Genomic DNA, 144,179 nt, shown 5'->3' with positions numbered 1-144,179 from the left:
CACCTGTGGCATCAGGGCAAAGGGGGGAACTAGAGTCCGAAAGCGGCGTCGGGCTCAGTTTGCTGCGAGATCCGGCTCTTAGATCTGGACAGCAGCCGCCATCTTAGGTGCCGGTCCCAAAAAGTTGGAACTCTTTTCACCCAAGGGTTCTGGAAAATCAAGTCTGTTCTTGCTATTTTCATATGCCTGCTATCAATGAAGCATAATCCTTGCCTCTGGTCCTGACATAGAATTGAGATGAAACCGCAAATAATATCCACCAGCAAAACTTAACTAAAATGCACTCTGCAGCAAGGTTAACAAATAATATTTACTTGGCTCTGCACTGCCTCAAGGGTTTGTGCTTGTGCTTGTATATCTGGCTTCCCCAACGATTAGCTTGTGAGCAGATCTTCAGCTACCAGTAACCAGCTCTCCTGTGTGCAGCACTAAAGTCAGTCTGAGACTTACTCTTTAAGGAGGTTGCTGTGGAGAGAAGTTTTCATTGAGCAGAGGCAAGATAGCACCTTCAGAAGAGTTTTCCATGCCACCTTAGATAACTTCAAACTAAACTAAGTGGGACTGGAATGAATGTCTACCTTAGAACTTAGGGTATTAAAAAAAAAATAGTGGTCCTGCTTGGAGTATATTAGATTTGGCCCTCTGCCTATCAAATCCTAAATGCACAACAGTATGCTCCTTCTGCAGTTCTAAGAGATGGAATATAGCTTATAACATACGTCTAAGCAGACTGCAAATATTACCACTAAGATGCATCACAGAAGCTTGGGAGAAAAATAGTAAAATCATGCATATTTGTAAATTATGTTCAAATGTATTTCAAGATTTTGACCACGTCGGTTTCGTATGCCCTGTACTGTTTAATTCCCGTATAAGATTTTTAAAGCTATTCATAATGCTATTTTATCTGTAGACAAAGCACGTGCACTTTATATAATTGAGATAATGCGATGACTCGTTTTAAAATATTTAATTTCTTTTTTAGAAGTTTCTTAAAGTTTCATTGATCTCTGATCGATTCATTGTCTCTTCTGTTGCTCATGAGAAGCATCAATTAGCTGCATGATATATCCCTATATTCGTGATTCTTTTCTGCAATCTATGGAATCATGCAAGGAGATTGGATATATAATTAACTGGAGATAAAAACTGTTGAAGCAGAACTTCTCTCCCACAAACATTGGTCATCTTTTTTTTTAGAATTCTAACAAAATGTCGTTGTACCAAAGATGGGACAAAAACAATAAAGGTTTTGTCTGTCTGCTTACTAACTTAGAAGTGTTTGTTTGGTTGAATTAATAGATGTATAACGAAATTGAAAAATGTGTATTTTTAGGACTCATAAGCTGATGTTTGGAGAAAAAAATTTTGAATTTACCATTCAATAATTCCAATCATTACCTTATCTAACAATATACATTGTTATTGCATCTCCAAGATAGCCTGCAGGGCGAAGGTGAGCTTTACAAATACATGTTTATTTATGTTAATTTTAAAGCTGATGTTTGAGTGATAAATCATGTGCAGTTGCGGAGACCTTGGTGCATTTTAGCTATGGTTGTTTTGCGTTACCATGCAAAGACATTCCAAATAAAAAAAAAGCCTTTTGTTTACTTTACTGCAGGCAACCCTGCCTGAAGCACTGAGGTGATCACTGCTGATAATCTTGCATGTGCGGCCACTAATGTAATCTGGTATGATGTTATCACTATTACAACACTGATAATATGGGTAGCTTGCGATTATTTTCACTTAACAAAAATATCTCTGATCACAGAAGAGGTTGAAGACCCTTGCTATACATTATTTCTTAATGAACTACCAGTATCAACAGGGGTGGATTTCTGGCATTCCTGGAAATGGCAGGGACGTCCAAATAGTATGTATTTCTTTTTTTAGAAGTTGCAAACATAGTATATAGCAATTTGGAGAACATCTTTGGCATTGTACATGGATCAATTAAGGTACAACAATTTTCTGAGTGTTACAGACCACCTACCCCAAGTCCGCAAGTACAGCATGCCTCAAATACACAGTCAACATTATACCTACAGCTATCCGGATGTAAAGGACCATTCCATGTTTATATGAATGTGCACATTTTCATGTCGTCTGCAGATCAGAGTTTTCAAGTAGAAACAGAGAGCGGCGCCCAAAATTCTTTTGGTTGTGAGGCTATGGGTAACTCTTCTGCATATATGCTCATTTGCACTACACCAAGTCACAGATCCACCTCCGAAGTGTTGGGGCTGACCTAGCCCCCCAATGCATTGCCACAGCGCGCTTCGCAAATAAAGTTGAGATTGCAACTAATCGCCTATTGCAAGGTTTAAACTGTTTCAGCAAGCCCAGCAGGCACACTTCTGGAGTACATGTGATTTGTTCTGTGGTTATGTCTGAAAATACCTTTCAAATCTTGTTCCAAAATACATTAATGTTGGGGCAAGCCCACGCCAGATGTAATAAGTCTGCTTCTTCCTGTCCACATCGTAGACAGCTTGCCTCTTCTCGTAACCTGAATTTCTTGAGTTGGCTAGGGGTAGAAAACAGCTGGTGCATATACTTGAAGTGTATGATACGGAGATTGCAATTTGCAGTCAATAGACCAGTCAGTTCACAACCAGATTCCCAACCTTCTAGTGTCATCTGTGATGCAAGAACATCATTCCGTTTCATTAGCGAAGGGGGGTCTACTAGCTCATTCTCTTTCTGGGAAACATTATGTAAACTAATAATCAACCCCCTACTTTCGGCCCACGACAGCACATCTTGCAGTGCTTTTAGAGCTTTTGGTTCTACAGGAAACCCTGGATAAATGGATCGTATCACTTGGCGTACCCTAACAAAGGTGAACCCTAACATGATGGTGTACTCTTTGTCAGCCTGAAAGTCTGCTATGGTCTTAAACACCCCATTGCTGTACATGTCTCCTACCCTTGTGACCTTCGCTTTCCGCAATACTTTTAGTGTTCCCTTATCCTGCGCCGCTGATATGCCTGGGTGAGCCGCTATCGGTAGCTCGGGATTGTAAATATACTCCCGCCTGGCTCGCTTGGCGAGATTTTTCCACGCCCACGCAGTGCATTTCACAGTATTTATTTCTTTATTAGCAGCACTTTCCCCATCCTGCAGGGTAATTGCGGTCATCGGTATCGGATGTGCAGTGTCAGCCTCAACAGCAGTCTGTGGGAGAAACTTTTGGGGGGGAAACCAGTAGTGCGCATATTGTGCTTGCTCACATAGATAATAGAGGCGTAGGTCAGGCGCTTCAAATCCACCTCTTTCGAACAGTTGTGTTGGCACATTCCAGTTGGAGTGTGTTTTTTCCTGCCCACACCAGGGGCAGCAAACAAGATTGAAGGGATTGGAAGAGAGCCATATTGACCTCCAGTAAAACCACCCTCAGCGATGTATCGGCACAATCACGGCCCAGCAGGGGCACAGCGCGAGGCCCAGCGCTCCCTCCGTCAAGCAGCAATCGGACAGGTATTCCAGACCAGATGTCTATTTTCCAATGTTGGACACTCACCGCCGGGGCAGCGCGCCACAGTCGCAGACACCGAATGCTGCGCCACCTCAAAACGCCACCCGTGGCCTGCAGCTGCCAGTGTTCACTCCCGACCACATGCAGGAAGAATCATCGCTCACGCCCAGGGCAGACGCTCAGTCCCCAGGGCTCTGCTGGAAGTTCAGACGGGCATCACAGCACGGCAGCCGCCGATCTATAAACGCTAGTCAGAGAGCGGCATCTTAACCGCGTGCGGGCGGAATTCCGCTCGTACGCGGAGATTTTCAAAAGCGCATGTTACGTGACGAGCTGGGCTCGTCATCAGCGTAGCAGGAGGCTACCTCATGACGAGCCCAGCTCGTCATCAGCGTGGAAGGGGTTAAGGATTCCAGCCGTCCCAGGTCAAGCCCCGCAGAGCCAATGTTTAAGGGCTGCAAGGTAGCCGCCTGCTGCCATGATACACACAGGCCTGGTCAAACGAGGCTGTCAAAACGCGGAGATCTGCACACAGCTACTCTCCCTATTCACCCCAGCTGTGCGACGGTCAAGGGTGCAGGGGGAAGGATGGCGCGATGAGAGCAGGATAATGGTCGGATATAGTGTTCAGCCGGCGGAGCTGCACTAAGGCACAGCCATCTTGTCGTGCACCCTCTAGCTCCCCCTCCAAATAGTATTTACCAGCGGCATAACAGTGCTTCTAAGTTTCGAGATTCTGGCTGGATGCAATATAGTATTAATGGCAGCTTTACAGTGTCTCCTAGGCACACATAGCTTCTGGGGAGACTACATAGAAGTAATTTTAGGTCACTAAATGCTTCAAAGGATCCTGGTAGGCACCACGAATTATATATTGGAGGCTTAACTGTGCTTTTATGAGTTCAGCATACATCCTTTCCAGGTGGACCCTTTCTAGCACTTACTGATTGACTTAGTAGTGCTTTCTAGAGCAACAGGCTCGTATTGCCCCTGGATAGTCTGTATATACAATTTCCAACAGGATTACATTGCATCCTAGGTGAACACCACCCACTACATCTGGTGGCTCAACAGGGCCTTCCGGGACTATGCCTTGCACCAAGATGCGAGACTCCCTCTGGTGCTCAAACAGAGGATTGTCTTTTCAGATCCACACCTCAGGCTGCAAGGGAAGTGCTTTGATAGACAAGGGTTTTCTGGTTGGATGGGGTATGCACCTAAGCTAATTAGAAACCACCACTCTAATCAGGATAAGGGGATTACACATCTAAAATAACCCCTGCTCACCCCCTTGGTAGCTTGGCACAAGCAGTCAGGCTTATCTCAGAGGCAATGTGTAAAGCATTAGCACAAAGAGTAATACAGTGAAAACACTACAAAAGGACACCACACCAGTTTTAGAAATATATCCAATATTTATCTGTGCAAAACAAGATGAGAACAGTAAAAAAAATCCAACATAGTTATCAAAATATAAATAATGCAAAAATAGGCTTTATATACAGTTTCTTGAAGTCAATAGCTCCATCTGGGGCTATCATGGTGTTCTGAACAGACATCTAACAGTTCCGGCCTGTTGCATCTCGGGCCAGCTACGGTGTCAGGGGGACCCCTAAAACAGTACCTATGGAGATGCAGGGCGTCTGACTTTGCAGTGAACTCCGGAGGAGTGGCGTTGGTGCAGGAGTCGTTGGATCCTTAAAGTCACACGTGTTGCAGTTCAAACTTGATGAGTTTGAAGTCAGGAGCGCCGATGTCAGCAGTCATCGAGGCTGTGGTGTGTAGTGGAGAGTTGCAGTGCCCACAGGTTGCGGCTCAGTGACGGTCGTCCAGCGGCGTCAGTGAGACCAGGGCTGCGGTGTGAAGCAGGGCAGTGCTTATTGCTGAAGTGCTGTCGTCTGTAGACCCTAGGCTGCAGTGTGAGATGGAGCAATGTGGTGTGCACGGCCCATGGGTTGCGGTGCCGGCATCAGTTGACGAGTTAGAGACAATTGCACTGGCACCGGTGGGCCAAGGCTGTGGCGTGAGATGGGCGGTGCATCATGTAACTTACAAGGGGTGCCCCAAAATACGGTGCAGGCAGCACCATTGAGGTCTGCTTGGAGTGGCGTTGTCGGTGAGGGTTCTCCACTTAAACAGAAAACAGTGGTTCCTATGGGCAATCAACAATTAATAGATGATATACAACAGCACAATCGCAGTATTCGGAGGCAAAGAGATGTCCGAGAGAGAAAAATCATATAACACAAGTTTTATAAGATATCTAAATTGTTTATATAATATATTCACATTATTTTTTAATACAGTGCATGGTGCCCCAAGTGAAGGTGAAACGTGTGTATATATATATGTGTATATATATATATATATTCACTGAAAAAACCATAGGTTATAGACCATATATAGTTAGGAATTAGCATTTAAAAAACCTTATTTTACTCACACAAAACCATTGAAATTCCATATATAGTTAGTTGCACTAACTATATATCGTGCACCCGCAATCCACTGCTGATCATGTCACATATTACATCATTCATGACATGGTCAGTGACATCACTGATGACATCACTGATGACATCTCAAATGACATTACTGATGACAACATCCAGTGACTGTATTTTTCTGTAAAGTTAAAATATGTCTTGAGTGGATGTATAAGTGTCTGGATGAAGGATTTAGTAGGTGCATGACTGACTGTATGAGTGAGTGATTAAATGTGTCTCACTGAATGCATGGGTTAGTGACTAAACTGTCTTAATTTGTGCATCATTATGTCTGTTGTTCTGTAAACTGCTGCATGTGTTGATCATTAGCTATACGAGAGGCTATATGTGTTATTAATTGGTTGCCCAAGTATTTCTATGGGAGATTGAGTTTGTGTGGGGGTGGCTGGAAGGTGTGAGACTCTATGCATAGATGTGTGAGCAGTTTATTCACTAGGTGTATGAGTTCAAGAGTGCATGTGGAAACAGCTACATGGGCAGTTGACTGTGTGCATGAGTGTATTGATGAGTGAATGGATATCTCAATGCTACATGTCATAGTAAGTACATATGTAAAACACAGTACATGTGAGAGTTGGCATATATAAATAACTGTGCATGAGAGCCACTGAATGAGTGAGTGGTTGTATCGATCATTGTGAACTTGTATCAGGGATTGTATAAGAGAGTAAATATGTGTTAGTATATGTTTCAATAAGTAAGGTGTGTTTAACTGTATAGTTGAAGAAATGGAGGTGAGATTGTTTCTTTGCATGACTGACTGGGTGTGTGAGTAACTCCATGGATGAGTGGCAGTGTGTGAGTGTCTGTATACACTGAGTGTATCTAAGGTTATATTAGAGTCTGAAGAGGTTTATCGTATTAGCACAAGAATGATGTCAAATGAGATGTCATCAGTGATGTCATCAGTGATGTCATTTGAGATGTCATCAGTGATGTCATCAGTGATGTCACTGACCATGTCATGAATGATGTAATATGTGACATGATCAGCAGTGGATTGCGGGTGCACGATATATAGTTAGTGCAACTAACTATATATGGAATTTCAATGGTTTTGTGTGAGTAAAATAAGGTTTTTTAAATGCTAATTCCTAACTATATATGGTCTATAACCTATGGTTTTTTCAGTGAATTTTCAAGGTTTTGTAAATGCTAATTCCTAACTATATATGGTCTATAACCTATGGTTTTTTCAGTGAATTTTCAAGGTTTTGTAAATGCTAATTCCTAACTATATATGGTCCATAACCTATGGTTTTTTCTGTGAATTTCATTGGTTTTTTAACAGCTAATATCTGTAGCTGTAAAATGTATTCTTCTTTAAATCCAAAAATATATTTTATATGTTTATGAATAATTTTTTTTTAAAATATTTTTTTTTCTTCGTTCCCGCTTCGCAAATCGGGAAGCTTCCCGTTAGCTGACCTTGATGCCGCGAAATAGACCGCGAGCCGGTAAACGTTTCTTTACCGCAAGTGCCGCGTTACAAAACAACATCGTGACGCCTCCCGTCCGCATGACGTTTCACGTTGTCGCGTGATACGTCATATGACGTACTACGTTAGCGAACTGGTACGCGAAGCGAGTCGCAAAGCGCAGGTTTCTGGAAGCAAACCGGGAGGCCCTGCAAAGCGCTTAACGTAAACACAGCAAGTCATGTGACTTGGTAATAACACTTTTCATTGGTTCATTTCACTTTTGGTTTCCTAATGATGTAAGACTAGGTCATATAATCTAAAATGAACACTTTTGATTGGTTGAGAACTCTTGTTTTTCCCAAATGATGAAAATCCCTCCTTCTTTCCTCACTCTGACTTTCATCATTGTGAGAGAAAGACCCTTTGTGATCACTGAGCAATGGCTTCTTTAGTAGCTTCAGCTGGTGCTTCCCCACCACCTCCACCACATCCAAGGAAGAGTGGACCACCTGCTCAAGTTATAATTCAACAAGAAGAAGAAGAAGAGGAACAGGAGGACGAGCACGAAGAGAGGCAGTTTTTGCCTGAGCAGCCCAGGACGTCTCACCGGAAAGAAAACTTCATTTGGCAATTTTTTAAAATTCCCAAAGGTCAGAAAAAAGTAAATGCAAGATACGTAACTTGCCTTATATGTCAAGATAGACTGTCCAGAGGGACCGACAAAAAATACAGTTTCGGAAACTACACAATGCATCGCCATATGACTAGGTGGCATCCTAACAACTACAGTGCTGCACAGTTTCGGAACGACCTAGATAATCTCCCTATTATGGCCAGAAGATCTGTTGTACCGGAAGTAACGGGACCAGAGGGCAGGGAGATGGTGCCAAATATACAAATGAGATTTGGTGAAGTAAAACACACCTGCGTATTTTGCGATGGATTCATTTCCTACGGAGAAAGAAGCATCACTCTGATCAACAGAGCTATTGACTATCATATGCAAGTTTGTCCGAAACGCCCAAAATAATAAATACTTCTTTTTTTTGTTTTGTTGCTCCTGTTGAGCCCTTTACAATGAATCGTTTTCATTGCCCCCTCCAAGAAAAACCCCAAAAAATATAAAACTGTTCCGAAAAATTCAAAAACAGTAAAAAAATGTTCAGAAAAATAAAAAAAAAAGTTCTTTTCAGAACTACCTCCCCGTTATTAAAAAATTGGTACAATATTTGGAACTGTGCCAACCTCTATTTCTCTTAGTTCGCTTCCTAGTTCGCTCGCCGGTACGCGAACTGGAAGCGAACCAAAAACAGTAAGTATAAGGGAGGGAAACACACACTTATGTTAAAATAAAGACAGCTATAGGGGAGTAAACTAGAGATACTATTACCCGTAATCCACTGCTGATGATGTCACATATTACATCATTCATGACATGCTCAGTGACATCATCAGCAGAGGATTGCGGGTTTTTTGACAACATGCCTTATCCACGGTTTAATAACGCTGCCTTTTGCTTTATATAAGTTTTCAAATTGTATGAAATATATACCAATAGGTCGTTATGAACCTTTAGGTAGTGCTTTTCTTCATGAGGTCTGGTCGCTTCCATACACATACAGATGTTTCAAAGATGATCAAGAAGTTTATCTGAATGGAGAGGAATGCACTGAGACGCCAGATCATTCACTAATGTGTAGGCACATACAGTTACACGGTTCATGCAACAAACACCGACCAAATATGGCTTGCGTGTTGCAAGGCACGCCAGTTCCTGCTATCATCCCCACGTTCAAGTTGTTGGAAAATGGTAGTTATTTGATGCTCAATAATGAAGATTGTTCTGAGTTAATTAAAAGTATTCCTTTTATCGTAACAGTAAGTGAACGGGTTATTTGCTGCAGAAATGTTCTATTTCCTCCCACACATGAACATAGGGAGTTTTCAATCTGGCCACAAATACCAACCTTGGGACACGTTTCAACGGCATGGCAAGAATAAGAGCTCTTTTGTCTCAGAGAGAGGTGGCCTTGAGTTCGGCCCGTGAAACTTTCGTACTTCACATAGCGAACACCCGTACAGAGGTGCACACCCTTTTCAATTAAGATTTGCCTTTCAATTTCAGCAACATGTTTCCGACTATCTTTAACGCATCCTCCACAAAGTCCCTGACACACTTTGTGCTTTTTTACATTTTTAAATATGGATGTCCCTCCTATGCAACCTCCGACCCTGCAGCTGCTGACACTGTTCCGCAATCGCATGCTAGAATATTATGGCACAATGCCGTTGGCGATATTAAGCACGGCATATGGATTATCTTTTCGGTTCTCCTACTTCACCTGTATCCAGCCTGTATTTCACTGCCTGACCTGTGATTTCGATTGGGCCATTGATTTGTGTCTCTGCGGACCGGTTTCTCCTGACGTCGACTTTAATCAGCTGATGACTCCTATCATTACTCACGAGTTGGTTTGTCCTGGCGAAAGGATTATGGCTGTGGCATTGATGCATGGACTACTTGGTCCCTGGAATTTACTGGCGGCAGCACAGTCTTTCTTGGAACAGAGCTTTCTTGAAAACCCACCGAGCTGTCCTCTGATGGTGATAGAGGATCCGGTGCTGGGAGAGCACGTATGTTCTTTTCCGCTTTTAAATTGGATGGCTGAACTGTTTTCGGATGAAGACGGTGACTTCCTATTGGAGGCTGTTGCAGCTTATTTTGCATACACAGTTATGTCATAGACCTTTTTCATGTTTGATATGCTGAGCACTAGCATTTCATTGACAATTCATTAACTTATTTGTCAAGTTTTTATTATTTACCTTGCCTATTGGCTTAAGACTCGATAAAGTACTTGGCTGTTTTATTTTTCTTTAGCATTAAATTTTCCTAGTTTTTAATGCTTTACCTTGCGGACCGTCCACATATAAACTTGCAATCTGCTCTCATGAGATGGCACTTCTATTATCTTATTCAGTTCGTTTCCGGATCATGAGGAGGTGTCATCTAGGTCCTGGATATCTTTACACCGTGTTAAGTTAGCATGGGCTCATTACCGGTTTAAACGCCATTTTTCCTTTTTTGCAACTTCTGCACACGACACTTAGTTGTTGCTTTAGCTTTCCACCTAGTAGTTCATCGTGGTTTACATGAGAATAATATGTTATTGGTCTACTATCTGCTTTACTTGTTAAACTATATCTGTACAGCGAGTGCTAAAGTTTCAAGAACAACACGATACAGAATTGTTATGAGGTCTGATCTCCACGACTTCATACTCATAACATAAGTGCAACTTCTGCCAATTCTGGGCATGAGGCGGGTTTTATATTGCTTTGCCGAACACACATACACAACAGTTGATGCGGTTCACATGAAGAGAGAGCTGGTGTATGCTGATGTGATTCCTTCAAATCTAAGACACTACAGTATGGGCATGCCCTAAACCAACACAAAGAGACCTTCTTAGCAAATAATATAATATGTGTATTAGGGAGGGTGAGATATAAGCAGCCGCGGGCCGTGGAGGGAGTTACGATGGGGCAGGGAGGCGGGGAGGGGGAGAAGCAGGGTGGAGCCCTCTCTACCTTGCCCCTCCCCCTCCCCGCCTCCCTGCCCCACCGTAACTCCCTCCACGGCCCGCGGCTGCTTATAAGTGTTGCTAACTCTTATTCATTTACAGCATGTTAACATACTGTCACCATTCGCTTTTTATGTACTAGTAACTATGCTGGTAATTTTGCTACTGATAATATGTGTACTTTTATTATCTAAGGTACTACGCCTGAGAAGACGGCATTAGTAAATAAACATTTCAAATACACATCTGTTCTTCTTAACTCCATGTTCTGGTTTCTAAGAAATCTATAACGACCGACTGTTCATGAGTTCCACGTATCCTGAGGTACTATAAATTCATATTCTGGATTGTCTAAACATTGAGAGTTTGTTATATCCAATGTGACACTGTACCTAGCTTGCTAAATAGTTTTTGATTACTAACGTGAGTTTTGGGACACCCTAATTCGCCGAGGTTCCAATCCTCTGTCCACAGTTCTGTGTGAGAACAGAAACCCTGCGACAGGGGCACCCCCGACCCTTGCTGGAGCTTCATCACACTTGCGATACAACTCCAGCAATGCATTCGCCGAGGTTCCAATCCTCTGTCCACAGTTCTGTGTGAGAACAGAAACCCTGCGACAGGGGCACCCCCGACCCTTGCTGGAGCTTCATCACACTTGCGATACAACTCCAGCAATGCGCCACCTTTACGGCACAGATACATCACGCATCTGTGCTGTTTTTGCCCCATGATGCGCCGCATTGTAAATGCAGCACACCATAGGTGACGGAACAGCGGCACAGAATGACTAACACATCCCTGGTGATGCGCCAGTCATCATAAATGTATCCCTATGCTTCTTATCTTGTTAGAGATGAACCGCCATATGTATCATCAAAGTTATTTGCATTTCCTAAATAGCGAACTTTAAGGAATAAATAGCGATTCTTTACCATTCCTAGTTTGCGATGAGCTATTTGCTAATTAGCCGAATGTAGCCCAATGAAGCCCAATGTAGCCCAATGTAGCCCAAAGATGGCCGCCAGACACACAAAAAAACAAATGTAGCCCAAATATCAGCCAGATGTAGCCCAACTATAGCCCAGTGACAGAATGACCAATCAGCTTCGCAAACCTCCGTTACAGATATATATCTTTTTTTGAACGTTAATTTCTCAAAATCCACTGGAGCACATATATTGAGACCTAGCAAAGGCACATCGGGCTACCAGTCCCTAATATTTTGCCAAGTTTCGTGCAAATCCATTCAGCCGTTCAATTATTATTATTATTATTATTTTTTTTTGCCCCGCGGGGCCCTTTTAAAACCTCCACATCAAACCTAGGGGGTCAGCGAGGATCTACTATGCCCCCTTATAGTTATTTCCCCCTTTGTTTTGACCTCCTCTTGTCTCTCGATCCTACCGAGAGACAAGATGGCGGCCGCTACGGACTGTTTGGAATGTTGACAGACGCCGGAGAACCAATCAGCTTCGCTTCACAAAGCTCCGTTGCGCGAAAAGTCCGCGAACCAGTGCGCTGCCCGGTCCGCTGTTACAGATATATATCTTTTTTTAAACGTTAATTTCTCAAAATCCACTGGAGCACATATATTGAGACCTACAAAAGGCACATCGGGCTACCAGTCCCTACAATTTTGCCAAGTTTCGTGCAAATCCATTCAGCCGTTCGGGCTAAAAGTGAGGCCAACCGCCCTATGGAAAACTCAATGTTAAAAACACGTTTTGGGACCCCCCTTTTTTCTCGGCCCCCACTGGACGAACCCCCCCCCAAATTTTCAAGGGCTGCTCAGAAACAAAATGTGCCATTTTCCTGAAAATTTCAGCCAATTCCGTCCACAAACGCCAAAGTTATTAGACATAGAATTTTCAAAAAACCCATAGAGAAAAAATCCTAACTATATATACCTACTGGCGACCGCCAGTAGGTAATATATATATATATATATATATATATATATATATATATATATATATATATATATATATATATATATAAAGGTTGTGACTGTTTGCGACATATAAGCAAGGTTTCGGCAATTTGTACAAAAACGACCATTCAATTGATGCATAGTAGGCACTAGCAGCCTCCTAGTACAATAATAGGGGCTGGAAAATGGTTTGCTTCAAGTTGTCGACGACATTTTGACCCAGTTATCAATGTGGGGTCTCATCAGGGCCTAGCAATGAAGGGACACCTGGGAATGACTGTCAGATCGTGTGGTGAGCACCTTGTGGGATTGAAATGGAAAGAAGGGTACTCACATAGAGCCCAGCCGGGAACCTATTGAGGGTAGGGGTACAGGCAGGTAGCAATGCTCAATGGTGTGCAGTGCAGGCAGGTTACACGATGTCAAGGGCTTGACATTGTGTAACCGGAGACAGACGGGAGCGGTTCCCCAATATCACAGCATGATTTCTTTCTGCAGCTAAGCCAGACAGCACCCCTTATTGGATTATCCCTTGAACTTCTATAATTGATACTGAAATTTAACACAGATTGTCGTTTATTGAATTTCCTTGAAACAGTTCAGCCTTTCTGACCACCAGTTCCACATTGGACACCGGTTTTGGATACGTATTCTTGGCCTGCACACCATTGAGCATTGCTGACTGCCAAGGCACACTGCCCTCTTGCTGAAGGGGTCCGAGCATGTGATCAGGCAAAATGCTGTCACTCACAGTGCATTTAGTGGATGAAGTAAGCTCACCCACTGCCCCATGCTTTGTGCTGTGGCAAGCAGAAACAAAATATCAGCGACACTTGAACAGATAATCGTTATGGTGGGCTGACAAAGCCCCTGTATGTATTATTGAGAATTATTTAGAAAACATTAGATTAACAAACCAGCTAAGGGTCTGTTTAGGCCAGACCTAAATTTAGTATGACTTCTACAGGCACTTGCCAAAATATTCTAAGAGGATTGTTTGATGCAACTTGAAATCCATGTTTATGTTGCCAATAATTTAAACTGTGATAACATGAGGAGGGGGCAAAGGCAAGTGTTTTACATCTTTTAATGGATATCTATCAACCAAGGAGTTGACCGAACTCTTCAAAATATTTTTTAGCGCGTTATAGCACACTGACGTAGGTATCACTGTATTTAAGGATAGACTTGCCAGTGTTACTGGTGCATAACTAGGACAAGAAAATGGGAGGAGCAATCAGAGAACATACCAAACAGAAGACATTGCTACAATAAAGATGTGCCTTAGGAAAGAATGAAGACATCTCTCAAAATACAGATGTAAACATTCTACCATTTCTAACGAAACATATTTCTGGTAAAAAAAAAAAAAGCAGGATTGGCTTTTTTTATTACTGTACTATCACCTTGCAACCTCTTGTTTTTCCAGCAACCAGGGACAGAGATGCAGAATGATTGCAGAGAAGAGATTTTGCTGTCACCCTGCAATAGTCAAAAGCAGTAAGCTTAGAAAAGCAGACAGAGTGGTCAAACCTTTCCGAGCTCAGAGGAGAAACTAAACGGTAGGATGAATCCAACTATTGAGCGCATTGGCCACGGTTCCTATCTCTGATCTTCAGGAATGGACTCAAACGAGATCTCCTCTTTCGGAGAAAACTTGTATGCGGAACTACACTAATAGTATCTTAACCAATGGTGCTGCGAGGTTAAAGTAAATATCAGCTTCACATAACATTCTAGGGGATAAAACTCTTCTTAACCCCACGCGTGCGGCGCATTTTCCCCGCTGTGCGCTGACTTTTGTAAAAACCCGCGGTTCATGACGAGCTCAGCTCGTCATGAGCGTACGAGAGGCGTAACTCATGACGAGCTGAGCTCGTCATGAGCGTCGAAGGGGTTAAAATATACACTGTTTTCTAAAGTGAGAAGGGAGGCTTTGCAGGAGGCAGGAAGGTAATGTCTAAAGGTGTGTTAAATGTGTTACTTTTTATTTTTCATAATTCTTTCAATCCTAGGTTGTCTGGGAAGTGCACTAGCCCTTCCAATTTACTTACTAGGAAACTTTAGGACCCCCAAATCGTCAACTTGAAATGCCATTTCAAACTATTTCTGCCTTCAACAGTCTAGTTGTCAAAAGATAGGGCTGGCGGGGCGTGGCTTTGATGGGTGGTCCAGTCTGAGGAGTACAGGACCCAAGCCTTGTTTTCACTGGGCTCCCAAGATGGCAGACGCCACAACGTTGCTTCTGGCAACACCTGTTCCCCGCTGTTGACAGGTGAGGCAACCGAACCACAGACTCTTGGTGCATGCTGCTGCTACTCTTGAACGTGTGATCACTCGCCAAATTCTACTCGCCTGAATCTATTGGGTGACCTGATATATAATTTCTCGCGCCTCTTGACCCTAAAATGACCACCGCCCACAAGGCTTAACATTTTCAAAATAAAAGCCTAATCTGAATTTGCTCAGCACGCGGAATGGAGGAAGAGGGCCCTAACACCGAAGGGCCTCCCACTTCGCCCTACCCATAGTGAACAGGAGCCGAAACACAGGTCCTACGTACACCATGAACACTAGACAGTCCCCCATCCGCCACAGTAGTCCACACCACAGCATCCCACTGGTGAGTCTATGCAGCTTACTCCATTGGTCTGCCTTTCGACAAGCCCCAAAGCCAGACGACTGTGTTCCTCCTCCCAAGTCGAGGATCAGCTCTCTGTGCTGCATCCGCATAAGCCCTGCATACATCGAAAAGTAGTACACGCTGGCGTTTAAACCACCTCAGCCTGCTTCAGGGAAAACCATGACTGAAAAAGAGAGCAAACCAGGGAATAAATGTACTAAAGCACAACCTCCGCTACCTGACTCTCCAATTAAGAATAAGGGAGCAACACAATGAACATGATAGTCAAAAAACTGGAGACGGTCCACGATCTGGTGAAATCAACCAAACTCAACATGGATGTCATGCAACAAGATCTGTGCTCCATCAAATCCGAACTCGGCTCCATCAACAACCGAATATCACAGGCGGACAGCCATATCAGTACATTGTAGGACAAATCCAATGTTTCAATGAGACATTCAAAACCTACAAATCGCTACTGATGCGCTGAAGAAAGATGTGGACGAATTGAAGGATCGTAACCGCAGGGGAAACCTGCGCATCTTTGGACTGCCAGAAGGTTCAGAGGACGCATCTAGCTCGTACTTGGGCTTCCTAGACAAATGGCTTACACAAATGACAGGCCTCTCTTCCAAAAAAAGACTTTGAACTCGAAAGACGACACCAGGTTCCTTCAGGCCAGCTGGCAGAAATGTCACCAGACCGATTGTATGTCATCCTTTGAGATTCCAACATGAAGAGAGGATTCTAAACTACATGCGCAAAAATAATCACATCCTCTGGCAAGACAATAAAATCTATGTATCCCAGGACTAATCCAGACCTACACTGGAAACAAGGAAGGGCTTCCTAGCTCTCAGATCCAGACTCAAGACTTTAAAACTACAGTTCTCATTCATTGGTCCGGCGAAATTCAAAGTCACTGAAAATGGGATAAATCACATCTTTACCAACCCAAAGGATCTTTGTCTGTTCCTAGATGACAAAGGATCTACCATGATGAACACAGGACCTGCTCCTGCTCCTGCTCCCTTTGCCAAGCCAGGATTCATCCCACACCTGAGCGCTATGATACATATCCTTTCTTAACTTCTCGTTAGGCATAAAAATGGTTCCTAATGTACCTCTTACAGGCTATGGATTCTGTATTACTGTACTACTGTATTTCGGTCTCAATGTATTTGTATAACTCACAATAAGCTGGCACAAACTACTTAGTCTATCCCCATCAAAGGTAGAATCACAACTGATGCCTGAGTCCCATAGCCACATATCTCAACATATCAGATCATATACTACCACAGCCCAGTAGGCTTGCACCCCTATACTGCTCGTAGACCTCCAAAGCTTGGTGTAATGATTGCTGTGTAACAGAAATAATACAGGAGATACAATGTGAGTTTTAGGGCCTATTACCCTCCTTTATAACATACTTTTGCAGCTCACTAGGCATTTTCTTCTCTTCTGTTCGCAGGATCTCATGTTCTAGTTGTTCGATCGCTGCTTGTTGTTGCCAGCGACGGCGGTTATGTTATGTTATGGCGGATTTATAGAGCGCACAGCTACTAAAAGAGTGTCCCGGTGCTGAGACAGAGAAAAGATGCAGAAACACAGTCAGTGAGAGAGAGAGAGACGAGGGTCCTAAACGTGGGATAGTCAGTCTGCTTGTTGGAACAGCCATGTTTTCAGTTTCTTTCTGAAAACAAGAACATTTGCTGTTTATCGAAGCGGTAGAGGGAGCCTATTCCAGGACCTGGTCACCAGGACCTGAAAAGAGCGACCCCCACAGCGGGCTTTAGCACATTTCGGAGTTACTACCAGATGTTGAGACGCAGACCTAAGAGGTCTGCCGGGGGTGTAGAAAGAGATTCTTTTACGTGTGTAGAGTGCCCCCATACCATGCAGGGCTTTGAAAGCCAGAACCTGAGCTTTAAAGAGTATTCTACAGCGGACTGGCAGCCAGTGCATTGCCTTCAGATGATGAGAGATCCGCTCTCTGGGCCCAATGTGGAGGACTGCCCTTGCAGCCGAGTTCTGCACAACTTGCAATCTGTTGAGCAGACACTCCGGGAGGCCCAAATAAAGGCTGTTGGCATAGTCAAGCCTAGCAGTAATAAGAGCCTGAATAACTGTCTTCCTATTAGAAATAGGTAACAGGAACAGAAACCTGCGAAGCATCTTCAGGAGGCCAAAACAGGTGCCTACAACTGATTGTACTTATGACTTCATGGATAATGTCTCATCCAGTTTTACTCCTAAGTTCTTTACCATCTTGACTGGAGTTTGAGGAGGGGACACCATTGCTTCCAGGCATCCAGGGGCGGGGTGCCGAAGAAGAGGATTTCAGACTTCTCTGAGTTGCATTTGAGATGGTTCAATTGGTACCAAGCGAAAATGACTCGGGCATTTATTAATTTTTTCCCCATTGAACGCCTCTTTCTTTTTGCAAGTAAACAGCAGCTGGGTGTCATCGGCGTAAGATATAATTACAGCCTCACCAGCTTCCAAGAGTGTGGCCAGAGGGGCCATATATAGATTAAAGAGAACAGGGCTCAAGATGGATCCCTGAGGCACTCCCACCTCAAGAGGAGGTAGGCCCGCTGAGAAAGGGGGTGACCACACCTCCTGATGCCTTGCCTCCAAAAAGGAGGACATCCACTTTAACACCGTGCCCCCATACCCGCACTCCTGCAATCTCCGAAGGAGGCGGTCATGGGGCACAGTGTCGGGAGCTGCCGAAAGATCAAGTAGGACCAGTACCGCCATGCCACCTTTATCGAGTGTCTCCTTAACAGAATACGAAATCTCCAGCAGTGCCTTCTCCGTACTAAGGTTCTGACGGAAGCCAGATTAGCAAGAATGGAAGAGATTCTTAGTTTCCCAAAAATTTTAAATAACTGAGTGGACATGTTTCTCAATAGATTTGGCAAAAAAGGTCAGCAGAGAAATGGGTCTGTAATTGGTAAGCATGGTAGGATCAGCTGTTGGTTTTTTTAATAGGGGGATGATTTTAGCACACTTCCAGGCGGCCGGGACCCTGCCGCACATGAGTGACGTGTTCATTATCCTATTTACTGTAGGATTCAGAAACTCAGCCATCTCTGCCAGGAATTTCGCCTGACACGGATCGCTCGGCGACCCTGATTTCAGGTCGTTCATGATGGTCAGGGAAGCCTCGAGAGACGGGGGGGGGGGGGGGAGGAAGAGGAGAGGAAAGAAGGGAAGACTTATCTTTGTCATACTGAGGGGCAATGTGTAAGGAGGCTGTAGGATCGGTTGCCTCAGGGGCGTCAAAAGAGGATTGAATGGTTATTATCTTGGAGTAAAAAAAAGTTAGCTAGTTTATTAGTCCAATCCAGGGAAGGGGGGGGGGGAGCCCTCGTCATGGCCTTCGGGGCGTAAAAACCTTTAACTATTTTAAAGATTTCTTTGGCCTGGTTTCCTGCGGACTCAATCTTGGATGCAAAAAAAGCTCTTTTTGGTTGACTGAATTTCTTTGTGATAGAGTTTGATGGCCTCTGTATAGTTCTTTTTATCCTTTGTATCAAAGTCTCTCCTCCAAACCCGCTCTAGATGCTTGCAGTCCTTACGGCATTGGCGCAAGGCGTCGTTAAACCAAGGGGCTGAGCATCTAGTGCTTTTGGAGAGGCTCAGTGTCTGCGGCGCAAGGGCCGTAGTTGCTTGCGCAATCCAATTTCCAAGGGCCTCAACACCCTCATCAACATCACCCGATAAAGGTAACGGGTGAAGCTCCAGTTTGTGTTTAAAGGCAGTATGGGGGGATCTTATTTAAAGATATGGAGGTGCAGGCTGGTCGCTTAACCAGAGCAGAAGGCGCCATAGTAATTTTTAATAATTTGAAGCCCACCAAGTAGTGATCGGACCAGGGGAGTGGAAGGGGCGTTTCTGTCAAAATAGTACAATTTGCAAATATTTGGTTGAGAGTGTGACCTCTAATGTGGGTAGGGCCATAGACCTGCGGGGTAAGATTAAGCGCGTCCAGGGCTTCACACAGTATGATAGACTCCGAAATTTCCTGTTTATCCATGTGTAGATTAAAATCGCCCAGGACCAAAAAGTGTTGAAACCTAGAGGCCACCGGTGCAATAGCCTCACATAGGGACTTCAAAAAGGCCCCTGTAGGCCCAGGGGGTCTATACACTAACACTCCTGCTAGACATTGATGAGGAGACAGAGTAGCCTGGAAGCCGAGGCATTCTGCGTCGACAATTCCTTCTAGAGGGATACAGGAGGTCGCTATAGTAGTTTTGCTGATAATAGCTATGCTATGCTATGAACACTTATAATGCGCACAGATGCTCCAGCAAAGGAGCGTCCTGGCGCAGGACAAGGTAGAACACAACACCGCTAAATGCAAAGACAGAGAAGAGAAACAGCTGCGGGGACAAAATTTAAAATAGGAAAGTTTTAATGGCCTTACGGAACAGCAGGAGGTCCTCCAGCAAACGGATCTCTACCGGAAGGGAGTTCCAAATAGCCGCAGCTCTCACTCGAAAAGATCGGCCCCCAGCTCGACAAAGCTTGAACCGGGGGACCACAGCGAGAGCCTGGCCCAAGGATCTGAGAGAGCGTGTCGGAACATACAAAGACAAGAAGTTGGTAAGGATTTGGGGAGCAGAACCTTTCAAGATTTTAAAGGCCAGACATAAGACCTTGAAATGAATTCTCATCTTGACCGGCAACCAGTGCAAGGAACGTAAGGTGTTAGAAACGGAACAAAACCTGGGCAGGCCAACTATCGCTCTGGCTGCAGCGTTTTGACCGCGCTGTAGGCGAGAGATTTCTGCCTGGTTGGCCCCCACCAGGAGAGAGCTGGCATAGTCAAGCCGGGACATCACCGTCGCATGAATCACCAGCTGCCTGGTCGAGGCATCAAAGAATTTAAGGACAGGTCTTAAGCCCCGAAGGACACCAAAGCAACAGGCCGCAGTTCTCTTTGTATGGCCGACAAAGCTGAGGGTAGGGTCCAGCCAGACTCCCAGGTTTCTTAATTCCGTAACCAGAGTCGGAGGCGGCCCCAGTTCCGAAGGCCACCACCTGTCCCCCCAGAGTTCCGCTCTCTTACCAACAATCATGATTTCAGTCTTTTTTGCGTTAAGCTGGAGACAGTTGGCAGTCATCCAGCTTGCCACCGCCCTCAGTCCACTCTGGAACCTAGGGGCATCCCGTTCAGCATCCCCGCTGATAGTGACCGCTGAGTGTCGTCAGCATATGAGACCATAGGCATGCCCCACTGCTTGACGACATCAGCCAACGGTCTCACGTATAGATTGAATAACGTGGGACTCAGCGAGGATCCCTGCGGAACCCCCATGCCCAGAGGATGGAATTTGGACTGGTGAGGTGGGATAGCCACGCAAAAAGAGCGATTGTCGAGGAAGGAACGGAACCACTGCAGAGCAAGCCCAGCAATGCCAATCTCCTCCAAGCGGTGCAGCAGAATGCGGTGAGAGACGGTGTCAAAGGCGGCGCTAAGATCTAATAGTACAAGCGCCGCCGTCTGACCCCACATCCCCCCTCCTCTAGTTCCTGCACGATCTTTCCTAAGGATCGAGTAACCCTGGGGGAGTGCTGTGCTGTGGGTTATCACCCACTGTCATCTCCCTCTCTTACAATGTTTGGGGTGGGAGGGTGAGGATGTTTGGGTTTCGGGTTTCCTTCCTCTCCCGTTTTTTTCCTTTTCCATTTTTTTTCTCCTTTCGTTGTACGTATACTGGTAAGTACGTGCACACTAGCACTCCGTTGATGCTACATCTGGGTATATGTTAGAAATAAAGGGGTCCCAGACTGGGAGAAGAATTAGAATCATCAAAAAAACAACTTTAAACTAATCATAATACATGAAATGAATCTTAGTAGTATGGTTGTTTATTCACAACATACCAGAAACCTACAATTGGTTATAACAATGTTAAGTCTAAGACAATCATTAGATTATTGTACCATAGTTGTGCCCACGTGCGCAAAGGGGGAAGGGGTGGTGGGGAAGTGATGGTGTTGTGCAGGAAAAGTTGTAACTAGTGCAAGAAGAACATTCATAAATCGAGAAATTGAATTGCATTTCATTCTATATGTAATCACAATTTGTTCAAAATGGCACCCCCTCCAGGAGCCACAAAAAGCTGCTTAGACAAGTCAGGAAAAACAAATTGGGAGAAACAGTCTTCTGGTTGGCTGAATTAATCCTGCTTGGGACAGAAGCTGGTATCGTGGTAGGTAAAGTCTACGTTTCGACCCTTGTGGTGGTAGGGATAGTTCCCCTTACGGAGCGGGTCTTCATCAGGACGGGGGATTGGGTGGGCAAGAAACCTTGCCGTAATTGAAGCAGGCTTCGGCACTGAAAAATGGACGCCTCACATGTTTAACGGGCATTACTTCGATCGAATCTCGGTGTGTGAATCAGGGTTTGTCACAGAAAATTGAACGCCTCACATATTAGGCGGGTGTTTCTTGGATCAAATCTTACTGCGTGCAACAGGGTTACTCTCAGTCTGACCATCACTTCCGCACCACCCCTTCCCCCTTTGCGCGCGTGGGCACAACTATGGTACAATAATCTAATGATTGTCTTAGACTTAACATTGTTATAACCAATTGAAGGTTTCTGGTATGTTGTGAATAAACAACTATACTACTAAGATTCATTTCATGTATTATGATTAGTTTAAAGTTGTTTTTTTTGATGATTCTAATTCTTCTCCCAGTCTGGGACCCCTTTATTTCTAACGCTCAACTACCCAGGTCCTTTCGACTAAGTTTGGGTAAAACCCTTTCCTATATACATCTGGGTATATGTCATATTTTTTTTTTGCAGCCTCTGGAATGGATCAAATACTTCACTTTGTTTCCCCCACATCCATTGGCTGTACGCTACATGTTACCAGACTAAACTCATATCTCGCACCACTTTTCCTCTGCCTACTCTCAAACTCAAGCCGTAGATTATCCTCATATCCACATATTCACATTGCCATGTCCAGCCCCCCCCCCCCCTTCACTATGAATAACTCCCCACTGGGTAGAAACTTAAAAATTGTATCTCTAATCGTTTAAGGTCTTAATCACCTGATCAAAAAGGAAAAAAATCAAAAACTAACTAAGTTGAAACCGGACATAATCCTGTTACAAGAAACAACAAGCATTGGCATAGCCAATAGGTCTCGCCTTTGGGACCTTATAAGTATTTAGTTATGCAGCAGGTCCCAATGGCGAGACCTATTGGCTATGCCAGTGCTTGTTTAGACGTTTGATAATTATATATGGTACACAGGTCTTGATACATGTTATCCTGGTACTTGTTTATGCACCAAATGTATTTTAGGGAGGAACAGCAGTGCTCATATTCATGCTTTTCTAAGACTTTTCAGCATAATTTTTCTCTGCTAAACTATATTTGCTAAATTGTCATGTATTTCTACCACTCGTGCTCAATAGACAAAGTGGAATTTTTCCATTCACTGCAGCATTTCAGGGATGCTTGAAATCTGCACGCAAGTTGTCCTTGTGCAGGTTCAGTGTCGGAAGAATTATAAGATACAACAAAGTTACTTCTGTATGCTTTTCGAGCATTGTTTTCTGTCTTGTGCAGAAAAAATGAGAATTTAATACCTAAAACAGCACAAAAGACCATTTCAGTTGAGATAAGCGGCAAACTGCACAGTTACACACTTTTGAAACTGAGGCTTTGATTTAGGACCTCTTCGATTGCAGTCAGGCTTTATAAAACTCACCAAATATTAATTTCAAATAGTGTGACATTTCATCTGTAAAGTGGTATCCCAGCTATATATAATACAGCCAAGGAGTTGACTAATATGTGAAGTACGTGTGATAAACAATGTTTAGTACGTATCTAGTCTTCACCCTCGTTACATTTATTATTGCGGAGCTGAAATTATTATTTGGATGTTAATAGTTAAACATGATTTATATGATAATAACACATACCAAATTCTATTATATAGTAAAAGGATCACACCTGCTGATGTACGAAATTCATTGACAGATGTGCCTGATTCCTAAGGCCTCTTCACCCAGAACCAGCACAACGAAATGGAAGGGGTGACAGACACCTTACAGTTTTCCTTTTCTCTGAAATGGTCAGTTTCTTTTTTTAGACTTTAAAAAATCTACTACAGGAGTAACACCACACCTCTGATCAATGTTCGTCTTGATGACCACGTATCATGCACCTCTTAAAAAGCAATACCATCCTACCTGCCCAAGAAGAACACAGACCGATCACTTATTTGCTCCAATGGTGATATTACTACTGAATACGAGCAAGCTCTGAGGTAGTCTATCGCTCCTAAAAACAAGCATTGGTGGCGCAAGCGACTCACGCTCACAATTAAAAATAAAAAACAAGCCCGCGCTGAAAGAAAAAGAAAAAAAAAGCATGCAAGTGGTGCAGTATAGGGGGGGGGGGGAGAAATAGGAGTGCAAGCCCGGGTGTTGTGTGCATGCGCGCTGAAAGAAAAAAAAGCACGCAAGTGAAAGAAAAAAACAAGCATTGTCAGACGTGCGAGGGCCAAAAGCAGACATGGTGCTAATGACCCGTGAAAGATAGATGGCGGCTGCGCATGTGCACGCTCACGTGAATGCAAGCGCTAGGCCAGCCAGTAGCACTTTCAAAACTCACCTACTAAATGTCTCGCCGAGAAGCACGTGCACTGACTGAGCAAGACCTAAAAATGACCCAGGGAGGGCTCGAGAGCTTTGGAAAGAGCTGGATCGCGGGCATCATTGGCTAGTCCAATGAAAGTTAGAAAGGCGGGGTTGCCACTTTAATTTCTAAGAATTCAGGTCTAGCCACCGAATCACACTTGATTGATAATAATGGAAGGTGGGCCCTATTAAAATTTACAAAAAAACGCAGGGTACTTCCATGTTCTCAATGTATACGGTCCAAATACGGACAACCCTGAGTTCTGGGATTTATTAACCCTTCCCCTTAGTAAAATTCCTAGCGACGACCTCAGAACCCTGTGTGGCGACTTTAACCTTCCCATGGATGTAACCGTTGACAGGCAGTCCAGGTCCTCTCTCCAACCATCTAGGGCACACAAACTATGAGCTAGATTTGGTCTATACTACTCTTGGAGGCTTCAACACCCAGACACCAGAGATTACACCTGCTTCTTCAATCCCCATAAACCCTATTCCAGAATAGATTATCTAATGATATCCGAGCCCCATATCCACCTAATTAATCAAACAGACATACTGACAAGATTCGTTTCAGATCACTCTGTTATATCTCTCTCTCTCTCACTGGTACTAATGCACATACCCAGAGTAATATCTGGAGATTCAACGACGAGTCAATCGGGGATGCTGCCTCAAAGGAGGTGATTGGAAAAAACATTCTAAACTACCTGGAAGATAACATAATCCCAGATGCCTACCCCTCCAATCACTGGAGTGTGCTGAAGGCTATGGTAAGGGGTACCCTTATTAATATCCGAACCTAATATCCGAACCAAAATTAATAAGGATCATAACAAAGATCTTCTAAACCTAGAACAAAAACATTAAATCACTGGAGGCAGCCCACATTTCTGACTTGAACCCCCAACCCCTCTTAAACCTCACCAACAAGAAGCATGAATACAACAGAATCCTGAGTGAAAGAACGGGAATATGGGTCAACAAATACAAAAGCTTAAAACTTTGTGACGCAAACAGAGCAGGGAAAACACAAGCAGAACCACAATCAAATTGATTCCTTCATTGACAAAGCTAAAACCATCCACACCATACCTCAGAAAATACTGGAAATACTCAGATTTTGACCAATTTTTATACACAGATGATTCTGGGATCTTGGCATTCTCTTGTGCCGATTATCTCCGAGACATTCCCCTCCCATCCATCTTGGATCAAGAAAAAGCTGACCTAAGTTCCCCATTTACTCCTAAAGAAATCAATGGCAATTCGCTCTCTGAAACCCCATAAAGCCCCTGGTCCAGATGGATACACAGCTAGCTTTTTCAAAACTTTCGGTCAATTAGTTAAGCCAACCCTTCTGACCCTTTTCCAACATTTTGTTGACTCCGGTACTACTAGTGCAGCCACTATTGTTATCTCCTAAGAGGGGAAAGACATGATGCAGTTTACAAATTACAGACCAATCGCTCTATTTAACTTAGATTCAAAGATCTACGCCAAGATACTCTGCTACCTCAACTGATTGAACGTTCACTAGTGGGCTTCATGAAACACAGGCTATCCAATGATAACACCCATTTCCTCTGGCACGTTATTGAAAAGGCTAATTTAGCCTCTAGAGAAACAGTGTAGTTACCCTCAATGCTAAAAAAACATTTGATAGTGTTTTATTCACTTTTCTACGTGAATCTCTTCGAAAATTAAATTTAGGAGAAACGGTCACCAAAATGATCATGGCTCTTTATATTGGTCCGTCAACTAAAATTAGATCCGGAGGTCTACTTTCTTCTGCTTTTAATCTAGAAAGGAGGTAGAAGGCAAGGTTGTCCCCTCCCCTTCATTATTCATCCTAAGCCTAGAACCTTTACTGCCACAAAATCAGAATTAACCCCACATCCATGGGGTCTATAGTGAAAGTTGCGGCTTCCAATGATGACATCTTAATTATGTCAGAAAAGGCTGCTGAATTTATCCCTTCCCTACTTTAAACCATTAAAGAATATTCCCAAGTCTCGAATGATAAATATAACAAAGACCAGTCTGAAATCCTTGCACTGAATAATCTCTGCTCCAGCGCCCTGTTTGCCAACACAGGTCTTACCTGGCAGCAGAAGTTCATTAAATACCTAGGATTAGAGTTCAACTCAGATATCTTAGAATCCCTACACCATAATGAGGGCCAAGCGCTAAGAAAGGTAGAAACTCAGCTTGAGGGCTGGAACCCTAAATTTCTCACATGGGGATGCGTCAAGACAATCAAAATAATGATCACCCCATAATCAACTACCTAGCAAACATGCTACCACTAACTTTATCAGATGAATTCCTACAAAAGACTGATAAACTAATAAATACATTTATTTGGCTAAATAAACGACCCAGAATTTCTATAACAAAATTGCGGCTACCGGTTCTCCTCGGAGGCATTAACTTAGCAGACTTTAAAAACTATCAAACCGCCTTTCTTGCCAGACAGGGTTCCCTTTGGTTCACTCAACCTCCGGAATATACTCCAGCATGACTATTAATCGAAAGGGAACTTCTGGGAGAATTTCACCAGATTTCTCTCTTAACCAGCAACCCCAACCCCCCGCCCTCGGGTAAATTCATTTTTCGATTTCAAAACTTTTTATTGGTTGTTACAACACATATCATACAGATGTAGGACAGTAAAACATATGTAAAAAACAAAATCCATAATAAATGATATTAGCCATGGTAAAGACGGTTTGTTTGCATAGAAGGGGTAAAAAAAACAATAGGTGAAGTAAGGGTAAAACAACAGGAAAAAAGGGTGAGAGTGATGGATAATCATTGCAGACCAATATAATGAATAGGCTTCATACAGTAGTTACTGTGATTGACAGTGAGCACATGTTACAGCCGCAAACAATGCGTAGTAAATATGCAGTGCCATACAAGTACAGTGGCCAGAACATAGGGATGTGCATAGGAGTTGCTGAATTTGAGGGTGAGACAGCAAGGGGTAATACGATGGGTGAAGGGTTCAAGGAGGCTTGTGTGCACTGAAATAGTTGTCGAGAGTGGCCCACATTTGTCTGTGGGGAGGGCGCCAGGGAGTGTTTTTAAGGGAGATATTATCAGCACCTCTCAAATTGGTAATCCAGTTCAACCAACATTTAAAAGAGGCTTTCCTAGTGTCTTTCCAATTTCTTAGAATGGATGTCACGACGGCCGTGAGTAATAAATCTAGGACGGCCTTGTCGTTGTCTGTGAGGGCAGGGTCTCTGAGGAAACCAAATGTCAAGGTGGAGAGCTCTCTGGTGAGAGATGTGAAAGAGTTTGGAAAGGAAGGCGAATATTTGATCCCAGAAGGACACGACACACTCGCAATGTAGTAAGAGGAGTTCTAGTTCTCCGTGTTTGTCTTTGCAGTTCTAGCATGTAGCGTTGTCCCCAATATTATGTGAGAAGAGGCGCGCCGGGGTCCAAAAGGCTTTGTGGAGAAGCCAAAACTTTGTCTGTGAGAGTGCAGGGCTTATTTTGTCTCGTGGTTGATTCCCAGGTCTTGGACCAGTCCAAGTCTGAAATAGGCACAGAGGAGCGAGAAAACCAAAATTGAATAATGTGTTTGTTAAGGGACGAGTGTTGTGGGCGAAGAGACTTGTAGAGCCTGGAAACCTGATGACCCAGTTGGTTCAGATTAGCTAGGTATTTCGGAAGGGATGGGGGTTTAGAGGATAACTTAGCCTTAGATACTGCTGCTTTGATACTCCATTTGGTCAAGATTATATTTATTTTGTAACTCCTTAAAAGTGAGGGGATACTGTTCACCAAGGAGCTGGTAGGGGAAGATGCTTTTTTGATCCATGTTTCGTTATAGTGGTTTCCCTTCTTATAGCAGCGTACTGTTATACCATAGCGATTCCAATTGTGAATGTCTTATTCGATGGTCTAGGGACTTATCAATTTTAAGTAGTGCTGTTCTTGTGTTTTGAAAAATGGGGTTCGAGCAGGTGGCCATATCAAGGTTAGCCGTTAGAGCTTTCTCTATGGCTAGCCACACCGGAAAGTAATCAAGAGGGGGCAACAACCAGTATGAGCCTTGCTTAGCTAGGAAGGCCGTCTGATATGATTTAAAATCTGCTAAATTGATCCCACCCAGGGATCTATCGAGACGGAGCTTGTTCAGACTAATTCTAGCCCTCTTGCCTTTCCACAGGAATTTGTTCAGTAGGGCGTCTAATTTGTGATGAAAATCCTGGGAGAGGATGAGAGGGAGCATAGTAATAAGATAATTTACTAGGGGGGAGATCATAATTTTTATGGTCTCGATCTTTCCCCACCAGGTAATAAAACGGAGGGACCATCCGTCGAGCTGTGCTTGAATTTTTTCTAATGTGAGTGACTCGTTGCGTAGCAGTGTTTCTAGAAGGGCGATTGTAAATTCGATGCCAAGGTACTTAATGAAACCGGTCTGCCATGATAGGCCCGAGTTACCTAGCATGTCCTTGGTGCCATGAATGTTTAGGGGTTTGACCTCCGATTTATCCCTATTTAATTTATAGCCAGAGTGTGTCGAATATTCCTCTATCATGGACGTGCCATGATTGATGTTTCAGGGTTTTCTGTGACCACCAGAATATCGTCAGTGTAAGCCGCCAGTTTCACCTGTGAGTCCCAGAAGAGCACTCCTGTAATGGCTTTGTTTCCTTTAATATCAGTTATGAGTGGTTCGAGAGCCAGGAGAAATAATGCTGGTGAGAGGGTGATCCCTGTCTTGTACCCTGTTCTAGCCTAAACGAGTCTGACAGTGCGCCATTTATGGAGATTCTGGCGGATGGGGCGGAGTATAGGGCCATGACCATATCAATATAAGAATCACCCAGATTGAAGGCTGTCATGCAGTGTCTTAAAAAGGACCAAGACACCCTATCGAATGCCTTTTCCGCGTCTAGGGTTATGGCAACAGTAGGGGTGGGAGTAATTTTGGCTTTTTCTAGAATATGGCAGAGAAGTCTCGTATTGTCGTTGGACATACGGTGTTTCAGAAAGCCAACCTGAGAGTTGCTGATCAGTTTGGAGAGGATGTTATTGAGCCTGTTGGCCAACATTTTCGCGTATATTTTACAGTCCAGAGTTATAAGCGCAATGGGGCGGTAGTTTTTTGTGAGGAAGGGGTCTTTACCGTCTTTCGGGATAACAATGATGGTGGCATCACCCATTGTGTCAGAGACGCTCCCAGTGGAGGCGAATGAGTTAAATAGTTTTAGTAGAATGGGGTTAAGTGCAGGGTCAAATGCTTTGTAGAAGCTTGCCGAGAAGCCGTCAGGGCCTGGGGCTTTGCCACACTTGAGGGATTTAATGGAGGTAGAAATTTCTTTGGCTGTAAAGGGCGAGCCTAGGGAAGAGCATTCCTCCACAGAGAGTTTAGGGAGGTTTAGAATGTCCAAATATTTAGTACAGGCTTCCGGGTCACATGTTAGCTTGTTTTTGTATAGGTCTTCATAGAAGGCCTGAAAGGAGGCCAGTATTTTTTCGTGTTTGGTGTGAATATTGTTAGCAGAATCCCTAATCGCAGGAATGGCGAATTGTTTTTGCTTATGCTTGAGATATGAAGCGAGCAGTTACCCCGCCTTATTACCCTCGCACAACTTTAGTGCTTTAAATTTATTTATCCAGACACCGGCGCGCCTGCTCACAATCTTGTTGTATTCATATTTCTTATTAGTAAGTTGGTCTAGGAGATGGCTACTGTTTAAATTAGCTGAATGGGCGGTTTCTAGGGCCTTAATATCGCTTTCGAGTGTTACAAGTTCTGCGTTAAGTTTTTTGTTAGTGCGCTCCCTGATACCTATGATGACTCTTCTAATTGTGGCCTTGTGAGCGTCCCATACCACGGCCGTGTTTGTATCTGGGGAGTCGTGTAGTGTGATGTATTCCCTGATCGCTTCCTTAATCTGTCATTTATTCTCCGGGTCCGATAAAATTTCATTGTTAAAACGCCAGCGCTTGGGGGGGGGGGAAGTATGGAACGGGAGCCAGCAAGTTTAGGGCTAATGCAGGAATTGTCAGAAACCAGTTTGGGTGCAATGTCTGTTTCGTCTATAAGGCGAGTGAAGGGAGTGGAAATTAGACTATAGTCGATTCTGGAAAATGAGTTGTGCGGCGCAGAGTAAAAAGTGTAGTCCCTCCCATCGGGGTTTTGGAGGCGCCAGGAATCTTTGAGGTGAAATTTGGCGCACAAGCGTTTAAGTGCCTCATGGGAACGGGATGGTTGATAGGTGCATTTGGACTGTCTGTCAATAAGGGGATCTATTGGAAGGTTGAAGTCGCCCCCGACTTTTAAGAGTTCATCCTGTGGTATGAACCCCATAGAGGTTGCGACAGAATCCCAGAAATCTGGGTCATCTGAGTTAGGACTGTATATGTTCACGACATGTATGGGACCTTCCCCTCTCAGCAAACGTGTAATAACCAATCTGCCCTCTGGATCACGAGTAGGAGAGGTGACTGATATTTGATTTTTTTGAGATTAGAGTGATCACCCCTCTCTTCTTGTGGATGGCCGGGGTACATAGAGTGTGTGAAGCCCAGTTGAGGTTTAAAAAGCTCAGATCTTCCTCCGATAGTTTGTTTTCTTGGTAAGATGACATCACCTTTGGATTTCAGGAGGTAGTCAAAGACCTTCTTTCATTTCACTGGATGGTTGAGGCCCTTGACGTTAAGGGAAACAATGTTGAGATTGTCAACTAAAGACCTATTCTGGGTCATCTAAACGTATTAGTTTGCCAGAAGGGAGGGCGACCGATAGTTACCTATGAACCTGACTAAGCATGTGTAGGTGAAGGGCCTCCCTGAGAGTTTTACCCCTTGTAAGGAGACCACTCTTGCTATGTGAGGTCTGAGATAGAGCCTATACAACAAATGTGGCGCACGAGGAGCCAGATGGTGAATGGATATGTCTGCAAAGAGTAAGGAGCCGCAGCAAAATTAAAGGGGGACAAAAAGTAAATAAAAGGGAAACAACCATTGAGTTAAGAACCCACAAACCCACAACACTCCCCACACCCCACCTTCCCACAACCCTACTCCCCCTTCCAAAACATTGTACGTAGGAGCTGCGACGGCAGTACCGTCTAGGGCAGCACAGAGGAGATGCATTGCAAAGCAAAAGTACAGGAGTAAGCTGTAAAAATGCAACAAATAATTACAGTGACTTTGAATTAGTCAGAGTCTGAATAGGTCTTGTGACCCTACTTGAGGCAGTGATAAAGGCCTAAGCGATAAATTGGCATCATTTAAGAAACAGTACGATGGTTCAAACTGCATTGAAGGAGGAACATAAGTGAGGTGGTACAAGCTCGATATAGCTGCCAAACGATGAACTTAAGTGGAATTTGGACCATGAGTTAGCATATGATGAGTCTTACTAGGACACAGAAGATAAAACACATACCAGGAGGTAATAAAAAGGTTAGGCAAGGAAACCAGGAGAGGGCCTATGGTTGGCCCCTGCAAAGGCAAATAATACCGTAAACAGGTATAAGCAAAACTGACACCATTAGCAATTAACAGAGCATACAACGGATCAGGCGATAGAGTAGAACAGGGTCGCATTTGCCAGTTACACGAAGAAACCAAGGATATGACCAAGTGGTAATAAAAAATACTTTTAAGAGGGTCAAAGGGAATATATTTACCGACCTTACATCTCACTTCCCTCCTGTAGTCATATCAAAATACAAAACAGAGATGCCCGGTCCACTGTGTGTGCTTCTGTACTAGTAACTAGGAACCAACAGGAATTATACAAAAGAAAAATGAGTTACATCTGGCTGAGAAATTCCCATCAGCCCACCCTTCTGGCGGAATTTCATCATGTGGAAGTTGGTAATCAATCCAAACACCGCCCAAACCATCAAGTGGCGGTACGGATGTGGATATCAGAAGAAACTTTAGCCAGAATGTTGCTCAAGAGGTGATGCTAATGAAGTGCAGTGCTCTAGTGAAAGTGATAATTAAAATTAACTACTTAGACAAAAAATGTGTTTAATGAGGATTGTCCAAGTGTCAAAGTTAAAACCATGCCTGGTAGTCTGAATCTATAACTACACTATGGCGCTGTGCAGGACGGTCAACATGTTTCAGCCAAATGGAAACTCTATCCGGCTTTCTTCAGGACCATAGTGATGTTAAGCAACATAAACATAAAGAATATCTGGTGTGATGATAATGTGCAAATAAAAGTTGAATAATATACTTTACAATACTTGTATCTACCAGGAACTTGGAGCCCCAATGTATACTGGAAGAAGTAAATTGTCTTTCTCCCAGCTTTTTGCGGGAGACGACCTCACCTCACCCGGCAACCGCTCGGGAATATGAGGCCCCGCTCTGTCCGTCGGTACCTCTCTCTGGCATCCGAGAGAGAGGAACCTCCGAGGAACCTTCCTAGTTACTAGTACAGAAGCACACACAGTGGACGGTTCATCTCTGTTTTCTATTTTGATATGATCAAGTGGTGTCATGAACAAGTATTAACAGTACCCAACACTGGCAGCAGTACTAGTTGGAGATACACCATCCGGTCAGGCCATAGAGGAGTCCTGGATTTCAGTTTTTCTCTTGTTAGATGAGCCGCTGGAGAGGTCCATACTTTGTGAGGGAGAGATTTCTAGATGACTTGCGAGCTCTTGAGGGGAAGAGTAGATGCGAGGTCTGCCATTCTCGATGATTTTGAATTTCGAGGGACCTGCAAAGGAGAATTGAATACCTTTTGCCTTCAGCTTGTCTCTCAGGAGAAGGAAGCCTTTCCTCGTTTCCACAGTTTCCTTGGAGTAGTCTTGGGTGAAAATTATACGTTGGCCTTCCCATTTGACCTGGTGATTCTTCCTGGCAAATTGAAGAATTGCTTCCACATGTTGATATTGTAGGGGCTTGCAGATCGAGGGGCGAGGACCCTTACTCCCTTGGCTAATGAATGTAGGGATTCTATGAGCTCTATCGAGTTCTAGACCATGTTGGAAGGTGATCCCCGTGATCACTGGAATCCACGCTTCGAGAAAGGCAACACATGAGCCCGTATCCTTCTCCGAGTTCTCTGGAACGCCAAAGATGCGTATATTCCCTCTCCTGTTGCGGTCCTCCAATTCGGAATTTTGTTTTAGAAGGATACTAGTAGTTGTTTAGAGATGTTTTATGGTCTTGGCGGATTGGGATGTTCGATCTTCCACGTCACTTATACGCTGTTCCGCTTCGCTGATGCTCTTGTTCATAGAACTCATATCTGCACGAATCGCCGTTAGTTCAAGCTGCATGGCGTCTGTGTTACTTTTGGTCGACTTAGCTAGACCATGGACCTCTGCAATCTTTTTCAATATCATGTCCATGGTGCTCGTTAGGTCTGATCTGACCTTGACTCTGACGGAGAGGGCTCTGGACGCACTTCCTTGTGGTATGTTCTGCTCTCTCTATGCGCCATGGTGGAGTAGGATGAGAAGTCGCGCAGAGAGATTGAACTTATTTCAATTGAACAACGTAAGTAGCTGGGATGAAGCCAGTGACTAAATGGTTAGTGCCCAGTGCTGATAGAGTAGTCCTAGGGTAGTCTTGGCAGGATTGTCTTGAAGGTTGGAAGGCACTGTGGCCGCTGGTTCACAGTTAAGATATGTTTATTGAATTTCCTTGCCGATTAGACGCAGATGTAACTGCCTTCAAATTCTTCCGTTGTGAAAGCTGATCAGTGACCCGGATAGTGAGCACCGGGGCGGCGCGCTCAGCTTGCTTCCAGTTTGCGCACCTTTACTAGAAGCCGGAATCAATGTTTAAGTGCCCCACTCCTGTGCAACAGAGGCTTGATTTGAGCTGGGAAAAGAATTGGGAGTAGGCACGCTTACATTTACACGCTGACGAAGGGGTTCATCAATGAGGATGTTGCCGGCGCTAGGGATCCACAACAGGCAGGTCTCGTTATACACTGCTATTTGCTGCCATTTTGAATGTGCACAGAGGAGCACCCACTAAGAACGAGCCTTGGGCACACTGGAAGTCGACTTACAGTCAGGCTGGAGCCAGGAGTGCTGGGCAGACCAACCAGGCCGACATTTGAGGCTCACAGCGCTTTGATAGCAGAAAGGGTGTTCCTGGAAGCTCAGCAGGAGGAGCAGATACGAGCCGCAGTAGGTATCAGGCCGCCATTTTGGGGTTGATTAGTCGCGGGGGATTAACAGGTTTTGCCGATCATCCTGGAATTAGGCATGGCATGAGAGGTATAGGGAGGACACCTTAAGCAGGAAAAGGTCAGTGTGGGCGTCCGCAGGTTGCATCCCAGGCGGAGGGATGAGCGGAGCGGGATGGTATCGCGCTGTGTGCTAGGATTGTCCGCAAGAGTCCGCCATTTGGAGTCAGGCAGCGCCGGACGGAGGCATAGATTCAAGCGTTCTTATGGATGGGCACCCACCTTCAGAGGCGTCCGAGTACACCGCTCCCCAATTTGCGAGGACCACTGTGCATACGACGAGCAGCGGTAAGCAGCGCCGATTCAGGGAGGGTTCGGTTCACCCCTCGTGAACCGAGGTGTGTGAATAACAGCTCGATTACAGCTATCACCAGTCTCTTAGACAGGTTTCATGGTGTCATTATGGGCAGCTTGGCGAGATAGAGCGATGCCCGATGATTTTTGTACTGATAAGGCGCTTGAACTCCCGATAGCAGACTTAGACTCTCCCCTGTCTGCCGAGCGACGCGTTCAGGCAGCCATCACCCTTGCCGTCCAAGGCGCGCCCCCGGTAAATTCATTTTTAACAATACCAAAAGGGCCTTACTGAAAATTGCTAGATTACCGGAAATCCAGATCTCCAACCCGAATACGATCTCTCTATGGAATTACGCTAACATTTAATTCCATGGCTCTCCAGCCTGCTGGCCACACTGAGCCTCTAAGCGTATTCACTTCTTAAAAGATCTAGGAGCACCACAATCTCCACTATCTTTTAGGGAATTACAACCCCACTTTAACCTACACAACCTTAATCTTTACGATTTCTAGAAGCTTAAAATTGGTCTATCTAAACAAACTCCCAGCTATGGCCTCTTCCCTTGCCAAAGCCATCCTAACCTTTGATAAATCCGGAAGTCACCAAGAGTCCCACAAGGAGTCAATCAATACAACGGGCAGCTCACAGTCCCTATTTATCTGCAGCACTGTGCAGCGTAATTGACATGCCTTATATTACAAATCAGAGACCATACACAGAAGGTGGCATTACCAAGCTCTCCTGTTACGGTAGAGTGACTATGTGGAAAACTTGCATTGAAGTAAAAAAGTAAGTGAGCAAGGAGTGCAAGGCAGCAGGGTGTAGGCAACAAGCCTAGCGTGTGTAAAGTGCTCCAACTCAAAGAAAAGAGTAGTTCTGAAAACATTTCCTAAAATGGGAGCTGGAGGATGGATAATAGTAAATGGTCCATACTCTCAATAAGGGCTAAACACAGGAAGAGGCATGACAAAATAGGAAGAAAGAATATGAAAGCGGCAATGGAGTCGGCAAATGGAAGCCAATGGGAGGGCTAAAGCCCAGAAAGTATATACAACATGTCTATTCGAGACAGCGCTTGCACTGACTACAGCATAGACCTAACAAGCATTTACAATGCAACGGTTTCGCCTTTGTAAAAGTTAGAGCTATTGGCATTGTAAATGACAATTTTTTTATTTATGTGTTGGTTTTGAAAACAGATAAATAAATGGCATTGCCATTTACAATGCCAATAGCTTAATCTCTCGCAAACAGTAAAAACGATTAATAATGACTAACCTCCTTCTTATCAAAGGACCAAAAACCCTGCCTTAAGTTGCAGTTATTAAAGAGCTTGCTGACAATTAGGAGCTCCCTGAGTGATGGTGTGTGTTTTGTAGGTGTGTGTGTGTGTGTGTGTGTGTGTGCATGTGTGTGTGTGCACGTGTGTATTGCTGACATGCAATGCTCACATTCAATTAGGAGCTCCCTGAGTGATAGTGTGTGTGTTTGTAGGTGTGTGTGCGCGTGTGCACGTGAGTATGCACATGTGCATGTGTATGTGTGTGCATGATCATTGTGTGAATGAACGTTCACGAGTGTGCATGTGAGTGAGTGTGCATATGCATGGATCCTGACATGCAATGCTCACATTCAATTAGGAGCTCTCTGAGTGATGGTGTGTGTGTCTGTAGGTGTGTGTGCACGTGAGTATGCACATGTGCACGGATCCACAAGGCATGAAAATGTATGTGCCACTCTAGTTCGTTGGTCTGCAAGGATTTTTTCATCATGCCCTCTGAGGCAATCATGGACCAGAAACAATGTTTACTGCATGTGTGAGTGAAAGCAAGTGAATGTCAGAATGCATATGTTTGTATCTGTGGCAATGTGTTGAAAGTGGTGCGTGCATGTGTGAGGGTAAGTGTGTGAAAGAGAGAGATAGTGTGCAAAAGGCCTTGAAGGGCTGGTGTCAATATGCAACAAATGTCAGCAACTCATTCTCCTGCTCATCTATGCAATCATAAACCAAAATGTACGTGTGTGTTCGTGCATATGCACTCGTGTAAGTGTGAGTCTGTGCGAATTTGTGGAAGAATGCACAAGTGTATTAGAGTTTGAATGTGTGAATAATGCGTGCACCACTCTAGCTAGGTGGTCTGGCATATTCGGCCTCCCATTAACATACTCACTGAAGCAAACATAAACTAAACCAAATCTTGTGTGTGAGCTGTAGGGTCGGTTTCCCTTGCGAAAATAAGAGGTGTGAAGCAAATGACCACATGGGAGTCAACCCCGAGCTCTCAAAGTGTTATTGCCTGCAGGGGAATGAAATCAAATTGAGATGCCTATAAAATATAACAGCTTGATGTAACACAAGATAAGTAACCTAAAAATCACTTGACAAATATGACATTTGTGTTCAAACAAATTTAAAACAGAATAGCAACACAAAACACAAATATACAATTTAGACTGTAACGTAAGATAAACACACAAACATATAATGCTATAACGTAACATACTATAACATAACATACTATAACATAATTATTGCAGAGAACGCGGTGCTTGGCAGGACATATGTGAATTACGTCACATAATTCAAAGAAACCCTCTGTCACAAACAGGCTGTGATGGTGAATGACATATGTTTTTAATAATTAACCCACGGAGTGCTGAATTGCACATGTCACAACTGGCTCTACAGTCGTCTGCACATGTTTTGTATGTTAAAGGTCACTTCTGTGGTACTAGAGGCTGGAGTAACTGACACTAGCCCCTTCCCATTTAACAATGTCCGGTCTTTGAGAAACGAGAGGGCTTTCACTCACAGCTGGTAGGGGAGGGGCCCTGGGGTCGCCGGGGGTTTGGTGTAGGGCAGGGGGAGCCGGACAGTGGGTCCACGGCACCTGAGAGCGGTGGAGAGAAGGGAGAGAAAGAATAAAGAGCCGGGGGAGGGGAGGCAGGGATGCAAGAGGGGGTTGGGGTAGGGAGTGTCCGCCACCCACATAGCAGTATAGGAGCCAGCCAGCTCACTTTGAGAGGCCGCCCCTCCCTGTCCCAGAGTTTGGTGCAGGAAAGTGAGGGGTGAGACTGGACCAGGGGCGAGGAAGGCTCAGACTGACGAGGGGCAGTGAGGGGATGAGCACGGAGAGGGGCAGTGAGGGGATGAGCACGGAGAGGGGCAGTGAGAGGGCTGAGATCAGAGCAGGGCAGGAGGGGCTGAGATTTGACCAGGGGGCGACGAAGGCTCAGACAGACGAGGGGCAGTGAAGAATTGAGTGTGGAGCTGAGCTGTGAGGGGCTGAGTATGGAGCCGGACAGTGGGAGGGCAGCGAGGGCTCTGAGGCTGGACGAGGGGAGCGCACAACTGGAAAGCACACTCCAACTCCGACAATCAATTATGCACCAGACCAGAATGATAAGCAATGGGCGAAATACATTCCAAGGGAAGCTTTCAAAATGCCCACAAGAAGTCTTTTCGAAGGCTGCCATCTTATGTGGCAATCCCTTTACAGCTAGGGAATGGAATCTGAACAGACGTAAAGTGCTAAAACGAAGAGAAAGATAGTAGCTTCTCGTGAGCACGCTAGAAGCAGGGTCTGCTCTAAACTGTTGAATTACATTGCTAGGGGGGCAGGTATGACCAAGCTGAAACTTTGTGAAAATTTACTGCTCAGGTCATTGTTTGATGTGATTGCTTGTAACACGCCTTTAGGGAGATTCAAAGCTCACAGTGGTCATTTTTCAAATCCATCAAAGAAGTACAGTACCCTGAACTTTAGCTGTGAGATTTCTTCCAGGGAGAGGTCCTTCGTTAGAGTGACAAAATCTGAGCTGAGTTGTCGGACATGTTAATTGTTTCACCGACTGATTGTTGCAAGTTACACTGTATTTCCATTTTTCCCGATAAAAGAGTGTGTTCAAAATCGTGATAGCCACCTTTTGCATGAAAGGGGTTTACTGGACAGTGGTGCCACAAGACAGACATTTGTGAGTATACACCTCATTCGACACAAAGCAGGCAACAAACGTCAATCAAGCCTCTGCAATTTTAAAGGAGGTAGAAGACGACTTCGTGTTATGTCGCTTATCTGTATAGCGCTATACGGTACCATAAGGTTGCCTCAGAGCGCTGGTCAAGGAAGAAAAGTGCGGAAACCTGAAGGAACAATAAATAGGTAATGAGATGTGCGGATTCAGCGCTCGTCCCGCAAACACTAACGGCAGCATAATGGACAGAAGGCTAATGCGTGTTGAGCAGCTGATCTTAAGTGCCTGGCAGGGAGCAGGAAGAAGAGAGAGGTCTCGGTCTGCTGGAGAGGAGATAGGAAGGAATGCGAGGGGTAACAGTGAGGGAATAAGGATAAAAAGTGATAAAAAGCGTGACGAAGTCCTAAATAAACACACAAGCAGCAGTGACGCTAGGCTGCAGACAGATGACCAGGTTGCTAGCCTATGATAACAAGGACAGGCACGGACCGCGCAGGGAGGGAGGGAGGGAAGGAAAGGCACGGACAGCGGGAGGGGGGCGGGAAAGGACAGCGGGAGGGGGGGCGGGAACACAAACAGCGGGAGGGGGGCAGGAACGGGAACACGGACAGCAGGAGGCGGGAACGGCCACAATCAAAAGCACTCACCTGGACCTGGACTTCCTCCGGCGGCAGTCGGCCGCGAAATGACCAAAAGAAACATGGACGACCAAAAAAATAAACCCCGCCCACCGCCGCACTGACGTCCTAAAAGGGGCTGGATGAGAAAAAATCTCAGGAACGCCCACGAGTCGCCTCGCAGAATGACGGACGACTCTGTTTTCCAATGGCCAGCCTCCATTTATGGAGCTAGCCAATGGGAAACAGAGGCGGGACAAACAGCCATACTGTAACTCAAAAGAGTTCGCCCTGCGCGAAAGTCTGCTGCACAGCTTTCGGCGAGGCGAAACCTAAAAATGAATGTGTCCTTGTGTAATGTAACTGGTGTTCATATAAAGTGATCCAATGCCTTTAGGTTGAGTTTGCGCAATTGAAAAAACTAAGCACCCTGCAGGCTTACTACAGAGCACAATGCACAACACATTTACAAGCTCACGGCAAAGCAAACGTAATCGCACACTGCAGAACACACCTTTGAGCACACTGTAGAACACTACTGAGGAAAAGATTATAGGATATGAAAATGAGTGCATTTTTCAAATCTACCCGACTTGGCACAGCGTTGTTTGAGACGTTTTTCCACATGGTGGCATTGTGCTTTCTTTTGCTCTCCATGCCCTTGGAAAAGTACTGAATGGTTACTAGAATAATTACATCTTGTTAATCATTTGAGTTCCTCTTAGATGGAAAGCCACATTTTTTTCCATCTAACTAGCAATCAGTCAAGCTCTGTGATTCTCTCTCACGTTACTTACCTTGAAAATGTAGTGTAGTTATCCATTTTCCGGAAGGAAGATGGCCGCTGGGTCAAGAGCTCCGAATTCGAGCTCCGGGCACGAAAAAATTACTATTACTATTCTAGCAGTGCCCCCCCCCCAAGCTGGCCCACCCCTACGATGCCCACCGCCCAGCTCCTGGCCCCGCAACGAATACCTTGACTCAAGTGCCACCTGACTCGCGCTACGGAGAACAGGGTCTGCTCGCCGGATCTCCCCCTCTGGGGATCAACACTCGCCTGTTTTCAGGCGACCCCAGGACACCACCGAATCGGAGCCTCACCATACCGGAGCCGCCCTGACCTCTCCCCGCTCCTCGATACCACCGGGATATCCTCCACGCAGTTAAAGGAAATCCGCATAGACTGATTCTCTTCCCCCAAGCTGCCTGCGTCGCACAGCTCGGCTCCGCCTCGCCTGGACCGAAAATGGCGGATCGTGAGGACTCCGCCTGATCGGAGCCTCACTGCAGCCGCCTGAAACGCCACTTCTCGACCAGAACCACACCGGAGCTACCCTGGGTCAACCTGCGCTGCTGTCCGCCACACACGACGAACTTCCTTCAAGCTGCTGGAATCTCGCAGCTCGATTCCTCCATGCCTGATCTCAAAATGGCGGATCGTGAGGACTCCATCTGATCGGAGCCTCACTAGAGCCGCCTGGACCGTCCCATACTCATCTAAAGCCCTACTTGAGCACCCGATAGTGTCCTCCACTGTGATCCGCCGCTCACACAGCACTTCCCTTAAGACTCCGGCGTCTCCCAGCTCGGCTCCCCCTGCCTGGCCTCAACATGGCGGATCGTTAGGACTCCTCCTGATCAGAGCCTCACTGGAGCCGCCTGGTTCAACCTCTACTTGACCGGAGCCTACCTGAGCCTCACCAGAGCCACCCTGGAACCACCTATGCTGTTGTCCTCCACACACACTGCACTTCCCCATAGCTGCCCAAGTCCTGCAGCTCAACACCTCCACGCCTGGCCTCAAAATGGCGGATTGCATGGACTCTTCCTGATCGGAGCCTCACTGGAGCCACCTGGATCATCTTCTACTCGAACGAAGCCTCACTGGAGCACCCTAGATCTACCTCCGCTGGTGTCCGCCTCACAGGCACAGGTGAGCTGTGCCGGCGCTAATCCCTGGCGACCTGACTCTTACCTTCTCCGGGCACCCAGCAGCCCCTTCCTAAGAACCACACCTCCACCAGGACTGTCCAGCCCACGGATCCCAGCTATACTGATCCACAGGACTCCGCAGCACAGATACAGGTGAGCTGCGCCGGCGCTCAGCCCTGGCGACTGGAACTCTACTCTCTCCCTCCTCCCCTAGCAGTCCCCCGGTCTCATCCTGTCACCCCCCCACACGTGCACCCCGCCGGTCACTATACCGTCACGATGGCTCGTGACTCGCCTTCCCTTCCCACCCAAGCCCTAACTCCCCACCTAATGGTGAAACCCCACAGCCGGAACTCTTTCACCATCTTCTTCCCCCCTCACCTCTCTACAAAAATGAGACGCCCCTTCAAACAGAAACTTATCCGCCAACACAAAGAAACCCTAATCACAGACATCTACCACTCGGCCTCCAATGGCCTGACTAAGATGGACCTGATATTCCACACTGAGAGACCGGAAGACTGGATCTCCTTGATCAGAAGGCAACTGTATATCACCAAAACCACATCCACTTCCCACAGTTGCAAACTAACCTCTATACTCCCTATGAGCTCGGTTGGAAGAGGGTACACTTCCGTGACCATCTACACGAACGGCACGGTCCTCATTCAGGCTAACAATAAGAACCTTGAAGCCTTCGACTCCCTATTTCCCACATTAAGATCAGCCCTCCCATCCCTACCGCACCCCGCCCCTATCCGCACCTCGCCCACATCCACTACCTACAGAGAAGCCTTTGTCCCTCCCTTCTGCGATACCGACACGGCCATTCACGCTCCTCCTCTCCCCGCCACATTCCAATGCACGCTCACAGCCAACCGACCACAACAGAAAACTCTAACCACATCCTCAATTCCCCATGCCAGCCATCCTACTTCCCACACCTACCATATCCCTCAGCTCTGTACGGATAACGATACCCCGCCTCCGTATGGGATCCCTCCCCAGCAAACCCACAGATACGATACGCCGCCAGGGACCACCCTCCCCACGAGCCTCATCCCAGCTTTCAGACACTCAAAACCTCTCACTGTCCCGTCCCCTCCTCTATCTCCGACCTCTCCCTCGTTCACGAAAAAGGATAACCAGACTTGTTCCACCATTAAAAGACCTCAACTCCTCAACCTGAACAACAACACCCTACATGCCCCCAACTCCTCCCTCAATTCCGTGCCACAGCGTCTCGCAGCTCTTGAAAGCCAGATAGACGCAATCTCCCGGGGCCTAACGGAAATCCTCTCCAACCTAGGTATAGCCCGTAAACACCTGAAACTCCCATCCAGGTCTCCCCACGCCGTCAGCACCAACCACTCCCCTCGGCTCGCAGAATCCACTAGTACCCATCTACACGGTCCCCCCGACTGGGTACCGGAACCATATGCACTTAAGGAGCCAAAAACCAGAGCCCCTTCCCTAAGACCAAGATCCATACTCTTATCAGATACAAAACTCCCGACCTCAAGGCCCTCCAGAACAGAAGCACCAATGTCAGATTGTGAAGCAGCCCTTCTAGCTGCTGCATACCACATTCCAGCCTCAGACTCTCCTAAATCCAAAATTCAAGTGATCACAGGACACCGGAAAGACCTTCCCTGCACCAAACCACTGAGACATCCTGTCCTGACCGCCATACCGAGGGCGACTAAAGATAGAACTACCAGAAATCAGACACCTTTCTCTAACTGCCTACTAATCAACTGCAGATCGGCCTCACTACACGCAACGGAACTAGCCGAGGCTATCCTCACTCATGATATTGACATTGCGTTCCTCACGGAGACCTGGTTGAATAAGTTATCTTCTCCCTGTCTAGACATGCTCGTACCACCTGGCTTCTCCCTCATCACCAAAGACAGGATAGAGCAGCGAGGAGGAGGGGTAGCTATCATCCACAAGGATAGTTTGGCCATCTCGGAAACCACCTCGTTCGAATACAATTCCTTTGAATGTCTATCCGCCATCCTCAAGACCAAAGACAATGACCCTCTACCATGTCACCTGCTCTACCACCCCCCAGGCAGAAACAACGCTTTTGGAGAACAACTATCCGACCTGATAACACAAGGTGCACTCGGCGACTCCAATAGCCTAATTCTTGGGGACCTGAATCTACGATGGAACGAGACACACAACCCTCTAATCCAATCGCTATCTAGCCTCCTCGAGGATAACAACTTTAAACAACACTGCATTGAGGAAACTCATTACAAAGGAGCCACATTGGATGCCATCATTTCGCAAAAGAACTCTATCACGATCAACCACATACTTCCCGTCGACTGGTCAGACCACCACATGATCCGGTTTCATATTAATCACCCCACTATCTCCTACCAACCTCCACACGACCCCCCAAAATGGATAAGAAACATCTCCCATGTACCCCTGGATACCCTGGCAGCGCAGTTAAGCTCACTCCTCCCGGACAAGAAAGCCCACCTCTCCACCAAAGATCTCACTGATCGGTACAATTCCAAGCTAGGGGCCATTCTCGACAAGCTAGCTCCACTAAAGCTCAAAAGAAGCAGAACCACTGGTTCTAGAACTTGGTTCAACGATGACCTTAACACACAAAGGAGAATCCTAAGAGCCAAAGAAAGAAAATGGAGAAATAACCCGACTGCCATCCTTCGTGACCAACTGAAATCAGCCCGTAGGAAGTACAACAACCACATCAAAAATAAGAAATCCAACTTCTTCCGCGAGGCACTGGACAAGGCCAAAAACAGACCGAAGGAACTCTACAGCATCATCAGACAACAAACCTCCAAACCAGTGTCCTCTTCTGTACGGGCGTCCAAAGAACTCTGTGATAACTTTGCTCATTTCTTCAACGATAAGATAGCAAGAATCGAACTATCACTAGACATCAATGAATCACTCCCTAAGAAGAGCAGCTCGGCTGTACCCCTGCCCTCTCTCCTGGCTCTTCTCCCACCCCCTGGCTCAACTTTCGTCCCGTTCTAGAAACAGAGATAATCTCGCTGATCGCGTCCTCCAAACCATCAGCCCACATCTCTGATCCCATTCCTCCCCTACTAATAAAAAAATTAAAACACGCTTTTGCACCTATTTGGGGCAAAATCATAAACAGCTCCTTAAAAAATGGAGTGGTACCTGATTGCCTAAAAATGGGACAAGTCACCGCCCTGCTGAAAAATCCCAGTCTAGACGCAACAGATCTGAACAATTTCAGACCTATATCCAACCTCCCCTTGCTCTCAAAAACACTTGAACGGTGCGTTAATCAACTGACACAGCACCTGGACAACATCAACCTTCTAGACCCCCACCAGTCTGGCTTTAGAAAGGGCTGAAGCACAGAAACCGCGATGCTGAACATCATAGATGACATCCATGGTTCTCTAGACTCAGACAAATGCTGCCTCCTCATTCTCCTGGACCTCTCGGCAGCATTTGACACAGTGGACCACAAACTCCTCATCAAGGCTCTCCAAGAAAGAGCTGGCCTCGGCGAGGTAGTTCTCAAGTGGTTCTCCTCCTTTATACACAACCGCACCCAATTAATAAAAATCAAGAACTTCACCTCCGAAACCCAGCAAGTTAACAAGGGCGTCCCCCAAGGATCGGTGCTCTCTCCACAGCTTTCTAACATCTATATGGAACCGCTCGCCAAACTACTCAATAAAACCAACATCCACTTCCACCTCTACGCGGATGACACGCAGATCTACCTGGAAACCTCCTCACTGACATCCAAAGACTAAATGATGTCCTGAAAGATGTTCAAGAATGGCTAACAAACAACCATCTGAAACTAAATTCAGACAAGACCGAGACACTCCTCATCTCGAACAAGGATGACAACCCTCAAATCACTGAATGGCTAAAGGCAATCGATGCACTCAAAGGGAATCTTACTCTAGCAGACTCTGTTAAATCTCTCGGCGTCACCCTGGACCCAAAACTAAACATGATGAAACACATTAAGAGCTCTGCCAAAAGCGCATTCTTTAACCTCAAACTTCTGAACAAAATCAAGCCCTACATTCATAACAAGGATCTCAAACTGGCCACTCAATACCTGGTACTGTCAAGACTGGACTACGAGAACGCAATTCTAACAGGTATTCCTAAATCACACCTGGCACCGATCAAAAGAACATTACATGCGGCAGCCAGAATGATCACCGGCATCAAAAAATCTGATCACATCTCCACGGCACTCAAAGAACTCAAATGGCTACCAGTAGTAATGCGAAGTAGCTTCAGGACGGCCTGCCTAACCCACAAATCCCTCCATACTGGAAAACCCGAATACCTGGCAAAAAAACTCAAAAAAGCTGGTCAAGCCAGGAATCTGAGAAGCTCTAACTCCCTCCTGCTCATCATACCTAAAACCAAAAAGAAAAATACAGCGGACTGCTCTTTCACGGGAAACGCCCCTAAAATTTGGAACTCCATCCCCACGCACATCAGAACCATACCGTCCTTTGTGGAATTTAAAACACAACTCAAGTCCCTGTTCCTCATCCGTTCTCTTGGCTGTGGATAAGATGTAACAGACTGCAACACCAAAACTTTGAGCCGCATGGAACCTTGATACCAAAGAAGTTCTGCAGTACATTTATGCAGCTCCTACTTTTTCTCGTGGATTGTCAATACCTTTCCTATGTTATGCCTTTGGGGATTACATGCGATTCTGTAAAGTGTATTGAACCCTTGATACCAAAGAAGCTCTGCAGTACACATATGCAGCGCTCACTGTGACACTCGTGGATTGTCGAAAACCCGTCATATGTCATGCTTTTGTTGATTATATGCTATTCTCTACTGTAAAGCGCTCTGGTCTTGACAGCGCTATAGAAAACTTCATACATAAAAATAAAAAATAAAATTTTCTTTTGTATGTATAACTGGAAGGAAATTTCCAATGGACTAGGGGAGGGGAGTGAAGTCTGCACGCAGATTTGTTTGAAATATATTATGAAGATGAAAGGAGAATTGTTTCAGTTCCCTTCATGGAACCGTTTTTTTTTTTAGGTCGAACCTAGTGCAGCGCGCATGAGCTGCTCTAGGAGAGGGCCTCTTGGAATCACTCCAGACTTCCAAGAGACTTCTCCGTGTGGGTCGGACTCCTCCCACATATTCCATTGACCTATGCGTGTGGCTTTCAAAAATGAAAGCACGCAAATGGCCAACGGCAGGTGCATGTCCCACCTCTCTTCCAAAAGTTAACTCCCACGGCCCAAAGCTCTCGGGAGCGCGCAGCGGCGCGCTGCATTCCTCATCATGGATCAGGCTACTGCGGCCGCACTCGTTATTCCAGCTGTCTTTGTTGTGCAGGTCCCTGCCCCCTCAACCGTGTTTTTTGTGCCTTTAAAGCGTGGTCGCTTACACAGCCGCATTTGTTTCTATTGTTTCATTAATGCACAACAATATGAAAACATATGAAAAATGCATGAATATTTATGCCGAGACCTAAAAAGCTGGCGCTGCAGAGCCAGTTACTGCCTCACTGGGTTCTAGAGATGCTTTTTCAGACCTGAAAATTTGTCCTCAAGTGATTGTTCAAATCAGCACCAACTCTATGCTGACCTGTAATTTCCACATTGGTTGTGCTCTAGCCGGCATAGGTGGTTTACATTTAATATTAAAATATCATTAATTATGTCCAAACTGTGGCTAGAGAAAAATGCATTGTAAAAAGGACTGCAGCGGTGCAGCCTCAAGGACCGTCATTTTATATAGGGAATCAGCCACGCACATCTGTCATTCATGAGCGGCAGGATTAAATAACTTTGTTATTAAGTTTTATTTCAGGAGCGTAACCACTGCAGACAGCTTACTAAACACAGTAAAGCCCGCCACATGAGAGAGGAGTACATTTTGAATAGTATTTTTATAATGGTGTGAGGCAGAACACGGACACTGATGAACAAGACTAAACCGATAGTGATGAGAGCAAACGCATTACGTAGTGTGAGTGGAAAAAATAAAAGATTCTCTCAGTCGGCGCGTTTACTTTTGAGAATGTGATGGTGGCCAGAGGCACGGGTCCCTTGGTATGCAGAGCATCAGTTCTTTAAATATAATGAAAACAACAGTAGCGCGAGAGACGCTACAACAGCTCTGCCTTACGCAACCATGGCGAGAATGGATCACATGAGCTGATCGATGAGTGGGGGGAGGGTGGAGGATGGGCACCCGAGCATCGGGTTTTATTTTTTAGCAAATATGAGCTTTTAGCGCCAATGCAGCACAAGCCAATGTCGACTGTGTTTAAAATAATATAATTGTATTAGAAATATTAATAATAATAAACGTTTTGGGGGTGTGCCATGCCGCGCATGTCTTGACTTGCAATATGATTGCAGTGTTGACCGTAAGAACATGATTTACATGCCTCTTTAGAGAATCGCTTGGAGCAAATGTAAACAGGGTGCCCGATTTCATTTTTTTTTTTATTAACGTACTCTGGCGCCGCTCTCCCTACCATGGCTCCCGGTTTCATGGTATTTTTTTAATTAACTGAAGTCTGTGAGAGAGCCCGGATGCTCGTTATTACTGTTCCAACTCTCGCAGCCTTACACTTGCCGTGACCACTTTGAAAATCTCCTGGTTTCCTTGTGCTATATCCCACTTTCATTCTTCAATGCCAAGTGGCTGCATGACTAACCACTTATACTGCCCCAAAGGCGAGACCTATTTGCTATGCCAATGCTTGTCCTTGTTGGTTTGCACCTGCTTAAGCGTGATTAAGCGGATTTGTTTGACCTCTGGCTACCTGTACTCCTTTGGATTCAAGTGGATAAGAGTGGAATTATCCAGAGCGCAGAGGTGCGCTTTCCACACTTCCTGCAGGGCATGTAGGACAGGCTTACAAACTCAATGCAGAGCATGTTGATGAGCCTGCTGAACAAAGTCAAAGTTTGGGACCTTTACAGTGGTAAATAGGAGCTACCTTTGATATTGTATTACATTGTTTGAGTGCTTAATAAAACTTCTGCAGAGGTGGGCGGAGTGTGCCGAATGTGACACACTGCCCACAGAATCCCTTTGCCTCTTGCCCTGTAAGCACACACTGCCCCGGTAGAGACCCTGCCCTAACCACAGGGTGAAGAGCTGGGTGCCCTGTGAGGTCCTCTGCACCACATTAAAAGCAGGGAACCGAAGGCCTGGCCATAGCATCACAAGGCCCATGTACTCGAGGAGTAAGTCTCGCCAACACCCTAGACAAGCAGCAGCGCTCTCACTTGAGGCCCATGCACGGCCCTTGCACTGATCAGGCTGCAGTTTATTCTCTAACAGCACATCTGTGCTGGCAACTTCTGACGCAAGAGAGGCATCTTGAAGAGGTCTGGGCCAGGCACTAAGTACAAGTACCTCACTCATGCTGGACTTCTGCCCACCTACCTCTACCCTGCTTAGAGAAACTTATCTTTATGTAGCGCTTCATACCGCACATCTGTTTTCTCTAAGCACTGTAAATAACAGGTGTTAATTTACTAACCTCAGTCCGATGAAAGCCTGAGCCAGCTCAGATTTCAGCTCAAGAATTGCAGGTCACTGCATAACTAAGCAGGTCATTGGAATAATGCAGCAGAAAAGGATCAAATAATGCCACATGGCTGACTAAATTATGTGGCAACAAAAGGCACTTTATGCAGAGCTGCGAGGCAGATTCAGTGACAGCACTATTAAAACACATTGATTTATGCAACGTTGTGAGGCAGATTCTGTGGATATTAACGCACCTTGATTTATTCAGCGCTGAGAGGCAGATTCTGGTGCAGTGCTATTAATACTCATTTATGTAGCGGTGTTTGGCAGTGCTATTAACACACACTGTTTTACGCAGAACTGTGAGGCAGGCCTCTGACATTTCGATGAAGAGATCAGGTTTTATTGGACGAATATGATTTATTATGGATGTCCAGCTATTCTGGGAATTAAATCTTTCCATAAAACGTGTCCACCAAATCACAACAATGTTAAAGAATTTAAAATGGGTGGCTCAGAGGCCAATAAGACAGCTCAGGGTGTCCATGCACATGCTGCAGAAATCTGTGTGAATCCTGCAAGAAAGGGCCCATCTTCGTCTCCCATCCTGCTGAGCTGAATAAAACGAACACCGTTTAATAAGTAAACAAAAGCAGAATGTCTGATTTACAATACTGTAGAGCCAAAATACTACAGCAGCAGAAAAGGTATAAAGGGAAGCCTTGCGTGCTTATCATAGCTTTCACAGTTAGCCCAATTACGTAGGTGTATCTCAATCTGTCCATGGCCCTGTAATCTATTAATATAAACACTGACAACAGTTAGAAACATGGGTAACACGACTATTAATTGCTGTCTGGATATTGATGTAACACAGAATCCTTTTTGGCAGTTAATTTTCCATATTTCACTTTTTTTCCAAATCCTGCAAATCTTGGATTGGTCGGACGTCAATCCAGAGTGTGTCTTATAAGTGACCTGGAGTTATTTCTGTCATTATTGAAGCACAGAAGCCCTGCTAATAAGTTTGGTAAACAAAATATTAACCTGGGAACTAAGAAAATATACATCCAGAAAGGTTTCCATAAGAAGACAAGAAAAACTCGAGAGGTTGGTGGTGGATTCCCTCTGGGCAGAGAAGCCTATGGAGATGTGCCTGCCACATAATACAAGCCATCTCAAAGTATAGAAAAGTGACAGCGATCAGTGTTAGCATTTAGCTGAAGCCATCTTGTTTTCTGTAGCCATTTTGTCTGCCATGTGCTCACCATGTGCTTTTTCCTTCTTCTCTGTCGTTTACCCTTGTGCTCTGCTTAGAGGACTGGCTATACTTAGACTCTGCCACTCTGCACACGCGCAGGGGAATCTGTAACTGTTCATACACATGCTTTAGTCTGTAACTGTCAGGTTGATTTTACAAGAGTCAGCAACTGCTAGCTCCTACCTTACTGTTGACAGTGCATTTCTGTATGACCATTTATGTATGTAACTCTCCTATGTGTGCTTGTACCGCCGTCTTTTGAGCCCCTGTGTGGGTATGAAAGATTAATGGTTCCTCTATTCCTTGTGCTACTTCATACACTGCCGAAGGGTGTTGTGTGAATGTAGGTCCACCTCATGAGGTTTAATAAAACTCTTGTTTTAAATTTCAGTTTCCAAGCCAACTTCTATTTACTTGTCTGAGGACTTGCGTGCAGAGAAGGGCGAACCCCTAGCACTGGTAGGCCTGGCTGAGGTCTACCTCTACAAAAGGGGCTGGGCCGGGTCAGGCCTCTAGCAGAGCAGTAGGTGAATTTAAACAGTCGAGCTCAGTGCTGCCTGCCCCTTGATAGAGGATTATGGACCCTGTTCCCTGCGCCTCCCACACATCACCCCCAGCAGAGGCCTTTGCAGCTTTGCAGAGACATGCAAGATGGTGTGAAATGTGGGCAGGATGAGGACAAAGGGGTGCTGACGTCACATTTGTTCACATACACACTAGCAGCGAAGAGTGACACACATTTGGCAACAACAAATGGTGAAATAAGTACAGCTGCTTCTGCCCCACAAATGCACCTAGCTTGTGATCACAACAGAGGGGAAGATAACTAGAGGACTGTGCTCTTAAATAAATAACGGTGATGGATTAAACCCAGATCTGTTGACTGGGTGTGAGTGTTTGATTGGTTCAGATACTCCGTCCATCACCACCCCCTTTTGTACCACTTTGTTCGCCATAAGTTGGCAGGGTATGCTCAGACGTGAGTCCCTTGCTCACTTTGCCACTGTATTCAAGCAAGCCGGGCTAAAGATGGCTGAAATGCCAGAAACCGGTCCTCGGAAGCTTGTTTCCGGTCCAGGGAAGGCATGGCTTGGCAGTTCGGGCAGGACTGTTCCCATGAGGCACAGGGTCAGACTGATTTGCATATGGCCATGTCTGAACTGGGGTGGCAGAGTGGGCTAAAGAACGGTGATGGATTAAACCCAGATCTGTTGACTGGGTGTGAGTGTTTGATTGGTTCAGATACTCCGTCCATCACCACCCCCTTTTGTACCACTTTGTTCGCCATAAGTTGGCAGGGTATGCTCAGATGTGAGTCCCTTGCTCACTTTGCCACTGGATTCAAGCAAGCCGGGCTGAAGACGGCTGAAATGCCAGAAACCGGTCCTCAGAAGCTTGTTTCCGGTCCAGGGAAGGAATGGCTTGGCAGTTCGGGCTGGACTGTTCCCATGAGGCACAGGGTCAGACTGATTTGCATATGGCCATGTCTGAACTGGGGTGGCAGAGTGGGCTAAAGAACAGTGATGGATTAAACCCAGATCTGTTGACTGGGTGTGAGTGTTTGATTGGTTCAGATACTCCGTCCATCACCACCCCCTTTTGTACCACTTTGTTCGCCATAAGTTGGCAGGGTATGCTCAGACGTGAGTCCCTTGCTCACTTTGCCACTGGATTCAAGCAAGCCGGCTGAAGACGGCTGAAATGCCAGAAACCGGTCCTCGGAAGCTTGTTTCGGGTCCATGGAAGGCATGGCTTGGCAGTTCAGGCTGGACAGTTCCCATGAGGCACAGGGTCAGACTGATTTGCATATGGCCATGCCTGAACTGGGGTGGCAGAGTGGGCTAAAGAACGGTGATGGATTAAACCCAGATCTGTTGACTGGGTGTGAGTGTTTGATTGGTTCAGATACTCCGTCCATCACCACCCCCTTTTGTACCACTTTGTTCGCCATAAGTTGGCAGGGTATGCTCAGATGTGAGTCCCTTGCTCACTTTGCCACTGGATTCAAGCAAGCCGGGCTGAAGACGGCTGAAATGCCAGAAACCGGTCCTCAGAAGCTTGTTTCCGGTCCAGGGAAGGAATGGCTTGGCAGTTCGGGCTGGACTGTTCCCATGAGGCACAGGGTCAGACTGATTTGCATATGGCCATGTCTAAACTGGGGTGGCAGAGTGGGCTAAAGAACAGTGATGGATTAAACCCAGATCTGTTGACTGGGTGTGAGTGTTTGATTGGTTCAGATACTCCGTCCATCACCACCCCCTTTTGTACCACTTAAATAAATAACCAGCAGTGACATGTGTGCCGCATTTGGTGATGACATCCGGTGAAATAAGCATTGCTGCTACTGCCCCCAAATACATTCAGCCTGTGATGAAAACAGAGGAGGTACAACTAGAAAAGGAGCGCACTCTTGAAGAAATAAAAGAGTAGTCCCAAAACAATGCCCTAAAATGGCCGCTGTGCATGTTTAAAAGAAGTTGGGCAGTGTTCTCCAGGACGGCTAAACACTGGAAAAGGCATGACTTGTGCATGCTCTTTGCAAATGAGGAGAATGGTGCCAGCAAACGGGAAGCAGATGGGCGGACAGCTCTTGTGTGCTGTCTAGAGCCGAAACCTAAAAAGAATATCTGAATATGGCACCCATGCACAGGAACTTCAAAGGTGCACATGTACCGTCACAGAGGGGACAGACATACCACCACTAAATGGCCCACAAACAACAAGAAGAAAACAAAAGAACTCAATTCCGGAACTCACAACCAGATGGCAGAATAATGCACATTATGAGAATTCAGAAAAGCTTAACAGTGCAAACCCAGAAGATCAGCTTTATTGCCAGACTAACAAAGGAAACAGTCAGCATATGGGTAGAAAAGCCATCAATAGATGGGAATACCACTCGAAAAAGGTTTAATAAAACATTAAAGTCCCTTTCTCCTTAAAACAAAAACACAGTAGCACTGTGTTTTGATGCTGGCTGTGTTTTCTGAATTACAGGCTTTTGTTTTGAGCACTGTTATTTTAACAGAATTTATACTCTCAAGTGTTTTATGTCCATCTCCAAAAACCGTGATCAACTAAAATCAAGCTGCTATTGGGCGAAATGTAGGTTTCACTTTGAAACAAGGGAGATTACACTACAATATTTCTAAAACACCCTTCAGTGTGATTAATTTTTACGTTTGAATGTTATTTTCCATTTGCTTTTATTTGTAAGTAGCACTGTGAAGTGAAAACAACACGAGGAGAAAAAAAACATAAGAATTTATTTGTGAATAAAACACAGACACAGAGTAACATGGGAAAACCCTGCTTTGAATGATCCATGTAAACATATGCAGTACTCAAAAATAGAGTTAGTAGATGACTTATGTTCTATGACAGACAGCTTTGCCAAGCTGTAGCATTAATATTCAAGAATGTTTGAATCTCTATCTGAATGAACCATGTGTGTGCCTTGTGAAGTCAAGTCAATGATAGAGTTCCATTCAAGAACAAAACTCAAGTTCAGCTTCAACCATGTGGATGATTTCCTGCTGTCTAGAATGAGCAAGAAGTGAAACTCATAGTGAGGTGCGGTAGAACACACAGAAATTGATCACAAGACTACAAAGACAAAATGGACATTCCTTTTACAAATAAAATGTCCAACCTTATGCTGCATAAGTAATACAAGAGAAAACTATCCCTGAAAAGATCTATTGCAGAAGTCAGTAATTTTAGCAACAGTTCAAGGGTTAAAATAATGTTTCCATCGGTTTTACAGCACACCATTTTGGTGAGTAGCAGCAACATAACTTTAGACTGTAAAGTACAAAAATATTAATCTTGCGCATCAAAAGGGAATAAATACGCTGTAGTCCAGCACACAGTAAACAGATAGTGACATTCATTTGGTGATGGAAAAAAGGAGTGTTTGGTTTCTTAGAACAGGTGAGTAGGGCAAAATTGGAACAACGGCAGAGGGCAGCATCAATACGAACAGCAACTAGTCAAAATTAGTTTGGCACTCAAACTCCTTAAATACCCTATTGTGCAAACTTGCACTGCAAGCTAGAATGGCAAAGTATTAATTCAATTAGACCTGTTCTAATAATTCCACCCACACTTACCTAAACATCATGTTTGGAAAAACCTTAATGGGGGTTTGGGGTGTCAGTAGGCAAAAAATAGAAGTTGTCAAGATTGAACAATCAGAGAAAAACATAGCTGTACACTTCAGCCAATTTGAGATCAGTCCACCCATGACAAAACTATGGACGTGCAAGCGTAAACGTTAGAGTTTCAATTTAACCATTATGTTGTTCTGTTACTGATTAAACAATTGGTGCAAACTTTTAGTGATTATCAGTATTAATTACACAACAATCAATTATAAGTTTCACAACCTTAACTGTTGCCTCAGCTAACATGTCAAGACCACCAAAAAATATGATACAAACACAGTGCCTAAATGGTTGTAGGATATCCCATTGCAGCTATTAAATAGGGTGTATGTATATATTTTCTCAATTAAAAAAACAAGATTAAAGTGATTCCACAGTGAGGTGTTGAAAGAATACAAAATCTAATGTTTAAAAAGAAAGCAACACTAAAGTTCACTCAGTGGTGTAACAAAACTTGAGGACGCCCCCCACACTCCGGACCCAGTCAGGAGCTTTCAGGCCAGGGGCCCGCCGCCTGTGCATAGTGCAGAGAGGGTCCCCAGGAGATAACCACCCACCTTCCCGCACCTCGGTGCTGCAAGGACTATTGTTACGCTACTGAGTTCACCAGTTATTTTTTACTGAGCTAACTTGCACCCCCAAACTTCTTATGACCTAACATATTATAATCACTTAAATGACTCATTGATGGCCTCACTGGTGACCTGAAAATATAGTCAGTCATTCACAACATAGTGACTGAGTGTGCCTGAGCGAATCCATAGCATTAGCCTTTGAGGCAATTGTAATTGTGCACGTTGAAAATTATACGGTGCACTGTTTTTAAATCACTAAAAGTTGGGTTGGCGTGGAAGACATGCTCCGAGTTAATAAAATAATTTGAACACAAACAAGGTAAAGGTTGATTGCACCTGACGTAGACTGGAGAGTTATGATTGAGAGTAGGGTATGGTTTAAAGTGAAAGCCTGGTGCAGAAAATAACACCATGAGGAAGGCTGAAGCTGGTGTTGACAAAAAAATTATCGATTAGTGGTTATCTGTCTACGTGACCATGTTAAATAATTGCAATACAATGGTATAGACAAACTCAATATAATGTGTGAATATTTATTTCCACAACTTTGCTGAAGATTGTGATGCATTGCTGATTGTAGAATAATATATGCAATGGTGTCCACTTGGAGATGGTTTATATCACCCTGGTATTATAAGATGGGTTCCAAGGATGTATGCCACTGCGCCCATCTCAGGAACGTATGTAATGGCTTTTTTTTACTTAACTACAGAGAGTTGTCCGACGGACCTCACAGATGGTATCATGTGAAGTATAAGTTTGAAATCCCATTAAGGATCTAGAAAATTGTCCTCAGTTGCAGCATGTTGAATTAGCTCAAATCCACAAACCCTATAGGCCAGTGTCACAATGATTTTTATAAAATCATAATGATTTCATTTAGCATGTCATGAGTGATGTAATATGTAAGGTAATAAGCAGTGCACAGCAGGAGTGCAAGTTATAGTTAGCTTACTAAACTAAAACTAGTGAACTTCATTTTTTTTCTAATGCTAGTTTCTATGTTATTTCAAAACCATACTATAACGCAGTTTTAATCTTTGTTATTTTTAGTGAATTCTGTTTAACGAACGCTAAAATCTTAATACCATACCCAAATATAATGTTACTTTAACCTCTATTTTCTGTGAATTTCTAGTGATTTGATCATATTCACTTAACTTCCATAATAAGCATAGCTTTTGGCCAGGCCCTGCCCCAATCCCTTGCAGGAGGCTAGTTGCTCAGTGGCACCCAACCCATCCACACAACGGTTTTGGCCTTGTGCAGCATTATGTTGGCTGCAAGGCCTGACCTTTGGGCAGGCCATGCGTCCAACAAACCCGCTGGTGCACAAAACCCTGGCTGAGCAGCCTTTGGTCATACACAGCATGGGGTTAGCCATAGGGGCTGGCCTATGGCCTATCGCCTGTGGGCAGCCAAACCCCTACATATTTTTTTATGGCACCACTGTATTCCTGTAGTACAGTATTCAAACATCTGCTCCATGATCCTGCAGTACGGCTCCTGCAGGAGTGCCCTGCTGGATGCTGAGGGGAGTACCATAGTATGAAAATTAGCAGAGGGGGTTAAATGGAAGGGGTCCCTCTGGGTCACCCTTACGAATGCAGAGGATCAGGGTGTCCATACCCTGCTCCCATATGTGTTTTTTGTATATTACTTAAGGATACGAGTACAGTGTCCGGTAATGGCGACAGCAACATTCTACTTCCACCTGTGGCCAGCCAATAAGATTGTGCGATCCTGTGGTACCGAAAAGGCAAGCGGGAGAATCAGCTCTCACTGCCAATCAAAAAGTGTTTCTTTTTTTTACTTTTAAGGTATTACAGGAGTTCTGCTGGACCATCTGTCCAGATATATCAATTTTTAAAAAAACGATTTCAAGCCCATCGAGGAGCACCTCTTTAGGCACAAGCAACTTGAAAACAGCTTTACACTAAAACACAGAAAGCCCACTTTTTGATTGTAATTCTAACTTTCTGCCAAATCTGGTGTAATTCCGTTTTCTTTGCATCGCTTTCCAAAACGTCCGAGAGGAACGAACGAGGAACGATCACTTTACAGGTAGAAGTGGAGGAGGGGGAACTTTTTTATTTGGAAAATTGGTGAAGAGTCATCAAGCGGCACCAAAGTTATTAGCAAAACCAAAAGCACTCATCTTATGGAAACTCTGACCAAACTATAACTTGCCACTGTGCAATATAGCCTTTTTCAAATACCTTATTTTTCATTTACTTTATCAGAAGTTTACTTTACAACTTACTTTTTTGTTTTAAATACTTACTTGTACATACCTGATGCACTGTCTGCAATGTAACAATTTCCTAGCTACTGTTTAAGATGTAAAGGCAGCACACCCTTGAAATTGCCTATAACTCTTTAAAGTAGAGTAACCCATGCCCAGCTCTGTCCAAATGAGCTTCAACCCCATTTAACTACCAGGCCAACCTAGAACCAAGCTTTGAAGGCACTATATTTCGAAAGGGTAATATGTAATGTGGATCCTTGAAACGTCGATCACCAAACTGTTCTGCAAATCTACGTCAATGACCATACTAACTTACTGGATTTCTCATGAAATACTTCAGATTAATTCAATTCGGGGGAGCCAAGTGATTTATCTGTAAATGTGGTTGCTCCTCTAACAACTGAACTTTTTTCAATACACATTTAGGATCTATAAAAATGTTGTTGTCCATTCTAATTATTTTTCTTTTATTTAATGTCGGATTCATTATTGTAATTGTATTGCAATTGCATTTATATAGCGCTTACTACCCCCGACGAGGCGTCGAAGTGCTTTTTCGGCAGGTAACACGCTACTCCGGAACCCATAGAGGATTAGTGTTGAATTGGAATAGTGATACATGCAAGTACATTTTAAGTGGTGGATAGGTTAGTCAGTTATTTGGAATGATAGCAGAAGGATAGAGGAGGAAAAAAGGTTTGTATTTATATAGCGCTTGTTACTCATGATGGGGTGTTGAAACATGCTTTTCAGGAAGCCCATAAAGGATTAGTGGTGAATTAATATGGTGAAATATGAAAGTAATTTCAGTGGTGGATATTAGTCGGTTATTTGGAGTGATAAGGATAGCAGAGGGATAAAAGGGGAAGAAAGGTTTGCGTTCATATAGCACTTGTTACTCCTGATGGATGTTGAAGCAATTTTCTGGCGAGTAGCAAGCCACTCCGGAACTCAAAGGCTTTATTGAACACGTGCAGATTTTTGCTCTTATAAGATAATAAGCCACTGTCTTTTAGTGTAAAACTATGGAGAAGAGCTTGAGGTTTTGATTGCGATTGAGGGAGCAGGAAACATGGGCTTGCTTGAGATCCAGCTTCACCACTTGACAAAAATATGTGACCCGGCAAGTCACTTTACCACACAGTGCGCCTTATTTTCTCTCCACTACCAAGCTTTGGCGTATAGGTTTTACCATAAACCTAGTATGCATCACAAACGGATTAATCTTTTGGCTCACTCATTCAAATATCACAGAGGCGATGAGTATAGTCCAAATAAATATCTTCTTTATTTTGGCAATTTACCAGGTAAAACACACAGCCAACGCGTTTCGTTCCGTGGTGGAACTTCGTCAGGGCATATACTCAGCTGCGTATGATAAACCAGAGAGTCGATAGGTGTATCAAGAATCAAAACCGGAGGGCACCAAATTGGAACCATGTAAACATACTTGCTTCAAATTCAATCCAAATGTGCAAGCGATATTTATGTGTATCTATAGAGGCGTTATGTCTTCTGCCCCTTTATGAATAGATCTTTCCGAAGTACTTAGAGGAATGATAATCACGAGAAGCTAGATTTGGCTCCTATGTAGTCACAAAGTCTTACAATATGACATCTCTCTAATGATGTATACAGGGAGGAGCCCAGAGGATGCTTGGATCACCTCCTGTGGTTGCAATGCGGGCTCAATCAAAATCAGAAAACCCCGGCATAATAACAGGGAGAGACGAGCCGTACATAGGAGCCAAATCTAGCTTCTCGTGATTATCATTCCTCTAAGTACTTCGGAAAGATCTATTCATAAAGGGGCAGAAGATATAACGCCTCTATTGATACACATAAATATCGCTTGCACATTTGGATTGAATTTGAAGCAAGTATGTTTACATGGTTTTAATTTGGTGCCCTCCGCTTTTGATTCTTGATACACCTATCGACTCTCTGGTTTATCATACGCAGCTGAGTACATGCCCTGACGAAGTTCCATCACGGAAGGAAACGCGCTGGCTGTGTGTTTTACCTGGTAAATTGCCAAAATAAAGAAGATATTTGTTTGGACTATAAACATCGCCTCTGTGATATTTCAATGAGTGCGCCTTCCGCCTTTTGAAAAAGCACATTGACCGGAACTGTGCCTTGGGACGACGGGCACTGGAAGTGTGCTGCACCACAACAATATTTGACTATACTGTTGTTTTGGTTGTGCTGAACCTTGGTCAGGATGTCCTGTTCTTTTTTCTTAAAACGGATTAATCTTTTGGCTCACTACCTGTCAATATCACTTGTAAAACAAGACTCATCATTCATTGAAAAGTGAATATTACACCGACTTATCGCACATGTATTCTAAATTCATGTGGACACACAATCAAAGATTAATCATCTTCACGACAGTTATTACTTAATCTACATAGCAATTCTTTCATGACAAGGACGGCCTAAAGCAAAACCCCATGCATGGCTAGCCCTTTGATTTTAATTGCTTGCCTGTCTCTACTTTACAGAGGGCAGACATACCATACTTGTGGTGGATATGCAAATAAAATGAATATAAAGGATGCACAGTGATGATTATGTCATTTAATTTGCTTTTGGTCGGCACGATTTGCACTAGTACTATTAATTCACAGGCATGGACAGGTGGGGTTCAATAGTAATCACATGCCAGCCTTGTGAATTGACTTTGTACCTTCAGAAATCGCAAACACACTGAACTTGTTCACAGTAGAGTGCTGCATTGAAATCTTAAAATCTCCTGCTCAATAAAACATCACACTGTCTGAAGTTTAAACTTTCAATCATTTAACAATTCCTTCAGAGGGCTTGGGTGGCCAATAAAATCGAGGACATAGGGATGTCATTAAAAAAAAAATTCTAGTAACCTTCTAATTGATCAACGCCTGAATATTAGTTAACCACACAGTACAAGATTTAACCCGAAAAGCCACATGATAGCACTAGAAAAATGCATCCAATTTTTTTATGCATCAATGTAGAAAACAATCAATCATAAAAAAATCACCAGCCATTTAAAAAAAATCATTCTTCAGCCAAACACTAAAGAGAATGGGGATATAAAATTAGAGAACAGATACATGGCTTTGGTCAACTTTACTTTACAGCACCGCGTTAAAAAATGAGAATTCAGCAGCAACTAATGAAATTCAACAAATTCTTCAAGAACTCTGGGAATCTGGTTCTGGTAAGTAAGGTCATATACCCGCACCGCTCGGGCGGCCAGGCACTTTAGGCTCAGTTTCATTTGCGTTTTAAGTAGTATCTCAGACACTCCAGTGGTGCTTTTATCCAGAGGAGTCTTTTTCTGTTTGTTCGTCATGTCTGTGTGTGCCCCAGCTTCCACAAGGCTGATGATAATGGCGTGCAAAGTCAAAAAGTCGCTGATGGGTCTATTGTACTGTACAATCAAGTGAAGCGGGCTATTTCCTTCATTGTCCACAGCATTCACATCTGCACCACAATCCAGCAAGAGTTTTGTGACCAGCGCATTGGGAAAGCTGCAGACATCATTGGTGTGAAAGTCATCCACTGGTGTGCTGCAATTAACAGCAAGATGTAGCAGGCTGGAACTATCCCTTGTGCGGGGGTCAAGTTGGATTAGGTTGTAAATCTGTTTGTTGATTCTAGACTGTTCCTCAACACTACAACGAGTCTTCGTGGAGATGCAGACAAGGTACAGGAAGGTAAATATATTGCATTCATAGTTGTCAAGAGCGGTTTGCAGGTCGGTGTCTTGTGGGTTCTTAATTCTAGCCATTCCTCTTTCAATTTCCAAGACACTGCACCTCAACACACTTTCAATGTCCTTAGCTTTCACTGGTTCATTTAGGTGGATCATCTGGGAGAAGACTTGAGCAAACCGTAGGAGATCCTTGTGGGTATTACGATTCCCTTTCTGTCGCAAGTGAAGAGCATGAAGCCAAAGCTTGATACAGTGCTCAAATTCCATATTGTCTGCATATACAGCCCCGCGGTAAATAATAGGATGGGAAACATCAATATTATCAGATCCCAGAATCCGCTCCCGAACTAGAAGACCTTCCATGTGCAGTGCATCAGTGTCATGTCTTATTCCATCTAGTTCTTCAGGAGTTCGACATTCAGTTCGCTTTCCATAAGCCTCTATGGGAGGAAGGACTTCCTTTTGGATTAGGTTACTGGGGTCTCTATACCTTTCTAACATAGCTAGGTACAGGTACTGGTAGGTCTTCAAGATGTCATAATTCTCACGATCATTTGCAAATGATGCCCCCAATAGTTCCAGCGCCTCGATCCTGCTGCGAGTATCGCAGTCCACATGGGACAGAAGCAACTCAACAACATCTGCCTTGCAGCTTTCTGCAGCCACCTTCAAGGGTGTCATGCCATGCCCATTTGTGACCATGGCTGCTTTGCAGCGTACCAGCTCTCTGACAATTTCCAAGTGGCCAGCCTCAGCAGCAAAGTGCAAGGCAGTTGCACCGCAGTGCGCTTTGCAGTTTGGATCGGCATTCTGTTCCAGAAGATAACGGACCACATCAGTGTGCCCCTTGTATGCTGCAATCATAAGGCAAGTGTTGTCATATTTATTGGCAATGCTGATGTTGGCATTATTCTCCACCAGGTACTTGACGATATCAAGCCTACCGTCAAAGCATGCAGCCCTTAGAGGAGTCGAGTTTGTGACTGTGGTGTGGTTCACATTGGCTCCATGGCTAACCAGTAGTTTCACTACTTCAAAGTGTCCAGCTCCTGCAGCACACCAGAGAGCAGTAGCTCCATCAATGACGTAACTGAAAAGACAAACAGGTAATTAGAAGTGAAAAGATAATTTTTCTAACATTACCACGATTTTAGAAGCAAAACATGGCATTAACAAAATACTTGATGTATATTTATAGACAGAAGCCAAGTTCATCCCATCCTACTGACTGATCCATGTGACAAAATATCAGAGGAGATGGAAGAGATCCGGCACTGAGAGAGTGATACAATGTAATTATGTAAATACTGCGCCCCAACACACATACTTTGGCCATCAGGTGCACTTAATGAGATTTGATGAGCAAGAAATAACTAGATTCAGACAACGGATCTGTAAGCTGACACTCTCCTTAACATTTATTATTGCAACATGTGGTACCTCATGCTCCTCTCTGTTTACACTCATTCTGGAGACTGAGACGACTTGGCTTCGAGCTGTGTGGTGACTAAAGAATGTGGAATAGTTGTAGCAATTAAAAACATAGTTATGTCCTCTTCAGAGGGGTGCCAGGGAGAAGTTAGAACTCAAAATAAAGAAATATAAATAATACAAATGGTAGGGAGTAATACTTCGATTCAAAGTTGTTCATTAATACTTGATGCCTGCACAAAGCCCCAGAGAGGTACAAGTTTTACAGATGCAACAGGTTTCCACCTACAACAACCCCTACAGCTACTGCATAGCCATGATAATTTCAAATATTTGCACGTCGACTCATCTTTCCCGAACACACTCTACCATCTTCACCTTAGCAGATCAATCTTTAAATGTGATAGTTTCCCCACAGAACGTATGCCTCCTTCTTGGTAGGAGGCATCGCATCTCCAAAGCAACACCCCTTCTATCTCATACCAAGAACGAACTCTCCGAAAACAGAGCAGTCTGTAACATGTTTTCACCCCTTCCACTAAATCAGTGCTTTTCGGATGCTCTTACTGTCCACATACAAACCTACATAGTCTACATTTATCATCCAAAGCACACTGAGAAATTTTCCTCTGCACCTTCTCGTCACCAAACGGCAACTCCTCCATTCTTCACATCTTTCAAAAACAAAATGCTACCATTCATCCCTAGTGAGTTGGGTCAAACCTGAAATCTATCCCCAGAACACTTTCTTCAAAACTGAATTTTCTTGCGAATCTGAAAGCCTGTGAAGCGGTAAACAAAAAGACCCCCCCTTCCAGCACTCCCCACAGTGCACTAACAAGCAACTGATCCCCAATATCTAGATTTCCACTCAACGCCATCTTCTCCTAATCCTCATTATTTTACTATTAATTTATATTGGGCAATCACAGTTTTTAAATTCCCGACTTAACCACATCTCCTGGATGGTGTTTTCACAGACCAAGCCACCATAGACGTAGCTTACCATTGGACACACTTTTTTACAATGACTGATACCCAAAACACAATAGGCATAGTTTGCTCAAAGCCCACTAGATTATAATCCTTACATTTTCATTCAGCTTCAAACTTTCCTGTTGAAATGGAACATACCTAATCCAATTCTACATTAGTAGTGTCTGATTTTATATGACACAAAGTGTAAATGTCAATAACCAATTCATATGAAAACTTATTTCCTAATTAACTGAATGAGATGATATTGTCGCCCCATCAACTTCACAATAATAAATCAACCAAGACGAATGTGTATGCTGGTTGAACAGGTAATACAGCAAAAAATGTAAAGAGCCAAAATTGTCATTTCAAATTTAAAGACATCCAATGGGCCCGCCATAGCTTTTGTCAGCTTCTACATGTACATATCTCAACCTAAATTACTCCTTTATGTCCCAATCTTCTTATCTAATGATGTCCCTTATGTAGGACTCCCATAAAATACCTTCTCAGGGTAATGAGAAATTGTAAATTTTCTCAAACTTTGCTGTGCAGACAACTCCCTAACATTTTGGCTGTAATGGTGAAGCGTTAAATGAGCAACACATTTTCATTAACCCAACATAAGATCTTAAACCATGGCTGTATTCTAACGTTCCTCCATATCGGCTGGATTTACCTGTTTTTCTACATACACAGATGCAATTGGCCAATTAGTCCCTCCACCCAATGCCTGCATTTTCAAAACAACCAGAATGGAACATACTAAATTAGCCTTACAGAAACTTTTCTCACCCTATTTTCCCCCATCATGTAAATCCAGAGCCTGTTGTCAGTTCCCAAGGAATGTATGTTTTGCCAAATGAAGGCTTTACAACTGTGAATGCGCAAGACAGTAACCTGTACTCATTTACTGCATTGTTTCTGACAGTGAACTCATTGCTAAACCATAGGCATCTGCATTAACTGATCAAACGGAATTAATCCAGCAAAAAAGAAACCCATTTGCATTTTAGACTGAAACACTATCCAGTATTATTCACCACAGTGAATTGCCTCTCTCTGCCTCATTCTTCATCAACACAGATTGTTTACATTTAGTTAAGAACATTTTCAATTAATCTTGCATGATAGGTTCACTTCCCCAAAATAAACATGGTTGAAGGGTTCTGGGGTGGTAACCCTGGGCGGTGAACTCGGATCTGTTCGCGGAGTTTTACGCACTCTGCGGAGCACGCGGAGTTCCCAAAAACTCGCAGAGCGGAGTTTATGTCCTTGCTTGCACTCGTCAAGTTGGCGAGAGCAAGAGAGGAAAATCCATCTCCCAGCGAGATTTCTCCTTGCTCGCACTCGCCACGGTCTAGTTGGCTAGCGCGAGCGAGGAAAATCAACCTTGTGGCAAGATTTCTCAACGCAGGTGGTCGGGTTTCTCAATGAGAGTGGTCGCGGCAGGTCACGACCATTTATGTTGAGAAACCTACTGTTGCCGCTGGAGTAGAGCATCTACACGAGCAGCAGAAAGGAAGCTTTGCCCTCTTGCACTGTACATGGCGCAGTTCGCAATGATTTTAACACGCGGGACAAACACCCGGCGCTCAAAATCACAGCGAACAGAATGACCTTAACGCAAACTCCGCCCATGCTTAATTGAGTCAACTGGAAGAAAGAAGCCCAGGCCGTGCTGTGACACTTCTACTTATGGGGAAGCATCCCAAACACTTTACCTGGCACCAACATGTGATTAGCTCGTACCTTAGGGAGAACAGTGCCTTGATCAAACCACTTTGCAAGTTGGACAGGTTGGGGCACCAGACATGCAAGTTTGACAGGTGGGGCACCAGACATGGTTAGGTCTCAACACAAGCCACACAAGGTCTAGTCAACTCTGCATACAAATTATTTAGAGAAGCTTGCTGATTCCTTTGCCATTGTTAGTTTAGCTAAATATAAGTTAAGTTGTGCAATTTTCCTTCAAACTGATATTCTGACAGCAGTCAGACAAATAAATCATTAATCAAACACTTAAATGTGGCAATAAGTTTTGGGGAACTGTCTCCAGCTGAAAACTTTCATTCCATGAACGTAAACTTCCCAGAAATCTCAAGTTCGTAGTGAATTGGTATTTGAAATACTGTATAGATTCCAGTCTTCTTCATTCTAAAAGTAAAAAAAAAAAAGTTCCATTAAGTGGAGTCCATTTCAGTTTCATCAGTGTGCCTGTCGTTTCCTCACCTTCCTTCCCTTTACACTTTGAGACAAATCCTCTTGCTGCCATAAACTGTGTATTTATGTTGTTCGACACAGGGAACCAATTACACGTTCCCTCCTTTTAGAATGATCACCAGAGTCTTGTTCAGATTTTTTTGTCAGACAGCACTTTTAGTTTTGGTGGCCCCCTTTTGACAAGCTCATGGTAGGTTTCCAACTCTGAGGAATTAGTGATCACTGAATCCTCCCCTAATCACCACTTTTGTGGTATATAAATAAATAATACCGGATCTATTTTTGGATGAATGAATGAATAACAGATAGCTCAATAAAATAAGAGTCAAGATTCGAGGTAGTAGGAGTTTCTGCAGGTTTATTACAGCATAAGGACAGGATCAGGACAACCTGCATAGGAACAGAGGTAACAGGGCCCAGCAGGACAACTGGGGCCCAGCAGGGGAAAAGAGGCCCAGCAGCTGCTGGGGCTAGGTCTGGGATGAGCGCGCTAACATTCAATAACAAAACACAGGCATATATACATAGCGCGAACACATAGCATTACATTGCAGTAGGCGTAGCAGTGGGTGGAGCAGAAGGCGTGACGCGTAGCAGTCGCGAAAGATAACAGTAAAAAGAGGTGTAACTGGGCGTATACATAGACATGTGATGCAAATGTAACAGAATATGTCATGAATGGGCGGAAACATAGGAGGGGGCTACCTAAGGAGCCGGGACCTCTAACCTAATGGTGCGCGAAAACTGGCAATGACGTGTTACTAGGAGAAGCTGGGGGCTACGAACTCTGTGCTAGGAGCAGAGACTAGAGTCTGGAGGGTCGGAGCGACATGTACCTAAACCCTATCTGGTATCTAATGTTTAGGGAACATGTTGATATAAACTAGAAGTCATGAGGGGAAAAGCTAACTTGATTCTAAGACTGGACCATGCATTATTCTACATGTAGTGCGTGATGAAGAATACTAAATGACCATTAAATACAGTATTTCTCTAACGTGGAGACGAAAAGGCTAGACAATGACGGAAACTATTGATACAGTTCAGTAGCTTAGGAATGCAGAGAGGAGGACTGAACTGATAGCTGGAATCATAACATACTCTTGGCAGACTCAGAGGCAGAGCCGGGCTGCACCGGGCACTGCGAGGCAGGAAGTAAGTGAAGGGTCGAGGATACAGGTGGGGGCTGTATCGCTCCTCAGCGAGGCTTTCAGGAGACAGAAGCTGAATCCAGGGTCCGGGCCCTTTTGAGGCCTGGAAACGGGGACTTTATAATGGAATAACGTGCACACTGAGAAACGTGGCAACATTACTTTACATAGGCCTGATATTCGTAGTATTCACGAGGACTGGAAAATGACATATCAGAGGTGGACACAACTGTAATTGCGCCTTTAATCGGACATGGGGAATAACATATGCATATTGGTCATGCACACATAACATATGATGGATGAGGCGTAGGGACACAGAACATGGCAAAATTTACTTTTCCACATTCCCTCCTTGTCACTACGTTTCCATCAGGAAACATCAATTTTCATGATACCATCTATCATTTCATACAGTACCATTTGCTCGTCTCGAATTATCTTGGAACGGGATTTAGAACGGGGCTTGGGACTAGGAATACAAGAGGTAGCACACATGCTGCAAATCGCAGGGCCACATTGTATACAGAGGCAGCAGCTAAATATGATCGTTACTGCAATACCTAAAAAGGACAGGACTTTCCATCCCCAGGCGGAAATTATATTCCAGAACCAACCGGACCATGTCCAGGTGCCTGGATCTTGGTGTAACAGATGGGCAATTTTATGGAGTCTGGTTATAGCTGAATAAACAGACGGCGCGTTATTTGGAATGAAAATGCAGCAACTAGATCCGATGACTCTACAGGCCCCGCCCCTATCGGCCAGTATGACGTCAAGGACGAGACGATTTTGCAAAACGACAAATCTCATAGCAGATTGTTCTTCGGTTAGGTTACCTAGAGCAGAAGCAGTCTCATTAACTACAGCTTCAAGGGTTCTTGTTAACCTACGGATTAGCTTACTATTCTGGACAGGTCCTACGAAGAAGAAGAAACCTTTATTGAAATCTGTATACTGTTCTAGAGTAGTTTCAGTATAATCGACAATTGGGGACTCCCTCCTATGTCTAATGTGTACTAGATGTGTGTTTCTGTGATAATCAGATGGGGCTAGAAAAACAGGTGGCAGTAGGAAGGCAATATAACAGGTTCCCTCCCAATCGAGGGGCAGACGGACATATTAGGTCTGACCACAAATAAAATAAGAATGACGTGAAGCTTTGAAAACAGATTTCCCACTGTCACTATACTGGATAACAGTAGTACATTCACTATGACCTATATGTACAGAACCATAACTACGGACACATAATTCGCCTTTGACTGGTAGTACTGAAATAGCAGGTAAGTCTGGAGTAGTATCAGACTGAACATTCAGGACCATGAAATTCGACGAATAATTACCTAAATTATATACTTCGTTTTCTAGATCTAAACCTGTTCTGTGGGGGAAACCTTGCTTGTCTGAAAAACATGTACTGTTAAGAAAAGACATATCTGTTGAGGATGACGTTAACGTGGACCATGCTCCACACGAACCATTATGTGAGAATGGATAAGGAAACAGTGGCAGAACTCCCTTCGGTGTCTGGAAAGGGGGGAGTCGACCACACACCCAACAATTAGTGGCATTGCTGGTCTGATGTGAATAATGTAACATACGGATAAATGTGTTGTTACGCATAGCGAGGCGGTATGAATATTCGTGAGGAGGCAGATCACTAAACGTGTGCTCTACTGTGGCATTAGTAGACATATTAGCATGAGGAACTGGAAAACACAGGAAAAGTGCGTAACTAGTGCAGGAAATCATTATGCTGAGAAATAATATGAAACTCAGAAAAACGATACATTGGAGTGAACTTCGACTGACCCTCTCACTATGGGGGTCTATTTTATACATGTCAGAAACAGTCCAACCGTTTCACCTAGGGGAGGACTTATACAATCAAACTGACTGACTTATTTTACTAGACCTGAGCTTTAACTTATACTCCTGCTGCGGAGTTTTCTCTAATAAGGGAGGGGTTGTAATAATGTCTTGTGCGGGACAGTCCTTTAAAACAATGTTCTGGCAATCTTTCGAATCCTGGAAATCCTTGGAAATGTTCTTGGAGACTGGTTTCAATCCTTTGAAAAGTTTTACATGAGAAAGGTGGACCCACCCCTTTCTGCCTTCCAACTTGACGGCAGTACGGGTGGTCAAGAGGACCTGACGTGGCTCCTTCCAACGTGGTTCCAGCGGACTTGATCTGTCAAAATTTCTGATCATCACAAGGGAGCCTGGAACGATCTCGTGCGGTGCCACCTCGGTATTGTCTGGAAATGCGGCGGCAACCTGTGAACGACATGAGTTGAGGGCAGACATCAAGGAAGCTAGGTAATCTGTCAGCATATTACATGAAACATCAGTAATACTTCGGGGCCTTGGAGTACCCCACATGTTAGGGGGGCGGCCGAATACGACCTCGTACGGGGACAGACCTGATCTGGAATGTGCGACCATGCGCATATAAAACAAAGCGACTGGCAGAGCTATTAACCAGTCCACACCTTTGTCTTTACAGACTTTTGCAATGCGGATTTTCAGGGTTTGATTATGTCTCTCTACGAGACCGGCTGCTTCAGGATGGCGTACACAATGGAACTTCCACTGGTACCCTAACAAAAGGGAAACGTGCTTCATGAGTTCAGATGAGAATGGCTGGCCGTTATCAGAATATACGACTCTAGGGAGTCCGTATCTAGGGAAAAATTCACGAACCAACTGCTTGGCAGTGGTCGCGGCTGTGTAATCTGGGACTGGATATGCTTCTGTCCACCTGGACAAAGCGCATACAACTACAAGGACATACTTGAAACCTCGACATCGCTCCATCTGAATATAATCCATCTGGAGGACCTCAAAAGGGTGGTCAGGAGGCTGGAAACCACCTTGTTCCACCGGGACACTTTTACCTGGATTAAACTGACAACATATCATACAGGTGCGGACTTTCTGCTTGGCTGCAGCTCGTAAATGCTTGTTGAACCAAATGTTCTGGATACTATCTAACATAGCTTTTTCTCCTAAATGTGCTGGACTATGTGCGGTATTGATAATGACTTGAACCATAGAATCGGGGAGAAACCATGTGGCTCTACCCTTCGTTAACCATCCTTGATCTGTCTGGACCCCTCCTTGTTCAGACCATTTCTTGATTTCATCGGGAGTAGCATGTAACTGTATATCTATGACATCTTGTGTAGGGTCCTTAACTGTCATGCATGTAATCAGATCTGGAGTACGTGTCTGATTAACTGGAATGTCTGGAGTCTGTGCTGTAAGCTTGGCTGTGCGGTCTGCTAGATCATTACCCTGGGAGATAATGTCAGTGACTTTCGTATGTGCTTTACATTTCATGATAGCAATAGATGTCGGTAAATGTATGGCATCTAACAGGGCTTGAATAAGGAGACCATGCTGAATCTTGGTTCCATGAGAAGTCATGAAACCTCTCTCCTGCCAGAGCACTCCGAAGTCGTGTACAACTCCGAATGCGTAACGTGAATCTGTGTAAACATTAACCTTCAGGTTCTTGGCATGTATACAGGCTTGTGTCAGAGCGACTAGCTCTGCTGCTTGAGCGGACAGGGTATCAATACGGTGTGTTTCAATAACTTCAGTGTCAGTAGTCACTGCATACGCGGCGACTAGTTCTCCTGTACTAGTTCTCATACATGAACCATCCACATAAAGTGTCAAGTCGGGATCTGGTAACGGAATGTCTGTCAGATCTTGTCTTGGCTTCGTCGTAATATTAACTACTTCCACACAGTCGTGTGGGTCTGGATTTGAATTAACTGATGGTAACAGTGTAGCGGGATTCAGAATGTTGCAGCGTCTGATTTCTATGTGTGGCTGGAACAGTGTCAATTCATAACCTGTTAAACGTGCAATTGTCAAGTGCTGTGTTTGTGTTCGGTTTAAAAGAACTTCCACTGAATGTGGGACTTGTACTGTCAGGGAGTGTCCTAAAACTATGGAATCACTTTGTCTGATAGCTAGAGCTGTGGCTGCAACTGACTTGAGGCACGCAGGCAACGCCTGGGCGACTGGATCTAATGTGCTCGAAAAATAAGCACAGGGCTTGTATTGTCCTGCTTGATCTTGTGTGAGAACAGATAATGCTGTACCTTCGCGTTCAGTAACGAAAAGTGTAAAAGGCTTACTGTAGTTCGGTGTAGCTAGAACTGGAGCTTGACATAGGGCTTTCTTTAACTCGTTGAAACTAAGTGTATGTTCAGATGTCCAAGGGAGGACAGTCGATACGGCTGCCTCCTGTGTCGTTAACTGTATCAGTGGCTTGGCTAGAAATGCATACTGGGGAATCCATTGTCTACAATAAGAAGTAAGGCCGATAAAGGCACGTACCTCCTTCTGGGTTCTGGGCTGGGGAAGACTCGCTATTAACTGGATACGGTCGGGTGTCAACTGCCTACCCCTCTTGGACAGCAAGTGTCCTAAGTATACCACTTGCTGGACACAGAATTGAAGCTTCGAAGGTGACACCTTGTGCCCCATCTCGGCTAGAAAATACAGAACTGTAAGGGATGCTCGCTCGCAAGCACGTTCAGAACGGGCTGTGATCAGTAGATCATCGACATACTGGAGCAGGGCAGTGTCAGTTGGCATGTGAATATTGTCTAGTTGTCTCTTAAGTGCTTGACTATAAATACTAGGACTTTCTGTGAAACCTTGAGGAGCGCGTGTAAACATATAGCTCCTTCCATTTAAACAAAATCCGAAAAGAAACTGGCTGTCTGGATGAATTGGAACACTGAAAAATGCATTCTTGAGGTCTATGACAGTGAAAAACATGGCTTCGGAATCAATGGCTGTTAACAGGGAAGAAATATCTGGGACAACTGGGTACTGAGGAATAATACATTTGTTAAGCTCTCGTAAATCAATCACTAATCGATATACTGGGGGTGCATTCGGATCAGTACGTTTCATGACTGGAATGATCGGAGAATTACATACATTGGAGTCAGTTTCTACAACTACTCCTTGAGCCATGAGCTCGTCAATAATTTTGGATAAGGCTGCTACAGCCTCGGGTGGCAATCTGTACTGTCTGATTCGTGGTAACACTACACCTGGCTTGAGAGTCACACGATGGGGTGTGATTTGCATGTAACCTACATCAGTTGGACCTTGCGCCCATAAATGCTGCGGAACATTAGACAATCTTGAATCAAAATCTCGTAATACATAGTGACCCTTAAAGTCACGTAGGAACAGGCGTATTCCCTCTGGGGAACAGCAAATAACTGCACCTAATTCTTTCAGTGTCTTAATGCCTAATAGATTTTCTGGACATGACTTAGTAAGTAACAGATCAGTAGTGCGGGACAATGGACCTACTTCTAGAGTGACTGGCTTTGATATCTCGTTAACTATTGGTTTTCCTGAAAATCCAAGGGAAACATTTCTTGAGCCTGAGAGCGGAGCCCCTGGAACTTCGGCATGACTAATTGTGGTCCTACTTGCCCCTGTATCAATCAAAAACTTTCTGTCTTTCCCTAATACTTGACTATGAACATAGGGACCTTCTTGATCTACAGGTATCTCGATGAGAGGCAAGCCTACCTCCCTCTCTAGGCTGTTTCATGAATATGACTGGTACTCTGGATACTCAGACTGTGCATACTGGTACATCTGCGATGTAACATGCTGTGTTGCAGCAATAGGCTGCGGTACTGAAACTGTCTGTTGTGCATTCTGTGGCTGAGGAATCTGTGAAACTTGTTCTTGTCTAGGCGGACGTGGTCTTTCTTTAGTCTTACCAGTAGCTATGTTATGTTTCAGAACTGCACACTCGTTTATAAAATGACCTGGCTGTTTACAATAATTGCAGTCCCCTTTAACGGGAGCTGCAGGATGACTGGCTTGATTCGGACCCCTCTTCTGACTGTCTTGAGGAACAGATTGTGCAACTAGCACTTTCATTTTCGTATCTTTCATACGTTTTCTTTCGTGTTCTTGCTCTTCTCTGATTCTATTCTGGTGGTACTGGAGCATCTGGAGCATCTGGGACGGAGTATTTGCTTGCCAGGTGCTTTCGACTTTTAAAACTCGGTTTTTAATTTGTGGGCTTGAATTCTCGACTAATTTGGTGACGAAAAGATGAGGGTATGACTCACTACTTGTCTTGAGACCACTATTAATACTGAAGCATTTTTCAAATCTAGAATAAAAATCACTAATATCTTCATCTTGTTTCTGTTTACAGGCTGAGATTGCATCCCAGTCTTCTTTTCTCGTTGTCAATAATCTGGGTAAAACTTGAATCAGTAATTCTGGTAATTCCTTACATTTATCTCCAAGACCGGTACCTGGTACTCGTGCCTTGTCTTCAGCTTCTAGAGCTGCCCAATCGATCTTTTTCTCTCCCACCTCCCATTCTTTTTCCTTTAACTTTTCATACACCCCTGCGGGTAACAGGACCTTTAACATTTTAATGATATCTGGGTAAGTGTATTCTCCCATACGGAGCATGTCTTTTAATTCTCTATGGAACCCTGCTGGATCTTTGTCATGACAGGGAATTAATTTCTTCATTTCCAGAAGTTCCATCTTCGATATTGGAGTGTATACAAACACTCGTTGCATTACGCCACCCGCCCCTTGGACTGGGTGGACTTCTCGTAACGGATTCTGTCTGTCTATGTAGAATGGTTTACTTTCTGGGGGTGAGACATGAACAAAATGCGGGTTCAGGAACGTTCTATATTTGTGGCGCTGTTCTAGAATGACACTAATTAAATCGGTACCTAGACCTCTCCATCTATACTGGAGTAACTCGTTCAGGACATCGTGTAACGGACCTGGATCAGAATGTTGACCCTCATACAGAGTAATGAGGTACTGGATCATATACATACCCACCAGTCGTTGCTCGGCTGGGGGCAGTTTCAGAAACATTTGTACCACTATTTCGTCTGGAAAAGTGGTAGAATCAGTAATCCATCGGACTGCTGATCGGGCTAGTTCTTGTTCATGCATAGTACTTAATTCACTGTAACCGATTCGTGATTTCAGAATGTAATCGGTAGCTTGAAATACTTGTTCTAGAGAACCTTGTTCTGGTGCTAGATGATGAAAAATAGACTTGGGTTCTAGACGTAAATGGCGATCTGGAAATCTGGATTTTCCTACATACGCTATTCTGGCGGGATTCTCGTTCTCTTCCTCTTCAGGATCAGAGACACTTTCTTTCTCGCTTACTTGTGTTGCTTTACGCTGGTCGTGTAACCTTATTATTTCTTTACGAATTTTCTTGTACATACTCTCCATGGCACTGACGGTCTTGTGCTTACCCTCGGCTATATTATCACTCCACCTTGTCAGGATTCTCATTTCGGCGGGATCTTTAGACGGGTAATCTTGTTCTCTTATTAGACAATTGATCAGGAACTTTAATATCATGAGCTGAATCTCGGCTTTCCTTTGAGACATAATCTCGCCAATACTTTCTGGATCATCCCCTGTACGGATGAAACGATATATTCTGTCTAGATCTTCTTTCATATTTGGCAGGGTGACTAGATACTCGGTCACTCTCCTTACACGTAAGGAATATAAAACCATAGTATATTCGCCTGGAACTGGATCATAGACACATTCGTTAAGGGCTTGCCTGATTTCTGTAACAGACTTATTACTTTTAGGAGTACGCTGTGATGCTTGAGCATGTAATTCGAGTGCTGATAAACGCTTGTGTGGCGGCGGGGTTTGAGGAGTAGCTCCTCCTGCGGCCCCTAAACTGGAGTCGTCTACTGAGGCTCTACGTCCTGGCAGAATGGGAAATGGAACTGTAGGCTGGACCGGGGGTACCGTAACAGGTACTCCGGTGTCTGGAGGAACATGAATTACCTGGTTTACAGGGACTGGCGGAGCGCGAACAGGATTGGCATATTCGGGGACTGTGTCGTCCAGATAGGACGAAATAAAAATATCAGCTGCGGTCGGTTTGTGACGTAGTTTGGTCGGAATTAATGGTGGCGGGAAATTACTGGATGCCTCTGGGGTCGCTTTTGGCACTCCTTCGGCAAGAAGAGGATACATACCCTTAATAAGGGCATGCCTCTGTCTGTCTGACTGTTCGGCTTTGACTTGTTCACCTATCTCGATTAATTCTCTTTCTTGAGCTCGTTCTTGGGATTCTCTACTTAACTCTGACTTTCTGACTTCCTTTTCCGTTCTTCTATGCGCCTCTTTACGCCATAACTCGATGGCATCTTTCTGTGACTGTCTGGCTTTCTTTTTCCATAATGCTTCTTCTACTCGCATGATACATTCAGCATCCCATGTACCCGATACGGGCCATCTATACTTTTCTTCTAACTGTTTGGTATACTCTACCCATAAATCTAGATACATTATGGCGCTTATGCCATGTTTCTGATACATAAAATGACCTGGACTGTCCCTAGGCGGGACAGGAACCGCTTCCTCTAACAGACCCTTTCTAGTTTTTAACTGACGTAACTTGGAAAATATAGGCATGACTGAACTGTAATCTGGACACAATACAATACACAATAAAAACACGAAATCACATCGCACTCATACCACAACATTAAAATACATAAAGAACATTATAAATAACAGTTCGAACAGAATATTACCTGGAATACTGAGAACAGAAATAGAACAGATTTTCTCGAGAACGGAACAGACTAGAATTACTGGATGCACTGCTGTAACAGTACGGAACATACTGGTCCCATAAAGGGACGCATCAAGACCCGTATCCACCTAGGTGAACACTTCGTTTGTGAGTCTGGGCACCACCAACCCACGGACCAGGAGTCAATTTAGATTGGTCCTGTCTAGATACTACCCCAGCAATGGTACTCACCGGGCAGCACGGAACGGAAGGCCTCGGACGGGACTGGACGACGGACGACGAACTTCGGACTTCAGACTTCAGTTACAGGTGGGCCTCCGGATACCTCGGACCTTGGACTCTCGGCTTGGGCTCTGGTCGGGACTCGCCGCGTTCCTCCACCGTCTCGTTCGGATGCTGGACCGCCTCCTCCGTCTCCTCCGTGGGCCTGAGGGATACTTGAGCAGAAATATCTGCCACTGCGCAGAAGAGTTCCGTCACGACTGCAGAGGGTCAGGGGGTCGGCGTGGCTTCACCGACGCGTGGGGAAAGGGCAAGTCCCTATTCGGGCGCCATTATGTGGTATATAAATAAATAATACCGGATCTATTTTTGGATGAATGAATGAATAACAGATAGCTCAATAAAATAAGAGTCAAGATTCGAGGTAGTAGGAGTTTCTGCAGGTTTATTACAGCATAAGGACAGGATCAGGACAACCTGCATAGGAACAGAGGTAACAGGGCCCAGCAGGACAACTGGGGCCCAGCAGGGGAAAAGAGGCCCAGCAGCTGCTGGGGCTAGGTCTGGGATGAGCGCGCTAACATTCAATAACAAAACACAGGCATATATACATAGCGCGAACACATAGCATTACATTGCAGTAGGCGTAGCAGTGGGTGGAGCAGAAGGCGTGACGCGTAGCAGTCGCGAAAGATAACAGTAAAAAGAGGTGTAACTGGGCGTATACATAGACATGTGATGCAAATGTAACAGAATATGTCATGAATGGGCGGAAACATAGGAGGGGGCTACCTAAGGAGCCGGGACCTCTAACCTAATGGTGCGCGAAAACTGGCAATGACGTGTTACTAGGAGAAGCTGGGGGCTACGAACTCTGTGCTAGGAGCAGAGACTAGAGTCTGGAGGGTCGGAGCGACATGTACCTAAACCCTATCTGGTATCTAATGTTTAGGGAACATGTTGATATAAACTAGAAGTCATGAGGGGAAAAGCTAACTTGATTCTAAGACTGGACCATGCATTATTCTACATGTAGTGCGTGATGAAGAATACTAAATGACCATTAAATACAGTATTTCTCTAACGTGGAGACGAAAAGGCTAGACAATGACGGAAACTATTGATACAGTTCAGTAGCTTAGGAATGCAGAGAGGAGGACTGAACTGATAGCTGGAATCATAACATACTCTTGGCAGACTCAGAGGCAGAGCCGGGCTGCACCGGGCACTGCGAGGCAGGAAGTAAGTGAAGGGTCGAGGATACAGGTGGGGGCTGTATCGCTCCTCAGCGAGGCTTTCAGGAGACAGAAGCTGAATCCAGGGTCCGGGCCCTTTTGAGGCCTGGAAACGGGGACTTTATAATGGAATAACGTGCACACTGAGAAACGTGGCAACATTACTTTACATAGGCCTGATATTCGTAGTATTCACGAGGACTGGAAAATGACATATCAGAGGTGGACACAACTGTAATTGCGCCTTTAATCGGACATGGGGAATAACATATGCATATTGGTCATGCACACATAACATATGATGGATGAGGCGTAGGGACACAGAACATGGCAAAATTTACTTTTCCACACTTTGACAGTTGTTGCTAGCCTATGTAACTAAATATGGTTGGACCTACAGAATAGTTAATACTTATTAAGTGATCTAGTCAAAACACTTTCAAGGTCAATAGAAAACCTGTGCGACAAAATCCTTTGGCTTGCCTTCCTCTAATGGGGGTACATTTATGTTACCCACCACTTTTTTAAATATTCAGTAGTGGGATGTTAATGCAGTCTTTAATTTGTTTGATTCCTGCTCTGGTAACTGCCTCGTCAGCCAGACAATACACTTCGACATGGGGTTTGTTTTGTTTAGAGGACAACGAAAAATTATCAGACAACAATATTTTACTCTGGTTTCCCAATTAACCCGAACTTTATGTTGCCAAGCGTCTTAATGTTCACAAACTGAAAATCGAACTTTTGAACATGTCTTCTTTCTCCCAGTTATTCTCATTCGAGCCGGCTACGTCTCTTACCGTAGCTTGCTGGGGAAAATGAGTAATGTCCTTTGCAGGTATTGAGGATACCTTTTTCTGAGCCTATTCCACTTGACATGTTTGGCATCAAAGGTGGAGTCTGATTTTGCAAGCATTCTCCGTTCGCTATTCTAATCCAATGATAACTAACCTGTGCCTCACATTGTTCAATGGATCTTAATTTGCTTTGAACAAGCATAACACGGGCCTTCTATTAGTGGAGGAAACGTTGTGGTTTTATTGCTGTGGGTATTATACCACCGCTTTGTAATTAACACTTCCCTCAAAACATTATAGCTACCTCCCGAACATAAAATATCATTTGTTTCATCTTGTAACTATTCGCATCACTCTTCAACCATAGGGGAACGCTCTCTTCTAATGGAGAATTCTTCCATTGGTTCAAATTCCAGTTTTCGTGTACTTTTTAATTATGTTTATCAGAAGTGTTCACTTTACTGCTTACCATATGGCTAGTTTCTCCCCCCCCCCCGCCCCCCCCCATAATACACTTGCTCCATCATGTTTAGTTCTCTTTCTCAAGCAAGAGAAAAGGTCTACCTGCTGACGGTCTTAAGTATTGTTGAAAGGGGAGCATTTTAATAGACTTATTACTGTTTATTCTTCATTGGCTCCATTTTTTGCAAGCCTTCGTGAGAAATGCAGTTTGTTTTTTCTCTTGCCTCACAGACTTCAATAAAATAGAAAATTTCCTACACAATCTGCTAGTAAACTCTGCATTTCCCCATAAGATTTGGTTTCCCTTCAGTAACTAAAAATAATAAATACATGTAGTCTTTCGCATAATATTCTACATATTTATCTAAAGGGTTGGGAAAAATGAATCCAGATGAAAATAAACAATGCTTAACAATATTAAAAGACCAGAATCATCATTTAATAAATCTAATAATAACACTATATTATTACTAAGAATGGGTAGAATAGTCTTCAGCTATATGTTTTTTAATAGAATTATAAAAATATTCAGATGCAAAAGCTAAGTTATTTTGCATTCTGTGACAACCCGTGGAGAGAATTATGCTAGTTCAAAACTTTGATATCACCTGTTATTTCCAGGAAGGAATTGGCGTAAAAGAAAAGTTTTTTCTAGTTACATTTTTTCCCTTTAACCGGTTTATTGTCTTTAATAGTCGTCAAGGCAGACTTATGCTAAAGTGGACTTTGTGGGGGCGTGGCCAAGATGGTGGACTGATGAGTCACAACTTATCGCGGCTCTCTGCTCCCATCTAGTTAACCCGGGCTAAGTAGCGCCTTTTAACCCCGTAAATGCGTCCATCCTCGGAGCAGCCTTAGAGACACGCTCCGAGCTCCGGAGGGCCGGATCCTTGGAGATAGACAGACTGCACGGGCCGAGCACCCGTGAGGCAAAATGGCAGCAACCTTGGCCGAGGCCCACAGCTCCAGCTAGCTGCGCTTAAATCGGAACTCGGCCGGCTCAGGGAGAGAGACCTGCCTCACACGCGGCGATTCTACCCAGCAGCAAAAGTGATCGGCCAGAGCAGTTGAGCAGCCGCCGTACGAGGTGGGAGAGTCCTGATGACCGGGGGCCTCCGTGACAGGAGAGGCTCTGGGAGCGACGGGGCCTTAGAAGCTGCGACGCGGAGTTGATTGGAGGGGACGCCCGGCGGGGCTTGCCGCGAAGGGAGGCCACTGTTGGTGAGTGAGCTGCGGAGATCCTGCCCCCGACGCCTGCTCCAGCCCAGCAGACAACCGCAACGAGGTGGGTGCTGCGCGGTTGTGCCTGCCTGGATTGGGGACCTGTTCCGCCAGCAGTGCTGCTCTGGCGGGCTACAGCACCCGAGACCCCCCACGGACATAAGCCTTCCAGAAATTGTTGTCCATCCCGCAGCGACTACATCAAGAGCGGCCTCAGGGGCGGGCATTGGTAGCACAGTCACACAGGGACACAGGACTGGGGCTGTCATCTAGACGCGGCCCAGTGTACCCCCAGCCGAACCACTACACGGGGTGATGAGGGGGGAGGGGGAATATCGGTGCCCTGTGCCCTCACTGACTTTGCTGCCCCCTGAGCCAGGGCGTGGTGCTGCTGCTTCGACCACCACTACGGGGGCCACAAGCAGCTTCCCGTTCTGAGGAGCGGCGAGATAGTGCCCAATCGAGAAGTAGGCCGCAGCAGCGATGGGTTCGCCTGTGCTGTGTCCCACTCACTCGGCACCCGTTCCCGCTCCATACCGGACTCGATTGACATTGAAAGAAGGGAACGAACATCGGTGAGACCCCTTCAGCAGATCTGCAGAGTCGATTCCACAGGGCTCGCTAGGTATTGGCTTGCGACATCGCCTGGCAAGGATGCAAGGAGTGCCCAGCGGAAACACCGGCGACCGGTTGGACTTCACCGAGGCAGGGCGATACGCCATAGACGCAGCTATTCGAAGAGGGCACTGGTTCCCCTTCGCAGCCCTAGACCCAGACCAAAGCCATGTCCTCGGCGAAAGGGAGAAGAGAGCGGACTCAAATATATGCTCTCCAAAGGCCCCCTACCAGCAGGGAAGGGGGGCCATTCGCCCCCGGCTCCAACCTCGCAAGCAGACCCAGAGGACAAGGATATCCCGATCACTCGCTCTTTTCTAGAGACACTCTTCAATACCTTGAGAGATGACTTCCAAACACTTAAAAGTGAAGTCCCTGGGGAGATAAAAGAGATAAGCCGCGATGTTGACGAGATTGGGGAAAGAGTAGGGGCACTAGAAGATCGCGACCAGGCCAGAGACGAGGAAGTGGAACCGCTCCAGCAAGAGGTACTTTGCCTACGGGAGCAGCAAATCTACCTGCAAGCGACCTGTAAACACCCTGCGTCACCAGGCCGGCAGAGACCTACAAAAAGCCCCACTACTCCCAGGCCTGCCCTTCCTGTCACACACTGAAAAAATTTTAAAGCATTTTTAGCAGATTATGTCACAAAGAGGTGTGCGTGTAAATGAGTGCTCGGCTTAGAAGGGAATGAAGAACCTTTAACAGGTGTTTGCCTAAGTCGGCTGTGCACATGTGCGCCGTGGAAGAGCGCTGTTTGTTGTGTTGCGTCACACGCGTTGACATTAGGTTTCCCCGCACATGCATTACCAACGCCCGAGACATAGGGCATATAAACTCAGAGCATAGGCACGGTGCCCCACGCCAGGAGTGCAAAGACACATTTCGGCCCAGGGGCTTCACTGGGATGTCTTTTTCTTTTTTTTTGCAGTTCTTACATAACGCAAACTGAACTCGGAGGTATTGGAGGAGCTCTTTACGTGAGTACAAGTTACATTAAATATGAAGACGTTTGTTTTTGTTAGGCAGGGGGAGATTAAGTGATTTGCACAGAATCACAGGATGCAGAGTCCACGCTGAGACTCGAACCTGGTTCCCCAGTTCTACAGGTGGTAGCTCTAGCCGCAGTGCCGCATCCTCTCTGTAACTTAAGAGATCACCGGATCCATTTATTCACCTCTTGTCAGCGGCATATGATAAAATTTAAAGCTGCGTTTCGGCCAATGGTGGATTTTCCCAAAACACTACCAGCAAAACTCCTAGCATACAAACAGGTCGCGAAGAGCCGATGGGTGCCAGATGTTTTTTCTAACCGCGCAGGCTCCGAAGCAAGCACACGGACATCCACGCAAATGCAAACGATTTCCTCAATACACCATTTTTGTTTTTTACATACCGCAAAAGCAAGCAGTACATTCAAAAGCGTGGCAACGCAAGTTCAAGGGATTATTTGGCAGCATACCCATTTCACATGTGTACTTTATCACAAAACATTAACTGCTTTTTGAAGGCGCAGCCTTTCCTTTGGAATCTTCGTGTTATTTGGTTATAGTGCACAATCACCACAAAGGAATTACACCTAGTTATGGCTGTGGCTTAGTTCCCTGGGTGATTGTCAAATTTCATGGAATAATAACTGACACTGGTGCAGTAAAAATGCAGTAACAATGCAGACAATATCAGTCATAGTTGACTGTGTATTTACCTCTGACCCTGAACAGCATTGATCTACCCATTGGCTCCGCTCGCGTTGCACAAATAGCACGAACATACAGAATTAACACACACATTGGTTTAGTATTGACGAATCCCGTGACCAAACCTGGGCTGGGTCCGTTCTGAACCGTGCTCAGAACAGGCTGTCCATATCGGAAGTGCGCACTCGTATAAGCCTCTCGACAAGGCTGTAAAATTTGCATGTTACTTCATACAGCACTTTTTAAACATGCATCGCCTCTTGTATGTAAACTTTCAAGTCCCCAAACCCCTCACCAAGGCTCACCGCTTATACTCCGCCTGGCGTCCACGCTAGATAATGTCATGAGCCTCGGGAGTCACAAGTAGAGCCTGACTTCCTGCTGGCATAAAAGATTCCTTATCTTCTTTATGGGGCCATCTGGACCCATAAAGAAGATAAGAAACCTTTTACGCCAGCAGTAAGTCAAGGAACCCCGTCTGAAAAGGACGGGGCTTAAAAAGAAATAAGAACGTCACTAGGACCTCTACTTCAATGGCTGACCATTGTTTTCCATGAACGGTGATGCCAGCCAATGGAGAAGAGAGGCAGGGCTGAACCTCGCTAGTAGAAAATACCCTACCTCATTAAATCTCGCCAGCTCGACTGCGCATGTGCGCAGTCTTTCGCAGGCCGAGACCTAAAAAGGGACCTTCTCCCGGCACAAGTGTTAGAATTATAAAGGGTAAACAGTCGGACTGGCGCCCAGGGTGTGGCGCCAACTAAATGCGGCAAGGGCGCAATTGGCGGACCTTGATTTTGATAGAGCTGAATATGCGGCCCTCCGGCTCAAACACTCAAAACAGGGCGGCTCTTAGCAAGTAAACTAAGGGCCTGCACCCAACGCTCAAAAATCTCTGCTCATCAAAATGTCAAGGGAGAGTTAGTCGAATGTGATGATGAGATTGCAGAAGCCCTTCGGGACTTCTACTCCACAATGTATGGTAAAGACCCACAACTAAGCGCAGACGGGGACGCCTACCTAGAGAGGGCTGCCACGACTGCGCTGAACGCAGCGGGAGCAGAAGCTCTAGACGCGCCTATCAGGATGGAAGAGTTGAATGCGGCGATTTCTCGCCCCAGGCCTTTGAAATTGATGGGACCCGATGGTTTTTCAGCTGGGTTCTACAAGTCCTTCTGCCCACTTCTCGTGCTGATTCTAAAGCGGCTTTTTAACTCTTTTAGAGGTCCTGGAACAACCCCCCCCCCCCCCGATATGTTAGCCGCTAACATAGTGGTCATCCTGAAACTCGGGAAGGATACGACCCAATGTGGCTCAAACAGGCCGATTTCCAGACTTAATTTGGACCTAAAGCTGTTTACAGGGGTCCTGGCGGCCAGATTGGGCCCATGTATGCCCGGTATCATCAAACCGGACCAGTCCGGCTTCATTCACAATTGCAGAGCACCGATAATACCAAACCCATACTGCACCTTATTGACAAAGCTCACTGCACAAAGATGGATGCTCTTCTGTTGACGGTCGATGTCGAAAAGGCCTTCGACTGAGTAGACTGGGGCTTCCTAGACAAAACATTAGCTCTTTTTAGCCTTGGAGACCGTTCTAGGGCCTGAGTGGCGAGCCGTCACGATAGGCCCATGGCAACAATCAGGGTAAATGGGATAACCTCGCAGCCTTTTGAGTTCCAGAGGGGCACGAGTCAGGGGTGCCCGCCCTCACCCCTACTCTTCGCGCCATGGAACCGAATGGTGTACGTGAGCTTAAGAAGTCCCTTTAACATAATACTATGTGGAGCCCCTAGCCCAGAGGATCAGGGACAATTTATTTATTTATTTATTTTGAGAGTTTTATATAGCGCGAACAAGATCTTTGCAGATATCAGAGCGCTTTACAACAAGGGGGTAGTAAAAACAAGAGAGCAATTAACAGGCTTTTGAGCGACAGATAGTTGAGGTAGTAAATGGGTAGTAAAAATAAGGTAGATAAAAGAGGGAGCATAAACAATCAGTTAAACAATAATACAAATAGTCAATCTGATAGACAAGTATTACAAATAGTCATGAGTCTCAAAAAGTTCCAAAGTTAGGTACATGTTCAGGTAAATTTAGCCATGAGGATAGCGTTTACTTCTTTCTTAAAGAATGTAGTGGAGGTGATAAGTCTGGTTTCTGGAGGGAGTGAATTCCAGATCCTGGGTGCCATTCCTGAGAAGGAGCGCTTATATGTTTTTTCCTTCCGGAATCTACGAGGTTTCAGAAGGAGATTCTTTGAACTTCTAGTGGATCTTGAGCCACCAGAAATTGTCAGCTTCTGAGTAAGGTAACCGGGTGAGCTGTGGTGTATAGCCCTTTGAGTCATGCATGCAATTTTCAGGTGTATTCTGGCCTCAAAAGGCAGCCAGTTCAAGGATTTTAGGTCAGGGGAAATATGGGAGTGTTTTTTTGATCCAGTGATAAGTCTCGCTGCAGCGTTCAAAGAGGCTCTCAGGGGTGCAGTTGTAGATAGGTGGGAGTCCGCAGAGGGCGACGCTACCGTAGTCTAAGCGCGGCATGACTAGGGCTTGTACTGCAGTTTGGAAGTCCTTGGCTGGGAGGAAGGGTTTAAGTTTTCTCAGGGTATTGATTTGGAAATTAGCTCCCTTAGTTGCGTTGCTGATATGCCGTTGCATGTTGAGATTGGTGTCAAGTGTTATGCCTAAAGATTTCGCTGAGTCCACGATGGTAGGTTGGACATTGAGTGCAGTTAGGTGCTTAAGCCAGGTTTGAGAGGTGGAGCTTTTCGCAGGAGGTGAGATCAGCAGGAACTCAGTTTTCAGGGCATTGAGTTTGAGGTGATTATCGGCAAGCCATGATTGTGTGTTTGAGCGTGGAGTTAAGAAGTTTGATGTCATTGGGGGATTGTAGTTTCAGGTATAGTTGGGTGTCGTCTGCGTACATGTGAAAGTGTACATTAGATGCTTGTAGTAGGGTGGTGAGAGGTTCCATGACCAGGTTGAACAATGTTGGAGAAAGGGAAGATCCTTGTGGGACGCCTAGTGTTACAGGCACTGGTGGGGACATCAGGTTGTTGCTCTTGAATTTCTGAGACCGGTTATGTAGGAAGGAAGTGAACCATTTGAGAACTGTCCCAGATAGGCCCATTCTGGTTTTTAACAACTCGAGTAAGTTCTTGTGTTTGACTGTGTCAAATGCTGAGGACAGATCAAGGAGGATGAGGAGGCAGGTATCGTTTTGATCAAGGATTTGGAGGGCGTCGTCAATTATGTGTGTAATAGCAGTCTCAGTACTGTGCTCTGCTCGGAAGCCTGATTGATGAGCGTTGAGGAGGTCAAACTGTTCAATGTGTTTCGTTAGTTGGAGTTGTACGCATTTTTCCAACAGTTTGGCAAGGGTGGGAATGTTGGTAATAGGACGGTAATTGTTTAAGTCAGAAGGGTCAGCTGTTGCAGGGGTGGGGAATTCATATCTCCCGACGCCCGAGACATTTAGATTTTTTACAAGGGCAAGAGGTTTTAATTTCTATTTTGTCCGAAGGACAAGTAGAACGTCCTACAGTAATTTGATACACAGCTGTTGAACTCTGTTGTTCACATCCAGTTAATAAGTAGCTCAGAGCAGTTTACTGGTTGTGAAATGACGAATGCAAAAGCTAGGGGCTGCACTTTCACTTTCCCCAGAGCCGAAGAACATGATGGAGCAGGGCTTAAAGTTGCAGCTACCTCCGACCCCAGCATGTACATCCACAGCACTATCAGGCTCTCGTGTGGCTTGTGGGCCCCCTCTTGGTCCTTTCATTTACTTTGAGCATGAGACAAACATCGAGCTTCTGCAGCTCCATAACACCCGCAGCACTGGCACGTAAAAGACTGCATTTTCTGCCTCTTGGCCCCTGCTCGGACTTGAACTTGTGATCCCTGCCTTTTATTCTGTGCTTCACCCGTGGGCCTCTTACGGCCCCAAGATTCCTCCACATCCTCACCTCCAGGAAATACTGTAAAGCACCTTGTTTTCCCTTCTCATGCAGTTCGTGCACACCCCCCCCCCTTTGCCTTTCCTATACACCTTATGTTTTACCCGGTGCCTATATCTTCTAACCCCCCCTCCGCCGCCTTCTCTGACAGCCCTGACCTCCTTCTCTTGGCCTCTCATTTCTTACATCATCCAGGGCGTAGATTACATCCCCTTACTTTCCCCATGGGGCTTTCATGCAGGCCTCAGGCCTACACCTATTTCTGTACATGCGGAGGAATGGATGAGTTTGATGGATAGATTTGGAGATGGAAAGATAGGGTTGGAGAAGGGTGTCCCAAACCCCCCATTGTAGCAGCTACAGTGGGGGTGCAGCCCTTAATGGGCCTCTTCTGTCTAACACTCAGCAGACAAAGGCTGATAAGTAATGTGAAAGAGCAGGTGAGTGAGTGAACGTATGGATGGATGTGTGGGTGAAAGGGTGGTTGGATGAGTGAGTAAGTGTGTCTGGCTAGATGGATGGATGAATGAATGAATGAGTGAAAGGATGGGTGCAAGGATGGATGAGTGACAGGGGTGGTGGATGGACGACGGATGTGATGAGGGAAAGAGTCGATGGATGGGTTATAGGGTGGATGGATTAGTGAGAGAAAAGATGGATGAGTGAGTAAGTGTGTCTGGCTGTTAGATCTTTGAGGTCGAATAACCTGCGCCTCCTGGTTGTCCCCCGTTTTCGTCGTTCTAGAAGCGGCGGCAGAGCGTTTGGCGTTATAACCGCTAAACTCTGGAACAGCCTCCCATTGGATCTTAGGTTTATCTCCTCTGAATCCCTGTTCCGGAGCAAACTGAAAACCTGGTTGTTCACTATCTCTTAGGTAGCATTCTGTTTTCTAGCATGTAGTCTACAGCGCCGGGACACCCCCGTTGGGGTAAGCCGTGCGCTTTATAAGCTTCATAATAAATAAATAAATAAATAAATGCGTGGAAGGATGGATGGGTGGGCGGAAGGATGGATAAATGGATGGATGAGTAAAAGGGAGGGTGGGAGGGTGGATGGAAGGAGTGAAAGGGTGGGTGGATGGGTGAGAAAAAGGATGGGTGGGTGGCTGCAATAGATGGATGTATAGGTTTGGAGATGGTTGGGTAGGTTTAGATATGGGTGGGCAGACGGTTGGATGGAAAAACATAATTGTGAAAGACTGTTGGATGAAAGAATGAATGGAAGACAATGTAAAAGTGTAATGTTAGATATCAGTGGGCGAATGAAAAAATGAATGGGTAGATGCTTGGATGGGAAAGACAAGAGCATTTCTAGAGAGGGCTGCAATGGCTTTCTTCACTTGCTTGGTAGCATAAGAACTTTGGTTCAAAGTGGGGTGTATTTTAATTTTCTGCTTACGCACTTGGCCTGCACTATGCTCCTTACTCTTCCTCGGCTTATCAGGTGAGCGTGGTGCCGTTTGCCAGCACGTTCTTCCTAGACAGCCAGCTGTTTTTGTTCTCAAAAAGCCCACATTGCCACAGTAGTTCCTGGCACTGAACAAAACTACTTTTTGTGCAGATATGCTCCTTGTAAAAGAGCAGAATGCTGTTACACATAGTGAAGTCAGCCGACAGAGATACCATTTTAATTAAAAACAAAAGTTCTTGGTTAAAGCTCAATTGTTAAAGAAATTCACAAAAGTGCACAATGATGTATGTCCTTGCATTACTGCAGATTTACGTCTTTCATGAATTCACATGAATTTCCTTAAGTAGGCCAGGAAATCGTACTCCTAGAAAATATTTGTGAATTGCACTTTCACATGAGCTATGAATGTGTAGTTTTGCCACTGCGAAAATCAGTTGAGTGTTTACAAGTACACTTTTCCTCGAACCACATTTTTCCCAGCCCTCAAAGAAATGTTACTACTGTCAGGAGTACATTTCCAACCCTTCTCAGTATTGGAAAGGATTAAGAGAGCTGGTGAAAGCACTCAAAACATACATGCAAGTTAGTAGGTTTGCATAGACTCGAAAGAGCATTCTAACCCTGTAAATATTGCTTACTGATACCTCCACCCCCAGCATGTAGACCTGCAGAAAGGATGCAAAATAAGGGATTTGCTAGTATTCAAATCCGTCTATACTATGAACCTGACATAACCAGAGTGGCGATTGTCAAAGCTCTTTTATAATGAGACTGCTGCCTTTATTTGACGGTGCACTATATGGCATCAAAGGGACAAGTGGATTTTGTTACAGGACAAGCAGATTTATGAAGCTACTTGTCCCATGGACAACTAGATATTTTATTAAACTCCACACCCCTGTGTTGGTTTCTTGAGTATAGGTGTGACTTGTCCAACTTTGAGGGAGTCGGGGATGTGACCTTGCTGAAGTGAGCTACTGAACAAGTTACTTACCTTCGGTAACGATATATCTGTAAGAAACAGTAGTTAGTATTAGATTCCTTACCTTAGAATATCCCCAGGCGTCAGTCTGGATCCGGAAACTTTTGCGTAGCAGTACCCCTGCGCGTCGGTAGGCGTCGTCTGCAGGCGTCCCCTGCGGCTCCGCGTCCGTCGTCGGCGTCGTGATGACGTCGCTGGAGCATATAGACGCCGCCTCCGCGCGCTGACGTCAGTTCTTTGCACACAGCGTTTCCGCGCCAGAACACGCAGAGCCATGTGAGAACCAACACTGGTGCCATTTGAAACTAGGACCCTGAAAGGGATGTCCTTAACCCTAGGTATCAGTTCGCAGAACGGGGAGGATGGGTGGGGCGGTAAGGAATCTAATACTAACTACTGTTTCTTACAGATATATCGTTACCGAAGGTAAGTAACTTGTTCATCTGAAAGAAACAGGTTAGTATTAGATTCCTTACCTTAGAATAGATACCCCAGCAATACCAACCCCGGTGGTGGGTCTGCGAACCAATACAATCCTACACCAGAAAGTCCTGGAGGACCGAACGGCCAAAGAAGCCATCCCTCCGGACTTGACTGTCCAGGCAGTAGTGCCTCGCAAAGGTGTGCAGCGAGGCCCACGTAGCCGCCTGGCAAATGTCCTGCAAAGGGACTCCCCGGCCCAGGGCAGTAGTAGCCGCCGTGGCCCGAGTGGAATGGGCTCTCAGCCCAACAGGAGGCTCCTTCCGAGCCAAAGAGTAGCACGCTTTGATGCACAGGACGACCCACCGAGAGATGGTCCGTTTCTGTACCGCCCTTCCCTTCTTCTCACCCACGTAGCCAACAAACAGTTGGTCATCCACCCGGAACTGGCGTGTGCGATCCATATAAAATGAAAGCGCACGTTTTGGGTCCAGACGATGGAGCCGCTCTTCATCTTTTGAAGGATGCGGAGGCGGGAAGAAGGAGGGTAAGGTGATGGACTGCCCGATGTGAAAAGCAGAAACTACTTTGGGCAGGAAAGAAGGTCTAGTTCTCAGAACCACCTTGTCTGGATGAATGACATGAAAGGAGGTTTGACAGAAAGAGCCTGGAGCTCACTCACTCTCCTGGCAGAGGTGATGGCAACCAGGAAGGCCGTCTGTAAAGTCAGGAGACGGAGAGGACAGGAATGAAGCAGCTCAAAGGGAGCGCACATCAAGAAAGTCAGAACCAGGTTCAAGTCCCACTGAGGCATCACGAACGGAACAGGTGGATACATGTGCGTGATGCCCTTCAAGAATCTCGTTACAATAGGGGACTTGAACAAAGATGGCTGATCAGGTAGCCTTAAGAAGGCGGAAAGGGCAGAAAGGTAGCCCTTGATAGTGCCCAGAGCAGAGCCCTGCTGGGCAAGAGAGAGAAGAAAGAGGAGAACCTCGGAGAGAGGGGCAGAAAGGGGATCCACAGCCTTTGCTGTGCACCATGCCACAAATCTGTTCCACCGGCAGGCGTATACCGACTTTGTGGAGGGACGCCTGGCTGCCAGAATCACATCACAGACTTCAGGAGGCAAGTCAAATGGCCTCAACTGTCGCCGCTCAATCTCCACGCATGGAGGTGGAGACTGGACAGGTTCGGGTGGAGGACCGTCCCCTGCTGCTGCGACAGAAGGTCCTCCTGAAGGGGCAGGCGGATCGAGGGACCGACTGACATGCTGAGTAGCTCGGGATACCAGTACCTTCGAGCCCAGTCCGGAGCCACAAGGATAACTTGGGCCCGGTCGCGCCTGATCTTCTTCAGCACTCTGGGCAGAAGTGGTATAGGCGGAAAGGCGTACAACAGACCGCAACTCCACTCGCGCCGAAAGGCGTCGCCGTGCGAGTGCCGTCTTGGAAACTCCAACGCGCAGAACTGATGACATTGCGCGTTCTCTTCTGTGGCGAATAGATCTAACCAAGGCTCTCCCCATTGCAGAAAGAGGCCTTTCGCCACGTCCGAGTTCAGACGCCATTCGTGATCCACCGAGCACCGACAGCTGAGTTCGTCCGCCCTGGCGTTCAGAGAACCTGCCAGGTGTTGAACCGTCAAGAGTCACGCCCTGACGTTCCAGCCATTGCCAGAGACGCAGGGCCTCCTGGCAAAGGGTCCACGACCCCACTCCGCCCTGCTTGTTGCAGTACCACATGGCGGTGGTGTTGTCCGTGAACACCTGCACTACACTCCCGTTGACAAAGGGGAGGAATGCCTTCAGTGCTAGGCGAATCGCCCGCAGCTCCAACATGTTGATATGGAGCCGGGACTCCGCCGGAGACCAGATGCCTCTGATCTCCGCCTCTCCCAAGTGGCCTCCCCAGCCTTGGAGGGACGCGTCCGTCACAACTACGTGCTCCGGTTGGGGAAGGGAGAGGGATCTGCCTCTGACCCAATTGCGGTCCGTAAGCCACCACTGCAACTGTCTCGCAGTGCCCTCCGAGATCAGGACATGGTCGGATAGGTTGCCTTGATGCTGGGCCCACTGAAACTTCAGGTCCCACTGCAGAGCCCGCATCCGCCACCGGGCGTGATGCACCAGAAGGATGCAGGAAGCCATCAGCCCCAGCAGCCGCAGCGTCAACCTGACCGAAACCCGGGATAACGGCTGAAAGATGGGAATCAAAGCCTGTATATCCCGGACCCGCCGTTCCGGAGGATAAACCCGAAACTGCGCCGAGTCGAGAACCGCTCCGATGAAAAGGAGCTTTTGAGAGGGACACAGGTGTGATTTCGGCACATTGATGGAAAACCCCAGCTCGTGCAGGAGGTCTGCCGTCATCTGAAGGTGGTGGACGACTGTCTGGGGCGAGCCCGCCTTCAACAACCAGTCGTCGAGGTAGGGGAAGACTGAAACCCCTAACCGGCGAAGATGAGCTGCGACCACCGCCATCACTTTCGTGAACACCCGTGGGGCGCTGGTAAGGCCGAATGGGAGCACGATAAACTGAAAGTGCTCGTGGCCTACCGTGAACCGCAGGTAACGCCGGTTGGCCGGCAGGACGGGGATGTGAAAATACGCATCCTGCAAGTCCAACGCCACCATCCAGTCTTGCGGGTCTAGAGCAGCCAAGACCTGAGCCAAAGTCAACATCTTGAACTTCTCCTTCCGGAGGAAGCCGTTGACGTTCCGTAGATCCAAGATAGGACGCAGGCCCCCCTTGTCCTTCTTGGGTACCAGAAAGTAGTGGGAATAGCAACCACACCCTACTTCTGGCCCAGGAACGCGCTCAATGGCCCCCTTGGCCAAGAGGGCCGTAACTTCCTCCTGCAGAAGTGTCAAGTGGTCCCCCGACATACGGTGGTTCTGCGGTGGCATGGCTGGAGGAGTGGTCTCGAAGGGGAGGGAGTAGCCCCTTCGGACGAGCTGCAGCACCCACCTGTCCGATGTGATAGTGCGCCAGCGGGAGTGGTGATGGCGAACCCTGCCACCCACTGGCGTCACATGGGCCTGAAAGCACGGACTAGGAGGATTTGGAGGCTGACGCTGCGGGGGGGGGGGGGGAGTGGTCTGACCTCGCCGCTGTCCCCGACCGCCTCCACGGCGAAATCCACGGCAGCCACCGCGTTGAGAAGTGTTCTGCGGTGCGTGGCTGGCAGCACGTGTGGGACCGCCCCTTCCTTGGCCACGAAAGGAGCGAAAGGAACCCGTTTGCTGGCGCTGGGTCGAGAGACCCAAGGACTTGGCCGTGACCCTGGAGTCCTTGAAGCGCTCAAGCGCGTGGTCCGCTTTGTCGCCAAACAGGCGACTGCCATCGAACGGCATGTCCATCAAAGTATTTTGGACATCCGCCGAAAAGTTGGCGGATCTCAGCCAGGCGTGGCGACGAATCGCCACCGTCGTGGACATCGCTCTGCCCAGCGAGTCGGTCGTATCAAGACCACACCTGATGGAATATCTCGCCGCGTCTCGGCCTTCAATCATAGCCTGACCGAGCTTGTCCCGTACCTCCTGCGGGCATTGCGGCAGACACTCCGCGACCGTATCCCACAGAGAGTGGGTGTAGCGGCCCAAGAGGCATGCGGTGTTGCAAGACCGCAGTCCCAGACTCAGGGACGAGAAGACCTTCTTTCCATACTGGTCGTACCTCTTTGATTCCCGGTCGGGCGGGGCCGACGGGAATGCGGTTTGGGAAGTCGAGGCCTCGATCACCAGACTCTCAGGGGTGGGATGGGTGGACAGGAACTTAGGGTCGTTCGGACACGGACGGTGGCGTCTGGCCACGTTCCTATCAACAGGCGAACCTGAAGCGGGCCTGCACCACGTGCCCAAAAGAACGTCTGTCAAGGCTTCATTGAACGGCAGCAGAGGCTCCTGTGGGCATGACTGCGGTTTGAAGACCTCGGTGAGGATGTTAGGCCTCACTTTCGCGACAGGCAGCTCAAGGCGTAAAGCCTTGGCAGCCCTCATCAACACCACTGAATAAGCAGCCCCAGCCTCCGAAGCCACAGTAGGAGGCGAGACAAAACCAGGGTTAGGAGAATCGTCCAGACCACTGGCCTCACCCAAGTCACCTGTCCAGTCCACGTCGTACTGACACTCGCGTGACAGAGGATCCTCAGACCCCTCCCAACCCTCTCCATAATCTACATCCTCACCATATTCTGAGTCAACGATGTAGACCGGCTCCTCGGGGTCAATGGGCCCCATCGGCGTCGGGCGACGCCGGTCCGACTCCGCGTCCGGAGTAGGAATGGGGGTGGCGCCGCGCGGCGCCGGAGCCCCGACGCCGGCCGGAGCCTGCGACGGAGTCGCGGCGCCGCGCGGAGGCGGCACCATGGGTTGCCCCGATGGAATCGGCGCCGGAGAGGCCGGCGGACCAGCCGGCGTCGACCCTGAAGGACCCAGCGGCGCCGGGGCAGGAGCACCCGAACCGCTCGGGCCCCCGGACGGGACCACCGGGCCCGCAGGCGCCGTAGGCCCCGCCGGAGGAGACAGCGCCCTCATGGCCTTGAGGAACTCCTCTATCTCCTCGCGCGACGCGCCTTGCCCAGGGACCGACGGGTATGGAGCAGGCAGCGTCGGCGACCCACGCGGGGGTGGGGCTACCCGAACCCCCGGCCGCATCGCGCGAGCGTCGGGGGTGCGATGACGACGCCCCGACTTCTTGTGTTTCTTACCTGAGGAACCGGAGGAATGGTGACGACTTCCGGAGCGCTCGTGGCGGCTCCGCGACCGTTCTCTCTACCGCTCCCTCGACCTCCGGCCGGACCGGGACCGCTCTCGACGCGGGGCCGACACCCGGAGCTCGAGTAGCTTGCGGGACCTCTCCCGTCTAGCCTTACTCGTTAAGGCCCGGCAGTCGACGCAGGACTCCACGTCGTGGTCCGGGCCCAGGCACCGGAGGCAGAGTCGATGGTGGTCGGTGACCGACATCGTGCGGTCACACCCGTCACAATTCTTAAAACCGGGCATCCTACCGGCACCTTAGAGTTAGATAGTAATTAAAAAACTTTGGTCAAAAGACCGGAGTACTGCTCTTCGGATCTGCGCTAACTGGCGCGGAAAAAAGAACTGACGTCAGCGCGCGGAGGCGGCGTCTATATACTCCAGCGACGTCATCACGGCGCACGACGCCGACGACGGACCCGCAGGGGACGCCTGCAGACGACGCCTACCGACGCGCAGGGGTACTGCTACGCAAAAGTTTCCGGATCCAGACTGACGCCTGGGGATATTCTAAGGTAAGGAATCTAATACTAACCTGTTTCTTTCAGATGATAATTTTGGTCCATAGTGGGAGGAGAATTGGGATGAAGTCCTTTACAGCGTTAGCAGGAAGGGGGTCTGTGAGGCGATTGGAAGGTTTCAATGTGGTGAGCAGTTTGTTAATTGTATCTTCAGAGTAGGTATCAAAGGATGACCATGCAGCATTGTTCTTTGGTTCAGTGGACGTTATGCTGTGGGGGTTGGAGTAAAGGTTTACGTCATTGAGTAGATCTTTCCTTATGTTATCAGTCTTTAGATTGAAGAAAGCAGAGAAGTCTTCACAGGAAGGTGTATCGCCTATTGTGCTATGCGATAGTTGGGGTTGTTCCTTGGATTGTGTATTGATTAGTTCAAACAGCTTTCTTGGTCGGTTTTTTGCTTGGTTGAGCTGGAGGCTGAAGAAATCTGATTTTGTGCGCTTGATTTTCCTGAAGTATGTATTTCTCTTTTCCTTCAGAGTTTTAAGGCTTAGTGCAGAAGGGGCTGATCTCCAGGTGCGCTCTGCCATGCGCATGGCCCGTCTATCTTCGTTGAGTCTACCATCATACCATGGATTTTTTAATGGAGACTCTTTTCAGTTGCAAGGGGGCGGCTTCATTGATTATAGAAGTCATAGAGTTGAGGTAGTGGTCGGTCAAAGATTGAACGTCCAGAGCACCGTTAGGGGGAAGGAGGAGATTGCAGCTATGAGAAGGTAAAGAGTTTGGATCGAGATTCTTCAGGTCCCTTTTCCAGACTTTGGATTTGGTGGGGTGAACCGGGTTAAGTTTAACTTTTTCATTGATGAAGAATGTGATAATGTGATGGTCTGACCAGTCACAGGGTTGGATTGATCCAAGTTGGGTAGAGTTTTCTTTAGAAATGATAAGGTCGAGGATAGAGCCTTTATCATGTGTCGGGCTGTTGCAGATTTGGGTGAGGTAAAGCTTTGAGGTAATTTTTTAGGCTATTTACCACCGCGTCATTGTGATCATTCCAGTGGAGATTGAAGTCACCAAGGAAAATTTGGGTGTGTTGCCGACCGGAATTGGATGAAATTGTGTCCATGAGTTGTTGGGTGAAGATGAGGTTTTCCCCAGGTGGATGGTAGATGACGTGTAGAGAGCATATAGGTTTGCTCTCGCTGATGACATCTAGGCAGAAGTATTCACATGAGGTGAGAGATGGGGAGCTGGCTCTAGTAACAGAGGTTGCTTCTAAAAATACATGCGATTCCACCGCCTGATTTGCTAGGCTTGTCAAGTCTAATGATGTGGTAGTGGGGGGGGGGGGGGGGGGGACTAGAATATCCATGATGGGTGTAGAAGATTCAGTTAACCATGTTTCAGTCAGAATGATTAGATCAATGTCCAGTGAAATAATGAGATCAGCGACGTCTGAGGAGTGTCTAGGGGCCAACCTGCAGTTGAGAAGTATGCATTTGAGCCTTGGGGTGTAGGGGGTGGTAGAGGGTTCTAGAGTGAGGGGGACTTTTTTAAGGTTATTTGGGACGGAGCCTCTGTTGTTTTGAGCGGGGAGCCTAAGGGCGTTAGGGTGAATCGTGGGGATGGAAAGGTGAGTGGTGGCTAGGTTGGTTTGGGTAACTGGGTCATATGAGCGGAGGAGGGTGTGTATGTCGTGGTCCGAAAGAGGATTGATGGTGCGACAGGAGCGGTTGATGGGATTACGAGCGGGGATAGAGGTCCAGTGTCGGAGGTTTTGTGTGAGAGGATGAGCGGGGGATTTGTTAGGGGGGGAAGTGGTAGTAGGTAGGGGGTGTCTGGGTTCTTTGAAGAGTAACTCTTTGAGGGTGTGGAGATCTTCTTTGACTTGGAGGAGGGTGGACATAATCATGTCTAGCGTGGGATTGGGAGTGGAGTTGGGACTGGGTACTGAAAGTGTATAGGTGTCTATGTTACAGGAGTGTGGGGGAGGGGGTGTGATGCAATTGGAGGGGTTAGTGGTGTTAGTGAGTGGGTTAGTGGTGTTAGTGAGTGATTTAGAGTTCGGAAGGGTAGGTATGTTGGGAGTGAGGGGAGAGGTTGAGTTAGGGGGGAAGGGATGTTGAGGGTTGAGTGTAGGCTAGGCTTTGCGGGGGTGCATGTGAGGTGGTGGGGACAGAGTGGGGGGGAGAGGTTGAGGGATGAGTGAGGGCTAGGGGAGACTGGGGTGCAAGTGAGGTAGGGAGGACGGAGAATGGGGGGGGGGGAGAGGTTGCTAGCTGGGAGAGGGCTAGGGGTGGCTGGGGTGCCGGTGGTGTAGTGAGGGCTCAGAATGGGGGGGGGGGGAGATAGGAAGGGAGGAGGATCTATTGTGGGGAGGGGGAGTGTAGTTGAAGGAGGTAGGGTGTTCTGAGAGTCCAGTAGGAAGTGGGAGGGCAGTGTTCTGTTGGGGGGAAGATGGGTGGGGAGGATGTGGGATGAGGAAAGATCTAAGTCTGTGATAGAGGGATGTGAGGAGACTGTAGCGGGTGGGTGATGGAATAGAGTAAAGGGGGGAGGGGGAGATGTGTGTTAGTGATAGGAGGTGCTGTGGAGTCAGGGTTGTTAGGATTGGGGGCCAGATGAATTGGAGACTGAGGGTTGGAGATATATTTTTTGAACGTGGGGAACAAGTTGTCGAATAGGTCAAGGTTCCTGTCTGTGGATTTAATTAAGATAATGCCGTTGTTATAGATGGTGATGGTTGCTGTGGCTGGGAAGAGTTGGGAAGGTGTGGTGGACAGTGTTAAGCCATGGGCGGATTTCCTGGTGGCGGAGATAGTGAGGAGTGTGTGGAACGCTTTTCTCCATTGTGCTCTACGTGTAGTGTATAAGATGAAATCTGTGTTCTTGGCTCCATTGTTTAGTGAGAAGTAAGTGTCTACAAAGGGGGTTTCAGGGTGTGACTTCAGGAAGTTGTGTTTAAAACGTTTGGCAGTTTTTTTGGCGAGCTCCTGGGGGGGTGGGTAATTAATTTTATATGTGTGCTTGCCTATGGGTTCCATGTTGGGCGTAGAGGTGTAGGTGGGTGCCAGTTGTTGTGTGGAAACGTTAGGGGCTAAGGTAGGTGCGAGTAGGTGAGGGTGGTTAGGCTAATAAGTGGTCAAGAAGAAGTGGAGAAATTGACTAGTCTAAAATGGCCACTTCCTTAGGCAAGGAGGGTAGAGAGGATTGACTAGTCTAAGATGGCCGCCAAGTTGGAGCAGGTAGAGAGAAGTATTGTAGTCCTTTTTTAGGTCGAGCGACCTACCTCAATGCGCATGCGCATTGAGCGGGAGCGAGATATATAGGGGCTTATCCAGAGTTTACCTAACTGGCGATTCCACTGGCGATTTGATGTTGTGCCCGTGCGCTTTTAGGTCAATGCGCAAGCGCATGGACCTAAAATGCGCGTGCACAGCATCAACTCGCCAGCCATCTGTTCCCCAGCTTGGCGCCTCCGGTCCTGCTCTCTCCTCCCCTAATTATTCACGGCCGGCCGGCCGTACTTTCACTTTCACGGCCGGCAGACCGTGAAACTTTTTTTTTTTGCTTGTCGTACTTGCAGTCTCTTTTTGTCACTTATTTCCGTCTTCCCTTCTTGCCTTCTTGCCTCTTCCGTCTTCCCTTCTTGCCTCTCCCCGCCCACCCCCGCCCCCCCACCACAGCAATGCCGAGGGCTTGTTTACTTGTAGGCAGTCATTCAACCTTCATCTGAACACAGTTTAGTTTACGAGAGAACAAAGTGAGGAAAAGAGACGTCGTTGTGGTTCTGGGAAATCGTTGGTTTCTCTTCGGTATAAAACAAATCTTCCCTTTTTCTGCGCTTCTTACACAACTATTCTGCAGCAGTGGTTTAACCCTATACTAACAAGTTGAACGGGCACACACATAACTACACCTTACCAACTCCTCCTCCCCATTCGCTCACGCATTTGTCGATTGCATGACACCGCCCCACCCCCTTCTATAAATTGCCGGTATGCGACTGGTAACTTGCTCACAAATACCTGCAACAAGTGGACTAACCCCCAAGTTAACTTGTTCAGTTTGTAGTTTACCAACAATGTACACCGATCAGTGCATTAACCCACTGATCTAGTGTGCAAGGATTTAACCAGAAATGTGTGGCATAAACACATCGCTACAGGAGGCGGATTGACTGACCTTTTTACACACATGATTTTATTGTGATCCCCTCCCGCCATTCAACTTCTGCCCCGTTTCCTCCAAGACGACAACTCCCAGCGTTCCGTTGATGAATGATGGGGCTGAAGTGTGCACCCCCTCTGGAAGGTCGCAGTTTGTAGTGCTGCGCAGCCATTCTTCAAAGAGTTTAGTGCTTGGCGAGCATGATATGTTGCAAAGGGAATGAGTGATAAAAGGCCAAGAAACATTGCCCTTCGTAGCAGTCTCTGCATCCCCATGTGATGGCGTGTGCCGTAGAGAAGCATTTTGTTAATAGCTTGAGATCCCCGCGTCTGTCTGTAGATTACATTATAATTTACTTGGTGTGACACCAGTTGCCTCACGTGGCGGCGTGCGCTGACTGGTCACTGGCACAGCTGCAGCCAGGGTTTTAAGTGGGATCCAAAAAAATGGAGGGGTCCCTCAAAGGGGCATGGCCGAAGTAATTTCGGGCGTGATTTAAAACATGTAAACTGAAAGTCTGTGCTTAGTTTAGTCTGCCACCTGACTGGTATTTGCTGCTTCTGTTATATATATATAAAAAATACAGCAAGTAACATTACACTTAAGACAACCTACTACTATTGACTTTGTCAATGGTTGTTAGTTGCATAACACAAATAAGTACCAACCATGACTTCGTTACATTATAGCATATTGAAAATGCTTCAGTTTTGAAATGATGAGACGATGTAGTAACTATAATGCCTTTTTTGAGGTTACATCAAAGGCTGTAAAGAGTGTTACTGCTGCAGAGTTAATAATTTAGTTTTCGCCCTGATGGGAAGTATAACAAGCATTGAAAATGCAATAGGTCTCGCCTTTGATTAAGTTAATTTGCTTTGCTAATGGTATTGTATAGCAAAGCAAATGGCTTTAACTTAATGAAAAGCGAGACCTATTGCATTTTTAATGCTTGTTTGTCGTTATGTTTTGAGACCAGTTTCACTTTCTGAGCCAGGGCTGACCGAGGAAGTCCAGTTTCTATCTTGTTGAGTGGGGAGAGGGGAGTCCTATGTCTGTTTTGAGGGTCACAGTGCCAGGCTGAGTTCTAGCTTTGTGAGGGACTGATAAAAATGGAGGCGAATTGTTGTTGTAGAGGTTTTATGGCCCCAGCCATTTTGGGAAACCGATCTTGGAAGGGTAAATACTTAAAGAATTCGGAGACAGAGACAGAAACAGTACCTTATCATAGTCCTGTGCCTCCAATGTGTTGGAGTAATAGTCAGATCGATTCTGTCACCGTGGGAATCATCGACGTGTGAAAGCACTTCTTCTGTGATGATCTGCAGAGCTGCAGGGCTGCTCATGAAGGACACGGGAGCAGCGTGGGGTCCTCGGGAAAGCCGCGATGAAAGAGAAGGACAGGAGCGGGTAATTGCACTGGGCAGATCTGTGCCTCAGTCTCAGGACCATCAATCCGGCGTCGAGCTGCCGAGGGCCAGCCAGGGGGACACGCCGAGTCGGGAGCTCAGCCCGCCTCGCTAGCAGCCGTCGCGTCAAGCCCCAGGGCGCTCTGCCCATCAACCCCCGCTTGCCCGTAGGAGCTCCGTGACTGTAATTGCTGATGTTTCCTCAGGCTCGAGGCGGCCCGCCTCCTCAGCTAAGCCCTCTGCCTAGTGCCGTGCACCATCCAAGGTGAACCAGTCGGGATCCCAGCAGCTGCCGCCAGAAGCCACCGATCGCCCCGACAAGAGCCGCCGAGTCAGAACCAAGGCTTCGCACCAGTCGCACAGCCCAGGCGACACAGCCCTCGGCAGTCAGGTGGGGGGCCACCACAGTCTTCAGATGTCCGGCGGGGGAGACCGATCTCCGAGAGACTCCCTCAGTATGCACCAGCCCTCTGATTCGGGCCCAACGATGCCCCTCAACAGCCGGGACCTCCCCTCCGAAAACAGGATCACCCAGCAGGCTCGGATGTCTGCCGCGGTCTCCACCGACGGCAAAGGGGAGTCTGGCGAAGGCAGGGGCGGCTCCACACGACACAGGCTCCTCAGATGATCCCAGTCTCCAGAGTGACCGACAACAGGCTCCAAAACATCAGCAGTCAAGGTAAGGGGACAATCCAGTTACTTTTGCAATCCAGTTACTTTTCGTTGTTACAAAACAATCCTGCTATCTTAGGCATCCCATTCGGAGGAGAGAGGCATTCTGTGAGCTTTTACGCAGATGACATCTTGGCGACCTTGGAGACTCCTGAGGAGTCCGTGCCAGCATTTTTCAGTGAACTAACCTCCTTTGGCCAGTTCTCCGCCTTTCGGATGAATGTGGGAAAGTCCATGGTCCTGCGCCTGGGCCAATGTGAGGACTTACCCGGGGAAGGACAAACGTCCTATGGAGGACTCCAGACTCTGGATACAGTTCCCTATCTGGGACTGGATTTAGCCCCTTCTATTGCGCAGACAATCACACATAATTAATCCAAACTCCTCTCTCAAATCACGAAAGACCTCCGGCAATGGCAAAACAAGCATTTGCATTTGCAATAGGTCTCAAATTAGGAAAGTTTGGGCTGTTGGTATTGTAAATGACAAATTTTGTATTTATGTGTTGGTTTTGAAAATAGCGAAATTAATAGCTTTGTCATTTACAATGCCAATTGTTTTAACTTTCGCAAATGTGAAACCTATAGCATTTGTAATGCAATATGTGTTGTATTTACGTGACTTACATGTATTGATATTACAGATAACAATGGAAATTACGTCTGCCAGCGAATCAGAGGTGCCAGTGTAATGGAATCAGAAGAATGATGAGATGGTTGGAAGTTTGTTCTGCCAGGGTGTGGAAGGTGACACTAAAGTTACTCCTTTTCTTAAGCTCAAGATACCTTGCACTGTCTTGTGAGCTGAGATTGACCTTCTACACAAGGCAAGAAGTGCGCAAGCACCTGCACTTAGCAACAAGGCCAGTGATGTGAGACTAAAAGATCATGTGATACACATAGACCTAGCAATACAAAGAAGGTTGTGAGAGAAAGGATGAAACCAGAAAAGGAATGTGTCAAATAAGAAAGCACATCTGGTAATCCGACACACGCACCAGTTAAGTTTATCAGAATTTGAGATTTCTATTTGTACTTGTCACTACTGCTGTGATTATTTCTGGGTAAGATGTAAGAGTAGTCTTTCTACCGCTCTGAGCACTGCTGGGACCGCCGATCACCAGCTCACCACAGGCGTCAGCTCACTGCCCCCCATCGCATGTAGAAAGTGATTTACAGGCTGCTTGAGACAATTAGCGCCTGCGTCTTACAACGGGGGCTCATCAGGGCACCTCTGAAGTACAAATCGGCCGGGCGGCGGCTTAAAGGTGTCCTCCAGGTGGCTGGGCCTTCGGACGGGCAGTGCTGTCCTGCAGCTAAATCGACATGGGAGGGTCCTGTCCACCCAGAGAGGCCGGTCTGTCAATACAGCTGCTGAGCCCAATCACAACACTGCTTAGGCGGGATTTGTTTATTACTGGCGAGGTTAAGTAATTGTCACGGGATAGGGAAAGCAAAGCAGACGGGACTGGTTCGGGTGAGCCAAGTGGGGTGGGCTCTAGAGACGCCATTTCTGGAGATAGGTGTCGACCTACATTTCTCATTTCATAACTTCTGAGAACTTAAATTAAATAACTAGCATTGGCATAGCCAATAGGTCTCGCCTTTGTGACCAAGTGACAGTTAGGGTTGTTGCACCAAGGATATCGTGCTGGATAATTAAATACTTATAAGGTCCCAAAAGCGAGACCTATTGGCTATGCCAATGCTTGTTTATTTTTACTTTTGAGTTCGTTCGCGTTTCACTTTTATAGTTATTTTTACAAATTATTATAGAATTTTAATGTTCCTCTAGTCTATCTCAAACACGCAACATCGAGAGGTAAGGCGGCGGTGAGGGCAGGAAAGCGAGGGAGTGAGTGGAAGGGGACTGTTTAGGGTGGGAGAGCAATAGAGACGAGAGTGAGTAGATCAATAAGAGCGGTGTGGGAGAGAGAGGTGAAGAGACAGTGTGGGTGACAACGGAAGGGACAAAGAGTAATAGACGGAGAGGCACAGAAAGGACCCAGGAGAGGAAGCGAGGGTCACAGGAAAAAGAAAGATAATCGTGGTGTGTGTGCGAAAGAGTTGAGAGCGAAGATGCGGGAAGAGGAGAGGGGAACACACAGACGTCAAGAGATTGAGGGGTGACAAAGAAAGAGTGCGTGAGGGACAGTAAGAGGAAATGTGAGGATGAGAGAGAGTCTAGAGAAAGAGGAGGGGGGAGGAGAAACACGAGAGACGGCCTGCGGCCGTCAAAGTGAAAGTACGGCCGGCGGAGGGCATTGCTGTGGGGAGGGGGAGGAGAAATGCGACACGGCGGGCAGGGGAGGGGACGGAGCGGGGAGAGCGGCATGAGGGTGTGAAGCAGCAGGGGCCTTTGCAGTGAAGCTAAGCTTCACTTCAAAGGTGTGGGAGGAGTGCTGCTGGTGATTGACTGGCGATTTGATGATGTGCACGTGCATTTTAGGTCAATTCGCTTGCGCATTGACCTAAAAGCGCACGGGCACAGCATCAAATCGCCAGTGGAATCGCCAGTTAGGTAAACTCTCGATAAGCCCCTATATATCTCGCTCCCGCTCAATGCGCATGCGCATTGAGATAGGTCGCTCGACCTAAAAAACGTAGGGGTAGATTTACAAGCCCCTTGCGCCACTTTTGACTCACTTTTAACATGGGAAAAGTTACGCAAAAGTGGTGCAAGAGGCTTGTAAATCTGCCCCCTCGTTTTTGTGTTCTCAGAAGTTAGGAAGTGAGAAATGTGGCAGTGAATTTGATGCGTGTTCTGCAGTTGATGGGCCCCTTGTCAGCCACCCTTATCAGTACGTTTTTCAGGAAGTTTAGCTGATTTCAGAGATTAACCTAAGCTCTGAGTCCAGGTGACATTACCTCCAAAGTACCTTCTTTAAATCTGCCGCAGTCTGGCTGGAACTCAAACATGTGAGTGACAACTGCAGGGCTGAGCAGCGAGCGTTTAACTCTTAGTCATCTTAGCGCCTAGATATTGTATATTATATCTCCAATAAGTATTTCTTGAAATATGATAACTCTTACTTGGTTTTAAACTTAAGAAATGTTACCCAGGGCGGGGGGTCTCTATAGTCCATTTGAGTAAAATTGTACTTTAGAAAAACAAATTGTTGGTAAACACCATCACGAAAACTATATGTGTTATTTAAATTCTATTTATGGAACGCTTTAAAACAAAGAAGAAGGACAGAACAATTATGCATCATAAGAATGTCGCTCCTGTCCTTGTACATAAAGATGCTTCGGAAATAACATCGTAGGTGATACAATTCTTAAGAATAACTTTCCATTTTTATTATTACAGAAGGAACACTTTTTTGCTTCGTGCAGACAGTGGTCACCAAAGCACAGCCAAAGAGCAGAGAGTTGGAGACAACCTTGTCGCAGAGGGCAGGGTTGGGGCAGGCCGAGGAGGTACTTGTGGGGCCTTACATGAGGACAACATTTTTTTCCCCTCTCTGCAGATAATTGCGCACTAGCCAGCTTAGAAACAGTGGACTTGTTATAGAAGCATCTAAAATAAAGTTTAATTTACATGTAACAAGAACTGGCTGTTGTGTACTAGAAGCCCGCAGTGTCGTTGCACTTTCATCTTGGCTAGTCCATTGTCACTTGAAATAAACGATTGGGCCATGAATGCAGTATTATTCCAAATACACATCCAAGCCCACTCGAGCAGGAGTTTTCTTTTCCTGCTGAGTTCCGCCCGAGGGGGGCCTCTATTACTCCTGGAACAGACTCGGTTTGCCTGTAGCCGCCATGTCCGACAGGTGAGGGGGACTTGAGGGGTGGCGAGGCGGTGTCTAGACGCCCTAATGAGATTTGGAAGCTGCCGAGCAATGGCCTAGCGTTTATGCAGACTCCTTGTGTGGGAGGATTTTTTTTTTTTTTAAAAGAGTTGGAATTGTTCAATGGAGAAGGCGCGGATGCAATATTGAGGAATTAAGATTACAAAAGGAAAGAAAGAACTAGGGCCCTAACGTTTTAGGACTACGGATGAAGTGGGCAGAGCAAAAACTAATGTGCAGAGCTCTGTACCTGGCAGCAAAGCTCAAACTTCTAGTCTGGCGCGAGGACAGCTCAGCAGTGGGAAGTGTCCATATGCCCCGGATTTCCTGGTACCCCTACCTCCGGGTATTTTAAGTGTCTCTCCCTGCTGATTTATGTAAGTGTACCGCATGTTCTGGTTTGGGAAGAGGGTCGACAAATCACACACGGAGGCTATCATGTGCGCGTGTGCAGGCGTGTGAAGCAGCACCAATCAGGAAGCAGTCTAAACAACACAGAAACCGCGTGCCAAGTATGCATTACAATTATCCCGTTTTATGATCGAAAAATACCAACCAGGGTGCCTTATTGTATCATTGCCATCGACGTACGTAGTGGAGCGATGGTGAAGGCGTGAAAACCGGAAGTTTGGGAGCGTGAAGCCGGTTGTGGGCGGGACTTCAGCCTTCTGCTGGAAGCCCGCACCCACTGAGTGCGTGGCAAAGAGCAGCAGTGTTGACGGGGTGGCGGCAAACGTGGCGGCTGAGGCAGCCGATGCAAGTGCAGGGCTCCCATGAGTGAGGGAAGCCCCGCGTGTGTGCCAGGTGATGCGGCGGAGATAACACCAGGGGAGTCGCGACAAAAGAGCCAGGTGAGTGGGTCTTAGAGAGGGGGAGGGGGGTGTGTGGCTGTGTGCATGTGTGAGTGTGCATGTGTGTGTGTTTTTACACGCGCGATTGCGAGAGGCTGACTTGCTGGGAATGTGAGACAGGAGATGTGCACGGGGCAGGGCTGTACGTGCGCGCACACATGCTGAAATCGCCGACGGCCCAGCGCGTGCCCATCCCCGGTCTCATATTCGCAGCAAGTGGATAACAAAAGAGGCTTCGCGCTGCTTACACCAGCTCGACCTAAACACCCACTGTCACTACTTGGCCGTATTGCAGCCATAAAAATGTCCATCTTACCTAAAGCACTATGTGTGTTCCAGACCCTACCGGCCTGGTCCCCACCGGGGACACTTCACAAAATACAGAGAGCAGTGCAACAGTTTGTTTGGGCAGGGGCGCGTCCTCGCATGCGTAGGGATCTTTCCCACAGACCTTTGGACAAGGGAGGACTGGGTATCCCAAATATCCTGGAATACTCAGGGCAACACAACTTAGGTGCTTAGTGGAATGGAGCAGACCAGAGCCTGAAAAAGGGGGCTGTTCCAGGACCGAGCGCTAGCAAAGCTCTCTTTGTGGAAGGTGCCCTTTTTGAAGAGGCCAGACAGACCATAATATCTCAAGGGCTCACCTATCACAAACACCGTGCTACGAGTCTGGGATGCAGTTGCTGCTAAACAGGGACTCGCATATTTCCCCTCACCGTTAACGTCCCTATTTGATAACCTGGAGTTTACACCAGGGCTAGAGGAGCGAGCGTACTCGCAGTGGTGTGTCTCCGAATGCAAGTCATCTCTTCGACTTGGAGGGGTTTCTCCCGTTCTCGGAAGTGAAACAATCCTACGCCATTCCGTAATCGAATAGTTTTTAGTACTTTCAACTCAGTCATTGGCTCCTCCACCCTGATGTCCGGCCGCTGGTGAGCAGGAAGCTCACACAATACGAGAAATGGCTCCTAACTAAACACTCCGACGAGAAAATGATCTCTGAACTATACAATATGCTTCGACTGCCTGCCCCTTCCTCGCCCTCAGCGGGCCAAAAACAATGGCCACGGGAACTGGGGTGCGACCTGACCGAGAAAGAGTGGCGCAATGTCTACTTCAGGTCCAATCATACGGCCCGTAACACAGCCAGTAGGGAATCTGCGGTCAAGGTGGCCGCATACTGGTACCAGACACCAGGTAGACTAAATAAAGGGAACCCAGAACGTAGTCCGACATGCTGGCGAGACGGCTACGAAGAGGGCACTCTAACCCACTTACTTTGGGACTGCAAGGAATTGACGGGGTACTGGGCCGCCATCCTAGATGACATTGACAGACAATTTGAGACCGAAATCCCACGCTTCCCTGCATACACAATCCTGGGGCTCCCTAACCCAATCACATACCTGCCGAAGTCAATCAGGGGGAAACAGATGGGATTAGCGATAGGAGCAGCTATCCAACACATCCTCTCCCTATGGGGAACACAGACCCGACCGACACACACGGGTTGGTTACACAAATTATGGTATATCTTAGGTATGGAACAAATTCAAGCCTCTATCCCGAACTCAGCAGAAAAATTCGGGGTACCTGGCGTCCCCTAGTGTCCCTGCTGGCACTGGAATTGAATGAGGTGACCTGTCCGAAATATCTTCGACTTCTCCGGCTTACGGAGGCACAGTCAACGACTGAGGCTACCTGATTTGCTGTCCACTGTGACACTTTGACCAGGGCCCCAAAGAGGCATATTCCAATCACAACGGTTCAGGGGAGGGTGGGGGTGTTTTGGGGTAATTAGATTTTTGGAAATGCTCGACAGAGGCCAGCCCTGTATCCTGCTTCGACAGAAACTGCCCCCTCGATCGCACCGCAGGGACATTCCGGTGCTCATACATGCCCACGTTGGCTCGGACAGATTGGAGGGAGGGGGGGATATCCTGAAAACGAGATATGGGAATGCCCTATGTATTTTCTCATATGCTTGAAAATCCATAAAACAAAGTCAACCATAAAGTTGACTTTGTAAACATAGCTCCTTCAACAGTGTAAGCTAAAAACCTTCCCAAATCAATTCCTGCCCGAGCCATGATATATTTCACTCAATGTGGCATTCGACAATGGCACAAATGTTTCACTTACTAAACCAGTAGCTATAAACTACCTGATGCGGTCCTCTTATTCCTCAAGTCACGATAACAAACATATAAAAATACACCAGATCAAGCTTTCATCGTAGGAATCCCAACGTGCCTGGAGTTCCAATCTGCTACCAGATTATTCCTGGCTGGCAAGTAATCTGCGGACGCCAAATTGTCATGACAAAGACAATGATACTAAAAGTCCTCAACTTGCTCCACTGCAACTTTGATCAGTCCACCCCCAAATAATACTGTTGAGATGTTAATCGAAAGCAACACAACAGTTTGCCATGTCATTTGCCAGGGCCTTGAGGGCAAAGGATCCTGCCAATAACTCTAGAAGTTTTATGTGCATATAAAGCTACTGTTCTTACCTTGTGCAACCCGTGGAGATGGGTCCGCGCTGGGCTTCAGACTTGGACAATAATAAAGTCTGGGGACGATCCGAAGATAGCCTGGCCATTCCAAGCCACCGTTCTTGCCTGATTTTACTGAGAGAGGGAGTGCGCAGACTATGTCAGATCCTTCCTATGGTAAAAGATCCTCAATTTATTGAGAGCTCTGCATTACAGAGGTTCAGGAAGACTTTTTGAATGGATGAAAGAAATCCGGCAATTCTAGTTGTATCCTGCTGGAAATAATGTAGTGAACAGAACTGTTCCCTACTCGTTTTTGACCATGTCATTGAACTGCTTCCCTTTCCACGCAGCCCTGCCTGGTAGCTGTTGCCCCTGACCCTCGCAGGTCTGCGAGTTCGAGGCCTAATGGGGAGCTTCTCTGCTCCTGCTCTGTCTTTCTGCTGGTCCTCCTGGGATAACTTTTTTTCACCGTACTTTAACTTGTCGGCTTTCTGTCACTTGTATGCTTTGTCAATTTTGTTCTCATTTCAGCAATTTTTTCACTTTTTGCGCCTTTTATCTCTCCGTGCTCCCACCGCTACTTGCCCCCCACAGCCCGCCCCACTCCAGAGCCGCTTTCTCACCCTCACACTACTTAATGGTGGCCGGTGTGTAGCAAAAGGAGCAATCTCACTGACCTGGTCAGTGAACTGCTTCCTTTCCCACACAGCTCCACCTGGTAGCTGCTGCCCATGACCCTCGCAGGTCTGAGTGTTTGAGGCCCTCCCTGGTGGTCCAGTGGTAAGCTTCTCTGCTCTGCCCTTTAGTCTCTCTACTGTCTGCCTATCCTCCTCTGATCATTTTCTCACCTTACTTTAATCTTTTCTGCTTTCTGTCACTTTTCTGCTCGTCACATCGTTCTCTTCTCTGCTGTAACTTTTCTGCCACTTTCTTAATCTTTCTGTAGTTTTTTCACTTTTAGCGCCTTTTCTCTCCATGCCCCCGCCGCTGTACTTCCCCGCCCCCCCAGCACCGCTTTCCCCGCCTCCAAGCTCTCCCACCACTTAATGGCGACCAAAGGCAAGCCCGTCCGCGCTTGGACCGCACCCAGCGCCACAGACCCTGGTCCTCTGACATTCCACCAATACAATGCCAGCACCCTCCACGCCCTCAACACTAGATGCAACTCTGCCTGCCACCTCACCTCGACAAAGAACAAGGCCCATTCGCCTGCACCTTTGCCGGCCTCTGCACACCAGATCTACCAACCGCAAAACCTTCAAGAACCAGACCCAACCACCACTCACTCCCTCAAAAGACATGCAGTGTAGATCTGAGACTTGCTCAACTCCATATCCCCAGAAGTCGCCTTTTTCACAGAAACCTATATAAAGTCCTGCTCAGCCCCAGACATCGCTCCCGCCATGCGCTATGGAAACAAAATCGGCCACCAGGACTGCGTCAACCGACCGGGAGGAGGCATTGTCATCGTCCACATACACACTCTCCACCTCACAACCAGCTCGGACGATCACTCACCCCGACATGGAGCACCTCCACTTCCAGGTCCAGACAAACCTTAACGCCACCATTCACGGCACCCTCATCTACAGACATCCTGGACTCCGCCCCCCCCATTTAGCAAAGCCATAACAGACTTCATTGCATACCACTTTCTCACCTCAACAGACTACATCCTCCACGGCAACCTCATTTTCCACCTGGCCAACCTCGAAGACCGCAACACCTCATCCCAACTGGAGACCCTCACCACCATCGGACTCAAACAACCGGACACAACGCCAACCCACTCTGCAGGACACACACTTGACCCAATCTTCTCCGCCAGCAAAATCTCCGCCAGCCACACTGGACCCACCACCACTGCACCCACTTCTTCACCAAACCCACCATAAGCTCCCATGCCCAGCGCAACATCACAGAAGCCAGAACAAGATGACCAGCTCATCACCGCCCTGAGCAATGCCCCACCCCTGACATCCAGATGCCAACATCTCAGAACGCAACCTCCACCGCTAGATATCAGACTGTGCCAACACGCGGACCCCCTCCCCCTCCTCAAGAAACCCTCAGGCAAGCAGCCCTCCAAGAGTCCAGGCGCACCTGCAGACGGATCGAGAAAAGATGGAGGAGCAGCAAAATCATGGCAGACCATGTAGCCTTCAAATCCGAGGTGAACTCACACCACTGCATTATCAGAATAAAGAAAGCAGCCATCAAGGAACGCATCAACGGCAAAGTACACAACAGCAAAGAACTCTTCACCGTGGTCCAAGACATTCCCCGTCCCAAGATTTCTGTGACAACCATGCCACCTTCTTCCACTGCACGATTAAGATCTACCACCGCTTCGCAAGCCAAGACTCACCCTACCCACTTGCAACCACCGCAACCAATGGCTCCAGCCCCCAGCAAACCTTGACCAACTGAACTACCCTCATCGCTGACAACACCTTCAGCATCATGAAGAGTATCCACTCCGGAGTACCCTCTGATCCTTGCTCTCACCACTTCAACAGAGTCGGCACCTCCATCGCACCCGAACTCTGAAGCACCATCAACTGCTCCATCGATTCTGCAACCCTCCCGGATGAGTGCAAGAATACAGAGTTCAAACCCCGATGAGGTAGCCTTCTGCAGATCCGATGAACCTCAAGAACTACAGACTCCTCTCTCTGCTCCCCTTCCCAGCCAAAGTCATTGAGAAAGCCATCAACGCACAACTCTCCGAGTTCACTGAAACAATCAACAACATGGACTTCTCACAATCGGGCTTCAGAAGCAACCACAGCGCCGAGACCGTTCTCCTCGCCAAGACATGCGACATCCACACCCTCAACTGAGGTGAGACTCCGGCCCTCATCCTCCTGGACCTCTCAGTTGCCTTTGACACCGACTCCTACCACACCCTCTATGCAAGACTCCACGACAAAGCCCTAGAATGGACCCGTCCCTTCTTCACCCGCTGAATGCAGAGTGAGACTTCAACCATTCAACTCAGAACCCACAGAGATCAGTTGAGGAGTGCCTCAGGGATCCTCCCTGAGTCCCGCCCTCTTCAACATCTCCATGGTCCGCTTGCAGCCATCGTCAGAAGACACGGACTTAACAGTCTCCTACACCAACAACACCCAGCTGACTCTCTCCCTCACAGAAGAACCCACAGCCGCCAAGAGTAACATCAACAACGGGATGAAGGAAGTCGCCAACTAGATGAAGTACAGCTGCCTCAATCTTAACTCAGACAGGACCGAAGTCCTCATCATGGGCTCCTTCCCATCTGCCTGGGACGACTCTTGGTTGCCTGCAGAGCTAGGAATCCCCTCCTTGCTTTCAAAGAACCGCCAAGTCAATGCCATCTTGTCCTTCTGTTTCCACAAGCTTCATCTTACTCGTAAGATCTACAAGTGGATCCCCACCGAGTCCAGGAAAACGGCCACCCATGCGCTTGTCATCTGAAGACTACTACAGCAACACATTCTACGCCAGCACCACCCAGAAAATCTGTAGGGCCTCCGCCAGACTGATGCTGCTGGTTTTTCAACTGAAAGTGCACGGAGGCATGCTAACCAGGCTTCAGTGCCCTGATCCCAAAATGTGTATGTTACATTTGCTGTACCCAATTGGCATAGGCTAATTTATGTGCAAGTCCCTATTATATGGTATCCACAACATATTAGTTAGGAGGTCACCGCAGGGATTGCAGCACTGGATGTGCCCCCCTGACTGTGGCACAAATAAAACAAACCTCCCAGTCCACCATTGCAGATTGGAAGAGCAGTTTTAAAACTGCTAGCCTGACTTTGTCATGTAAAGCAATAGCAAAGCCAAACCTCCCTATGCAATGTGTATCAGTCATCCCTATGGCAGGTCTACTGAGACCTAAAGCATATATCATGCGCAGAACATGCATTTTACATGTTCTGCCAGTCTTACTGTGGAAAGGCTTGTCGCCCCATTGACAAATACAGGGTTACACATTGACCCCTCAGCTGTGCTAACTCTTGACCAGTGCAACCTACATTGCTAGTTCAAGGTATCAAACAGTTTGTTATATTAACCCCAACTTAACTTTCAAGTCAACATTAACGTAACACGTGGCTGTGCGCAACTTTTACCCTGTTGTTGCTTTGTTGGCTTTAAAACACTTGTGCCCTTAACGGCTGCACAGGGAGCCTGTCCCAGCTTTCTGCCATCCTGGGGAGACATGCTAATAACTCCCAGTAAAGGAGACAACAGAACACTGTACTTTAGAGAGGTGTTGCCTCCCTCCTGCAGGAAGCCACACAGGTGTTGGCCATAAAGGTGAGCTTCAGAGAAGAAGCTGCCTTTGAATAACACTTGGGAGAGGAGCTGCTCCATTGTCTAGGTAGACAGGCTGGCATTAGGGACAGGGAAGGGGAAACCAGTTGCCAAACCGTTTTTTCAGGGACGTGTAGCCAGCTTAGTAGCCACACCTCTAGGTTGGGGGGAGAGAGGCATTCTGCCATGTTGGAAGTAGGCAGAATAGTGCATCTTAGAATAGCCAGATGCCTCACTTCACAGGGAATGGTCATCAGCAGGTAGGAACCTGGTATCTCATTGGCTACCAACCTCATCCTCCCCTGAAGGCAACTTCTGAGCCTAAATAGAGCACCCAGAACTCAGATCTCGTCTAGACGAACGACGGCTAGCCTGCTAGCGAGAGAGTCAACCCTTTGAATAAACTTATTACAAGGGAATCAACCCAGTGAACAAATCAGGGACCTATAGGTGTTGTGCTTGCTGGGAAGTGAACGCATCTTATGCAAACTGATGTAATGTGCTGGAAAGTGAACAATCAACAGCATAAATGAGTGGCGTGGTCTGTCGACAATCTTATTTACAAACCCTGAGCATAAATATGGTTGTGAATGTTGGGAAGTCAACTGTGTGAACTGAAGCATAAATGTGTAGGGACAGAAAGAATTCCTTTTGAACAGGTGTCACAATGTGTCCTGTTTGTTGATGTTAAAGGTAGGACAAAAGCAGTGGTGTGTGGGCTTGTTGCAGTTACATGGAGGAGTGTAATACTACATGAGCTTGTCTATGTTAGAAAGAAGTGTAATAATGTTAAATCATGTCTGGTGGATAGTGAATGCTGAGCCTAGCTCATGCTTCTATTTTATATGAGAGTATGGTTTGATCTGGAGTTGCAATATTGATATAATGCACTGATACTCAAAGTATGGTCCTGGGGCTGCTTGCGGCCCTCCTGACCTTTACAAGCAGCACCCTGTTCAACAGCAGCACTGGACTGCTGTTCTCGACTCAGCACTAACAGAGAAACATATTAAATAAACGGGCAAGCATTTATCACAGGTTCACGGAATTTAAAGAAAGGAAAAAACTAGGGTGCCCAGCATGACTCACCTTAAAGAACACCTATATGTTTAAAGATATCTTGCAACAAATGTGTAAAATTATGATAGTCTCTCCAAAATTCAAAAAGTGTGTTTTATTAACATACAGAAGTGTTTCACCTTGGTAAATCAGATTATATCATTGCACCGGGAAGTATTATTTTAAGTAATAGTTTGCAAAATTAAATTTAGAAACATTCATGCTGCCCCTCCCACAACAAGCAAACAGTGAACTAAGAAGCAAGTCAATTGTAATGTTGCCCCCAGAGTGGCCTGGCTTGCTATTATACATAGTTAACGAAATAGTTAATTGAATAAAATACAATAGAAGGTTTTGAACAGCATGCATCCTGGAGTCACGTATCTGAGGTACTCATATGATAATGAAGAAAAAAAGGAGGCATCGTGAAATGAAAAAAAAATTCTGGTTTCAATTCAGCCTTTAGATTTACATGCATTGCTTCCCCTACACTAATCTTATATCCTCTGCCCCTAACACATCCAGCCTGCAGCCCCAATGACTGCCACTCTGATGGCATCAATGCAGCCCTCAGTCACACCACAGACCAAACTTTTTTTGCCCCCAGGAAAACGTCTGCAAGTACCCAAGATATAAGGTCCACAGCTCTGGCAGAGCTGGGGAGGATCTCAGCATGATGTATCAAGTATCTAAAACAAAGGTGTTACACGGTTATGCTCACAACAAACCCAAAGTGAACAAAAAAATGTTGTGCAAATTATGATTTTCTTGCCTTAAGTCGCGTCCTCTGAACAGTATATGATATTGTGGACACTGGGATGACAAAAGTACTATTCTAACTCCGGTTAGGGAATAATTTGGACAAACTAAAAAATCTCATAAGTGCTTTAATGAAAAGTTGTACTTTTACATCACTCATTAGTGCTGCCCTAATGGTGCTGCTCAAGACAAAATAATTGGAAATACCAATGTTTGCCCACATAAGTATCACTTAAGTGCCCCCAAAAAAGTATATGAATCGGTTCCATAAGGATCCAGCTATCCTCCAGTCTTCGCTCTCAAAATCACAGACTACTATACTTATTTGATAATGTCTCAAAATTGCACACCTACAACAACGTATCACCGGCCCCCTCCCCGTTTCTTGAAAATCTTGCACAGTGTACCCACTCAACAGTACTCAAGCAGTAGCGTGTATATCTAGGAGTTGTCCAAGACACCCCAAACACTTAACATTTCAGGTCATTGATCACTTGATTAACCAACCCTCTTTCCTAGGCTTCTTAGTCCTTACCCCGTGCACTCATACAAGGCATAACGACACCAGTCACCCGCTTCCATAATCTTCTCCGCAAGACTTACTCCAACTTGGATTTTTCCCCCTGTACTCAAGATCCAGCATTTTCTCGCACGTTCCTCAGATTACTTCTTACCCATCAAAACGCACGGTGCCGCTCTGCTGTGTGTCCACTCGATAGTGCTCCAGCAGCAGCCTTACCACCTTGCTGTGTCCGTTCCTGGCGGCGATGATAAGCGGCGTACTGCGTTGTCCACCGCCGGCGCTAACCTGCGATAGCAGCTCCCGGCTTTCACGTTCCGACCGGTGCAACAGCAGAGCGGCCAGAGTCAGGACACGGCCCTCCGAAGCAGCGCGGAAAACGTGCGCCGCTAGCCCTTCTGAGGACATCCTCCGGGGCGGCCACCACTGGTACCGAAGCCCCCGGCTCCGGGCCCAGCTAGGCCACAGAGGGACCGGAAGCGGAAGTGTGAGACATGGGAAGCGTAGAGGGGCTGCGGAAACTGCCAATGCATTGCCATAGAAGACGGACTTCCATTACGACACTTGAAAAAAGAATAGAAAGCTAGCGTTCCATGCAGTTGACCAGGCAATTTTAGACACTTTCACTTTGACATGAAGCAGATTGGTCAAATATTAAAATTTGTATATTCTTTCAATATATTGAAATTATTGATTCTTCGTAGTTAAGATGTTTGCTTGTCTTGGGTTTTTATTTAGGTTTATAGGTCGCGCCTAGAGGCAGCGGGCATACGCTGCTCTGTACATGCTGTAATCCCGCTGTGGGTTTATACCATGCCAACTGCTTTCGATGTGTTGCTTCCTGTGCCTTTCTAAATTGCTTTCTTGCTATTGGTAAAACGTTGCTATTTGTTCCGCCTTTGGATGTTTTCACTTTGGTGGTGACGGTCCCTGTTACATGTGCCGTTACTCTTGGATTTATTAATTGTTTGGCGCAATCTTTTTTTCTAATTTAATGGTCCAGTGCCATCTCCTGCTTGCCCCCAACCGCTCTCGTTTCCTTTACGCATAGCTACTGTAATTGTTAACGGTCTAGTCGCAACTATTTGTATTTATTTTATGTGATTTTATATAGCGCGAACATTACCCGAAGGTGTCAAAGCGCTTTACATAAGAACCAGTTGCAATACATAAGGATTTAGGATTACATGCGTTACATAAAAGATACAAACAGAAAAAAATTGCAAATGTACAAGTTATAAAGTCACACAAGGAAGAGATATTCAAGGAAGAGATACGAATGGACATACTCTAAGAGTCACATAGGAAGGGGGGCGTGGCCACGCTGTGCAGCGGAATGGCCGCGTTTTAGACCAGCTCCGCCGGCCGAGCAAACAATATCCAAAATATATTCGGCAAAGACGCACCAAAGTTGCCTTGGTGGTGCTGCGGGCGCCGTGCATCGTCCCCGGTGAGCCACGAGTGACTAGCGCCCAAAAACTTGAAAGAGTGGACCCATTCAGCACGGAATCCTACAGTCCGTCTGTCGGGTGAAGCCGGGGCCTGGGGTGACTCGGCGCCGGTGCTGCGGCATGGTATTTGAAGGTCGGGAGTTACCGGAGCATGGGACCGGAGTGAGGCTGGACAGTGATCTCGGGGTCGGGTCCCCCCTGCCCCCCCCTCCCCTCTTCGTGGACAAGGTGAGCGAGGTCGTGCGGGGGCTGCGGTGGATAGTCCCTGCAATCGCCGAGGGAAGCACCCGGTGGCTCGAAGCGCGCCTGGAGAGGGGCGGTAGAGGACTGCCTGCATTTGTGAGGGGGGGTGGCGGAGCCGCGACGGACATTTGCGGACTGGCTGCTGCGTCGCGAATTGGATTGGCCCGCGCTGCTGTGCATCGGTACCACTGAGCAGAGGCGGGAAATGGATGCAGAGTAGCTTCGGGAAGAAAGGGTAGGGCAGCCGCCATTTTCCGCGGAGGAGCGAGGCCCGGGAAGCATGTGGGACTTCGGGATTTGCGCTGGAGCACGCGTTGACGAGGTTACCAGGTAACACTGCAGCACATGTACTGCTAAGGAGCGGCAGAGGGCATAGCTGGAGCACATCAAGCCTTCAGATTCATAGCTCCAGTACATCCTGTTGTGCAGGTGGTCAAATGGTGTGGAGATTGCGGCCAACACAGGGAAATAGGCAACATCCCCCAGCCTACATGATAAATCAGGCCATTTAAGGCAGACAGTGTCTACATTCCCCTCCAGCACATCACCAATAGAATTCAAAAAGCTACACCGGGGAGCTGTCTCCTGTGGGCGATAGGAAGTTGCGGCTCTGACATCTTTGTGGTGGCGCAGTGTGACCTGGTGGTGAACATAAAATCATTGGACGCACGCCTTTGACTGTGCCGCCTTACCATTGGGTTTGGTGGTAGCTATGCTGTGGTCGGTCTGTGTGGTGTGACTGATCTCCAGTGGATTCAAGCGGATGGCGTTTCTTTTGGCCTGCACACTGGCAAGGGGACAGTAGATGACCCTGGGCTGCGGGGGAGACGCATTCTCGGCTTCGCTGGGCCGCGGAGAGTGGTTGTGAAGAGGCTCATTCTACACACGGAGATATCCGCCAAGAAGATATAAAACTTGACTCCAGTCTGAAAGACCATCATGGGAAAACCGGAGACGAGGCAGCCAAAAATTAATTTTGATTAAAAATCTAGTAAATCGACGGATGGCGATGGTGGGCAGCAGGAGATGACAGGAAGTGGTGATGTTGACAGCCCTCCTGCAGAAGACATAAGGGAAATGTTTAAAGAGCTTAAGTCAGGTCTGCAAAGTATAGACTCCAAGATGGACTCCTTGGCAGAGCGGATGGATAGGATTACACATCGCGTCGAAAAGCAGGAGGGCTGTATCGCAGTGTTGGAAACTAGGATAATGGAAACGGAGGAAAGTCAAAAGGATATGGACAAGAAACTACGCGGGATGGATGGAGTACTACAGCTGATCCGTCAGAAGAATGAGGATTTGGAGGTGAGGTCGAGGCGCAACAACGTGCGAATCACGGGCGTGGCATAATCGTCAGATATACAAAACATGGAGAAGTTTGTGGAAGAAATGATGAGGGAACTGTTTGGCCCCGAACTCTCAACTATGTTCCTGATTGAAAGGGCGCATCGATCGTTGGGGCCAAGGCCGAAACCAGGGGCACCGGCTAGACCCATCATAGCCAGAGTCCTCAACTACAGAGACAGGGACACGATCCTCTGGCTGGCCCGCGAGAAAGGGGAGATCCAGTATAAAGGCAATCACATCGCTTTCTATCCGGACTTCACTCTACAGGTTCAGGCGGCCCGCAGAGAATTCATCCCGGCGAAGAAGATCTTCCAACAGATAGGGACCAGATATGCTTTGATTTATCCTGCAAAGTTGCGAGTGCAAGGTCACGGGAAGCCTGCATTTTTCACGGATGCCAAGGCTGCCCTCACCTATGCAAAACAGTTAGCGAAGGAACAAAAACACAGGGCGTCATCGACTGCACAGCAGCAGGAAAGCGGCCTGAGCGATGCAGATTGAACACTTTGGCATGACCGCTGGATATGCAGATAAGTTTAATATTGTTATGGACGAACTAGTGATTGTTTTTTTCTTTCTAAAGAGCCCAGTAATGTCGTCTTTGGATGTGATGTCAATGGTCCCAGGTTTCTATTGTGGGCCCTGAATGTCTGCATTGGCTGGCCGGGATGGGGGCGCTCGTGGTGCACTTGGGTAATGGCGGACAACTGTAGGCTCAGTCACCCTGCTAAAAGTGTGGGGGTGGTTTGCCGGCGTCCTCATGTTCCCTAATGGGATGATTCCCTTCAAGTTATTTTTCCTTTTTAAGGGAGCGGGGGAGAGGAATACACAACCTAATTGGGTTGGTGTGGGTGGTGGGGGGGAAGGGGAGTTTATTGAATTCAGTTGCCTGCCAAACCTATTGTTCGTAATCCTATCTAGTTTTCACCAACCTAGTGTTGCCATTGATTGTATGCCTACTGAGGAGTTCCCATGCATTGTCGAAACACCAATCCTTGTTGTAACTCAAGTACCGTTGCCACAAGTTATACATATGTGTAAAATAGCAAACAGTTATAGGTCTTTTTCACTGGTAATATGACGACCATTACATTCCTATCATGGAATGTTAGGGGCCTAAATGACAGACGCAAAGTACGGCTGATTCATTTTTTTTTAACTCGCCATGGAGTGGATCTCTGTCTTTTACAAGAGACACACCTGAGCCCAACACACACTAAACTGTTACGCCACAATAGATGGGGTGAGATAGTGGAGTCCCCATACTCGAACTATGCAAGAGGAGTGGCTGTTTTAATTCGTAGGGGATTGCATTGGAAAACGCACGAAACAATCCTAGACAAGGAAGGGAGATACATAATAATGCAAGGGGCGTTATTCAACACTCCAGTGGCCATAGTCAACACATATGGACCTAATATGGACAGCCCTTTATTTTTTCAGCACATTTGGCATAAGATCCAGTCACTAGGGCAAGTGGCAGTATTGTGGGGTGGGAATTTTAATGTGGTGTTATCCCCAACGGATGACAGGCGGGGCACGGCTCGCGAACACCACCCTAGGGCTGCTGCGGTCCTACACGAAATTATGGTGGAGGGCCACTTGATTGACACATGGAGAGCATTACATCCAATGGCAAGAGAGGGCACATGTGTGACGGCACATAGAAACGCTTGGTTACGTCTGGATTACTGGTTGCTTTCGAAAGACCTCCATGCCCTAGTTGGGGGAGCATCACACTTTCCGCGTACATTTTCTGATCATGCACCTACTCAGGTACAATTACAAATTCCCCCACAGTATATGCAGGCCTTTAGTTGGAGATTCCCCTCGAGAGTACTGCTCGATCAGGTCTTCCGTGAAGAACTTAGGGAGAAACTAATGGAATACTTTGAGACGAATGAGGGATCGGTGGAGTCACGGGGGACACTCTGGGAGGCATTTAAGGTGGTAGCAAGAGGTAACTGCATGGCCCTGAAGGTGGGAGTCCTTAGAGCCATTCAAAATACGTTAAAAACATTGGAGCGAGACATAGCTACTTTGGAAGCCGAATACAGAGAACGCCCTTCCCCGGCTGTACAGGCCACATTACGGGCTAAGATAACAGAATTCCAGGAAGAGGCCGAAAGGGAAACAGTTTACTTACACAAACACGCACAGCCTAGAAGATACGGAGAAGGAGACAGGGCTGGGAAAACACTGTCAGGGTTACTGCGTGTACCGAGAGGGGCAGACTACATAACTGAACTTCAGACGGAATCAGGGGTGTTAGTGAGGGCACCACAAGACATACTTAGGACCATGACTGACTTTTACCGGACACTTTATACCTCCCACTACAAACCCACCCAATCGGATATCAGAGACTACATGGACACTATAGCATTGGCATGGTTTAACGATGGGGCTAGAGAATATATGGAGCTTCCCATAACGGTGGAAGATGTCAAACAAGTAATTTCAGGTATGCCGGCTGATAAAGCCCCTGTTGCGGATGGGCTTACTGCGGCCTTCTATAAAGAATATGTTGACATTGTGGCACCTAGGTTGCTTCAGGTATACCTGGAGGCGGTGGAAGTGGGTTCGCTTCCTCCCACTCTACGAGAAGCGATGATAATTACCCTTTTGAAACCTGACAAGGACTCAACCAGGCCAGACTCATATCGCCCTCTATAGTTAATAAACATGGACGCCAAAATATATGCAAAATAATAGCGGATAGGTTAACACCCATGCTTCCGCAGATTGCACTTTCCGACCAATCAGGATTTATACCGGGCAGATCCACATCTCACAATCTTCTGCTGCTGTTTGGGCTCCTCCACTATTTGGCCCCTCAGGTTCAGGTGGTGGCGGCGCTTTTAGATGCAACCAAAGCATTCGACTCTCTGGAGTGGACATTTTTGTTTGTCCTCCTGGCTAGACTGGGGTTTAGTCCTCTTTTCATTAAGCAGATCCAAGTTATCTATACCAGTCCAAAAGCTAGGGTGAAGGTGAATGGTCAATTGTCAGACGCATTTGCTATTACGAGAGGTACGAGGCAGGGCTGCCCGCTTTCACCACTGCTGTTCGCAATAGCTACAGAGCCATTGGCTGCGAGGTTACAACAACACCATACGCAACGTAGTATTGGCTTCACTTCTAGAGGGTTGCTGATTTCAATGTATGCAGATGACATGACTATTTACCTGACCAACCCCAATGAGAATTTTGACGTAGTAACGAGAGAATTTATCAGATATGGCAGACTAACGGGTACACAAATTAATTGGTCCAAATCGGTATTGATTCCACTCACTGACGGCACCAAAAGGTGGGAGTCTGAATTCCCAATCCAGTGGATGAGTGGGGATGTGAAATATTTGGGTATATGGATCAGAAGATCCATACAGGAATTATGGTTAGCAAATTATGGGAGAGTGATTGACTGGTTGGAGGACAAGGTTCAGCAGTGGAAACGCTTGCCACTCTCACTGACAGGGCGAATAGCTATTACAAAAATGGTTGTTCTTCCGAAATTGTTGTATTTATTTGTTAATATTCCCCTGCCATTGAATACTCACTTTTTCAGGAGACTCAGGACTGCGATACTGGAGTTGGTGTGGGCAGGGCGTCAACCCCGAGTCACTTGAAAGCTCCTGACTCTTTCGTTTTCACAGGGGGGCCTGGGAGCCCCTGACTTTGAACTCTATGCATACAGTGCACAAGCCCAATATTTACATTACTGGCAACACCCCACTCCTTACCAACCGCATGTCGCTATTGAAATAGATATGGTTGCGCCCACTCCACTCCACGCGGCGAGCTATCATCCCTATAAACGTTCCCACACGGACATAAACACGGTTGAAACCACGCGTTGGGCGTGGCAAAATATTGCAAAACGTGCAGGTAACAAGGAATTATATGCACCATCCATGCCGCTGGATGGCAATCCACTAATTGGTCCCTTAACAGACAGGGCGGTGACTGAGCGCGCCAAAAGGCATGGTCTAATGGTGGGAAGCGACCTGTATCCAGAGGATGAGTTCTTGACACTCCAGAGGATGTGTGGTACAGGAGAGCCGGAGGCCTCTTTTTTACATCTGGTTTGGGCGTGCAATACGATAGCGGACTACTGGTCGGAAATCATGAAACATATAGGGGAAATAATAGTTTACGCTTTAAGGTTTGACCCACTGGTAGCGCTCCTCGGATTTGTTCTAGAAGTGTCCAAAACCTCTCGTAAACTGACAACAATGTTGCTACTGTTGGCCAAACGTCAGGTGGCATTGCACTGGAAAAAATCAGCTCCCCCCACGGTGGCGGGCTGGTTAAATGCGGTCATATACTGCAAAGATCAATTGACGAATTACTGGGAATTACTTCCTAGCAGATCTAGACCGTCAGATATATGGCATCCTTTAGTGTCCTGGCTGGAGCGGGGTGGCTCTGATCTTTGTAGGGCTGGGCAAAATGTACACAGACCTGCAGTGGACTAGATGGTACAGAAGTGGTCTTAGAGTTACATGCTGTTATTATGGTGCTACCCTTGTTCATTTCAGGTGGTGGCATCAACGAGGTAGCGCCAGAGGGCGATATCATGGGAACATCTTTAGTTAAAAGGTTTCAAGATATAGGATTAGGATATTATGCAGGCAACATGGCAGGATGGGTTGTGATTGATGACGTAAACTACTTTGGTTGGTCCACCCTGTTGAGACACCTTCCTTTTATACTTTTTGAATTGCCCTGACGAAGTTCCGCCTAGCAACGAAACGCGTTGGCTGTACAACCTGTTTGGCATATTTGCTGTAATAAAGAACTTTATAATTTGGACTAAAAAGGATTCTGTCTGATATTTGAATGAGTGCGCCTTCCGTTATCTGAAGAAATTTGCTGATCGTTTTTGTGCCCTGTGGCGAAGGGCACGGGAAGTGTGCTGCACCAGGCTTATACTCATTATATTCTTGTTATGGTTGTGCTGAACCTTGGTCAGGTCGTCTTTTCCGTATTTTTTAAACATGGCAGGATGGGACAAGGTCTATCAATAAGGCGATGCACATGTCATTAATATATATTGGTTGTTTTTTCTATTGATGTCAGTGATTTTGCTGAGCTTCCTGTATATACTATATACAACCCAAAATTGCCGCTGGACCCCCGGGTTGTCGCCCACATGGCTGTGTTATATTAGAGCAAACCAATATTTGTCCGCTGCCGGCCTCAGTGTTGTAGGCACATGATTGTGTACCATATGCACCGTCTAATAAAGGTTTTTGAAAATTAAAAAAAAAAAGAGTCAGATAGGAATGGTAGATAGTACAAAAGTCTACTGCATATACTAGTGATTACAGTTATCTCTATACACATAGGGAAGGGATATGAATGGATATACTCTAAGAGTCACATAGGAATGGTAGAGTACAAAGGTCTATTGCATATACTAGTGATTAGAGTTATTTCTATATATAAGGAAGGAATACGAATGGATAGACTAGACCGCTGCACAACATCCGTGGGCCAGGCGTGGCCTGCGGGGCTGAATAAAACGAAACGCCCGCTCGGGGACAATACTTCCGGCTCACACTCTCGTTGCCGTGTGTGTCCTTTGAGCGCAGCGCTTTCCCCCGCGCTTACAGGTGCCCTCCATACCCCCATCAGGGCACATTGTGACACTGGCGACGAGTGAGTGACCGAGACCTTTGCTCGCTACCTGCAGCCTGAAGAGGAAAGGAAAACAAGCATTTACAATGCAATAGGTCTCGGGTTAATTATGTTTGCGCTATTGGCACTGCTAAATATAGCAAAACCAACAGCAACAAAAGTCTATAAATTGCAACCAGGAAAAGCCCGCGTAAATGGAATAAAATCTGGGCACCTTGAAATACTTGCAGGGGAGATATATGCGAATTGCTGCCAGAGGACGACATGGATAGTTCAGATGACGAAGATGGAGAGATCTAGAAAAGCAATGCATAGATGGACCTGAAAAGTCAGTTGAGAAGTGTAATATATGACTAATGTCTTGAGACTTGTTCGACTGCCTAAGTTTTGCGGATTGAAAGTGATATTAATATATGATTATTCTCATAACTGCCACTGTTGTATTCAATAAAAACATTAAAAAAAAAGTCTATAATTGTAGGCCAAAAAAATGTGTCATTATTTTTGTAGCAATGGTGGCATGCTGCGCTTTAGATGAATATGTTTAAAAGTAAAGTGCGCCATACTGCGATTGCTACAATAGTTAATTGTGGATGCGTTAACAATTGATATGTGCACTGATGGCTGGTGGTGTGTGTGCGCCTGGTGGAAGTGTGCACTGCCGGCTGGTGGTGTGTGTGCCTGGTGAAAGCGTGCACTGACGGCTGGTGGTGTGTGTGCCTGGTGAAAGCATGCACTGACGTCTAGTGGTGTGTGCCTGGTGAAAGCATGCACTGACGTCTAGTAGTGTGTGCCTGGTAAAAGCGTGCAATGACGGCTGGTGGTGTTTGTGCCCAGTGAAACTGTACTCTGACGACTGATGGTGTCTGTGCCTGGTGAAAGTGTGTCCTGACGGTGTGGTTGTGTGTGTGGTTGTATGTGTGGTTGTGTGTCTGGTTGTGTGTGGTTATGTGTGTGTGTGTGGTTGTGTGTGTGTGGTTGTGTGTGTGTGTGTGTGGTTGTGTGTGTGGCTGGTTGTGTGGCTGTGTGTGTGTGTGTGTGGTTGTCTGTGTCTGTGTGTGGCTGTCTGTGTGTGGCTGTCTGTCTGTGTGTGGCTGTCTGTCTGTGTGTGGCTGTCTGTGTGTGGCTGTCTGTGTGTGGCTGTCTGTGTGTGGCTGTCTGTGTGTGGCTGTGTGGCTGTCTGTCTGTGTGTAGCTGTCTGTCTGAGTGTGGCTGTCTGTCTGTGTGTGGCTGTCTGTCTGTGTGTGGCTGTCTGTCTGAGTGTGGCTGTCTGTCTGAGTGTGGCTGTCTGTCTGTGTGTGGCTGTCTGCCTGTGTGTTGTTGTCTGTCTGAGTGTGTCTGTCTGTGTGTGGCTGTCTGTCTGTGTGTGGCTGTCTGTCTGTGTGTGGTTGTGTGTGTGTGGCTGTCTGTGTGTGGTTGTGTGTGTGTGGCTGTTTGTCTGTGTCTCTGGTTGTGTCTGTGTGTGGCTGTCTGTCTGTGTCTGTGGCTGTGTCTCCGTGTGGCTGTCTGTCTGTGGCTGTGTCTGTGTGTGGCTGTCTGTCTGTGGCTGTGGCTGTGTCTGTGTGTGGCTGTCTGTCTATGTCTGTGGCTGTGTGTGGCTGTGTCTGTGTGTGGCTGTCTGTCTGTGCCTGTGTCTGTGTGTGGCTGTCTGTGTCTGTGTCTGTGTCTGTGTGTGGCTGTCTGTGGCCGTGGCTGTGTGTGGCTGTCTGTGGCTGTGGCTGTGTCTGTGTGTGGCTGTCTGTGGCTGTGTCTGTGTGTGGCTGTCTGTGTGTGGCTGTCTGTGTGTGGCTGTTTGTGTGTAGCTGTTTGTGTGTGGCTGTGTCTGTGTGTGGCTGTGTCTGTGTGTGGTTGTGTCTGTGTGTGGCTGTCTGTGTGTGGCTGTCTGTGTGTGGCTGTCTGTGTGTAACCCAGAATACAGCCAATCAGAGTCTCCCAACTTACATAAAACCAATGATAGAAACCGGCCTAGATCCTAAGGGGCCGAGCCAGAGCACCAGATGAAACCCACAAGCAGGCCAACCAGCAACACCGGAAAACTCCCAGTAAGTAAACCAAGTCATTCAAATCCCAGACAAGAGTGTTAAGCAACCCGCTCTTGTTAAAATAAGCCACAAGAACCAAAGATATATCCTAATTCTTCCCCCAAGCTAGCGGCAAACCCAGAATTCAATTTACTGTAAGTCCCGACAGAGCACAACTGCCTCCCATGGACCGGCCCCTAGAGACCGGTTGCATTTACCGAGGCCTACACATACAAAACCGGTGTTGGCTCCTCCAAGGAGCCAGAATCAAGCCAACCGCCGCTGAGGCTCCATGTTTCCAACAGAGCCAATACAAACTCGCTTCTGCCGGGGCCTGTGCCCCTAAAAGCCAAAGCCTATGCCGAGCGTTCTCCCTCACCACCCAGTGGCGGGCCGTCTTACCACGTCCCAGGCGTGCCGAGAAAGCGCTGCAACAGAAGCACTCGGCAACTAGTACAGCGCCAACTATTTAACAGAAATTACATGTATTGGGGGGACGTTAACACCCCAAACAATCCACCCACCCTCCGCCCCCACCTCCCGAAGCTATGCCCTTGGCTGAACTAAGTAATGCCAACATCTATGCTCCAGGTGGGGTTGTGTACATAGAACGTTGTACCTTATCGTGTAGAACATTAACCGCCCGATTGCATTGTAACTCCCTGCGTTTCGACGGCGGATTCTGATTTCTGCAACCCCTGAGTCACCGCCGCTCTCTAAGGTCGAGGTGGTGCCCTTGCAGGACCTCTGAACGTCTCCTCATATGCGCTTCTATTGTTATCCAGGCGACACCAAGAACTTTCCAGGCAGCAGAAACTAAAATAATACAAGTCAAAACAAAACCTAAGAGCCGCGCGCGTGAACTTCTACCGTAGACAGCTCACGTCACGCGGCTCTTAGGTTTTGGTTTCCAAGGCGCATGGCAGAGTCGGATTCCGACGCGCGCAACCCAATCCCAAGGCGCGCGTCAGAATCCGACTCTGGCATGCTTCTTAATGGTGCGCGCGGCCACCTCTTGTCTCCACTCATTAGGTCTTGGCTAGAAGCTGAAACGATCACTATAGTTCTCTGGCGAGAACGCGCTTCGCGCGCTTCTAGCCGAGACCTAAAAAGAACTGCCGATACGCGACATTCTCGGCCGCAGGCCGCACCGCAACATGCGCTCGTGCGCGCCCGGCCAACAGAGTAAATCCTGCCCCACAGCGACGACGGCCTCAGTTGTCAAGGTTGGTGCACCCCCACACGCTCTCCACATACCGGGAAACGTCCCGTGTTTGAGGCCTCAACTAAACCACGCCCCACCTGTGACTCCTGCAGTGTGTGTGACCCCAAGGGGGGCTGCTAATCATCACGTGGGCCCAGAAGTAGCATCCCAAGGCAGAACTACGACCTCAAGCACAAGAGCCCTACGGCAGGGCATGTCCACCAGACAGTGATTGACCCTCCAGCGCAGCGCCACGTGTGCCTGGGAACGCTGTCACTCCTGCTAGGCCCAACTCCACAAGGATACAGCCTGCTACCAGTCTACACTGCCCGATACCTCCGGCCACCGGTGTGTCATGGGAGACAATGTCCAAGCCGCCGCGCCGGCCCACACACCATTCCAGCATGCAGCGTCAGGGGTTCTACCCCCATTCAGCGAGTTGGAAGACATCGCGACGGCATCCCCCAGATGGAAAATCTGGATTGAACGCCTCAACAACTACTTCATCGCAACCCAGGAGACCGATGAGGCGGTCAAAAGATCTTTACTGCTGCATTATGCGGGCGACAAAATCTTTAAATTATTCAAACATCTACCCAACTCAGGGGCTGCCACTGACTATAACGCGGTGGTGACCGCGTTGAACGCCAATTTTGACTCACAGCTGAACCCAGATTTCAAACGGTTCAAACTGCATCAAGCCTGCCAAAGAGAAGGGGAGTCCATGGACACATTCTATGCCCGACTACGTGAACTTGCCAGCACGTGCACTGAAGATGACCAACTGAAAGAGATCAGGGCGCAACTGATTCAGGGATGCCACGACAAAACGCTGAGAGGCCTCATCTTACGCCAACTGAAGATCGCACTCGAAGATATGCTGATACTGGCAAGATCACATGATCTGTCCGCAGCAAGAGCAAACGAAATGGACCAAGCACTAATCAAGCCAGAGGGACGATCCGACACCATCAATACAGAACGAGCAGACGCCCTCCGAACCAAACCCAAAGGTCATTCCCTCAGGAGAACGAAGCCGGAAACATCCAAACAGAGATGTGGGTACTGTAGACCCGAACCACACGCTGCAAAAGACTGTCCTGCACAAGACCTGCACCAACTGCGGTATACCCAACCATTTTGCCACGCTATGCCAAAGGCGAACCAGAGGCCGTGACTTCCGGAACCAAAGGCCTCCAACGCAGGCGGTACAACAGCTATCTGTGACAGAAACAACACCATCTGAAGACACTCAAAGAAAAGGCAGGAAGTACCAAGGGCCGGCTGCGGACTCCTCAGAAGACGGTGTCGAAGAGGTATATCTAATCTCTTTTGCACGGGAAGTCAGACGACGACGCAGGCCTTAGCCGACATGCATAATCCATGTGGAGGGAACGAAGATAAAGGCAGTCATCGACACCAGAGCGACGGTAAATGTAAAGGGCCTCCAACAATATCTTTTTTTTTTTTTTTTTCTCATAACCACCATGTAGACGTAATGCCAAAACGGATTAACAGAGATCAGCTGTCTCAGTTTATCAGAAAACTGGAAGGGACACAAGCATAGTGGGGGCCAACCATCCCTCAGCTGTCATCAGCGTTCCGGAGAGGCACAGAGTCCACCATTTACCCAGCTACGGTAAACCTTGGTGTAAGTGACAGCCAAATCGGGCCGGACTAAGACCGGGTATCGGCTGCACCGATGGTGCATGCAACAGGGGCACCATAGCAGATCAATCATTAGAGCCGGGAAAAAAAAAAACCCCGGTCAAATCAATGGACCCATGATAATAAATGCCAAAAAGCCCTTTTGCTCTGGTTGCCCGACCTGGCCACATCAGTGCGTGAGGTCTGCAGGACTGAAACTTGCCAGTCCCTAAAGGTAGGAGATGAAGAGTCCTTCCATTTCCTGCAGATCTCCCTTCTTGCTAACAGCATTGCAAAAAACACTAGGCTTTTGGCTGAACTCTGAACACCCTCCAGGACGTCAAATATCACAAGAGATAAGTCTATGGTGACGGAGGCTCCCAATGATGCTGTGAGGGAATTGCCAATCTCCTCCCAAAATGTGACTAAGCGAGGGCATTCGAAAAACATATGTTCATCTGATGCTGCAACAAGCCCGCACTTAGCACAAGACACTGAATCGCCTTCGGAAAATTTAGACAGCCTAAGAGGGGAATAATATGACCTATGCAGGGTGAAGATGTGGTTCCTGCGTAGCCAAGAAGGCTTCACAATGTTCCACAAGAGTCCAAATGAAGCCGACCAATGATCATGTAAATTGTGGTCCGTCAGTGAAGAGCCTCACAGCAACTCCGGCAGAACGAAGTCACCATCCGACTCATCCAGTATAAGATTATACCACTTGGATACCTCTTTTTTAGCTGGCCCGAGGTTTACCAGGTTAGACACCAGTGGACTGTGTCCTCCAAGTCTGGACTTGCTCCTATTAGCGGAAGAGGTTTTATAAGCTTGAGTCCAGCTAGCCATTTGCAGATATTTGAACCGTGAGAGGTTGGGGCCGATCTTGGCCTGCAGATTTTCCCACGAGAGGAGATCCCCTCATAAAAGAGGTCTCCCCAAACTTCCAGGGCTGCCTCTCTCAAAGGAATAGCTAGACTGTCTTCAAGCCAAGCAGGGCTTTCAGGTAGCCCCCACAACAGTGTTTTTTCACAAAGGTAACCTTGCTTTGTAGATTTTATAACTTCGGCCCATGTTCTTGCAAGACCTTGTAGAACCTTTAGTTTGATTTTTTTTCAAAACTTGGGATTACCAAATTTAAAAAGAAAGCCCGAGCGATTAACACTTTCCCCATCCAACATAGCTGCAAACATTGGGCCCACCCCTGAATCTGTGGGCATTTTCAGCAACATTCGGGAATGGGATAGTTGGAAGGCCCATGCATAAATCTTCAAGTCTGGAGCCGCCAGGCCCCCCTTATCCCTTCGCCGTCGTAATTTTTTCCATGCTATTCTTGGGAGATTGTTATTCCAGATAAAAGATGTAATGTTAGACTGAAACTTAGTTAAGATAGCTTGATCAAAATATAAGGGAATAGTATTAAATAAAAAAGAAATTTTGGGTAGGATCGGCATTTTAATAAGGTTGGCCCTTCCTAATAATGAAAGAGGCAGGTGCAACCATGATTGGAGAAGCTTACGGCATTCTTTAACAACTACTGATAAGTTAACCTGGGCAAGTTTATTTATGTCCTTCACAATCATCAAGCCCAAGTATCGCATTGAGGTGCCTGCCTGAAACTCTGTCACACAGTCATCATCATTCCAGATCAGCATTTCGGTCTTTGCCGCATTGATCTCATATCCCGACATTTGTCCAAATATATGAACCAATCCCAGGATAGCCGGGAGTGCGGTGGTAACCTCTGATGTCAAAATAAGCACATCATCGGCGTATAGTGCTACCTTCCTCATCCACCCCTGATAGAAAAATGGTTTGATGGTAACCTCCTCCCTCAGTTGTTGCGCGAAAGGTTCGATATAAAAATCGAATAGCAGGGGGAGAGCGGGCATCCCTGCCGGGTCCCCCTAGAGATAGAAAAAGGGTCCGACAGGTCTCCATTAACTAGTAGGCGCGCAGATGGATTATTATACAGCAAGCTTACCGCCCGGCAAAACCCCTCACCCACGCCGAATTTGGCCAAGGCCTCCGACAGATACACCCAGTTAACTCTGTCGAAGGTCTTGGTTGCATCCAGCGTGAGGGCGGCCAACGGAAGATTGCTACCTATTGCCATATCCAATTAAATCATATGTCAATTCATAGAGTTGTCTTCCTTTCAGGAAGCCCTTCTGGTCAGAATGAAGATCCGAAGGGGCAATCGAGGCCAGCCTAGTTGACAAAACTGTGGTGAAGATATTATAATACACATTTAATATAGAAATAGGCCTATACGACCCACAGGCCTCCTTAGGTTTACCAGGTTTTAAAATAAGGGTAATAGAGGCATTGTCCCACGACACCGGAGGTGGCAGTCCTTCAAGAAGGATTTGATTAAAAAGGATAGTAAGGAAGGGAACAATTTCTGATTCCAAGGCCCTGTATAACTCAGCCGGCAACCCGTCGGGTCCGGACGCCTTCCCCTTCTTTCCCTTCCTGATGGCTGACCTCACCTCATCCTCCGTAATAATGCTATCCAGATATTGAGACTGCTCAGAGGAGAAAGAGGGAAGATCAATGTTACTCAACCAGCCTACAATAGACTCTGTTGGAATTACCTTATCCTCTTCATATATAACTTGAAAGAACTCCCCGAAGGCCCTCCTGATTTCCTCATCCGATGAAAAGGTGTTATTTTCTACTGTGATCGCAGCTATATTATTACTGACCTGATCTATTTTGGTCTTCAATGCCAGTAGTTTCCCTGCACCCTCACTATATTCGAAATGTGCCAACTTGCTGGCCTCCCATCTCTGTTGGACTCTAAGATTTAAGACCGAGGCGAGACTAACTTTTAAGACCAACAATTGATTCTGAAGAGGATCTAAAACAGACCCTGAGGCTGTGCGGTTGGTATCTATATCCTGTGGAAGTCGGGCTATATCTGCTTCAATGGAAGAAATCTCCTCCCTGTATTGCTTCCTACGATAGGCGACTTTACTCGTAATAAGCCCCCTCAAGGTAGCCTTAAATGAGTCCCAAGTAATTCTATTTGTGGCAGAGCCACTATTAGATATAAAAAAATTGTGGATATAGAATGTCCTCAGGATGGGAATGAAGAGAACGGCCAAAGGACCTCGTACCGGGGGGTTTTTAGTATGAAGGATCAATTCCATCTCAACCGCCGAGTGATCTGAAAGGTGAGACGGAAGATAGTTAATGGTCTTAACAGAATCTACCAGTCTCTGACTAATTAGAATGAAATCAATCTTTGACTGGTGATGATATTTAAAGTTACGGAAAGAGACCCCTTGTTGTTGCCCAGACCTCTGTCGCCAGACATCCACGAAGCCATATTGCCTCATAGCATCCAGTAGGAAGGATCTAGTCTTAGACAAAACAAGGGAGCGACTGTTAGGAGATCTGTCCAAGACAGGATCCAGCACAACGTTAAAATCACCGGCCAATATTGTGGGGCCAGAGAAGGAAAGCAACTGCGAGAAAACAGACTCCAGAACTGAAGGGTCGTCCTGGTTTGGGCCTTAATAGCCCAAAACTGTACTTTGAGACCCAGCTATAATAACTGACGCAATGGCCCATCTGCCACAAGGATCCACAGCTTGTGACACCAACCTAGCTTTGGCACCTTTTTTAAAGATAACCGATACACCCCTGGTATGCGTTGTTTGGGTGGTAGACACCACAAAGTCGATCCACCTGTTTCTCCTGATGAGGGTGAGCATTTCACTATGAATCAAGTGAGTCTCCTGCAAGACAATGACCTGCACATCCAAGTCACGCAAGTATTGCAAAATTCTGTTAGCTCGGGGCTTGGTGCAGAGGCCATTGACATTCCAGGAGATATACTTTACGCTACTCATCCCTCAACCAGGAAGAACAAGAACACTGTACTAAGTGCGACAGTTGTACGTTATCATCCTTCACAACTTTGCCCAAAATATATCTGTTACCATCCCTTATATCGCTATTTAGGTTATTGAGGACTTTTTTATATTTTTGCCACCCCCTACCACCTACCCCCCCCAAGTGCCTCCCTCCACCCTCACTCCCCCCCCCCATGAAAAACCCTTGCAATATCTAACCGGAACAATGTCCAGTAGATAGTGCCCCACCGTGAACTCCCAGCAAGAAGACCCCCGGCTGTTGTTAAAAGAGGATATAAGAGACAAAAGTGGCTCAATGGTTAGAGCAGGCAGACCTTGATGCAGAGCTCTGGCCAGGGACCAAGGTTCGATTCCCACCTCGGCGGGTCTCCGGCTCATTAATTCCCCTGACTGGATATTCTCGCCTCAGTGCCTGTTCTGATCATGGGTCCCACGCTGCAACTCTAGGCAATAGCTTGCTTAGTCTCCACAACGGCCCCAAAAGCGCTGGGATGCCTGGCTGCACCTGGGGGGTGCCCAGGAGTGGACATTTCCCAGGAAAGCCAGGAAGGGTTCCTAAGCGGTATACGGACAGCGCCGGGACACCTCCGGTGGAGGTAGCTGTGCGCTTTACAAATTCCGACATTTACATTTACATTTACAAAAGAGAGCTTATACTATAAGAATACTCAATTCCGCAAGTTAGAAAAAGAGGCGAGTGAAGGACCTGCATCAAAATTTAGTGAGAAGGGGATATCATTAATGAGGTAAGATATATGTATGCTCTATTTACCCCCGTTGCCCAGCTCCATTAATAATTAATCGGCAGCCTGTACGGACCTAATGTTGAACATTTTGTTGTTATGCATGACTTTAAGGGCCGCCGGAAACATGAGCTGAGCCGTTGCACCCATCCTCCTAAAGGCATCAAGGCGCCTCCCAAATTCCCATTGTTTTTCCAGTGTGACTCTGGAGAGGTCTGATCTTATGAGAAAAGTAAACCCCTTCCCAGCTAATGCCTTCTGTTTCAAGGCCATGTTAAGGATCTGCTCTTTCAACACATAGGTGTGGAAATTGACTAAAATTTTCCGAGGCTTGGGTCTCTGGGGGTTCCGTCTAAAGGGATCCCTATGAACTCTTTGAATGTCCACAGACAATTCTTCAAGTGAATGTTCTAAACATAGGGAATCTTTGAGTAAAGCGGTGATATACTGCTTGATGTCTGACCCCTCAGATCCTTCAGGGACGTTGAGGATACGAATGTTCCCCCGTCTTGCATTGTTTTCCTTGGTTTCCATCCTCTCGCTAAGGGCAAGATCTTCCCTGGTAAGCTTCTGTATATCGACCTTCACCTGATCCAAATGGGTTGAATGTGATGCTACTGTCTCTTCCAGGACACCAGTTCTTATAGCAAGCCCATCAATTTTATTGTCCAATGATTCGCAATAATTTCTAATCTCTGCTTGATTAGCAGAAGATTCAGTAAAGCCCTTCCTTATCTCCAAAGTAAGGGCAGAGAAACATTCCCAGCAGAGACGCTGCCGTTATCGAAGAAGCCGCTAGTGACTCCGTATCAACTAGAGCAGGAGAAATTTCCATGTCGGCCCCCCCAGACGCCCCTGATAAGCCCACTAGAGGTACTGAATGTTTAGGACTATGAGTAGAAGGCGACCCCATCTCAACTGCATCACTCTCCTCAAGCGAAGGTGTAGATACTAACTCCAGGGTTTGAGTAGGAGGGGAGAGATGGGCATCTGAAACGGATGCCATATCGATATCGTCCGAAAAGATGCAGTATCTGAGGGACTACCTTAAAATAGGAACGAAGTGAAGGGGTAATCTTTGACCCTATGGAGAGCACCGTTTTGGGGTTCTTAGCCTTAGATTTGCCCCTAGAGTTAGTGTGCTTAGACTTGACCTCTGTACTAAAAAAAGATGAAGATTTTATCCTAACTGGGGTATCGAGAGCAGGCCCAACAGCCTCTCTAACCTCCCCAGTCACCCCAGAGTCACCCGGCTTATTCACTCCGACTTTCTTTTTGCGACCCCGACCACGTTTGCCACACCCTTTGCTAGAGGTACTGGGAGTATTAGATGTAAGGGGAATCTGTGGGATAACCTCAGAAGAAGAAGTATGGTCAATTATAGTTCCCAACACAACCACCGCAGGCGTAAAAAATGCTGAGTCCCCCTTACCAGCTTCAAGAACCGCTGACCCCTCCACTGTAACAGCTGAACAAGAAAACTGTAGCTGACCTTGTGGCTCTACCTCTCTGCAGGGCACTTTCTCTCGTGTACGTCGTAAATTCGCCGCGTTTTCTGAGCCCCGAAAAGGGAGGACCAGGCTTCGCAGCTTTCTACCTCTCCTCAGCACCAGCGCGGCAGACCAAATCCTTAACCTGGGCTCTAAGCAGACCCTCTGCTCTTGAGCTGGTGGGGGGGGGCGGCAGGCAGCTGCTCACAGCACAGTGGAGAAGATACTCCTGCAAGCGCTTTGACTTTTTTGTGGCCGGTCAAAAAATCCTGTAGAATCTGGCCTCCGGGAGACAGCTTACAGAGCTCTCTTCCTTCGTCCTCTCCTCGGCGTCCTCCGTCCGCGGCCAAGATCCATGGAAAGTGAAAGAGGGCTAGGCGGCAGTGCTCGTCCACCAGGGTAATGCGCCGCATCCCCACATTAAGTTTTACATTAAGAAATTGGTTGTCTCTAGTAGACCGTTGTATTCAAGCGGCATGTCCTTGAATCTGTGCCCTCATTGCTGCGGTGGAGCCAGTTTTGCCGGGAGTTCGGTCCGGAGCACCGCGGCCAGCTAACTAGCTGCCGCCATGTTTTTCCATTGCCGGCCTCCAACAATATCGTCGTCTACGGCCATGCCCTCCAGTGACACCATCCAAGACCAGAATCTATGCCTACGGGGCAGACACACCTCTCCAATTGAAAGGGAAAATCTCAGTTCCCATCAAAGCAGACAATCTTGAAGTTACGGCAACAATCCATGTCATCGACAGGGAGGCAGATACCCTACTTAGCAGCCACACGGCGGAATACCTCGGGCTTGGAGGATCCAAACTCACCAAGTAGAATAGCTACCTAGCCAGTTCCTGGAGCTCTTCCAAGGGCTCGGACGCATAAAATGTGACCCCGTCAAACTACATATTGATAAGAGACAATCGCCCCAGTCGCGCTGCGACATAGAAGAGTGGGTGTCCCCGATGGTTATCGCGGAAAAGCCGAAACAGCTAGGAGCCATACGCCTCTGCATTGACATGCGGTTACCAAACAAAGCCATCCGAAAGGAACACCACATCACACCTACAATCAACGATATCATCGCAGACGTCAATGGGTCCAAGTGGTTTTCGAAAATCGACTTAAACGCAGGATACCACCAGCTTCCACTATTGGAGGCTACCACCTTCAGCACCCACATAGTGCTCCAAAGATACAAGAGGCTCAACTTCAGAATATCCTCAGCAGCTGAATTATTCCAAAATACGATACGAGAAATGCTATCAGGTTTGCGCGGAGTGCTAAACATCAGCGACGATATCTTAATCCACTCAGCAACAGCCAGTTCTTCCAACCTTCCCTTGAGTTTTTCGGGTACGTATTCAACCAAGAAGGCATCCAAGTAGACCAGAGGAAGTCACACACGATCAAGAACGCCCCCGCGCCAGCGACACCAACGGAAGTATGCAGTTTCTTGGGCATGGCCACGTACTGTGGGAGATTCATCCCAGGACTGGCTACGTAGGCCGAACCACTCAGACGCCACGTGGAAGTGGGAACAGAAAGAGGAAGAAGCATTTCAAGGCATAAAGGATGCCCTTCTAGGAGAAGCCACGCTAGCATACTTCGACCCAACGAAGAGAATAGAGGTGCTCGTCGATGCAAGCCCGGTGGGCACCGGAGCGGTGCTAGCACAGGAACGTGAACCCGGCCACTGGGCAGCCCTATTCACCCCAGTCGCACTGCGACATAGAAGAGTGCTGTTTCACCTACGGCCACTGGTGGAGAAGGAGCTGGAAACCCTGGAAGAGCAAGGCGTCATTGAAAAAGTGTCAGGGCCCACACCCTGCGTGTCCCCGATGGTTATCGCGGAAAAGCCGGAACAGCCAGGAGCCATAAGCCTCTGCCTGCCATTGACATGCTGTTACCAAACAAAGCCATCCGAAGGGAACGCCACATCACACCAACAATGGACGATATCAGCGCAGATATCAACGGGTCCAAGTGGTTTTTGAAAATCGACCTAAACGCAGGATACCACCAGCTCCCACTATCGGAAGAAAGCTGCTACATTACCACCTTCAGCACCCACCTAGGGCTCCGAAGATACAAGAGGCTCAACTTCGGAATATCCCCGGCAGCCAAAGTATTCCAAAATACAATACGAGCAATGCTGTCAGGTTTGCCCGGAGTGCTAAACGTTAGCGACAATATCTTAATCCACTCGGCAACAGCCGCTGATCACCACAGGCATGTCCACAACACGCTAATTCACCACTAAATCCCTGACGCCCACCGAGACAAGGTACGCTCAAATCGAGCGGGAAGCATTAGCCATTAAAGTGGGCCTGCAATCACTTTCATCTCTATCTAAAAGGACAACCGCTCACTATGGTCACTGACCACCAACCCCTCGTGCCCCTCTTCAAAGGAATGGCGCCTCACCCTCCTACGTGTATCGAGGGATGGGCAGTCCAGCTTCAGCCGTACGAGATGGAGGTGGTATATCGTCTGGGAGCTAAAACACCGCCGACTTCCTGTCAAGACACCCCGTCCCGCCAGAGACTCAACTTGACACTGAAGACACCGAACATTATGTCCACCTGTGGTCGATGGCAGCGTGCCCCCAGAACATGACCCTGGACGACATCAAGGAGGCGGCCGCCACCGATGCCGTGTATGCCAGGACCCTGCGAGCAGTCCAAGAAGGATCATGGACGAACTACCTTCGCCAAGCCAACTGCTGGAGCCCTGAAGAATGGGAAAACCTAGCAAAAATTTGGCGGATACGAAACAAACTCAGTGCCACGGAAGAGGGCATCCTGCTAAGAGGATCAAGACTGGTGATACCCCAAGCATTGAAGTACCGGGCAACACAGGGGGCTTCAGGGAGCGACCAAGATGAAGGCACGGATGAGAGAAAAGGTGGTTCCCCGAGCTGGAGAAAATGGTCGAGCACTGTCTGCCATGCCAACTGACGAGTAACGCGGAAAGATCCATCCCGGTGATCACAGAAGAAGCATGCACCATCCCATGGTCCAAGGTGAGCATAGACTTTGGGAGTTTCCCAGGCGGGAAACATACGGTAGTGCTGGTGGACGCATTCTCCAAGTACCCCATAGTACAATCGTATCCACCATATTCACCCACGTGGGCCCCGCGCTGGAAAGAATATTTGCCATGTTCGGTCTCCCTCACGAGATCCGCTGCGACAATAGGCCACCGTTTCAAGGTGCCGAGTTTTCTACCTTCCTAAGGCAGCGAGGAATCCATCATCGCCAAGTCACCCCCCAATAGCCAAAAGCAAATGGCGATGTTGAGCATTTTATGCGCACACTGAACAAGATGTTCCGCATAGCAGTAGTGGAACAGGCGGACCCCGAGAAGAGACTTCATGAGTTTCTAAGAGAGTATCGAAGCACTCCTCACTGCACCACTCAGAGGAGCCCGTGGGCACTGATGCTCTATAGTCCGAGGAGAGACGTGCTCCCCACCTGTCTGGGGTGGGCGCCACCCCCGCTCGATGCCGAGGGGACTCAAAACAGGAGAGAGCGTCGAAACCAGCAAGCAAGCATTCGCCACCATGCCACACAAGGGCTCTGATGGGCGGAACCACCGTCCTCCTGAGAGACCGCCATCCCGAAGGGAAATTCAGAACCAACTATGAACCCAGGACCTGTACAGTCACAGCAAACAACGGAACCATGGTATTGGCACAAAGAAGAGGAGAAGAAGTGTCACGAAATGTGTCATGGTTCAAGGAAGTCCCATCAGAATGGCCAGTGAGTCTGTCTGGTCACCAATCATGTGGCCCGACTACTGCAGAGCAAGAACACCGTAGCGAAGGGCCGAGAAGCAGTGGAAGCCAGGAGAATCTGGAGGCTGCCACCTCGCCACTGTCAGGTCCAAGTCCAGACGGCATGACCCCTGACAACACGCGGCCGCGTGGTGGTCCTCAAGGCTACAGTATGCTGCCAAATCCGCGTCCGAGCCAACGCCTGTGAGACGTTGCCTGCTGATGGTATCCGGTTTCCTGCACTGTCAAGCCATGCAAGTACTTTGTGTTCGTGTGCCCGTCACACAAACTGTTTAAGCTGTTTGAACTGTTTATTTTCAAAGACTGACTTGGATAGGGATGTAATGGTTAGCGGTCTAGTCGCGACTGGACCGCTGCACGACATCCGAAGGCCAGGCTTGGCTTTCGGGGCTGAATAAAAGGAAGCGCCCGCTCGGGGGCGATACTTCTGGCTCACACTCTGGGTATTCTTTGAGCGCAGCGCCTTCCCCCGCGCTTACATGTGCCCTCCATACCCCCATCAGGGCACATCGCGACAGCTACGATCTGCTCCCATCTCCAAGAGTGAGCGTTACCTGTTGTCTGCTTTGCCTTTGCTCTCGCCCCTCTCGTTGTTTGTGTTCACCACCTCCCACGTCCCTCCTCTTTTCCCTTTTCTGGTCGCTTGGTGGTTTTCTTTGTTTATTAAATGATACATTTGAGAGAGTACAAATCTGAAAATATAGAAGTGCATCATATTTACAAGCACGTAGTATTAGTTTAGTGTGGAATATACAAGAGTGTCAACTTATATAGAGAAAATATATACATGAGTGTTTAATTAGAATAGAGATGCATATATAAGTGTGAAAAACTAATGTAGAGGTTGTAGAAATGTTAAAATGATGTTGGAGTCACACGTTAGATGGCTAAGTGAAACGAAATGTAATTCTGCAAACCATGAAAATGTGTAGGCCACATGGCATTTCACAAGAAACGAAAGATGTTGCTACACTTTTAAGTGTCTTGGATTCTAATGTCATTTTACTGCAAAGTATTATTAACCATGGAATTGAAATATGTTTTAAATAGATGTGTTACATTATAGTAATGTGTGTTAGTTAGAATATTGTTTAAACAAAGAAATTTAATGTGCATATTGCAGAGGCCCGTTTCATGTAATTTTAGTAGGCCTGAATAGATAAAGTTGCTATTTTGATCTGCATGAGCTCGTTAATGAGAGGTCGCACAGAGCACGAACGATAGGTCTGTTCAAGATGTTTTATGACTTCTAGATATGGTAGAGGCCGGAATTTGGGGCCTACCGAGAGAGTGTCTGTTTGCAGGTGCAAGGGGGACTTAAATCAGAAATAATGAATGGGCTCTTGTTCAGAGGCGCCAGGCACAGGCCTGTAGGAGTCTTCAGGAATTTTAGGGGGTACCGCCTGGTCGGAGAGAAGCCTGGGAAGCAAGGTCAACTTTAATGAAGAGTCCCGAGGAGCACCAGCACGGAATTTACCGCTCAAAACTGCACCACGTTGGAGGCGTCTCCAGGGGCGTTCCTATTGGAAATGTGATTTTGTATTAGGGACAGCATCCCGGGGTGGAGCTAGGGCAGATGATCTGAGGAACCTAAGAGAGCGGATGGGTAGGCAGATAGGGAACTGCAAGACTTCGACTTTGAGACAAAGACTAATGGAAGTGTGTGATATTCTTTGGAAATCACCACGGCTGACACCTTTTTAGGTAAAGATCTTGTTAAGTAGGGATGTCACTTAGTCTAGTGTAGGGACAGCCTAACTTGTATTTTCCTTTCTGTAAATGACTCTCAAGTTGCAAATCGTAGCTATTCTCGCAACTTTAATGACCTTTGAGCTGATCTTGGTAATTCTATTCTGTCGACTACGAGCATTTAGAGATTTTATGTTTATCTTGACACCTGTTTATCTTTTGAACCTCATTCTGAGGTGCTTGTATCTCCAGATAGCTTTGGTTTTATAATAAACTTTTAAACCTTTTCCAGTGGTAAGTGGTTCTTTAGAGTGGTGTAAGTTCTTTCTTGATTAACCTAGTAGTGGATTGCCTTTTACTCAATGACAGGTACCAACGATTCAGTCGACCTGAGCTGGGATCTGGTAGGATAACAATAGACCAGAAATCCCGCGTTAACAGTTGGTAGCAGATTAGGATGGTTATCTTCTTGAGGAAGGTAATCTAGAGTAGGTTAGTTTACCCCAAGGTCCCTAGAGTTCGAGAGGTGGCCTGCCGAAGAAGGCGCTGACGGAGAGAGAAAAGCAGCAGTATCGGACGAGAGTGAGTATAACAAGGGTCATGCGTGGACAGATTGCGGTGTTTTGTGTTGTATTTGTATTGTAATGTCTTGCGGAGTTGAATGCCTGTGGTGTGATTGTGAGAAGGTTGTGAGCGCGCGCAACCTGGTAAAATCTTAAGTTCGGGGTAGAGCTTAAGTGGTTCGGGTGTATCGAACATCCAGAGTAATTGTCGACCAGAGTAAGGAGGTCATGAGGTACCATTGACCGCCGCAGGACCGAGATAGGGGGAACGCAAGAGTGTATGTGTGAGTAACGGACGCAGGTCGAAAGTTACTGTGTGTAAGTAACCTATCAGAGAAGGCGATTGTCTGGACGTAAACGGAAAGACATTTCGTCAGTTAAGGTGACAATTACAGTTAGACGTACAGTTAAAGAAAAGTGATCGCTTGGACGGAAGTAATCATTTTTCAGAGTATGAATGGGACGCATGCATAAACACGGAGAAGAGTCGAGAAAGGAGGGGCTGCGAAGGGGGACGAGTGACGTCAGCGAGAGTCGCGCTGAGATAGGCCGGTTAGTGAGAAGCCGCGACGTGATAGGGTGGTTGGTGTGACGTCAGTGAAAAGCCGCGTTCTGATAGGCCAGTTAGCGAGAACCGAGCTGAGATTGGTGGATTGTCATCGGGAAGCAAACAAACGCGGAAAAAATAGAAATATTGTAGGTTTTGGACATGAAGTGTTTTAAGTGTTTGAGAGAGATTTTTAAGAGAAAAAGAAGGAACTCTTATTACGGGGAAGAGGCACCGCCAGAGGGTACACCAGCTTACTATATGGCAGCGAATGTTGGCTTGCATACGATACTATGGATTAGTGAATGGAATAAGATTTCGGAAGGGAATGAAGAACTGACGTTTCCTAAGTATGGAACGTTCAAGTTAGAGGCGTTACATCGGCTGAAATCAATTATGTCCTCATTGAATCCTCCGCCTAGACCAACCCAGTTTGAGGCCCTTAATGCGTGGCTTAGGGCGGCACACGACAGAAATCTGAACAGGCGCCAAGAAAGGTTGAAGCGATCAGTAAGGGCAGTGCGAGATGCCAAATGGGATGCGGACGCCAAGAGATGGAGGGTACAGGCTATTGAGGTGGATAGGTTATACCCAGTGAGAGAGGTGACAGGAGAACAGAGTCTCATGGAAGAGGATGAGGAGAGCGAGTCGGAGGACAACTTGATAAATAGGTTGCTAATAGATAGACCGCCTCCGAACGTTGGGAGAATGGAGGATAGGGGACTCGCAAGAGATGATGGGCCTGCCATAGAGGGGTATGTACCACTCCCTATATCGGAGTGGACACCGACCAAAGGTGAGGAGACACCTCAGCCTAGTACAGTACCGAGAGTAGTCGGAAGGTTTGTGGTGCAGAAGGTACCGGAAACAGAGAGGGTTGAGTCCTATGGGTTGCCAGACGCTCTACAGGTACCCGTTACCATAGGTCCTATAGTATCGATTTACAACCCCGAGAGAGACAGAGAGGAAGAACAGATTAGGTTAGATAGAGAGAGAGCTGAAATGGAAAGGAGAAATAACATGACAAATGCCTGGAAGCAATTGCCAGGACCAGTGACGTGGAGCACCCCATTTGATCCAGCAGTGGGTCCCGCAGCAGAACAGGGGGGTCAGAGAGGACCGATGGACCTGAGGGGACCACGGCCGAAATCCTTTAAGGAGTTGAGGGCCGATTTGAGAGAATGGGATAGGTCCACAGAAGCACCAACCAGCAGGCCAAGAACAGAAGCAGAATGGGGAAGCCGAGGCAACGGAACATTGTCTCACTGCGGGGCTAGTGCAAGTAGTCAGGAGTGGGATGGTAACAGGCCGGAGAGTAGAGGAGTTATACGTCATACTGACGGTGGGAATGAGCAGGAGAGACGTGAGAGAAGTACAAGATGTGGGGAGACGTCTCGTCTCATTCAAAGCGAGGGAGACCAACGGACCCAAGAATACAGAGAGAGGTTTAGATGTACTCACCATGCACCTAATGAGAATGTACAGCACTGGAGTCGTGGGAGCATGGGGAACAGTGAAGGATCTTGCCATGGGTCGAGAGATCAGGGACCACCGGCAAATGACGAGGAAAGGGGGAATAACGGAATGTCATACCATGCATCTAGGGAAAACATGCAGGATGGGATTGGTGGGATTATGAGGAATGGGAAAGTGTTTCACCATACACCCAGAGAGGATGGAACTGCATGGGACCTGGAGAGATGGGAACAAGGAAGGACTCCCCATAACTCACCTGAGCCTAGACGTAGGACTCGGAGCTGGGATGGGAGAGATGTGAATGGACCCCCTAGAACTAGCATACTGAGAGCTGCAGTAAAGGCCAAAAGACTCGATGTCACTAGCTTAAAATCTGACCTGGATGAGATAATAGATGGGACGTTGCCTTTAGAAAGGATTGACCTGTATGAACAAGATGAGTTACTGTTTATAGCAAAAGATATTACCCGAAAGGCAAGAGCAATTCATGAGAAACTGTCTGGACTGGCAGACAAGTATATGGTAGACTTGTCCAGAATGAGGACATTACAGAGTAACCATAGGTTGCAGTATTCAGATCAAGACTTGGATGAGAAGAGAACTACAGGGTTAAAAACACACATAAGGGAGTTGATAACAGGAATAAGAGCGTGGACAGATCTGGACAAGTGGGAAGAGAGGTGGTCCAAACGGGGTACTGTCAGGAGGAGCACAAGTGTGATGTCTCCGGAAGGAAGGGTAATGCAGATGGAGGCATTTCCTTTGAGGGAAATATCGAATGGAAACTATGTACATGTGCCCTGGAGTAGAGGAGATTTGGCGGCATTTACCAACTCCTTTCCGAAGTTAAGGGACAATCCTGTTGAGTGATATAAGCAGGTAGAAAGGTTCGTGAAAATATCGAAAGTATTGTGGATTGATTTAAACACCTTGTTTGACATTGTGGTGCCGGGAGATTTGTGGACAGCATGCAAGACTAGTGTCGAGTGGCCAACGGTAGAACCCGAAAGGGATGCTGCCACAAATGGACCGTCTGAAACTGTAATGTTGAAATATGAAAGAGTAATAACTTGGCTGAAGGAAAAGGTCCCACCACAAGACATAGATTGGGTAAAAATAGACCGAACAAGACAGGAACCCAAGGAGACAGTTCATGAGTTTTATGAGAGATTGCTGAAAACATTCAAACAATACAGTGGACTTGATGTAATGGACCCCAAGGATATAGGACAGTTTGTGTCAAAGTTTGTATTGGGGTTGAGACCTGATATTTGTTTGATGATTCAGCAACATTTGATTTGTTGGCAAAACAGACCATTAGATGAGATTTTGAGGTATGCCAGGTACTGCAGTGATGAAATAGATTCCAAAGCAAAGAAGTTAAAAGAGAAGCTGATGGTAGTACAGATGCAGTCAGCTGGAAAGAGTGGACAGCAGCAGCAGGGTACAGGGACAATGAGACGGAAATCAAGCAATCAGAATAAGGACAGTGAGGAAAAAGTGGGACCTAGGATTGACATTGCTACATTGAAAAGAACGACAAAGTGCCACCAGTGTCATCAGGTGGGGCATTGGAGACGCGAGTGTCCCTATAACCCTGAGAACGGAGAATTAGAGGTAGAGGAGGAGGTTCCAGAGGTTCCAGTTCAAGGAGTACCAGTGCCGAGAATCAAGGTGGCCAAAGGGGGGACTTCGGCTCCACGAGCTCAGTTTCCGCAGCCACCAAAGATTTCGACAGGGGGAAAGGTCTTTAGACAAATGCCTCTTTTCATAGATGAGGAAAAATGTTATTACATTGATCCATTGACGGGACAACGCGTAAGCAAAGAAGAGGACTGTACCCTCGGGGCAGTTCTCGAAGTGGATCAAAGAGGACCGTTTGTTGAGGCTGAAGTGGCAGGGTGTCCTACGACATTCTTGGTGGATACTGGAGCTACTCGATCAACTTTGAGATCAGCAGTGGTTCCGGATCTACCAATGTCGGGGGAAACAATTCAGGTGGTAGGAGTCGCAAACAAGAGAATGACTAGCCCTTTGACGGAACCAGTGTCAGTAAAAATCGGAAATTACATGAATGAACATCAGTTTGTAGTATGTGATTCAAGTCCTGTGTGTTTGTTAGGAAGGGACTTATTGTGCAAACTGAATTGTACCATATACTGCACGCCTCAGGGAGTAGAGGTAGAAACGACAGATGATGATGCTACCTTCAAAATTGTGAACTCCAGAACATGCAAAGAACTGTATCCTACTCTAACTGTGGAGGATCTTCCTTGGGACTTACGCGAGGCAGTATCATCAGAAGTATGGGATTTTACAGGAGAAGAGATAGGATTAGTCAAAGGGGTAGAGCCAGTGAAGATCATAGTGAAACCAAATGTCGATTATCCAAGAACGCCACAATACAAGCTGTCCCAAGAGACGATTGCAGGAATAAAACCTGTGATTGACTCTATGATTAAACAGGGAATACTGAAAGAAATCGTGGGAAGTCCATGCAACTCCCCGATTATGGGTTTGCAGAAACCTAGTGGGAAATTTAGAATAGTACAGGACCTACGAAAAATTAATAACATTGTTGTTTCATGTTGTCCAGTGGTACCGAATCCATCAGTGATACTATTTCAGATACCATTCCAAGCTGAGTGGTTCACAGTGATAGATCTTTGTCAGGCTTTCTTTTCAATCCCATTAGACGAAGAGAGCCAGTACCTTTTCGCGTTTAAAATGGAGAATCGCGTCTTAACATGGTGTAGAATCCCACAAGGGTTCACAGATAGCCCATCAATCTTTAATCAGTTACTGAAAAAGAATCTTGAAAGTCTGGTACTGCCCCAGAATTCGGTTCTGGTCCAGTACATAGACGACCTACTTGTTGCGTCAGGAACAGAAGAAGCTTGCAAGGAAGACACCATCGCCTTGCTGAACCATTTAGCTGAAAATGGACACAAGGTATCTCCGAGTAAATTGCAGTACTGTCTGACAGAAGTACAGTACTTGG

General features: G+C 46.8%; 1 protein-coding gene across 1 annotated transcript; it reads right to left on the bottom strand.

Moving 5' to 3' along the window:
* Positions 1 to 53,299: 53,299 nt before the first annotated feature.
* Positions 53,300 to 113,949, bottom strand: FEM1B (fem-1 homolog B). Its single transcript, XM_078683062.1, has 2 exons — positions 113,595 to 113,949; positions 53,300 to 61,836 (listed from the first exon to the last, which is right to left on the bottom strand). Exons 1-2 carry the CDS (start codon positions 113,846 to 113,848, stop codon positions 60,201 to 60,203), a joined length of 1,890 nt encoding a protein of 629 aa, XP_078539188.1. The 5' UTR covers positions 113,849 to 113,949; the 3' UTR covers positions 53,300 to 60,200.
* Between the last annotated feature and the right edge of the window lie 30,230 nt (positions 113,950 to 144,179).

The sequence above is a fragment of the Lissotriton helveticus genome, chromosome 3_1 (genome assembly GCF_964261635.1).
Source record: "Lissotriton helveticus chromosome 3_1, aLisHel1.1, whole genome shotgun sequence".
Taxonomy (NCBI): Eukaryota; Metazoa; Chordata; class Amphibia; order Caudata; family Salamandridae; genus Lissotriton; species Lissotriton helveticus.
The sequence above is the reverse complement of the archived record's forward strand: the minus strand, read 5'-3'. Positions and strand labels throughout refer to the sequence as shown.

Excerpts from the sequence above, each read along its gene's own strand:
- FEM1B (XM_078683062.1), bottom strand. The coding sequence starts at position 113,848 with ATGTCCTCAGAAGGGCTAGCGGCGCACGTTTTCCGCGCTGCTTCGGAG. Across the intron at positions 61,837-113,594 it reads GGCACCGTGCGTTTTGATGG|TTACGTCATTGATGGAGCTA; the intron begins GTAAGAAGTAAT and ends TTGTCTTTTCAG.